Below are 119477 nucleotides of genomic sequence, written 5' to 3' on the forward strand. Positions count from 1 at the left end.
AGTTTCTTTAACACCAGCAGATTTATTATTCAATTCCAACCACAGAACTTCTGACTCAGATGGCTAGTAGAGTGTGGCTTTGTTATGTGTTCAAATTTTTTATTGCTTTTTGTTTTACGCCTTAGTTTATCCTAATTAGAATGTCTCCAAAATAATGTAATTTATGTTGGTGAAGCAGTATTACATTATTTGCGGCAGAAAATGCTTTATTAATTGTACCACATAGGTTTCAGCATACACAAAGTTTTCTTTAAGTTTTGTAGATGTTTGGGTGATGTGATAGCTATTTTATTTTCATTAATGTTTTCATCTCTACTCTGCGCTCAGCTGAAATGGCTGCTTATATTTTTATCCACTTGAATCTTGAAGTTGAGGTAAGCTGAATATATACCATATTTTTTCATATACTTTACTTTGTCCTACCCAAGGAATTTATTTATGGAGGAAGGTGATGAATATTATAAACTAAAATCACATTTTCTTCTTATGTCTGTCTCTGAATCCAAACCTGTGGGGTGCCGGCTATAAAATCAAGTATATTTCGATCTGAGAACCTTCCCTCTCTTATAATTGCTGAGGTATTCATTCAGTCCTCTCACTTGGTATATAATTTCTAGCAAAACACTTCCTAGGGAAGGTACAACAGAGACTGCACGAACAACACTTAAGTTTAAATGTCCATAGATGTTCTGGTTCTGCTGCTCTTTAGCCCACAAGCTAAATCAACTGAAATGTTTAGAAATGCTTATGTTTGGATCTGCATTTGAGATGTGAAACAATGGCATCCTTAAATGTATTATCCCCAGTCCTCAAGGTACTGATGTCTAATTATTTCTAGTTACAGTTTGCTCCAAAACTATTCTAATCGAATTCACTTTGGGATGTAAGTGTTAAAGTACCAGCAAGTAAAAGAATATTTAATGGCAACCATTTGTGTGTTTAGTATGTGTGCTCAGTGTAATGCCCTCTTCAGAAGTCGACTTACTTCACAATTTTTTCATTGCCATTCTTCACAGAAAAGTAAGTAATTTGTTAACAGTTTACAGTATTTGGGTACTATCGAAGAGACAGCAGCACTTGTAAACACTGTAGGTTAAAATGGTTTGGTGATGGTATGAAATTGGGTCAGCACTGCAATGCAATATTGAAAAAATTAGAATGCAATAAAGAAATTTAGATATTACATGGGACTGCTTTGTGCTACCCAGACTCCTCCTTTCTCATTTGGACACAGAGCTACTCTTTTATCTTGCCGAAAGGCGATTGTCACAACGTCAGTGTGATGCTGCCTTGCTCCAGGACAGGAGTTGTAAGGGGCGAGATAATACTGAAATGCAGTATTGCAGGACAGAGGTTAATCCCCACAGTAAACTGTGGATTTGCATGAAACATTGTACTGTCAGTATGCATCTGTTCTTACTAGTCTGGGTTGAAAAAAGAAGTTTTCCAGTTTACTGTAGATCAAACGCCATTTCCTGCAGGCATCACAATTCACCAGCACATGGTTACCCCACTCTGGTACAAAACTGTTGAAAGAAAAGAAAAATTCATTGTTCTGAAAATATGTAAAGCGACACTGATCATACATATTTTTTTTCAAGTGAGGCAATACTACAATAATACGAATTGTTGCGTCTAGGTTTTCTCCAAAAGATCATTTTTGCTGGATTCAGAAGACTCAAAAGTTCCCTAAGCATCTTTGATCATAAATTTTGTCATGCTTCAGCTTATGGCAGTTTTGATATTCATTATTGAATTATTAATATCATTATTTAAATACAAATATTGTCCCCTTCCCATTATGAAAAGCTATTACAAACATATATGGATTTCTATAAAGGTTGATGACTATATGCTTTTTTATATTAGAAAATCATGTGAAAACAAAATTGATGAATGCTGTTAATTATTTTAACTTTTTTATTAGGTATAAAATGTTCATAAAATTATTCTCTCTATAACTTACCAAGATTTATCAGCTTGTGTAATTTTTATAATCAGAGGAGTCTGGTTTTCTAATTAAAGTTTTGTCAAAGAACATGAATTGTGTGACTTTTTCCTTCCTTGGAAGCATATTATTAAAATGACAAAAATACTGTCCAGATTTTCTCTCCTCCTCTACGTGGTATGCAAATGAAACTGTATCCAGCCAACACACCTGGATTTGGGGCTATTTTAATTTCCCATTGCAGAGAAAAATAAACCAAAATACTCTTATGCATATCTGAATACCGTTAGAACAAGCTAAAGCCAGGAAGTCCATGCAATTCATGGAGGACCAATCACACCTACTTAGAAGTCATTCTTTCCATCTACTCCCAGTTTGGGGAGAGGGCTAACACGATATGTAAATACTATCAACCTTCCCTCAAACAAAACAGTCAAGTCTCTTCACCTCGTAGGCCTTAATTGTTCCATTCCAAACCCCAAACGAAAAAATTCACTATTATTGGGATTATAATCCTGAATCTCAAATCCCTGGTAGTCTAGGAAATGAGGACACGAGCAACAGTGAGAAAAGGCAAGCACTAAATCGCACATATTTGCACTCTCATTGCCTATGAAACAGGTAGCTAAAAAGGAAATGTTATCAGATATAGCACTTAATCAAAACTTTTCTTCTCCAAGGAACCCATCCTACCAATTTGCTGGGAGCAGATTGTATGAGATAAATTGTAAGAGTGACAAGCAAGGAAGCCATCTCCAACATCATCAACTTCAGGACCAGGTATCATTGTACTTTCACTCCTTTGATCTAGAAAGCTTACTACTTTTAAGAGTTCCCCATCAAGATGCAAAAGGTGATATTGTAGATCAATAGTGGTAAAGCTCAACAGCTTAGCTATCCATTTATGCATTAACAATTTAGCAGGGGTTAGCAAAAATGAGAGTTCCTTTTTTTTCCTCTGAGGCATGGTGTGTTAATTTTCTAACTGGAAGAAAGGAAAAGCTTAAGGGTGAGTTAAATTTCACCTCCTCCTTAATTTGCTGAAGTCCAGAATGCTTTTTTTTAAAAATTCAATTAAGTGTAAGTATTTTCAGCACAAGCTCACTTGTCTCAAAATAACCAATTCTGCTTGATTAGATGTCACAACAGGCTGCGAGGTAGATATTTTAATATCGAAAAGACTATATAAGCTGTTACCCACCAATAACTAAGAACTGAGCTGTTTGTCTGGGCTTCTCTCCTCAGTTTATAACCTTGGGGTCTGTACATCACCCCTTGTACATTACACCATCCACACGTCACCAACCATGAGTGCTTAGCTATGGTAAACTGGGCCCACTGTATCCTAATTTTCAGGATGAATGGAATTTTTTTCCTTAGAGAGTTGGTAGTAATGAGGAAGAAAATGTGGCCTATTGGAGAAAAAGATCTTGATAATTGCTGTTTGGTAAAGTAGTGATTAAAGTTTGGTGAAATATGAATCTAGTAGTAAAGAGAAAATCAGTAAATAAGCCATCTCAAAAAGAGCTACGAGGACCACGTATTGATAAAAATCATTCAGATCAGGATGGGAGGGAAACTGAATATATAAGCAATGCGTGTATAGAGTCAGACTCTCAGAAAGCATTTGAGATAATATTTCCAAAATCTTACTTGCAAATTGCTTGGGCTTTGCACATTCCCGTGGTTGGAAGGCTGACAGCATCAGTAAATGAATAGAAATGAATCTTGCTGAGGGGAGGTGTCATGCACAGCCCCTAGAGTCAGACATTATTTTACATCTTCATTATTGATTCAGAACAACGGATAAATCAAATCTGCATATGATAATGAAGCAGTCAGTGTTCCCAAACCTCCCAAGGGAAGAAAATCAAGAAATACAGGCATAAAGATGTTAAAGAGACAGCATTAAAAAACCCAAATGAATTTGGCTGAGAAACATACAGGGAAATTTACCAGAACCCTAGGTATGGAGGTGGGGTTAGAAAAAAAACACACACAAAAATAGTTAAACCAACAGAGCTCAACAAAGCTATGAGAAAGCAAGCTGAGAATGCATTTGTAGTATTTATAAGCCATAAACAGCCAGTGTTATTTGGGGTGACATACAGAATTAAATTGAGAGATGAAAAGAGTTTTTATATACTATTGAAATGAGGGGGATGACCATTTTCAATCCCCAAAAATGTTTGGGACAAGTTGGAAGGATCAATAGTGAGAGGAAAGACTGGAAGCAGTTAGATGAATACACTTATAAAAATAAACTGTGGCTCAGGAAAAATAGAGCAGTGGCACACAGTGGCGATGCAAGTCGGAAGGAAAATAATAGATCTGAGCCAATACGCCCAAAATATGTACCATTTATTCACTCTCTGTTGAGTTCTCAAGGTGATTGGTGCTCAACAAAGCAATTAGTGGCATTTCTAGAGGCAGAGAAAAAGTTTTGTTACCCCAGCTATGAGAACTGTAGGAGATAAAAGGAGACACTATTTGGTATAAATCTAGGTTCTGAAATTTTAGTTGTGGAATCCTTTCTTCAAGCAAAGATCAACACAACAACTGCACATGTAGAGCAGACTGAGGCCAGGAGTCTGTCACTCCCACCACCCCACTTCCTACCCCTCAAGCTCCCTGGAAAAATTTGAAAACCGTTGGTAGATGAAAAAACAGAGAATCCCCTTTATCTCTGCCTCTGTATGGCTGAATGACGATGGTTAGCCTTGCCTATAAAGTGAATGAATTACATTAGCGATATCTAAGGCCTCTTCCTGCTTTCTCTGGTCACTATACGTGTGGCCGCTGCAAATCTGGCAAATGAAAACCATCATAGTCTATCTTAACGCTGACTGACTGAACCATGCCAGAAAGGGAGACCTTTCTCTGGGTCAGCTTGCACTCTGCACTACCCACTATTTACAGCCTCACTTCTCACCCAAAGTTGGAATCCTTTCTACAAACATCCAGCTTCTGTTTGCACACCGCTTACAATGGAAGTCTCGCTCCCTTGTGAGGCAACACCTTCAGATAATTGTTAGAAAGCTCATCTTCACATTGATCTGATATTTATGTTCATCCTTTGGCTCAATCGGGATAAATCTAGCTCACCTTTCCCATAACAGATCCTCAGTATTTAAAGAGATCTCCCTTGTTCCCCTTTGGACTCTCACCTTCCCAAAAAAAAAAAAAAAAAAAAATACAATCTCCAGCCGCTTCGACTATTGCTCAGATAACACTATTTGCTGACCCCTCATTATGCTGGTTTCCCTGTTTGAACTTGCCCCTGCTTCTCAGCAACACTCTGGCAGCACCTTGCCCAGAACTGGACACAGCCTGATTGTCACACAGTAAGAGGGAAGATGATTTACCTCCTTGGCAGCCTAAGGTCACATGAGCCATCCAGGCAGCCACATGGCACTGTTAGCACAAGCACAGGACGTTATCAAGTAGAGAGCACCATTACTTCTCAGAAGCTCTTCAGCTATCTTCTTACTGATGAGGCCCTGGGAACCCACTCCAATGCAATTTACTGATAGGAAACAGGACCGGGAAAGCCCTGGGTGCCCATGCTGCAGTTAGCTCCTAATTTCTTCAGAAGCCAGCACCAGCCACAGGAGGGAAGCTATTCCCTGCCAGGTTCCCTGACTCAGACCCTATGTGACATCCTACAAAGGTTGATCTCAGAGCAATCTCAGCACCCATTGCTGTCAGGAGGGAGTCAAGCAGTCCATGTTGATTGGGCATCCCCGCCCACCCTTTCAGATTTGGGGTCTTAATTCCTGATTTGAACAAATACTTCATAACTTCTAAACTATAGAAGAAAATGAGCACTAGAAAAATCCCACCTTCTATGTTTTTAAAATTTTTATTGAAATAGAGTTGATTTACAATGAATATATATATATTCTTAAAACAGAATATATATATATATTCTTATTTTGCAGATTGGTGGCAGATTCCTGAGAAAAATAAATTATTGTTGTTTTAAACCACTAAGTTTTGGGTAGATGTTACAGAACAGCATTACATTATAATATTTAAATCTAAAATGCAGGATAGCAGGATTGGAAAATGTACTCTAGCGGTTATCAAGCTAACCTTTTACGTTTCATGAACGGCATTACTAGGTTCAGAGAAGTTAAGTGACCTGCCTATTATCAAGGTGATAGAACTTACACAATTAAAGCATACACGATTTCCATTTACTTTCCATTATTTAGGATCTTTTAATTGGCTGTCCCCATTGTTTGTGCCTTCTCGTGTTTTCTGGACTAATTTTCACTTATTTAAAATCTTCTCCTTCCCCAAATAATTCAGGATGTATTTTGTATCAAGTTAAGCCTTTTTAAAAGGGATAATGTACTCGGTGTATGTTTTGGGTTTGTTTTTCTTTTTTTAACTTTGGTGACCCATAGTTACAACCTGTTCTGCATCACCTACATCAGAGACAAAACTGGCAGAAGAAAGGGCTTTTTCATAGTTTCAAGTCAATATTTGTCACCGTCAAGGCAAAACCACAAAGTTTAATGTTCCCAAGAAAGAATTATGACAGAGGGGAAATACCCTGCCAGAAAGCGAAAAGCAAGGTAAGCCTGCTCTTTCTAGGCTAACTGGGATGTAGAGGAAGATCATGGGAAACATATGTCCCAACTCCCCTTCTTTGTGCCAAAATCCCAGTCAGGAAAGGCATTTTATAAAGGCTTAGGGAAAACTGAAAGCAAGTGATGCTTCCTTCTGTTCTGCTTTGAACATTCAACATTCCCAAGAGAACCTTGGGAAGAGCTTTCTGGGATGATTGACTCAAAGCCAATATGAAGCACTGCAGCATAAGAGAGTAGCTCAGAGAAATGACTAGAGAAATAAATCTCTTGTTCCTGACAGCCTGCACAGGGCATGTGGAGACAGAGAAGATTCTGGGTGCCTTGAGGATGGAATGAAGAGACGTTGAGGGAACCAGTGTCTGATGAGACCTGGGAATTAGGCCCAAATGACACAGAAAAGTTATTATTGGTAGCAGACAGCCAGGACCACAGCCTTCAGGAATCAGTGTAGAATAAATCCAAACTGACCTCCCCATAGCAAAGACCCAAGAGGAGCCAGAAGGAACTGCATGAATCCACAGTCTTCTCTCCCCATCATGCACTCAGAGGCCATATTGCCAGAAAAGAAAGAAAACAGCTAAGAGTCTGAGCATTTCACCAAAAGAAAGAGAATGATCGCAAAGAGATCATTTAAACCAACACTGATAGGGAGTTACATTTAAATTTACTAAAACAATCAAAAGGGAGTGAATATTGAGTCAATGTATTCTGCTTAACAATGAAGCATGAATTCATATAGAAGATCAGAGGCAATAGAAGAGCACACTTCAGATTAAGCTTGGCATGTTTATCCTACTGGTTTATTAATTATTCCTCATGGAACGAAAAATCAAACAAACAAAACATTTAAGAATAAAGAAGGTATATACGCATAAGGACAAGTAAGACCAGGCAAACAACAGCAGATAGGAGATGTCAACAAAATTTTGGAAGCTTGAAAACAGATGGAAATTTGATAGCTGATCTGGAAGACCAAATGAGGTGGTTAACCAGGACTGTGAGGTGGGCGACTAATAAGAACGCACTCCAGTTTTCACCACAGCGCTCTAAAAAGTTCAAGGATTGGAGGGAAGTGAACGTGCAAGTTGGTGCTGTGAGTGGGTCTAAAAACAAGAGTTGAATTATTCACCCAGACCTGGTCATTCTCCAAGGAATCAGAGCTTTCCTCTCCCAGCATGGGGTCAGCTGGAGCTGAAACAGATGAGTCCTGAGTTTGCAGGATCCCCGACTGGGTTGAGAGGCTTTTTGGCTAGTGGAAAATAAGGCCATGGTGTGTGGGAACAGACAGGAAGTTGGGAGCAGATGGGAAAGGATAAAAAAAAGGACTGTAGGGAAGCCATAAGGACTGGAAAGAACACAGAAAGAGGGAAGAATGGAGGTCCCTGTGGGATACCCTCCAAAGACCTACTTGACAAGGCCCTGTCCTCTTGTATGGAAAAAAAAAAGGAGTAAGTTAGATATACCAGGCACAATCCCTAGGCTCTTGATTATGTAGTGTTTCAAGATATTAAAATAAATTATTAAGCCTCCACAGGGGTCCACTGATAAATTGTCTTGGGTACATGAAAATGGCCCATTAACCCCCAACTCTGTAGCTGTCACACAGACACTGGCCCACCCCACTGCAAATTAGTAGGAAAGAAATAGGATTGAAAAGCAAACAATACCAAGCCAGAGACCTTGAGTCCAATTCTTTTGACTACCACCATCCCCCAAAGTGACTAACAGCTTCCCCTGCAGACCAGAAAGAGAAGCCTCTGATCCAAAATTTGCACTATTAAAGTTATTATAGTTCTGTAGTTAAAAGTAAGCATGGGGGTTGGAATTCCTAAAACTAGTTTTGAGTCCTGTGTGAGAGGAACTTAGAAAGGGCTGGGGCTTAAATAGCACCAGGACATGCGAGGTGTGACTTAGTACTTATGGAAATCTCTCTGGCCTCCGCCGAGATGTTTTTGTTCCTACTGGGTCTTGAGTCTTGAGTTCACGCAAATCACTGTCGTCCTTGGTCTCCAGCTACAAAGCTCTTTCAAGGCCAGATTACCATTAACTAACTTTGTCCCGCTATGAAACATGGGATTATTCCACTGCCCAAAGTGGGGATTTCAGAAGTGTTGATGCCAAGGATTGGGAAATAGGAAGGAGGAAAAGATTATCCAATGTGTAGTATTAAAGAACTGATAGATCAAGGTATGGACTGGTTCATTTAGGTGGATCATACAGTTATCATAAATGATGACAGGACTAGAGGTGGAGAGGGAGATAAGGAGCCAGAGAAGGAGTTTCTTCTCTTCAGGGAAAGAAAGGAGAGAGCGGGAGGCCAGTAGTCAGCAGCAAGGATAAGAATGATGATAGCATAGTTGAACGCACTGAGGTTCCAAGGAGCTGGGTGTTTGTTTCTTTGTTTTCACTTGTTTATTTGTTCTGATGTAGGAAAGAAGAGAAATGGCCTGGAAGCAGCGTTTGAGAGTCAGGGATACACTTAACATCACTTTCTGGGCTTGAGGTTTATGAGATGTGAGAGAGAGAGAGACTGAGTCCTTGTTTGAGAGAGGAGTGAGAGAAACCCTATCCTCACAGAAGAATCAGGTTGAAGGAAGGGCAAGGATGTGGTTCAGAGAACCATTTGAATATAAAGACAACTCGGCACATTGCAGACCAGTGGAGAGAGGAAGCTGGGACTGGGTGAGTTTAGGGGTTGTACAGAGTAGTGGGAGATGAGCTTCCAGTCAATCACAGATGACAGGGAGGCATAGATGTGTGACCTTCCCAGATCACTTAATCCCCTGGAGCCTGAGTGGCTTCTGTGGGGAGTGGGATGAATATATGCACCCCACTCCACACAGAGAGGTGAGAAAGTTAAATGAAAGTGCTGGGAAATATATGCCCAAGCCCATGAGGCATGGCAGAGATCAAATACGGGCACCCCTGCCACCCAAATCAAAACAGCCTGAGACAAGTGTTACTCCAGAATAAAGTGTCGAGTTAAATCTCAAATGTCCAAGGGCTGTGGAACTTCAGGGGGAAGAGCAGGCAGGGAAAGCTTTGGTATCTACTGAGTGAGGGTTTGTGTGTGATGTGGAAACTCACCCGGCACTGGAAAATGGGGTGAAATTAGTACAGAGAGAGAAGAGAACATTCCAGGTACAGTAATCTCAAGTATTTCCCTTCGTTATCACCTCTTATGAATGTTGAACTCTGGGGCCCTCTTACACATGGTTATTTCCTCTGAGTATCTTGCAATAATGCTCTCTTTTATCAATCCCACCTTTTCTCTGGATCTAATATCCAGATCAAATTTGTTCAGAGCTTCAAAGCCGAAAAGGCTCATGCCTGTGCTCTCTTTGACATCCTAACATCTACCAGGAGAGTTCCCTTTCACACATCATTTTTCTCATCCACAGCCCCTCTTTTCATTTATTTCTCTTTAGATACGCATTTTCTTTTTCTAACCATAAAAGAATATATATTTATTGTATATGATTCTATGGAACATAGAGCTAATATTTAAGAGAATGAATTAGATCCAAGTATATTAATCTAGTCCAAGAGGGCTACACTTGGCATGTATATTTTTTTAATTGAAATAAGTTGATTTACAATATGTTTTAGTTTCAGGTATATAGCAAAGTGATTCCATTATATTTTTTCAGATTCTTTTCCCTTATAGCTTATCACAACATATTGAATATAGTTCCCTGTGCTATACAGTAAATCCTTGTTTATCTATTTTATATATAATAGTGTGTATCTGTTAATCCCAAACTCCTAATTTATCTCTCCCCTCCCTTTCCCCTTTGGTAACCATAAGTGTTTTCTATGTCTGTGAGTCTGTTTCTGTTTTGTAAATAAGTTCATTTGTATCATTTTTTTTAGGTTCCACATATAAGTGATATCATATGACAGTTGTCTTTCTCTGTCTGGCTTACTTCACTTAGTATGATAATCTCTACGTCCATCCATGTTGCTGCAAATGGCAACATTTCATTCTTTTTACAGCTGAGCAGTATTCCACTGTATATATGTACCATATCTTCTTTATCCATTCATCTGTCGATGAACAGATTAGGTTTAGATTTCGGTTGCTACCATGTCCTAGCTATTGTAAATAATTCTGCTGTGAACATCGGGGTGCATGTTAGATATACATTTTCTATTAATGCATTAATAGAATTTGATGCTGTATTTATTACAGGATATTTGGTTCCAAATTATAAAACAACCAGGGGCTATAAAGGCAGAAGAAAGTTTTCAAATATTTCTTTCAAAGCATGAGAATCTCTTTTTATTTTTCTCTGTAGTTCATGATTAAATTAAAATTAACCACCTCCCATTTAGAGCTCACTATGTGCCAACCACTGGATGAAACATCTCATCTCATTTAATCTTCACAAACAGGCCATGGAGGTAAATACTACTCTTTTTCCAGTTTTGTTGAGAAATAATTATGTCACTGCATACGTTTAAGGTATACAGCATGTTGGTGTGATTTACATATATTACAAAATAATTACCACAATAGTTTCAGTTAACATCCAGCATCTCATATAGAAACTCTTAGTATCCACTCTCTTAACAACTTTCCTCTATAGCATACAGCCATGGTAACTGTAGTCATCATGGTGTACATTATATCCCTAGTACTTATTTATCTTATAACTCAAAGTTCATACCTTTTGACCACCTTCATCCAATTCTCCCTTCCCCATATACCCTGCCTCTGGTAATCACAAGTCTGATCTCTTTTTCTATGAGTTTGGTGTTTTAGGGCTTTTTGTTGTTGTTGTTTTAGATTCCTCATGTACGTGAGATCATACAGTATTTGTCTTTCTCTGTCTGACTTATTTCACCTAGTATGCCTTCAAGTTTCATCCATATTGTCACAAATGGTAGGATTTCCTTATTTTTATGGCTGAATAATATCTCACTGCGTAAATACTCCTCTTATCTCCATTTTCTTAGTTAAGAAACTGAGATTCAGAGAGGTTAAGTAACTTGCCCAAGACCACACAGCTAGGAAGGGTTGAATCTGGGGCTAGAGTCCAGAGCTGACACCTATCCTCTTAACCATGCTATTCTATTTGAGAGTCAGTACCAGTTGTGAAAATACGAGCCTCAGTTTGACACCTATGACTTAAAGTCAATATATGTACATACTCTTGAATCCACAGGCAACTAAGATCAATTTTCCAGACCTTCAAGGCTTTGAATAACAGATCACAACAGGTGACTAGAATGATTGAAGGGTCAGTTGAGGAAAGTTAATGGAGGAGCCACTTGGGCTTTCAAATATATGCTGCAAGGTGTCCCCTAAACAGTCGCCACCAGGATGAAGTGCATTGGCCTCTTAGTTTTCTAACATGTTCTAAAGCCAGTTGGAAGGTAACACCTAAAATAAAATTACAAACAAAATCCTAGGAAGAACATGTTCTGCATCTGAGATCATACTTTCAAAGGCATTGCTATGCCAGTATCAAGTTCATTCTTATTAGAGGAAAAGAAAGAGCGATCTGATTGTGACGGGCCCTGAAACTTTGGGATCTCCTACCTGGCAGGCAATTTTGCTTTCGTAAGCATTTTGATAAGTTAACTTTGCTCTCCTGCCCAAAGCCTTCTGCTGGGAACACCCAGTTATTACTACAAATCTAAGGAACTATCACCCTGTCCTATTTTCAGTTTAACTTGACCTTGAAGAAATATTAAGTATGACTTGTTTAGAGGGGAGAAGAAGAGAATTACATCATTCTCCTGCCTCTGTCATCTCTTCTTAATGAAAGGAATGTCACACCAAGAGGAACTGGTGACATAATGAATTACTAATGTGTGAAGTCCTCCAGAGGACACGTACTGCTGCTTTGCGGTGATGGGACTGAAAATGTAGTACCGTAAATAGATTTTCATAAGACCTACCCTGTCACTTTGCCTAGTGAGATAAAGAAATTTCCCCATCACTGAATCTTTAGGTGGGTCGTGGGAGGAAAGAGGGAAAATGCTTAGATCTTTTTATAAAGGAAGCTTGCTGTTATATTTCACCTTCAACTTGATCTTCAAATCATATGAAATCCATATGACCTACATTTTATAATTTAAAAAAACCCAAGAAGGTGGCAGTTTTATTGACCACAGATAGTTCTAAATTCAAAACAAAACAAAACAAAAAAACAAACGAGTATTTTCAGTTAGGATTTGTCAAGTCTGTCAAAGTTCCCTGCATGGAGAACTCAGTGTTCCTGATCATCTGAATCCTCCACATTCCACACCAATCAGCCCCACTTCAAACTCACCTATTTAGTTTGTCACCAGAGACAATGTGTGAGAGTCATTGACTCTATTCTCTCCTTTTTCAGCACATCTAGTCAGTCCCCTGGTCCCCTCATATTTTTTTAAATATGTCCCACACCTACCCTTTCACCCCCATCTCCAATACCACCACCCTTCTCCTGGCGCTGCTCTAGGCAATGACCTTTATTTTTTTATTAATTTGTATTGAAGTACAGTTGCTTTACAATGTTGTGTCAGTTTTTGCTATACAGCAAAGTGAATCAGTTATACGTATACATATATCCACTCTTTTTTAGATTTCCTTCCCATTTAAGTCACCACAGAGCACTGAGTAGAGTTTCCTGGGCTATACAGTAGGTTCTCATTAGTTATCTATTTTATATATAGTAGTGTATATATGTCAATCCCAATCTCTCAATTCATCCCACCCCACTTCCCACCTTGGTAACCATCAGTTTGCTTTCTACATCTGTGACTCTATTTCTGCTTTGCAAATAAGTTTATCTGTACCATTTTTCTAGATTCCACATGTAAATGACATTATATGATTTTGTCTTTCTCTTTCTGACTTACTTCACTCTGTGTGACAATCTCTAGGTCCATCCATGTTGCTTCAAATGGCATTATTTCTTTCCTTTTTATGGCTGAGTAATATTCCATTGTGTATATGTACCACATCTTTATCCATTCCTCTTTCGATGGACATTTGGGTTGCTTTCATGTCCTGGCCATTGTAAATAGTGCTGCAGTGAACATCGGGGTGCATGCATCCTTTCAAATTATGGTTTTCTCCGGATATATAGGCAATGACTTTTTTGTGTGTGTGGTATGCGGGCCTCTCACTGTTGTGGCCTCTCCCGTTGCAGAGCACAGGCTCCAGACGCGCAGGCTCAGCAGCCATGGCTCACGGGCCCAGCTGCTCCGCGGCATGCGGGATCTTCCCGGACCGGGGCACGAACCCATGTCCCCTGCATCGGCAGGCGGACTCTCTACCACTGTGCCACCAGGGAAGCCCCGGCAATGACTTTTATGCAAGAGGAATCTTACCCTCAAAGCCCTTAGCGGTTCCCCATTACCATAAGAATAAAGTGCCGATACCTCAAAACAGCCCATGCAAGACTCACTTTCAAAAGAATGAGATTTTGATCCCTAAAATAACCCCTAACTCCCAAACCTGCACCAGCAGGAGGCAGGCTGAGAACCCTCTGCAGCCTTCAGGAAGGGCACACTCTCCAGTGCCCACTTCAGATTGAGTCATGGACAATAAAAGGCAAGGATTCCCTTGGGCAAAGCCAGAGGTCATAGAAGCCAAATGACAAGGGACTCCTTCCAGTGGGGAGAATTAGAAGCTACTAGATGGAGCTAATCAATGAATTTACTCTACTGCCGGGGCAGAGAAGCTTCAAAATGCCTGCCAGGTTGGATTTGATAAATGCTATGGCTCTGTGATGCAGTATTTCCCATCCCACTCTTTTCCAAATGAGAGCTTTTATGGTGGTCATTCAGTTCGTACCCCCACCATAGCCTATTATGTGGGGTTGGGAGTGAGGGATGGTCACTGGACCACAGAAGCCTCACCCAAACCTGACAGATAGAATTTCCATCACCCAGAGCTTCTGGGCTCTTCCAAGGCATTAACCAGGTGGGACTTCAGGGTTTTCTTCCTTGGTGGAGGTGGGGACAGGTGGTGGAGTGTGTTCTGTGAAATGAAGGGTGCAAACTGGTATTTGGGTGGCAAAGAGATGAGCTTTGGCAGAGACTGCTATTTGCCCCCATTCTCTCCTTTTCTCTCACAGTGATTAGACTGCATGTTTTAGCCATGGGGGAATATACCCCCTACCCACCCCCCAACAGAATAAAGGCCACTTTTTTCTTAATCTTTGTTGTAATTAGAGGTTGCCCTATGACTAAGTCCTGGCTAAAGAATTGTGAAAAAAATGATATGTAGGACTTCCAAGTTGTATCCTTAGAGTGGACATGCCCCCTTCTCCTTTCCTGCTTCCTCCTCTCTGGATGTGAAAGCGATGGGAGGATCTGGAACAGCCATGTGGATCGTTGAGATTGGCAGAGCAACAAGGTAGAGGGAGCTTGAGTTCCCGATAAGCACTAATCCCATAACATCACCCAACCACCTTCCAGAGAAATAAACTTCTGACTTGTTTGAACCACTGTTATTTGTAGCTTCTATTTAGATGTTGAGGGAAACATTGTGAAACAAGTGAATGACGTATCTACAGGCCGACATCATGGATAATATTGTTTATCCCCCCGCTATCTCTTACCAAGGACTTCAAAAGACTTGCACTAGTATTCAGGGTTGATGTTTTCACTGGTGCCAACAAATAAAACAAAACGACCAACCCCACTTGTGTCATGTGTTCAACGAAACCATTTCATCTTCCTCTTGGGCACATAGGAAGACTCATTTTCCCACACCTTGTTGCAGGTGGGTTGGACCATATGACTCAGTTCTGACCAATAGAAAGTGAGGGGAAGTGACACATTGCACTTCCTGGCATGATCCATAAAATCTCCCCGCTAGAGTATCCACTCTTATCTCCTCCTTTTGCGGTGACCTTGGAGACCACATGTTGAAGATGGAGATGTAACAGGACAGCTGTGAAGGACACTGACCCTGAAGGACTGCATGGAGAAGAATCCATCTGCCCAGTGGCATTGAATTGCAACAAGAACAGCCAATAAGTTTTTATTGTGTTCAACTACTGAGATTAGGGGGTTTTTGGTTTTTGGTTTGTTTGGGGTTTTGGGTGTGTGTGGTGTGTGTCATTACTACAGAGTAGCATGGCCTTTGTTTTAATAAAACATTATCAGGAACAATATTTTAAAAGGTTTTAAAATGTGGCTATCACTACATGAGAGCTGATTCATGTCTGTCTGTGTTAATCCCTTTAATTTGTGGGACTAACAAACACACATGTGCACACGTACACACACACACACACACTTTCATGCATCTATTAATACTTTTAAAAAATTTTTCTTCAATATTCTCTCCCATGTTTTTGTTTCTTTCTTAAATGGTCATAATACAGGATTGAGACATTTGCTTTGGTATTGGGTTTCTTGGATAGCATGTCTCTACATTTCTGGGGCCCCTGTTGCAATAAGTTATAGTCAGTGGGAAAACCAGCCTTTCTAACTAGACAATGCTGTCTTCTGAGATGAAGGCATAAAGGTCACAATAGAATATTTATTGGTTGTTCCAATTTTTAAAAGGTGACCTTGGGGGACTTACTTTTGTTTAGACAAGGAAATCGGTGATATAACTCCCAGGGATATTTTGAGTTGCTTGGATAACAACCAGTACTATCAAATGTTAAGAAATATTCCTAACCAGTGAGCATTTTAACCTAAACCTTGAAGTTTTAGAAGAGTCCACACAAATCACCATAATGGGCAGATAGAGCTACCAAATTGTACAATTTGGCTGGTCCCTTTAATGTAAGCTTTTCTTAGTTCTGTCAAAGCCTCTCATTTATTACCCACTGTGCCACTGAATCTTTAGATTTAAAATAAACAATGCAAACAAAACCAATATAATTCAGAACATCAGTGCAGCATATTTTCTTTATTGAAAAAACACACTTCAATAACACAGCTGTGGCTTGAAAAGAGAGAGAAATTATTTTAAATGTGAGGATACAGAGAAACTGACAGAGATGAGAAGAACTAATCCATCTTTCCCCAGTGCAGTAGCCAAATGTGCCCTTTAGTTGAACACACAACTGGGAGAGAGCAAACAAATAGGAAACTAAACATTTCTGAATATTCTCATAGAGAGTACTTACAAATGCTTTGTACAAGTGAATTTGGCAAATTATGCTTCTAGAAGTTTCCCAAATAAGAGTCAAAATTCTAACCATCTACAGGAAGCAGCAATTGGTGGTTTCAAAGACATTTTTACAACAATAAATTATCAAGAAGCTCAATTGCTATCACAGTAAGTAAAAAGCTTAAGCTACTCATTGCCTTCCCATTGCTAAGGATGCCCTTTCCATCCTGGGTCACTCTTTTGTTTTTTAATTTTTTTTAAACATCTTTGGGTCACTGTTTTTTAATCATCCATGAAGGTTGCAAAGTGAGTACTTAACAGCATATGTTGCATACTGATGATTAAATTTCAACAAAAACACTTCAGCTGGCCTTGGTCATCTATTTTCTCAAGCTTTAAAAACAAATACACATAACAGACTAAATTTTTTTCAGAATTTCAAAATATGTATTAGAACCTGTCATTTTTTCTCTGAAGCTCTGTGAACAGGTGAAGGGTTTCTTGGCCCCAGAGGATAGCTTCATATTCCTTGTCACAATCCCCATTATTACCGGGACTCATTCTATCCAATTCATGAGTACTAGAACATTTGTACCTGCTCTGTATAGACAATAACATTTTTGAGGGGAAAATCCATTGTTCTTAGCATCTATTCAGCTGCTCTTCAAACCTATTCACAGAAGGCACAACTATATGGACAGTCTACAATCTCTGAGCCATACTCTCTGAGGCCAGACTCTCATTTATCGATTTATTCACACATGTCTCACCAGTGGACACTGGGGTGGAGATGGAGAGTTGTTTGACTTTTTTTATAAAGCATCAACTTTAATGCTTGCCTTTGGTAACTTCAGGTAGATCCTAAAGATGAAAACCCAGTGAGAAAGAGAAAGTTCCAAAGGGTACTGTCCTAGCCCAGTTGAATTTATAACCAGAACAGCCTACTGTATTGTGTCCCACTAAGAAATGTGTAAAATTTCCAAGTTAAATTACTGCTAAGCTTTCTGTAAATGAAACCAATTGCCACAAGAGCAAGAAATATGCAATTTTTTCCATTTCAAAGAATTCCATAAATAATGCAATTATTACTCATCACAATTTTTTACAAATTTTTTGATTGAGAGATTGGCCTATTGTATGCAGGGATACATATGTTTATATAAAGACATATATACATGCATATATATGATCACATAAATAGATGAATGAATGGAAGAAAAGAAAGAAGGAAGGAAGGAAGGAAAGAAGGAAAGAAAGAAAAAGAAAAGGAAGGAAAGAAGGAAGGAAGGAAGAGGAAGGAAGGAAGAAAGGAAGAAAGAGAAAGAAAGAAAGAAAGAAAAAGAAAGAAAGAAAGAAAAAAAGAAAAAGAAAGAAAGAAAAAGAAAGAAAGAAAGAAAGAAAAGGGTTATTTCCTCAGATTCTCCCATGGATGCACAGATACATTGTGTAGCTGTAATGCTCTTTGTCATCTTACAATTTGGATAGCATATACTGCAAGTCAAAAGCCCCAAAGAGATAACCCAGCCAGTGGATTCAGATTAAAGTTTTATCTCTGCATGAGAACACTATTATCTTTCGTTCCAACACTTTCCTGTATCATATTCACTAGGCAGAGGTAGCTGCCTCTGGAATCAAGGCAGCTCTTCCTCTCCAAGCCCATCTTATCCAAATATGTGCCTGCTCCAGATCTTCCTCCCTCACCCTCCCACAAATGTATTAAGTCCTTGATTCATTCTGCTACGTAATTTACTTGTTCATCTGCCTCTAGATCCTTGATTTCTCTTTCTGTGCCCTGAAAGTCTGGGTCATTTCCCTAGCTTGATTTTCTAACCTTTGCACCTTACAGCCATGCCCCCAAAGATGCATATTAAATACACATTGGTGATAACACCTGTTCTAAGGATATGTGATTACCATGTCACCATATACTTCTTTCTGTGACACTTAGTTAAGGAAATGAGGAGTAAGGTTTGAGGGAAGAAGTCTGATTGTCTAGCATCTCAGTTCAGAGATAATTTTTGAGAAATAAATTATTCTGAGTCTGCTTCTCTTGGTTCCCTTTTTTGACCCCTGCCAGACTCTAGCCCCAAAGCCTTCAGTCTAGCTTCTCCTACATTGATTCAACCCAAAGAAGGTAGTTCTGGTTGTCTCTGATGTTGCTGAAAAGTCTCAAGCACTTTGAAATTCTCTGGTTTTATCTAAAAATTTGCCACTTTTAACATGTTTTCTCAGGTGTGTGAGTAGGATACACATCACACTATTTACACGGAGATGACTTCGCAGGGAAGGTGATCGATCATCTTTGCTTTTGTACATCTTTGTGTGATATTGTTCCAATTGTTCCAATGAGATTGTATTACTATTTAAATTTGCAAACATCAAGTAAAAAACTTTTAAAAATTCTTCTTAGTATTATTTTGTAGTCTCTTTAGGATGAACTGAAATCTTTCTATATTTTTTCTCTCATTTGACATTTATAGCATAAGAGACAAACTTAATTACAGAGGAAATCATTTTCCCCCAACAATTCAACCTGCCACTCAAACTATTTGTAATCTACCCAAGGCTTGTCTGAAAAATAACTGGAATTTGTTTCCTTTTTCATTTGGGGAGATTATATAGCCCACCTATTAGGATGTAATTACTGCAGACTTTCTAATTTCTTTTACCAGATTGCCACAGATTCCTCTGAAAGTTACCCCCAGCATATGCCAGACACTTCTACCTACCTTAGCTATGTTTTAAGGTCTCTCTTTTCCTCAATGATATTCTTTTTGCAGAGTAACAGCCATGCTCAGGATACTTTACAAAACACCCATCTAACTTCCAGTAGATAAAGCAGGTGGAAAAGTTCTGATTCATGAAGGCTTTTCTGGCTCTATCACCAGCTTTCTGTGTTTTGTGGGAAGAGCCTTTGGGGCTCTCTGAGTTTTAAAACCTCCAAGAATGAAACATGGATAAGTTGCCTGACTTCCTAGGGCAAGTGAATGCTTTCACTGATTTGAAAGTTTGGTATGAGCAATAGCTCCCTGGGTTCATGGAATAGACATTTTTCATTCTGGACAAACACAACCTAATTAAACCAACCAGAAAAATAAACAAGATTTACACTCTCTTATCACAATAACCATTGACCTACACATACTTAGAAACTTAGAACCAGGAACCAGGAACAAAGTGACCAGGCCAGAAAGAAAAAAACACCTTTCTTTCTTCTTAGCGTCACAGATCCCAAAATCAGTGTGTACTGCATTTCTAAGGTTGATACTTAGTGTGTGATTGGCTCTTCTGGTTTTCTCTGGCTCATTGCTCTTGAGCTAGCTGACCCTCCTCTCATCAGTGAACTTGGAGACAGCCTGATGCACTCCTGTTTCACAGACATAAGTCTCAGGTTTGCACGCCCAGATACACCACGTCGTACAGGGGACCCTGTTGTCGTTTGTTGCTGCCTTTCTAGTCTGGCTTTATCATTCACATTTAAAAATTATTATTAACAAATTTTTAGGACTGTACATACCCATATCATATTATTTGATTCCCCAAATAATTATTATCTTCATTTCCAAATAAGCAAACCAAGGCTCAAAGAAATTAAATGATTTTCTCAAGGCCATGTTGTCAAAAGTATAAGAACTGTTTCCTTAACTCCGATTGTCTAACCCAAGGACCAATGCTCTTCTTGTTATATCATGGTGCCTCCACATTTTTATTAAGTTTTAAATTTACACCTTCCTTAATTATGAGAGGAGAATATAATAATGAGATCATGATGCTTTACTCTCTATCTCTCCTCTTTTAATCTGTCTGGAGACATGTATTTTAATCACCTGCAATGAATGATTGCTTATTAGATACTATTATGGCCTAGCTATATACAGGACTAAAACCTGCTGAATTCCCTTGGTAATTATAGCATGTGGGGAAAAAAAACCTATCACACTTGCTTACTTTGACCTACTTTAATGAAGTGATAATGTTCATTATTAGCAGCATACATCCAAATGTTCCCTATCTCCACGCAAGTCTGTCTCAGCCAAAATAAATGCCCAGTTAATCAGAAGTGTTTTAGTTTGCCTCAGTAAAGCTCTAAAGATGCTGGCGCTTAATTCTGTGTAGATATTATACAACTGTTCTGCTTCCCATGACACATTTGAAAATAATCGCATAATTTTAAAACTGTTCTGCATGATTTTACACTCAGGGGAGAATTTACCAAATGTGTACTCTGGAAGACAATACTCTGACCTTGACAGAGGAAAGTAAGATAGATAACAAAGAGCTGCTCTTCCAACTCTCCCTCAGTGCCTTTCCAGCTATATCATGGACATCTCTGCTAAGGAACCACAAAGTGGTTCCACAGAGCCTCTGCCATCACCAACAAGGCATGGGCCAGAGCTTCCAAAACAGATTGAGGTTGGATGTGGGCAGGTTTCATGATGAGCATTGGTGGAATTTTTCCTGGTCTAAAGGAGCAAAGGGACATGATGGGAGTCATAGGTTGTCCTAAAACAATGAAATCTTTAGATTTATCCTTTCCTACCCTAAAACATGAGAAACATGATCTAGCTGTTAAGGAAAGCACCAGAGCTTGCCTCTAGAATATTTCTGAAAAGAGCATTACCACTTGTGGACTCTCCACTATCAAGTAATTCTGAATTAAGTCAGTCTCCCCACAAACCTCCCTTTTCTTTGCTTCCACAGTTCACATCAACCAGAACAAGCCAGGAGTCAGGGGCAGTCAAAAGAAAATGCAATGGATGTAAATATTGCGGTTCGAATTCCAGGGCTGTAACAAACTTTTGACTTTGGTCAAGACACGTACATTTTCTGTGCCTTATCAGCTGAATAGGAATAACACTCATCCTACCCTTTTCATAAGGCATTGGTAATAATCTAGAAAGTACAAAGCACAATGGCAATAGAAAATAGTATTATTAAACAAAATCCTTAGCCTAGTGACTCTGACCAAGTGTGCTTTGTTGTCCCTTTGTTTCCCTTGTCACTATAAGAAAACAAGAGGATATCAAAGCCACTAGAGGATGCTCATGTCATCAGATATCGCTAACCCCTCCTCTCCAAATGTACAGCATGGTGGATGAGAGCTCAGGTTCCAGGGGGTCACACACCTCTGGAGGTAGATCCTGCCCCTGTGTCTTACCTACTGTGTGACCTTCATCAAGTTATTTCATACTTCTGAGCTTCAATTTCTTCATCTGAAAACAGGGCAATATATTCATCTGGAAATCCCATCTCAAAGTATTATTATAAGGATTAAATAAGGCAATGCATATAAAAATGTTTTATAGAAAACTTGGCAAATACTGAGTGCCTAGTAAATGTAAATATTTTCTCTTAACATTTCTTCCACTTGATATAAATAGGATCTGCTGGAAATAAAGAGTTCTAGACTCAATTAAGTTTGGAAGATATTGGTTTAAATTTCTTACATGCAGATTTCTCAGAACCATTAATATGTTAATGTACAGGGAACCTCTTCAAAAAGGAGAGATGGTGTCTAGCATTTGCCCAGAGTATTTGAAGATTAAAACCCTTTATTTTTGCTGTAGCTTTTCAGGACAGGGTTTTCGTGGATCATAGTTTGGGAAATCTTGTTCTCACAAATCAGATATTCATAAAATTGTGGTGAAATCCCAGGATGTTATTTGCTTCAAAATAATGGGGGAAGAGTGAGAGGGAGGTAGTGGATGAGGGTAAACATGGAATAAGATAAGCTATGTGTTGATCATTGTTGAAACTGGATGATGGCTATGTTGGAATTCATTGTACTATTTCTCCTTTGTATATGTTTGAAATATTCCAAAAAATTTTCTTTTTTCCAAAATTCTTTTTGAAAAGATACTAAGCAAACCAGAAACACACACACACACACACAAATCCAAGAGGAATGGCTAATCTTCTGAGGTTCACAGACCCATTCGTGCAAAGGTAAATTATCTGCTTCTCTCACTAACTTGGAGATGAAACTCTTCACACACCTGAAAGAACCTGAAGAGGTCACCCGTGGAGACAGTAGTCAAGGAGAACCCAATTCGCTTAATTTTTTCGCTCATATGCCTACAAGATACACTATTACAGCCCAAACCAACCAACCCCACTTTAGCAGAAGGAAAAATAGAATCAGCGCTGGATTACAGAGAATTGAATATGCCGAACATTCCATTGACCCGATGCAGTAAGAAATAGGCTGGACTTGAAGGGTCGTGTACATTTTTCATTTTAACTAAAGCTGTCTTCTGGGAATGCCAAGGTTTCCAGCTGCCAGGGAAAGGATGTGCAGTTGACCTAGAACCTATTTCACTTGCTAAAGTGCCCAATTTATTATATGAATAGGATTCTCTCTACTGATAACAATGAAATCACCACACTACTATCACTTGTTGGCTTTTTGGACAAATTCTCCCTAACTGCTCTCTTGCTCTAAATGGCATTATTTTAAACATACCTCATTATTTTTAATTGTGCCCAATTAAAGGTACTTGCATATTTGCATCATGTATTTAATGATTTAAACTCATTTTAGGGCATTAACAAAATTCTATTATTGTTCATTTAATCTTTAGAAAGTTCTCAGCTAACCAACCTGCCACCAAGATTTGTGTTCATGCATTAGTCATTTCCCAACTAGACCACTTCAGTCTCCAAGCAGGGCCTTTTTATTCATCTCTTATGTGTTTATAATCCACTCAAAATTTATAAGATACTTAAGTTTGTTTCCATCTTCTAAATTTCCTATCTCCACTCTCCCTCTGGTCAAGCACTGTGACTTTCTTTTTCAACTAAGAGTTACCTTTGAAATTAAGCTAGACTCTTCTTATTTTGTTCCTATTGTACAGTTCAAATAAAGAAAAAATAAATTAAAAAACAATTCTATTGAGTTATAAGAAGAATGGATCTCTGTTCTCCTCTTTACAAAAAAAAAAATTGATTCAGGTTGCCCTGGTTTGACTTCTTATTTTCTAAAGACGTCTAATAGGGGACGTTCCCAAGATCCTTAAGGTGGAAAAAAAGAAAAGAAACAAAGAGGAGGAAGTCATTCGATTGTGAGAATTGGGCAGTTTCTGCACACATGGGACCCACATCTGGCAACCTGCATCTGCAATGACCTCCACATTAACTGTCATGACGGAACCTCTGAGCACAGGAAGCCCACACTATCCTCATGGAAACTGGACTTGACCTGGAAAAAACCCTAGGGAGGTACTCAGATACTACCATAAAGGCATCAGGACCAAACCTGCCTCCCTAACCTGGCGACCCTTCCCATCAGCAGAAGACCCCTATGCGTTGCTTTGTCAGTTCTAAAATATATTTTCACCAATGCACACTCATGTCTGCCCAGCACCTCTTCTGTAAGAGAACAAGTCAAATTACAGATGGGGGGGGTGAAGCTGACCCAGAAGGAGACACAGACTGACCTCCTTGAATCAGCTCTGGGTCCAGATGAGCTCTCAAAAGCCCAATTCATTAGAACATCAGTCCCTTATTTACTAGATTAAGGTGTGCAGGGGAGGATGTTGAAAGTGTGGGTCTCCAGCATGCTGTAGTTGGTAACTCTGCCATTATCCTAGAATGGGACCATTCAGCTAGTTGACTTCAATGTTCCTAGGGTGCATCATTATTCTGACATTCCTTGTAAATTACTTTTCTCCTAATAGGGCAAATAGGGTGGGGGTGGGAGGTCAGAGAACCAACATTTGTAAGCTAACATCTCTGTATGTGCCAGACACCATGTGAGCAATTTAGATGCACTCTTCAGAGCCAGTAAGTATGTTATTCCCATTGTAGAGAAGGAAAAATTGCATTTCGGGGAGAAGCATACCACCAGGTCAGTGGGAGATTCTAAAACTAAATCCAGACCCTAATCATACCACACATTCACACATACACACACACACACACACACACACACACACACACACACACACACACACACACACCAGAAGGACAGGGGTGGAGATGGACATTGTCATTGAGGACAGCTTCTCCCATGAATTTCTTTTTCCTTTTCCCACATGTAAGTGGTCCTGCAGATTCAAGCTTTCCAGATGCATCTCATCCTGTGCCCTTCCTGAACATTCTAATGGTCACTATTCTAGTTCAGGACTCCCTTCTTCTCTGTTCCACTTGCCTAGCCTCCCAACTCCTGTCCTTGTCTTCTACTCCTGAGATATATTGCCTAGAATGAAATGCAACCTCCTCAGACTAACCTGTAAGACCCTCTAGGATCTGCCCCCTACTCACCTGTACAGCCTAACTTACTCCTACACAGTCTTTGATCCATCCAATGCAAACTGTTTTCTATCCTCTGGTCATGCCCCTCAGGGGCCAGTCCCCCGACCTCCTCCCATACCCAAAAACCTAACCCATACTTTAAGTTTCTTCTCAAACTACTTCCTCCTTAAAGCCAAACCGTCTACCCATCTATCCCTTGACTCTGCCCTTCCTGTTAGAAAACAAGCTCGTTGAGGTTTACATTCATATCTGATTTAACATCACTATCCAGTCATGTGTTGGACCAAGGTCATACAACTAACCGGGGACAGAAACCAGTTCTGACAACTCCCTTAGCAATATTCTTTCCAATCAGATTGTTGCTTGGGGCTTTGCTGGCATCACACAGGGGCTTGTGCTATTCAGAACAGCCAAGGCCAATGGTATCCTTGAAGTGTTTCCTTCAAATATATGGGAGGGACCTCGGATGATGCTTCTGGTTTATCTATGACAGGTTAGCTTGTGGATTTGTGAAGTTTGAGTGTTTCATTTGAGGAATCTGATCAACAGACATGTGGGATGATAGAATTATCAACTAAATAACATTTTCTCCCAGAAATTAAAAAAAACGATAACATTGGTTCATAAACAAGTCTTCATTAGCTCTCTAATGGCCAATCTGCCCACAGAACAGACTCCTTCGTTTAACTAAATTCTTCTTGCCAGGCTCCACATCCCTCACATTTGGCATGACAATTTCAAAAATATACTGTATTATGTATTGGGACCTTCATTTGAATAAATATACATTCCGACCAACCACTCTGAACATCGTTTTGAGTTTCTGGGGAACTAAACTGAGTGTTCATTTTTAGACATTCTGGTTCATTTCCAGAATAAAAAACAAGAAATTAGTGAGCAACTATCTGAATTATCCTGGGGGAGAAGGCAGGAAGAGGTACAGTTTTAGGTGGGAGAAAAATAGTCTCTATCTCATTTCAATAACTTAAGTCAGAGTTTTTTTAATCAGGAAGAGCATTTCCTTTTCCTTTGCTACCCATTACCCACAGCCAATGAATCACCAACTCTTACCAATTTTTATTTCCAAACTACATCTATCATCCATCTCTTCCTCTGAAGCCCCCATACCCCTGTTTAGACCCATATCACCTAGATTAGCATTCCCTCTTATTCCTTCTTAAAACGACCCTTCTCAAACCGAGGAACATATAACAACCACCTGGGATGTTTATTTAAATGCAGATATAAATAAACACCACTAGATTTAAACATCACACAGATTTAAATAGGTACCACTCCACAGAGAGTCTGATGTAGGAGGTGTGGAATGGGGCCTGAGGATTTCCATTTTAAACAAGCACCTCAGGCGACTCTGATAGATGAGCTTCAGTTGCCACATTTGGATGAGAATGAGGACTACTCTGTCCTCAAATATATGATCCCAAAATGGAAATCTGGAAACAATCTGCATATACTGGAAACACTTCCATAGTTCCGCACAGTCGACTGAAAATAAAGGAAGCTGTACTTGTGCTAAATTAAATCAAGACAACCCTAAACCGAACCAAGGCACTACACTGCTGAATACGGAATAAACCGCTCCCTTACTTCCTTCCAGTATCACAGGTATACTTACAATGCCTTTATACATAACCTTCAGAATTATTCAGTTAATCATGACCTGTAAGGGCATGGCATTGGTGCCACCGCCTAGGAAATTTAGGGTGACCAAGGGGTGAGGCAACAGCTAGATATTCTAGTCAGGGTGTTTGTTTTGCTGCTAAATGATGCACACAATGATTTAACGACTTCTGGTATTTTCTCCAGGAGCTAAATATAATAATTTTTAAACGCATTTAAAGGAGTCCTTTTTATATCAACTTTTGCAAGCAAATATTTTTTTGTAGAGTCTGCCTAGAAGAAGTCGTTGCTCTCCTCTGCCACAGAGTCCCCAGTTTATGAGATCCTCCAAGTCTCCGTGTCCAGCCGCAGGGACCGGACGAGCAACAGCTGCATTAACCCCGCACAAGACAGGAAATTCTCTTGTTCATCCACTGTCTCATGCACCTCCACCGCCCTCTCATTTCTGCCTTATCCACTCAACCCATTACAGTCCAGGGGCTCTTGATTCTTACCATGAAGACCCCTGAGCCAGCTGCTTCTCACAGCAGTGCTTGCCTGGTCTCCTGGCTCCAGGTGGACCAGACTGCTGATTTCTGGGACTGTCCTGCTCCCAGCCCACACCCTCCGTTGCAGGCTCCTCCTTGGTGGCTGCCCAGCTACCTCAGCTCTCAATACCAGGAGAAGGCTCAAAAGAGATGGTGTCGTAAACAGCTCTTTGCAGGAAACCGCCCTCAGCAGGAAGCCCCTTCACATGTCGCTTTAGCAAAGCTGCATCGTAACTAACTTTGAAACTAGGCACCCCTATGCTCTACCCATCTCCCGCCCAAGTGCACCTTTCAAACCTTTTAGTCACACAATACCTTGCCTAACTTGTCAGTTCTTTCCGTAGATCAAAGCAGTAGAAATGAAGAATAAGTAATTAACAGATGACCAGATCTCTTCCCTAGCTTCCCCTTCAGTAGTCTCCCGAACAAACTGTGTGACCAACCTGTGTGAACAAGATAACATCCGGAGGCAGATCACGGGGAGTCGAAGAGCCTGTACACAAGCCTGCACACAGTAGGGCACGTCGATGACATGTTTGACCCCCATCTCAATGATTAACCGAGACTACTTCCCTGTTTCCCTTTAAAAGTTTTCACGGACCAACAGAATCTTCAGAGGTAGTCTTAGGGGGACACTGAATCCACCGCCTCCCCAGATTGCCGGAATTCTGATTAAAGGCACCTTTACTTTCTATCAACATTTCTGAGTATTGATTTGGTAAGCAGCAAGCAGTGGGACTTGAGTTGACAACAAAGGGTAGGGTCTTTTCTCATCTTGGGCATCTTCCCTATCTTAGGACTAGTATCATCTTTAAAGAGTTCTTGGTTTCATCCTCACCCTGAGCTAAGGGCTTTGTTTCAAGCTCAACTGCAGAATTAGGTTCTCTTTTGGATGGACGCCCTGCCAATTCCCCAACGGCAGCGAGTTCCTGCAAAACCCGAGCTTGGAGGTATTTGTGCGGTGTTCAGGTCTGGTCCTGTATTTAGAGAAGGGTGCCAGGTTCTCCACTCTCCGGGAGTGTTGAGAGTGACTTGCTACTTTCATGCTATTATTCTTCACTTCCTATGCTTTAAAACTTTTGATCAGTTTGGGCTCATCCATGGCTGTGCTTCCTACATGGATGGAATGTCAAAATGTGTCGCTTCAGATATAATTCTGGGCAGTTTGGATAAATCCCACATGTTGGCTGCTGTCGAATTTGGCTCATTTTTCAAATGGATCAGATGCTTTTCTTTTCCTCTAACAAAATTAGATTTTGTTCACTTGGGTGCGTGTGTAAGTGGATGTAAGTAAGAAAATACTTACAAAAGTGTAAGTCTTGGTATCAAGGGAAATTTCCTTCTCTCTAAATAAGTTAGCTTTGAGTAGTAAATCCCCACTAAAACACCCCTGTAGGCGAGGAATGTGTTGACTCACCCACCAGCCTTATGTTCCCTTCCCCTGGTTTTGTGAGAAGGAGAATCTAGCCAGCTTTGAAAAAATACCCAAGCTCTTGTTCTGAAGTATACACTGTAGGCAGCAAGGATTTAGACCACACGCTACACATCATACATAGACATTAACAGTTTAAAAATCCTAAATAAGCCTTCAAAATGGAATCTTCTCTGCTCTAACTATACTCTCCAGCTAGTAACCTGAGGGCCAGGTAACTATTTGAGAATTTCTATAACTAGTTTGAAACCTCAAAGAGAATTTCTGATTCTGCCTCTATTTCCATAAAGATCCATAGTGGGAAATTATAATGTTCTCACCTCAGTGAAGGGCTGATCATCTTGATCCTTCCGCTCGAACTAAATAGACAAGGCACTCCTGCCCCCTTCTCCTTCCAGAAGGGCTCCCACTGGAATGGAGCAAACCTCTACTCTCTTGGTCTAATGCACTGCCTCCAAATGTGGCTTAAACAGGTAAGCATCTTCCTGAGGTGGCAATTCCTAACACTAGCTGTGTTGATCATAGCAGCTTTCATTTATGGTATAATTTCAGTGGACCAGAACTGTCCTAAGAACCTTACAAACTTAAATCACTCACAACAAATCCTAATGAGGTAAGACTGTCCCTAGTTCACAGCTAGAACAAATCAGGACATTGAGCGACCGAGTCATTTGCCCAGGCCTATGCAGCTGGTAAATGACAGAACCTGAGTTTGAGATCAGCTCTGGGAGAATGAGCAACCGTACTCAGTACTTCTAAACGATGCTGTCTCTCTGATGCTCTAATCTTTGTTTGGGAGAAAATGCATAATTTCCCCAAACTGCCTAGCTGGCCCAATTTTATTGTAACCTGGGGAAAGAAACAGATTTGTGAACTTTGCCTTTGCTCAAACCAAGCGTTCAAATATCCAGAGATTACGGCAGATCGTTGCCCCAGGCAAGGAATGAATTCAGCTCGAAAAGGCTTGTCAGAAAGCCCGTGGTTCTCTCCTCATCTGGGGCACAGAAGCACCTCTGCAAATCTGTTTCCAGGATCTGTCTTGACATTTTGCATTTTCTCACCGTATGCCATCAAAGTAAACCCTACTGGTGTCTGTAGATCCCCATCTAAAAATTTTTACTATTAAAACCATTTATAATGTAGATAGAGGTCAAGACTTTGCCAAAACCCCCAAATTCTTAAAGAACTGAAAGCACATCCTCCCCTTTTTTGCATCTCCCAAAACATTCAGGACAGTGTAGACTACGGGCCCTTTAATAAAAGCTTCCTGAATTCAAAACTGAATGAGAGAATGCAGTATTTGCCTATGTAGATTTGGTCAATGTTAAAACCAAATTAAAACCAAACCAACAATAATGCACATATACAGTTTGAATGGCTTTTGCTCTCAAATATGTTTCATGTAATGTATATAATGTCTGTCTATTCTAGAGCCTGTGATACATGTGAGGGATATATATATATATATATATATATAATTTATTTCATCATCAAATGATAAAACTGGGAAGATCCCTACATACAATCATACACAATGCTACTGCACACTTAATAGACTACAGTAGAGTGTAAACATAACTTTTACGTGCACGGGGAAATTACAAAATTCGTGTGACCTGCTTTATTGCAATATTCCATTGATTTTGGTGGTCTGGAACCGAGCCTGCAATATCTCCAAGGTCTGCTTGTATATCTTCACTCTATAAAATGTCCTCTGACATTTCGGAAGTCTTTAAGACATTTTGTTATGCAGGCATCAGTGACTCCTTCAGTATCCTACTCTCAGTCTCCTCCGCTCTTCCTGTTTCTCCCTCATTTGCACTAACTTAGTGGAGAAGCATTCCCATTGGTGGATTTGGGGTTCATATTTCTAAAGCTCATTAGAGGTGGTATTGAGTTTTTCAAGGGAAAACTAAATGAGAAAAATTTTTTAGTTACCACTTCAGTTCTAAATAAGCATCATGCTTGATTCTTGAGACAACTATATTTCTAAGAGTCAAATAATAGGATTTTACTGCATAATATACTCCTGTTGCCTCACTCTACTTGGAAAAAATCAAAATGTATTTGGAATTTACTATGATTCTTGAAATCCAAACTTTCAAGTTAATAGGGCATTTCTTTTCTTAATTCCCATTTCACAGATTCATTTATTCATTCACTCATTAATGAGACAGGTCATATTTAAATGGAGGTACATAGAAGCAAGTGAATAAGTGAACTTAAGGAATAAATCAGATATCTAGGATGTTACATTCTTGGTTTAATATGCTAGCCCATATTTCCAAATCTTTCCCAAATCTTAACCTGATAGCTACCCTTTTGTTTTGTTTTGTTTTGTTTGCGGTACGCGGGCCTCTCACCGTTGTGGCCTCTCCCGTTGCAGAGCACAGGCTCTGGACGCGCAGGCTCAGCGGCCATGGCTCACGGGCCGGGCCCAGCCGCTCTGCGGCATGTGGGATCCTCCCGGACCGGGGCACGAACCCGTGTCCCCTGCATCGGCAGGCGGACTCTCAACCACTGCGCCACCAGGGAAGCCCTAGCTACCCTTTTGATGACTGATTTCAACCATTCAGTTTCCTAGTGCCCATCCCACATCAGGCACTGGACCAGTCACCAGAACCTAGAGGAGAATAGACATAGTGCCTGCTCATGATTTCGAAGTCTGTCTTACACACAACCACATCAGCAAACAAAAGGAAATGTCTTTCTTTAAGCTAAAGTAAACTTACATTAGTAGAGGTGTCTGGAGACTACACAGGGCTTTTTCAAATCATTGGAAGACGCTGGGGGTGGGGCAATTACCCACCGACAGCCCGGTGTATACAAGCTCACCCTCAAAGAATCATTCTTTTCTTCCTCCATTCTATCCCAAGGACCAGCTCTGTCCTTCCCTATCGATACTGGGAACATTTCTGGAGCCTCCCAGATCCCAGAGTACCACAAAAAAAAAAAAAAAAAAAAAGTAAAACTACAACATGGAGGATCACTTTTTAAATCGTATTTTCAAATTGGAAGCAGAAGAGAATTTTCAGAACTTCCCTCAAGGCTCCTAGAATTAAACGCTTCCTCCCCTCGCCCCACACCCCCACCACTCTACTAATCTTTTCTTGTTCCTGCTTTTCAAAGCTGTGTTAAAGACCACGTTCCAGTTAACCAGTTAGTAAATGACAGGGCATGGTCTACCTTCAGGGACTTCCTATGTCAGTGTTAAATTCTACCTTCTAGACAAACCGACACTCATCTGAATGCTCTTTTCTACTTATTCCCTCCAACGTTTATTTCCATAATCATTCCCTCAAAAACAAAACAAACAATAACTCCTTCACTTCATTTTCTTCAGGTTGAGACCAGCAATTTCCTCCTTAACATGCTTTTCCTACCGGCTAACTCCCAAACTCTATAATCCCCATATCAACCGGTATGAAATGTAGATTATTTTTAACCACTATTTTAAATAGCTTGGCCCGTGTTGTGACACTGTGTTCAACGCATCCCAAATATAGTTCATTATCTGCCCTCCCTCCCACTCCCACATGCATCTTTCCCTTCTGTAGAAACCATCATCCTCCCAGTTTCCTAAAGCAGACGCCTGTGGGTCATCCTGACTCCTCCATTCTCCAGGCAATCAATTGCCAAGATCCCCTACTTCTTAAAAGATTTTAAATTTAAATATTCTCATCTTAATTTCTGTTACCATTCCTTAATCCAGGCCCCCATTAACAGTTGTAATTTCTTTATAAAGCTGCCTAACTTGTCTCCAAATCTCTAATCTTGAACCCCATCCCCACCCAGGACAATCCACCCTCCATATGGCCATCAGGCGGGTCTTTCTAAAAATCATAAGCTTGGACTTCCCTGGTGGCGCAGTGGTTAAGAACCCGCCTGCCAATGCAGGGGACACGGGTTCCAACCCTGGTGCAGGAAGATCCCACATGCTGCGGAGCAACTAAGCCCATGCGCCACATCTCCTGAGCCTGTGCTCTAGAGCCCGTGAGCCACAACTACTGGAGACCTTGCGCCTGGAGCCCGTGCTCCGCAACAAAAGAAGCCACTGCAATGAGAAGCCCACGCACACAACGAAGAGTAGCCCCGGCTCACCGCAACTAGAGAAAGCCCGTGCGCAGCAAGGAAGACCCAACACAGCAAAAAAATAAAAGTAAATAAATAAATTTATATTAAAAAATAAAAATCATAAACTTCATTTCTTCCTTCCCCTGCCTGAATTCCTGCAAGGTCTCTGCATTACCTTGCAGGTAAAATTCACAGAGCAGCATAAACAACAAAGGCCTTGCTGACTACAACTTCCAGGCCCACTTCTGACAACCAGCACCCACCTTAATCATAATTAGAGCAATTGCTAACATGTAAGGGATGCTCCCTCTGTTTCAGGCAGGGTGCTAAGTGAATTATATGGATATTTTCTCTTCTAAGCCTCACAATGACCCTGTGAGCAAACTCCTGTTACTATCCCCATTCTACAGGCTCTCCGAAGGGCCCAGAGCTGGGGTGCAGACACAGACTTTCTCCTCTAAACCTGTGTCGCTCTCCACCTGTGGCAGCACACTTTTTCACACCTCTGTATTTTCTGCCTAAAAGTCCCTGGCCTCTCTATTTTCAGGACAATCCTGCTTCTTTTCTCAAGCGGTCCCAAGCCCCAAGTAGAGTTGTCACTCCTTTTGCTTTCATCATAGCATGTGTTTTATACACACATCTATTTAGTATTTTTCTTAAACCACTGACACACCCCAACCCATTCCTGGTCTCCCACCCCAACTCTGGAGGAAACTGAAAGACCAAGAAACTGCAGGTGTCCTGTACTGAAGGCTGAACCCTGGAGGAGGGTCCATTCTCTATCCATCCTTGAGCGAAAGGAGTGGGGAGGGGTGGAGAGAGTACCAACAGCCCCTCCCTTCCCTTCCTCACTTCTCTCACCAGCCGTTGTCAGAAAAGCAGGATCAGAATCGGTGCATTATGTTCCTAGCAGAAGGGGGAGGTAGATGGGAGCTGGGAGCAGGGGTAACACGTGGTTGGCCTTAAATAGAGAACTGTAGTAGAGATGGCCTTGCATGCTGAATTAGGAGAGAAGATAGACGTTGAGTTGAAGGCCAATTTAGACCTAGTATTTACATGCCTGCTGCCTTTATGAACTCTTAAAGGGCAGGCAACTGCATCTCTTTACCTGCGGACCTCACAAGGTATTTGTTGGAAAAAAAGAAGGAACAAAAGAAAGAACAAAGGTAACAAAGAGTAAAAGAAACAGCACTTATACAGAGCTATGTTCACTAAATTCGCTTCTTAAACAATTATAGCTAGTAATGCCCTGTCACATCCACTATAGTAGTATGTAGAACTTAATGAAAAAATCCGTATGAGTAAAATTATCATCAGTGGGAATCACTTTGGTCCTCAAATTCTGAGATACAAGAGAGTTCTCCATTGAGGGATTTAAGGCAAAATTGATTTCCCTAGAGGACTACTTTGTGGCATCACTACCATTAGGGTGTGACCCTCTGTCCGCATGAGAAGAGAGAGGCTTCAAGAATCAGGAGCATCTCCCGGTCAAAGAGCCTGTGGTCCGACACCCTGCCCCCATGATCACCCACCTAAATGAGCCCCAGAAACGGCCTCCCTGGCCCTACATTAAGAAATAATAATGATGATGTAATGAAATTAAATATGCCCTAATAAATAAAACTTTTAAACATTTTTCTTAATACCTCAGACTTCACACTATGTACCATGACAATAGGTTTTAAAATAGAATTAAAAAGAAAAAAATTCCAGGGAGGCTCATTCTAGTAATATTCCTTGAAGTAGTAACCTATCATCTAGTTTCCATTTGGCCACTGGAATTTCCTAGCAAATCTTGGCCCAAAGAAAAAGAGGGAGAGGGTACAAAATATAAAAATGTAATATCAAGATAAAAGTGTGGTCACAATCAAACGTTTACAGCAGTGAAGAAGCAAATAAGTGAATCATTGTGTCCATGAGTAATGCCGTGTCCAACTTCATACCTCTTGATGGATTTCCAGCACAGCAGAAGACTTCCTGACTGTGGTTACCGTGTGCAGCCTGGATATAGGAGAAGAAAGATGCAATTTAATATATATATAATACACTATATATGTACATACACAGATACATACACAAAGACATATATGTATAGCATGTCAAACTTGAGTACCATGAAGATTATATGCACAAAACTTGAATTAGAAAGAGATGGAAAATAATAATTCAATTTAGAATATTCAAAGTCAAGAAATTCCTTGGGCAGAGCTTTCCAAAAACAAGCCACTGGTTTAGAGCACATTTCCTGTGCCCTAGTGAGTTTCCTGTCCTCTAGGACAAAATTCTCTGCACACCAACCTACCACTCAGTTGGGCCCTGTGACTCACCCAACTAATGTGGTCAGAGGAGGCTTGATTACAAGCAATGCCAGAGTCTGGGGCTTTGTTCTTCTTTGTTCTTTATCTTTACTAAAATACTAGGAATGTGGAATGCCTCAGGCCTTCACTATGCACCACCAGCTCTTTTGAACATTTCTATTCCACCTAAGATTGGCCTTGCATCTGAAGTCTGGGTCACCTGTCACTGGTGATGGGTGGCCTCATTGGTCTCGAGGTAGATGGGGTAAAAGGCCTATGACTCCACGTGCTGCAATGTCAATGTCTTCCTTTCCCAGACTCTGGTTCACTGGCTTTCAACCATGGCTGTGTATGTGAATCATCTGGGAGAGAGAACCAACCAAACAACCGATGCTCAGGTCTAATCCAGACCAATTAAATCCAAATTTCTGCAGATGGGGTCCAGAGAGCGGTATTTTTTCAAATTTCCCTGCGTGTCTCTAATACACAGCCAGGGTGCAGAAACACTGTTTACAAAATATGGGAGGCTACTTCCGGATAATATAGTGTAGTGAATAATAAAACTTCAAAAAGGGCTCTTGGCCACATTTTTTTCCTTCAGTTCATCAGCTTCTACCAAAATCTCAGGGGACTCAATTCAAGGGGGGAAAAATGAGTTAACGTTTAATGAACCGTTCAAGTTACTCAAAATTTATTTCAACAATCTCATATTCAAACACATTAGCTTTTTTATTTGAATTCAAACTATTTCCCAAGAGAGTCTCCCATTATGCGTAGTACGTTTCAGAGCTCAGAAAATGAAAGACCAAGGATAAAATGAATCCAGCTTAATTCAATTGAATTGTTCTGGTAGTACATTACCACTCTGAACTGGCTTCCTATGACTGCACCTCACTCTATGGACCTCCACATTACCTATTTTCTTAGCTTTTTGATAGCAGCAAAGATAAATACGGTTCTTCTTGTTTGTCTGTCTTCTTTGGAAAGCTAAAAAGAAAACTCTGGTGGCCACTGCTCAGCCTTCTGGCTCTCCCCCAAAATAGATCCTTCTAGAATCTGCAACTCATCACACCTTTTCAACATTGCTTCTCTGAAGATGCTTCAACCTCTAGAATCCAAGGCCTCCACCCTGCTTCATCATCACCGCCTGCTTTTTCCACCAAAAGCTGAAGCTCTGGAGTAAGGAAGCAGCCCTTGCTTTGGTTAGGCAAAGCAATTGCTCTGTTTCATATAAATGGCTAATCGGAGCAGGTGAACCGAATTGTCCCTTGCCTGACTGATTTTTCCAAAGCTTTGTGGCCCTAAGTCATTTTCTGCCACATAATTTTTTTTCTCTTTGTATTGTGGAGTGTTGAATATTTACGTGCTACTCACACTTGTGAGCAAATATACAGAACACAGAGTCAGTCTGAAGCCAAATTATGAGGTGAGTGAAATTTGTCTTCAGTCATTCCTGTCAAATTCCCATCTCCTTCAGATGAAGAAGTGCCTCACTATTGTCTCCCTCAGCTGCTCCATTACAAGTGTTCTCCCTACCTGCATTCATAATAGAGTTGTTGTGTTTTTTTGTTTGTTTTTTTTGTGTGTGTGGTACGCGGGCCTCTCACTGTTGTGGCCTCTCCCGTTGCGGACCACAGGCTCCGGACGCGCAGGCTCAGCGGCCGTGGCTCACGGGCCCAGCCGCTCCGCGGCATGTGGGATCTTCCCGGACCGGGGCACGAACCCGTGTCCCCTGCATCGGCAGACGGACTCTCAACCACTGCGCCACCAGGGAAGCCCCATAATAGAGTATTAATAGCTGATAAGGGCAAAGTGTTATTACGTCCAAAATAGATGCACTTTAGCATTTGAATTTAGCTAGTCAATTCAACAGAGATGGTAATAACCACCAACAATGTGGAAAAAAGAACACTAACAGTTGTCACCTAGCCCTTTTCACCTGGGCATTTTGTGTAATTATTACGGCTTGGAAGATGGGCTTTGCCCTCAGCTCATCCCAATCCTAGGCTCTGAGTGGTTCATTTTCCCAAAGATATAGAGCTACTGTAAACAGCAAAATCGACCTTAAACTCTGGTCTCCTACCTCCAAGTTGTGTGTTTCTTCCCCTGGACCACAGCAACAGCGACAGCACTACCTTTCATTTCGTGCCTGTTTTATCTTTTTTTTTGCTGCTGCTGTACCGACATGCTGAGGAAACTCAAGGTCAAAAGATTTGTCACTTGCCCGAGCACGGTGAAAGAACAAGGTCAAAACCCACATCTTCTCTCACTTCGGAGTGGCATGGACATATATACACTACCAAACGTAAAATAGATAGCTAGTGGGAAGCAGCCGCATAGCACAGGGAGATCAGCTCGATGCTTTGTGACCACCTAGAGGGGTGGGATAGGGAGGGTGGGAGGGAGACGCAAGCGGGAAGAGATATGGGAACATATGTATATGTACAACTGATTCACTTTGTTACAAAGCAGAAACTAACACACCATTGTAAAGCAATTATACTCCAATAAAGATGTTTAAAAAAAAAAAACCCACATCTTCTCACAGTTAATTCTACCTTTTCCTCTGTTCCCTACTTACTCAAGGAAAATAGCATTGAAAAATATCTAGACTTCAAGTGAGTAAGAATTAAGGGGCCGTTCAATACCCCTCACCTCAGACCAGGAACTTGGTGCCTGTTCCACATTCTACTAATACTGGCCCTGAGTGGATACAGAACACGACCAATCACCCTCCACTCTTGACTCACCCTGAGCCTTTCGGGTCTTTAGGAAAAATGGCGCTGGATCCCCAAACTCACGTGTTCGTTGTGTAGCAGAAGATGTAAAACAGGACATCAAAATCACAAAATGTGGGGGAAGGAAGTATAAAAATGTAGATCTTTTTATTCTGTTTAATTTTTTATTATCCTATGGCAGGGATCTTTTCAGAAAATGGGATAATTAAAAGCAACACAGTAGTCATAGCACAAAATGGTAATAAGTGCTAACATTAAAACTGTAGATCTTTTAGAATGTGTTTGAACTCGAATGAAGATGAGTTTAAAGCAAGTAGATATAGTTATGGGTCAACATGCTTGAGTTTTGAAACCCAACAGACCTTCACCTTGCTTGAACCTCCATTTCCTCATCTGACAAAGAGAAGAAATAATATGGGTCTTGCTGTGAAAATAAAGAAACTGGCAGAGAGTAAAAACGTCATCTCCCCTTCTCCCCTTCCTTTGCCTGTCCAAATCCTATATCTTAGCTAATGGTAGAAATGTCCCAAACAAGAGAATCTTTTCTGTTGTGAAAACTTAATTTTGGATCAATGCCATGTGGCACAGTAACTCTTGGAGTGAAGTGGATTTGGTTCCACATAAGAGTGATACAGGGTGGATGCTCAAATGGTCATGGCTCCGTATCTTGGCTGCTCTACAATAAAAAGCAGAATCACTTTTCCTGCCCTCTACTCCTGTTGTCCAACTCCTATATATCTGATTACTTGATTTCAGGAATTCTGGTGAACAGAAAGTAAAGTCCTCCTAGCACTAATCCTAAGTGATGAGCTCTAACCCTAAGAAGGCAGCACTCCCAGTGGCTTGAACCCCACGGGATTTTGAAACAAAGAGGGTATCGCTCATTTGCAGCTTCAGAAATTTTACCTGAAGTCTTCCAAAGATTTCTTCTTGGTGGCTTTCAAACCACCAGTTTGGCAACAGGCAAATTTGTAATCGATGACCTGGTAAATGATGGGGTTGTACACTGCTGCTGATTTTGCCAGGAGGGTTGGCACCACGGAGAGTTGTATGGGGATGGAGTCTGGCCTTCCAAAAGCTGACCACACGGAGACCACTGCGTAAGGAATCCAGGCGATCAGGAAGCCAGCACAAATCAACATCGCTACCTGGTAAGGGAAAGCGACAGAGAACAAAATCGAGGTACTTGGTGGAAACGATGGTTGTGGGGGAGAGGATCAGGCAGCCTATTTACACCCAAGAAAGTCTGTCTATCATGTGTTCATTTATCTTGCCAGTAGGAATCATTTCATATGGATCTCTGAGATGTTCAGCCAGAAGAAGTTATGACAATTCTTCTCCCATTCACCACATCTTATCCGTTCTCCACTCCAGAATTTGAATGTACCCAAAGACCCGAAGTTTAACCCTATAAAAGGTGTCAGATTGTGCCTACGTGGAGCAGGAAAATCATGCTAAAAGGACATCTGTGAGCCGGAAATTTCCAGACTTCTCAACCCACATTCATTTAAAAACTAGATGGAGAATATGTACACCTTGATGAAATTTTAAATCGCCCTCATTTGCCTCAGGAAACTTAGAAACTCTGCCTTTGTTTGAAATTCTAATAGGAAGCTTCTTCAGAGATTTCTATGAAATGTAATTTCCTTTGGCTCAAGTTTGAGGCTCAGATGGTGGAAATTCACTAGCTACAAAGCAAAAGAGTCATCGAGCTTGAACCAAAGTGACACAGTTGTATAAAATGAGACTTTTCCAGAAAGTGCTTTTCTCTCTCACCAAATTATATTTACCTTTAGAAGCCTCTTAACTTTCAGACCAAAGAATAGTTAGAGATAGGGTTCGAAGCACCCTGACTAGTTTCTCACCATCTGCCATTCAGTCTCTTTAAGAATGTAGTCTGGGACTTCCCTGGTGGCACAGTGGTTAAGAATCCACCTGCCAAGGCAGGGGACACAGGTTTGAGCCCTGGTCCAGGAAGATCCCACATGCCGCAGAGCAACTAAACCCGTGCACCACAACTACTGAGCCCACGTGCCACAACTACTGAAGCCCGTGTGCCTAGAGCCTGTGCTCCACAAGAGAAGCCACCGCAGTGAGAAGCCCGTGCACCGCAACGAAGAGTAGCCCCCGCTCGCCGCAACTAGAGAGAGCCCGCGTGCAGCAACGAAGACCTAACGCAGCCAAAAATAAATAAATAAATAAATTTATTTTGAAAAAAAGAATGTAGTCTGACCCTATAGATTATCCCACTTGAATTCAACAAATCTTTTTTTAGCAAGTGCTTTGCGTGAGACACTGTGTAAGTGCTCTGGAGACACCCGCACACCTCCGTGCCTGGGTTGTATCCCTCTAGAGCACAAACAACTACGTGGCAAAGCTGGATATGGTTTAAGTGCCAGCTCAGAGGAAGACAAAATTACCTGCTATGGAGCAAAGTAAGAACAGTCTCAGGAGGAATGTGGCGTATAACCTACACACTGGCAAATGGAAATAAAGGGGAGTGAGACCAGCCCAAGCAAAGGTAAAGACAGGTATGTGTGAGGTTTGTATAGGAACTAGTAAGCAATTCACTTTGATGTATGAGAAAGCAACCAAGGGAGACGAGCCTGGAAAGAAAGATAACATCCACGTATTCAGGGTTCTGTATAACATATTACTGAGCTTGCCCTTAATTCCATATGCCTGAAAGCACCAGTAGGTTTTTGAGCAGGAGACATATGAGGGTCACGTTTAGGAAGATTAACCTGTAAAGTAAAATGCAGCTGGGAAAAATCGGAGGCAGAAAAGTCATTGTTTATTCATTCAACCAGCAAGCGTGATTGAGCATCTCCTACGTGTTTGTGTTGAGGATAAAAGAATGAACAAAGCAGACACAATGCCGGCACACCTAGACTTTCCATTCTGAGCAGGTTTGTTTAGGTGACTGTACGAACAAGAAACAAAAGGGGTCTTAATTAAAGTACCGAGATTTGCAAAGGAAGTCCAAGCTTCCAGTTTTCTTTTAAATGCGAGCTATTTTAAGCCCCGGTTGAGAGAGAGTGAACTAACTTCAAAGCATCCTTAATACCATTATCTACTAGATTATTCTTTCAGTAAGATAAATAATGAAACTGTATTCAAATTTGCCCTCTGTGTGATGAAGATCTGGTGTTGTTTGTTTGTATTTATTTTCCTCTTCCCAGTATACCTTTGGCCTTAGCATTGCCAGCAACCCTTCTGCCCTGTATACTCTTTTATGGAGTTGGCATCTCAGGAATCACAAGACCAAGTCTGACCAGAGGACTGCATGCCCCTGGCTACAATCCTAGGAGCAGGGTTGGACACATGACTAGAACAAGCATAGTCCGACCCACCCTGGGATTTTATAAAGGCAGTTTTAGGAAAAGTCAGCCTTCCTTTTGAGTTACCTAAAGGCCTGGGAGGATGAGAGGCTGGAGATATCTGAGGCCAGGAGCCACTTCCTTTCACAGCCCCCATCCCCTAATTTAAGAAGTAAAATGTAAATTAACAGCTCCCAGCATCAAGGTCAGCAACATCAAGCTGGTGTGGAGGATGAGGAATGAGACACCAAATATTTTATTAATAGTAGTTAAAGCAACAATAGTTGCACATACTTGATTGTGTTTGAAATTCAATTGGAAGAGTTCTTCCCATAACAAAGTCGTTTGTGTGCATGTGCATTTCAATATACTTTTGTGGGAGCAGAGCTATTGCATGGAGGAAATGGTCCGGACCCCTCAGTCTACTTGATCTGTGGCACAGCCTGCCAGTAGGGTGTGCTTGTCCTGGGAACCCCATATGTGTGGGCTGTGTCAAGAAGGAAGCATGAGAAATCTACCTGAAAGTCTCAGATTCAAAAGTTCTACCCCAAAAAGTTCAAGGATCATCTTTAAATATTAACTGTAGCAGAGAAAAACCTCAACAGTAACCATTTTGCTCCATTTTGCAAATAGAGAATCTAAATCCCAAAGAGGTGAATCAAATGAGCCCAGATCTCCTGCACGTCCTCAAGTCCCGAGTTAGGGTCCTGAGCTAAACTTCTCACCTGCGCTCAGCAGTTATAGAGGAGGCCTGATGCACACATGCAGCTCTCCTGCCTACTTGCCTTTCCATCTTTCTGCAGAAGCTTACCCAGGAGAAACAGCATTTAGTTTGGTCTGTGTGACTTTTGTTTGTAAATGGAGTGGATGCCTCAAAGCTCACAGCGAGGGTCGTATTTTTTTCTAAATCCTCAAATAAACAATAACGATATAAATAAAGCTTGCTCTAGCCGATGTCTGGGAACTTAACATAGCTCCATCCTTTCTCCTTCGCTGTGAGTCATAAGATGGTTTCACAGTATCTCAAAAGCTGTTTTCTGTGTTGCTGCCAAAGTCATTGACAAAAAATAGATTAGCACTTAGTCCATAATATTTTCTACGTTTTACATATTTTCTCTTTTTATGGGAGTGTATAATGGGGAACACTAAGGACTTAAAACATTTGCATTTTGTTATCCTTTTTAAAAGGACAGAAGAGAATTAAAATATACCAAGGTTTTTAAATACATAGCAAATGAATTTAAGTGGTTTTTCTGGGATTAGAATAAAGCTAAATACTTCAAATTGAATGACTAGAAATCAAGTTTAATGCAGAAAGAGGGATAAAAGCTTAGATCTCAAAGTACTGCATAATGTTACTTATGTTTTTGAAGTGAATACAAAGTTAATATGAGGCACAGTCATTTTCTACAAGCTTCTCATGTTAAAGTCCACAAAATATTAAACTTTGAAATATTAAAGCTATTTTTAAGAGAGACTACAAAACTTTGCAAAACTTTCATGTGACATTCAGTTTTCCCAGAACTTTCTACTCAAGTTGGAGCACGTTTAATCTTCCCATCACTCTGTCCTTCACTTTCCACATTTCTAAGTGTGTCCTCATTTCTATTTTCCAAAATTTCTCTCCCAGACATCCTTAAACCAATTCTAATACAGGCACCTGTACCCATCAATTTCTTCTAAGTTGTTTATTTTTTTAACTGCTTCATTTTTATCACTGCCTTTTGGTTCACTGGAAAAGGAATAAAACTTCAAATTCTTAAACTAGATGGTTTTTGTGGGAGGAAATTCATAGAATACGTGTTTAGCTTCTACAAAAGAATCACACATCTGCAACCCTGCTGATTTTTTAAAATATCTTGCTGCAGAGGACCAAGAAATACTGGTACGTTTCAGCTACACGGTTCAAGCTGGCATCAAGCGTCACGTAAGCAATACTGCCCACAATGGATCAATTCCAGTGAATTAACCAATTAAAGCAAGAATAGAATAGGGATGAAGAAGTTCTATAAGGTGCTGCCTCTGGGCCCCATACATCTGAACCATTACAGCAGAGAAGTTTTCCAAAAAGGGAAGTCCTATCTCGTCTGTGTGCAGAGGCAGCGTGGAATAGTGGGGAAGTCTGACATGGAGATATTCAGGTTTGGATTCCAATCTTGCTTCAGTTCCACTGACCACTGTAAGGGAGACAGAATCTCTCTCTAAGATCTGCCCCTTCAGTTCCTTCCACCAGGCTCCTTTGCCCAGATACAAGTAAGACTTCAGCCAACATTTGAAGCTGCCTGCTACCTTGGATAATGAAATAGATAAGGAGAGGACTGGATGTGGAAGTGAAGGCTTAAAATCAGAGCCAAAGAGATGGAATAAATTCCCCACCAATGATGAGGCTGAATCACACTCCAGAACCAGCTAGACTACTGATAACAAAGATATTTCAGTGGCTGGGATGAGGTAAGGTCACAAGGAGAGAGATCACCACATCTGTGCATTGAGAGACAGGGCAGGAGAGGGTCCCGCCTGCCTACAGAGAGTGTACATTTGGCAGGAACACAGGCAGGATCAGATTTGGTTTTTCTCTCTTGGCTCTAGCCAGCAAGTATACGGATTTGTTCCCAACTAGAGGGGAAAACGGTAATAAAAGTTGGCAATGCAATGATAAATGCCAATTGTAGGACTACGACCCTCCATGCGTGGGCAGCCTGTCATTGAGGGATGCTGCCAGTGACAAGGAGGAAGGTGGGGAGCTGGACAGCTGTGACCTACCTTCCTCGGCCCTCTGTTTCCTCATCTATATAGAAACAGGGGTAGCGATAGTTCGCTTTCACACCACCTTTAAGAAATTAAGTAATGTGACAACTCCAAACACGTCTAGTTTGAGTTTCCTCCTTCCTTCTATTTTACCAGCAGAATGACAACAAAGGCCAACTGTCTCAGACCCACCTTCATACACTGATGAAGAAATTTCTGAGAGCTTTGGTGCCCTGGTTGTGATCCGACTAGGAAATATTAATTTATATATTTTTTAAAAAGGAGTAGGGACCTCCCTGGTGGTGCAGTGGTTAAGAACCTGCCTGCCAATGCAGGGGACACGGGTTTGAGCCCTGGTCAGGGAAGATCCCACATGCCAAGGAGCAGCTAAGCCCGTGTGCCACAACCACTGAGCCTGCACTCTAGAGCCCGCATGCCACAACTACTGAGCCCGAGAGCCACAACTACTGAAGCCCACGTGCCTAGAGCCCGTGCCCCACAACAAGAGAAGCCACCGCAATGAGAAGCCTGCGCACCGCAACGAAGACCCAACACAGCCAAAAAATAAATTTAAAAAAATTTTTTAAAGGAGTGGAAGAAAAAGAAGAATTCTGCACTTCCCAGTTGCAGTTTTCTCAAATCTTAAAATACCACTACTCCATAAACAAGCGAAAGCTGTGATTGGAAGGAGAGGCTGCAAATTAGGTCATGTCTATGCATCTGTGTTTTGAGTTGTAAGCAACAGAAATGGACGTTAGCTGAGTGAGACAGAAAGGGAATGCACTGGTTAGGACAGAGCATCACTGGGAATGCTCAACTGAGAATTGGGGCCAAGCAGACAGAAATGATACCCAAAAACTATGACCTGAGCAGGTTCTGATACACAAACTCCTGCTGCTGTAGCCGTGTCCTTGGGAGCAATCTCCCTGCCCTTCACCAGGTGTCACTAGTTTCTGAGACAGGCTACCATAGCTGGAGCCTAGGGTCATAGCTGCACTCTAGCCACAAGGGAATCTTGGAAAATCAATAACTTGTCTTGGCGTATCTTTTAAGTCAAGAGGCCATCTTTGCACAGAAACATTGTTTCTCCCCTGCTGCTCCCCAGCAAGACATAAAATGTTGACAATTTCTCAACATGGAAATTTCAGACCCGGAAAGGGTTTCAGCCACTGTCAGCCAAAACAAATAACAAATGTCAGCTTTGCGAGATTTCTCAGTGGGGAAGTGGCAAAACTGGCACTGAACTTTGAAATTCTTTCCTTCAAATATATCTGTATATGTTTGAGGCATTGTATTAGGTTCTGGGGACACAAAGTGAACAGAAAGATATGGTTGTTACCGCTGTGGGCCTTATTGACTAGTGGTAAAGACAGACATGGAACAAATAATCACAGAAGTAAGTAGGTAATTGTAAATTAACTAAAAATTGTGACAAGTTCTACAAGGCAAATGTAAAAGCGGCAATGAAACATTTTAATAGGAGGACTTGAATTCAATTTGGAGAACGCTTCTCTGGAAAGTAACACTGAAGCTAAGAACAAGTAAGAAGAACCAGAGGAAAGCAATTAATAAATTGGTTCAAGAATACAGTTCTGCTTTCCCACTAACTGCTCTCAGAGTCCCCATGGGGGTTCTCTGACTCTGAACCCCCAATGATAAATAACATTCAATGAGCAATGCTGGAGGGGAGTCTTTTGAAGGAAGCAGAGGTTTACGTTTATGAGTTTTAAAAAGGCTTCACAGTCAATGTGAAAGAACAAAGCAAAACAAAATGCCTCTGCAGGTATAAAACGGACAGAGGGCCTCAAGCTGGGGGTCAAGGGACCAGTTAACACTGATCAAGGTGATTAGGTTAACATAGTATATTCAATTATGTGTCATCCTAGCAATCCTGATTAAGCATCTAGCAGGTGTCGGGCCCTGGGGAGCCAGAGCAAACAGCACTTGCCCTCATCCAGCTACTATCTTGCAAAAAGAGCCACAAAGATGTGTCATTCAGGAAAGTGGATATGCCAAGTACTCTGGTGGCCCATAGCAGAGGGACTTCAACAAAGCAGGAGGGATTGGGAAGGTTTCCTGGTAGAAATAAGAGAAATAAAGAGCAACCCAGGTGTCCACAGGATCTGGATACTAACTATAGGCCTGGGACATTGTAGGTGAGCTATGTGTGCTGAATGAATAAATATGAAGTACCAAGATGCACAGCATAGTCATATACGGAAAAATTAATTGAAACTTCTGGTATTTCCTTCCTGTTACTCCATCCACATTCCCCCTCATCATAGCAGCGGCAAGAGTGTCCACTGCATTGGTATGAAGGTTTTCACAAGCAGAAATGTCAAAGAAGTAAAACATTCATTTCTCAACTTCTGAGTTTCAAAATAGAAATTCGAAACTTACAAGAGAGGAAATAGTTGAAATAGAGGGTTTCGAGTGTGACAAAAATGATTTTTGAGTATCTGCAGCCAGAGATGTGCAAGACTAGAGGCATTAAGTGTACAGTGTGGACAAGTTAAAGGGATGTAGGTGGATACAAGAGCCCACAGTGCGTCAAGGGCCTACAGCCCAAAGGCAAGGGAGGACATCAGAGGAGCTGGTAACTGACCTTGAGAAGCTGTCCTGAAAATACTCCACTGAACCGAGCACAGGGGGCCAGGGAAGGGGTTGGGGGAACAATAGACTCTCAATGCCTTTGCACAAGCAGACAGCTTGTGCCTCACTTCCCAGGGTGCCAGCCAAGGTCTTGACATCCACCCAACGGGTTGCCAAAGAAGGATGGGGAAGTACCTGGAATTTCCAGTGAGCCTAAAGAGGCCTTACAGCTGAAACAAGAAAGATGCAAAGTGACCCATGACAATGGATGCCTGAGGCCAGAGGAAACCTTAACTATCTCAGCAATACTAGGGTCAATAAATGACAACAACCAAACCAGATGCCCCCACCCACTGGTCCCGGGGAGTTATAAAGACCTCCCTGAACTTACACATGAGCCTAGGAAGAGGAGGAAAACCCAATTCAACTGAATTTACCCTGATTGTGTAATGTTGTTTGTTTTACAAGGTCAAATGCCGGCATAAAAATGAGATTATACTGAGTCATAGGAATACAAAGGGTTTTTTCTTTCCTTTTTCTTTTCTTTTTTTTGGTTTCTGTAGGGTTTTTTTGGTTTTGCACACCTCTGCAATTTCTGTAGTCTGTGAAATTTCAGCCTGCTATAAACGTCTAGCAAAACCATTTTTTAATTAATTAGAAGGAAATTACAATGTGGAAAAAGGTTTATAGCTGGAACATCAATTTTTAAGTTGACGAGGTCAGACTGGCAAAATGCAGGCCCAGATAATAACCTACCTAGAAATAATTAGAGTACACAAAGAAATGAATTATTTTGATCCCATAATCCAGTGAGGTGGCCTTTAATAAGCTTTTAGACCAGGACATTCTGAAGATCAGAAGCATCAGATGAACAAGCAAAGTGCCAATCCTGAGAGGTAGTTGAATGGAGGACAAGGCTTCTAAGACTACGAAAAGGCCCCTGAAGGTTTTTCTACTTATTTTTACTCACTACAAAAAAAATCAAAATTAACTAGTAATTGAAAATAGTTTAAATTTAGAACAGAATGTGCCACAATAGAAAGCTCTATTTTTCAACGTAGGTTGAATTTTGACTTAAATATTTTGCACAAATGTCAATAATCAGAAGCATTGTATGTTTAGGTTATTTTAATATAGGTTTTATATATACAAATGAAGTCAAGATGTAACATATAATATAGATATCATGTATAATATAATGAGAATACATGTTAGAAGACATATATAAAGTAAAATCATACACATATATGCCTACACTTTTCCTTTAACATTGCTTTGGTTAATCTGGTCTGGGTGAGCCTGACTATTTGGTCTACACAGTGCAGGGCAAGGAGAATGATAACACATCAAGTTTGGGATTGACATATACACACCACTATATTTAAAATAGGTAACCAACAAGGACTTACTGTATAGCACAGGGGACTCTGCTCAAAACTCTATAATCTAAATGGGAAAAGAATTTGAAAAAGAATCGATACATTTATATGTATAACTGAATCACTTTGCTCTATACCTGAAACAAACACAACATTGTTAATCAACTATACCCCAATATAAAATAAAATTTTTTAATAAAAACAAACAAAAAAACTACGCATCAAATTAAATGGTATATGCTGAGCTTCCCCGTGTGTGTATAATGAGCTTTAGAAGCTCTGACTAACGAGCTGCCCACCCTCAAGAATACACGAAGAACCAGATGCTAGGGTATTGGTAAAAGCTGGCTGTGAGTGGGCTGAGTTAAGGAGTCCAACTAACAGGAGAGAGGATGATGAATGATTGCCTCAGAGAAACGGGAGAAGGGCCTCATGGGTAGGAGGACCCAGACTCACTGCTTAAGACCAGCCAAGCGTCTCAAGGCCAGCAACCTTGGGGGATGCGAAGAGGAGAGGACATCATATGACATCTCGGCAGCTTCATGGCATGCCACACTACAGGACTGCAACTGAGATCACATACCCATGTGACAGTCATCACGTGGTTCCCTGGGCATACTTCCACGAATTATTGAACACAAACACTTTTAGCTCGGTTGCATTCGCCTAGTTCCTAGAACAGTACTTGGTACCAAATAGGATGTGGATGAAACGGAATCCACATTTAACTTGGATTGATTTATTGGCATTAGTTTGTTTTTTACATCACAGACAGGAGCTAAAGGAAGAGCTAGAAATGAAGAACTTAATTCATGATCCTGAATTTATGGAAATATTTTTCCTACATAACAGCCAATTGTAAGCTAGAAGTTGATCATGAGTCCTGAGGCTGCATGTTTGTCCAGGTAGAACGGCTCCATTTTTAGGTGATCAGTATAGATTTAGAGTGATGAAAACTTCAAACTTTCTTCTACTCAAATGTGGAGTTTAGGGAGTAAAGGAACCAGAACCTCTAGCTCTCACTGTGCAACCAAGAGGTCCTTGCACAACATCTAAAAATCTGAAATTTGGAGAGAAAACTATTACTAGGACAAAAGTCCTGACTTAGTAGGTAGCCACCTGTGTTCTGGAGGGAACTGTGTTACTCCTGGTCCCTAAGGCCAGTGGTCTCCAGGGTAGGCTGTGAGGACACTGGAAGGTGGATATCAGTCAACATGATGGATTGGGACACCAGAAGAATGATTAGAACTTCAATCTACATTTATTTTTATCTTTCAAATATAAGATGGAAACTAGGGGGTGCTAATATTAAAAACTCAGTTTGAGAGTATGTGCTGAAAACTATTTCCTCGATATAAGGGTGAAACGTGATGGAAGTGTAAAGACCACTGCCTTAGCCCTTACCAGAACTCCTAAAAGTTAGAAGAGACATGAGGAATTATGATTTCTTTAACATCATCCACGCAGCCGATGACAGGATAACATGTTTATCTCATTGAATCCCCACCACAACCCAGAGAGATAGATGTTACTATCCCTGTTACACAAGTGAGGAAGTAGAGACTCAAAGAAGTTAAGTATCTATCTCTGGGTCACAAACCTGGCAAGTGTCGGTGATAGAATCCAAACTCTCATCCGTTTTCAAACTGTCTGCTCTTTTCCTTACACCACAATATCTGAAGAGCTGCCAACTCTGAGGCTAGCATTTGCCAAGGGCCTCAAAGCTGCAGAAATTGCTCTTGTGTGAAGATGGGTTTCCCATAGGAAAGCAGACATGGTAAGCTCTTACTCTGTTAATGTCCCTAATCGTGTCCATCAAAGTCCATACAGGACAGTAAATACTGTGAGGCATTCTATGAATCATAAAAGTTATTACTCTTATTAGTGAAATAATTTTAAGAAGCAATGATATCCTATTCAATAGAAAGAAAAAGCCCCCAGTAGATCCATTGTATAAATTCGGTAGCTATTAGACGTGGGTGTGTGTGTGTGTGTGTGTGTGTGTGTGTAAATGAGAGGGAGATAGAGACAGAGGGAAGAGATACTACAAAGGTTTAAATAAATAATAACAAAGTTCATAAGGACATAAACAGTGGACATTCGAAGCTCTCCCAGTCTCCAACATTCTCTGTCCTCTTTGCCCTATGAAGTTTTAACTGATTAGAAAACACGTTTGTAAATTACGACTGCAGTTACCTTGGTCAGTTTCATTTCCAGCACATGGCTACTAGGGATCCGACTGTCAAAATGAGCTACTTCTTTGGAGGAAGACTTAACCTTAGCAATGATCTTCACATAGGAGAACACGATCACAGCCGTTGGGAGCAAGAGGCAGAAGAAGAGGATGTTCAGGATGAAAATCTGGCCCCCTACTGAGGCCTGGGCCAACCACCAGTCCAGGGTGCACGAGGTTCCGAAGGGCTCAGGTGCGTAGTCCCCCAGACCTACCAAGGGCATGGTGGTCCAAAAGGAAGCATAGGCCCAGATGACGGCCAGGCAGATGTAGGCGTGCTTTCTTTTCAGCCAAACCCCTGGAGGTGGAAGAATAGCATTAGCAGGATGTAATCTACCCTCCGCCCAGATACCTCCCTTCCATAGGTCAAATTCCACATCCAAAGAGTTAATCCATTGGATTCTGGGAGAAGTGGTCACAGTAACCAAAGCCGGAGGGAGAGTAGGGTGGAGGGAAGAGAGTTCCAGAGCTTGGGCCCTTTTTCCAAGAGAGTAAAACTGGAAGTGATTTCACAGGGAAGGTTTCCTCTAGGCATCTGGGAGCCTTGGGAGGGGGAAGTGACAAAAGCTGGGGAGAGGTGGCAGTAAAAAAGATGAGAGGGTGCTGAAGACAGTGGAAGAGCTTGGGAAAACATCCGGAATGATCTTTGAGATCCTATCCAGGACAAGAGGCCAACTGGTAGCATATAAAGATGGAGCCCAAAAAAGCATGTGTTAAGGGTTTATCTAAGGTAGAGAGTCCTTTGCGGGAGAAGTGATAAGACACTGCCCGTATCTTTAAAATACGCTTCTTCCTAAAAGCTCGTGTGCCTCTCACCTAAGCACTCGTGGAGTGGGTGTTGGTGCCACGGTCATGACTGTGTGGGGTGACGTTATGGGGTGACCCCACTGGGTGAGAGGAGATTTTGAATCTTCCAATGTTATTAATACGACAGTCACATTCACACAGCCATAGATGGAGAAGTGGGGAATCTAGGTAGATCATATCATGTTCTGCAAAAGAAATTCTGTGAAAATATTTCCAGTAAAACAACAACGAAAAAAAATGAGCCCTGTGTTTCAGCACTAGTTTCCATTCGCCGAAAGAGAATTCCAAGAGGCAGAAACAGTGCAGTCATTTAAGGAAAGCTGTAAAGCGCTAGTGATCATTTGCAAAAGTTCAATACAACCACCTAAGACAGGTCAGCCTGATCTAGGGCTTCAGCCTGCAGGGGAAATTACCTCCATACCGGTTATTGCCTGAAACCCAAAGGGCCAGAGAAGTAACCCCTAACTGCCTTGCTTTTTGGTAGCAGAGAAGAAATATCAAAACATGCTTAATAAAAGCCAAACGATTTCTTCAGCACAGACTCAAGGCCTGCCTCCGTTTAGTGTCATGTGAGGTCTGGGAAATCAGAAGGGCCTAATGCTTCTCATTTCTGGTATTTGACCCTCTTCATGTAACCTTTCCAGACGTCAGTGCTCTTATCAGTAAGATGGGGAGAATAAAGATGTACTGCTTACAGATTCTGGTACGGGTGAAACGAACAATGCCAGGCCTCCTTTGCAAACTATGAAGAACTGCACTAACGCGAGTATTTACTCCTGTGTTTGTCTTATTTGGCGCTAAGAAGAAATATAACAGATTGTTTCCTTTGTCTCTATTTTTTCAAACATACGGTGCCATAAAATGCAAATTTCACGGACCCACCAGATAGGGGTAACAATTACGTAGCCACGATATCTGTCAGCTCTCAGTTATCCATTATAATGGAGAAGACACTGGCACAAATAATTATATATATTTATAGGAATGTGCATAGGCATACGTAGAAGCATTTATGGTTAGGGTTACTTAGTGAGGTGTTTTATACTTACATTCGGTTATGGTGAAAGGCTGTCAAGTACAGGAGGGAGTAGATTAGTAGATTGGTTCTGTGATGCTCCAGCAGTCAGAACTAGGACCAATGGGTGGAGGTTACTGGGAGGCAGTTTTGTCTTAATATAAGGAATAACATTGTAACAATGAGAGCAGACCAATCAGAGAATGGGCTGCCTTGTGCAGTAGTAAGCTCCCCGTCACTGGTCACTGGAATTATTCAAGAAGAGGCCAAGTGGCTGTCTGTCAGGGATGCCTTAAAACAGTTTATCACATTACATGGGAAAAAGGTCTACATGTCCCCAAGCGACCTTCTAATTCCAGCATTCCAAGACACTGTGTGGAGTGTTTAATTGTGCGACAAATCAAATGATGAAACTAGACTATCGAGAATCAACCTTAGAAGAAGCTGGAAAAAACATATAGTTCCCATAGGAATTATGCCCTGCAATGATTCTGGGGATGGGCGGCACCATCTCTTTAACTGACCCAAAGCCTAAAGTCAGGAGAATATTTAAAAAGCAGAGACATCGAGGTTTAGTATTCCTCAAATATTCTCAGGAAATGGAACTTTTGCTTTTTTGTCTGTAAAATCTATATTTAAAATCTATTTTGATATGACCAAAAATAAGTTTATAGAAAAATATTGAATCTGAAATCATCCAGCATAGTTATAATTGTATTTTTTGTATTTTATTGGAATTTTTGATTCAAACTATTTCTGTTGCAAGTTTTAAGCTGTTTAGAAAAAGGTGCAATTTTTTTTTAAAGGTGAGCCTGGATGGTGCAGACATTGGGCCATGACCCTACCCCTGCCCTGACCCCCTGCATGTTTGTTTTTTTCTTTTAAATTTAGGACTGTAAACTTTTAAAATATAAAGAGAAATTCCACCCCATTGAGAGTGTCACATCAACTTGATCCTTCCCATTTCAGGCTCCAGGCCACAGTCTGTCCCCATGGTCACAACAATCAAGCTGATTGAGATTAACAAACAAAGCAGCTGTGGTGGGAACCAATCTTATTCCCTGGTTACACCTGGTTCTCAGTATTAAATTTAAGGGGCCCAAATCCTTCTCTTTTGGGTTCAATAGATTTCCAGAGCCCCAAGAAGCCAAAGTACGAAAAGTTTATTTTTCACATGTAGAATCGTTTTATCGTTAAAGAAAAATCTTTAGCCTCTGAAAATTTGTTTATTGCTGGCTCACCCCTGGCCAGTTCTCTTAGCTACTCATCTTTCTACCTACCAAGACCACAAAAAGAATGTTGGGCGGTATTTCTGTATGTGTGTCCTTTCCTGCAGGCACGGCTCTCTAACCTGGAGGAGAATTCCTCTTCTCTGCAGTCATAGGGATCCTGAGTGCTACAGGAGAACCAGAAACATCTTTCCATATAATTATATTTACTACTTGGGGAACCAGCTAAACATCTTGGACCTAACATCCTTTCAATGTATAAAATGCATTCTTTTGCTTGTATGGCATAACACGGTAAAAGCTTACACACTTTAGACAGAAAAATGATACTTTTAAAAGCATCATAGCCAAACACCAGACATTCCTATAAAAGTAGTATTTAAAGAAACCTACATTGACACAGGTTCAAATCTTTAAACATAGGTTAGAACAAGATAAGCTATAAGTAGAAATACTCCTGGTCTCTGAGGTTATTCATAATCCTTATTACCTCTGGGTAAAACTTGTACCGCTTTGACAATCCACCTAGATTTGACTCTCAGGGGATAGAAACCTTCCTACTTACCATACGATAAATAGCAGATTTTCAAGTACCGGTCCAGGCTGACAGCAGTCATGGTGATAAGACTTCCACAGCCGAAGAAAAATCCAGCCCATCCGTACCAGCGGCAGCCAATCCAGCCAAACACCCAGCGGTGACAGAAGCAAGAGATGATGGTGAACGGTTTGCCTACAACTAGAGTGCCAAGCAACTTGTCAAGGGAAGTTCCCTTCAGTTAAAATTTACCTCGCCTACCTCAACTCGCTGTTGAGTTTTATCCCATGCAGACAACAGAGAGCTCTTTTCGGAAATGTTAGGTCCAGTTTGTTTACAGCCAGACCCAGATTTCTGGCTTCATCAGTTCATTTTGTTTGTTTGTTTTTTTACTTTCTAGGAAGTAATCTTCTACTTTAATTCATGCCCTGCACCCGCCTTATCCAGCTGTGCATTCAATCTTCCCCCTCTGAAGGAAATGGCTGAGGAAGCTTTCCAAAACCTGTATCTGATCCATCTATCAAAAGAGGGTTCCCCAACCTTAATGCATTAGAAGAACCAAGTAACTGACATTGGCAGCCTGCAGGTGCCAGCCTTCCCCACCCCTCCCAGGTGTGCCCCGTGCCTGGTACACTGTTAGTTCAGTCAATTAACACATATTTATCGGGTGCTTTTCTAAGTTAGACATACATCGCCTCTAGTGGTCTACACAGGTGGTCTCATACTCCAGCTGGCTAGACTGGGCACCTCATATCAGAGCTTCCCAGTCCTATTGGGTCTACGCCCCACTGTCAGTGAGGAAACCCAGCGTAAAAGAATTAGTTTTTTGTTTAACAAATGAACTATTTAGTGCCCAGGATGCAACAGGGTGCCAGAGGACAAAGTGGAGATTAAGATTAACAGATTCATTTTTAGTAGATAGAGGGGGCAAAAGAAACAAATAATTTGTAATATAAGATACAATATGATGGACTGATGGGTCATGATGAGTTCCGGAAGAAAAATGAAGCAGAGGAGGGAAATAGACAGAAATGGTTTTTTTATATCAGGAGATCAGGGAAGACCTCTCTGCACATGTGATGTTTAGGTAGATGCTAAATCAGTGGTTGAGGACTCGAGCAAACATCTAGAGGGAAAATATTCTAGGCAGGGGAGACAGCAAACTCAGAGCTTGAATTGAGTGTCTGCTGGGTGGGTGCTAAAGACAGCAAAAAAGACAATTGAACGTGACTCCGATGGAGCAAAATTTGTGTCTGTTGTGCCTGGGATCCATCAGCAAAAGGTATTTTAGGCTTCTTTCTGGAGTGGAGCTTTTGATGAACCTATGGGATGTCATCTAGAACCTTCAGGATGCCAAAGGGTTTTGATGAACCTCTTGGAAAGGTCTCTCCCTCCTCCACTAGGTAGAATGGTTCTAAACCCAGCTGCACATTAAAATCACTGGAGGAGTTTTGTTTTGTTTTGTTTTGCTTTGCTTTGCTTAATTTTAAATATCAGTGTCCAGAGCTCCAACCCCCAGATAATCTGATTTAATTTATCTGGATTTAATTTACCTGACTTCATTTATCTGGCTGGGCCGTCACAATATATTGTTTTTAGCTCCCCAGGTGATTCTAATACATATACATGATTGAGAGCCATTGATGTTTAAACAATAAATATTAGTTGTATAGATGAAATACATCTGGTCTCTAGGATGTGTTTCTTCAAGGTGCTTATAATGGAATCTAGTGAAGCAAGAAAAAAAATTAAAAAGACATAAAAATTTTTAAGGTTTATTGGAAGGAAAAAATGTATTTAAGAGATAGCCAAAGGTTGCAAAAAATGATCTGAGTTGATCAGAGAAAACTAACCCATGGCAGAAAATGCTTTCTGGTGAATTACTCTAAAGATATATACAGAGTAATGAGGTGGTTTATGCAATTCTGCAGCAGACTTGCTTAGTTGAAAGCATTTTCAATGTATCTGACCAATTAAGGACATTTTTATTTAAGCCTAGTCTAATTCAGCCTTAAGCATCAGTCGGCTATAAGCGAAGGACGCGACTGAAATGGCAGGTTTCATTCAAGCATTTTACGTTCAGTACCAGTGAGAGAACCACTAGGGGGCAGCATGTTGAGCTGACCGGAGAGCCATCATTCATGTTGCGACACCGCCATCGCGTGCCCAAAATGAGAATGGCAGTCACTTTGCAGCCTCGCAGATTCTCTGAGGCGTATCGCGACTATTTTCATAGAAAGGGCCAGATATGTCACTTTCCTCTTAATGTGCATGTGTATTTCCCAAAAGAGGTCATGATATTTCAGTCTGTCCATACTGAGTAAAGTCCTCCCAAATAACCAAGATCATCCAAACTCAGTGAGAGGGCAGCACATCCATTGCTGTGTAATAAACAGTGACTCAGTAAGTAGACACATCACCAAGACTTGTTTTCAGAGATTGGCAGTGGCAGAAAAATCCACTTATGAAGAGAGAAACAAATACCGGGAAACGTTTTAGAAGGGATGCTTTGGATGAGACCCTGCTAAAAGATTTCCAGTGGAAAGACGAGTTGATGTGTGCTATTCAAACTCAATTTCCCTAATTCTAGTAACTTAAAACCATAAAGTGGGGATCCAGAGGCATATTTGAGTGTATCTAGGCAACCCTGGAATTTTATAGGTGAATGTAAAGGGAAGTGACTGACCCCAAATTGTTCATATTTGTAAAAATGAATTACAGTTAAAGAGAAATTTTATTCCAATCCCTCCTTGCTGGGTTACCAGAGAGACCAAGGAAGCAAGAAATAAACCAGTGGTTCAAAATTTCGGCTGCACAATAAATTTACCTGGAAATTCTAATTTTAAATAACCTGATGCCCAGGTAACATTCTCAACTAATTAAAAGCAAAATTTCTGGGTATGAAACCCAGCTGTGAGTTGTTTTGGTTTTGGTTTTGGTTTAAGTTCCCCAAGTGACTTTTTTGTGCAGCCAAGGTCAAGAACCACTGAACTAGAAGCTTCCTATACTTGCAGTCAGTCCCTAAGCCACACTTAAATATGTCATTACAAGGGCAACCCTTCCCCCTTCCTTGGCTCACTTTTCTGACCCATCATTTACCCTTAAGACCTTACCCCCTTGATGTTTATTTTAACAGATTTCCCTGAGCGAGTGAGGGATGTAACAGAGCTCAAAACAGTGATCTAAATCCTGTCTGTAAGTTTCTGTTTTCTGAATCATTTAGCCCACCATACTGTGAGGTATCCAAAGTCTCATGTATCATTTCAAATTGTATCCTCAGCATCTAACATGCCCGGCACATGGAATGGACTCCATCTACGTTAAATGGATGATCTCTTTAGCCAAACAACAGTCTGCTGGCTTACCACAAACACTGTAAAGATGATTTGTGAAAGGAGGAGCAAAAGAAGCTGGGGGTAGGGTGATCTGTGAGCCAGTGGGGCATTCAAACCCCCAAAGAAGAAATGGCATGGCTGCGTTACCTGAAATCCCCAGATCACAGATCGCTAAATTGATAGTCATTATTTCCGCAGGTTTCAGCTTCTTTTTTCGTCTAGAAGACATATAAAGGACATATCCATTTCCAAATGTGGACAGAATCCCTACAAGGAAAAATATAAATTTCCATCGTTAAAACTAGGATTTAGAGCTCACTCAGATATGAAACACTTCTCAATTTCAAAAAATGGACACCATAGATTTAGAGGGTAGCGAGAGGATTCTAAATAAAAATCTAAGTTAAGAAGATGAAATAAAAAGCATGAGTTGTGAGTGACAGGCGAGGGATGGTTTACCTCCAAAGGGATAGGAGTCAGGGATTGTCAAACGGCACTTACCCAGAAAAAGAACCACTAATTTCCCAGTGAAGCTCCGTAGGGTGTGGGAATCCCCATGGTCAGTTCTTGGACTAATCCCCAGGATGCAGCATCTCCTCAGCCATTTTTAGAGTATTAGCTTTATAGAACTCCTCCCCTCTGATGAGAAGGGTTAACCCCTTGGCTATCAATAAATTCTGAAGACGAAGTGACCCAAACCAAATGAGGTGCTTTCACTCTTCTTGTGGACTCCTGAGGGGGGACCAGCATTCAGGAGAAGCAGAGGCCAGATTAGGCTGGCATGATCCCCTGCAAGGACAGGGTCATCTCCTGGAGATACATCCAGGACTTTTTTGCATCCTGAGGACATGGACGCTGGATATCTGCCACTGCTACTGGACTCAGTATGAAGGGGAAGTGGGTGACAATTGATAACATGGACTCTCCCACTCCCACCAAAGGGAGAGAAAGTGGCCGTCAACCCACCAACCTACCAACAATGATATAAATGTGTTCCCACTTTTATATATCCTTTTATTAATGACTGGCTTTGACATTACAATGATACTGTTCAAAAGTTCTTACAAACCCAGTTTAAATCCAAAAAGACCCAATCCCTACTGACTTTAGTTAAGAAAAGAATACACCTACTTCCATAGCTTAACATGTAGAGTAGATTTCTTCAGGAATTCTTGCTTCATAGTGTAGCTGTGTATAAATGAGAATCTGGTACAGCTGCCTTTAGTAGTAAGGAATAAGGAGAGTATTAACAGGAGAAACCCAGATTTTTCTATCTTAACTTCTACTTCTCCACCACAATTCATTTGGGGGGGCAAGGGGGAAAAATGTGTGTTTCAGCTGATGGTATGAAACCACCAGGCATTAACTGCATTTGTGGTCTTAGGAAATTCTGAATCCCAGGAGTCAGTGCTGCCTCGTGGTCTATTAAAACCTCTTTCGCTTTCTTAAGACAGAGGAGGAAAAAAATAGAAGAGGTGGTGGAGATTCTAAACCAACTAAAATGAAACCCATGTCGCATTAAAGGAAACCAGCTAACAAGGCACACTGGGAAACTAAAATGTGAAAACATGGCTAGAAAAATTATAAACACATGCCTTCTACTTTGTATCCAAAAAGATTAAAAAAACAGTAACTATGCATATGCATTTGATACACAAAGCTCATTTAAACATCCTTTGTCTTTTTACTTCTCTTTTGAGAATATTGATTTTCTTATTTTTCCGTTCTTAAATTATCTTTACTAATGATTCATAAGGCTTCACCCAGTGCCCAAAGCTTATCAAAAAATAGTCAACTCTGCGAGAGCTGCCTGTTGATTATTCCCACAGGCAATCTCCCGTAGGGGAGTATGAGGAGAATGCAAACTTATTTTTAATGAGAGTTAAAGGAAAAGAAGATTAAGAAGGTAAAAGCTAAAGTGAGGGGGACATTTTTTGATGACCAAAATCCTGACTCTTCTATGAATACAAAAAAGTTAAATCTCGTATATAGACCGTTAATGAACTACGTATTTGTAGTAAAAGAGTAGAGGATGGAAATGGGTCTCTAGTTTATTTCTCCTCTATTCCAAACTCACATTATCTTTTCATCTTCCAGTTTTCCCTAAGACTTCTAGTATTTAACAAAGCTCACCAAGAATGTCATTCCACTCTGGTTCCTTTAAAGGAATCTGGGCACATCCCCAGGAGGGAGGGAACCAGACATAGCACCAAGCCCAAGACTGGGTCGAGGATGAGTCCGGCCCCCACCAGCTGACCCTGGCCTCATCCCGAGTGAACGACTGCTCTGGAACATACATTTGGCCCCACCCCCGACTCCCTGAGTGATCTGAGCTCCCTTTGTTCCGGGACTCTTTTCGGACCCCTTTATCTGGTGCCTCTTCAGCACTCCCATTTGAATATGATTGTAGATTTTCACCCCTTAATCGTCCTCCCTATTTTGTGTCATCTGGAGAAACATGTCAGGTTACAGATGCTACTTTGTAATTCATTCCTTGCAATTGATTGCGACAAATTCAATTTATAAGATGTCTATTTTTCTGTCTTTGCTGATCATTGAAAGTACTTATGTTCAATAAAAATTCAATGTGGATTTTACTACCAGGTAGTTCCTGTGCGGAGAGAGAGTAGTTTGCCCATTTTGTTCACTTCTGTATTCCCAGCAACTTAAACAGTGGCAAAGAATAGGCACTCGATATATATTTGTGTTTGAAAGGACATGGAGGTCCACTGATAAGAAAAAGAATTTAAATCAGTACCATAATAACCAATAACAAAGCCAAGGACCCAGGGAATCCCTTTGCAGTGGAATTTCTGATTCAATTTCATGGATTCCTTTTGCCTCAAGCACTGACCATAGAGGGGTCTCCAGACTTTTCTAATGAGTTTGGCTAATTTCAGGAGGTTAAATGAAAGTCTTAGCCCATAATAAGTAGATGAAAGGAGAGACAGAAGGAGGGGGAGAGAAAGAGAGAAGGAGACAGAGAAAGCTTGACCCAACGACTGAAAAGATTAAAGGCAGACACACCTAAAGACATAACCCACCTGCACACTGGTTACCCAAATTTAAAACAGCGATTTTCAATGTAAGGAAAGTACTGTGGTTGAATCTAATTACCTAGACTAGTGCTGTCCAATAGAAATGTCATGGAAACCAGAAATGTGAGCCACATATGTATTTAAATTTTTTCTGGTCGTCATATTAAGCAAAGTAAAAATATTACTAAATTAATTTTGAGAATATATTTATTTAACCTAATAGGCCCCAAATATTATAGGTTAGACATGTAGTCGATTGTTTAAAATTATTAATGAGCTATTTTACATGATTTTTTCTGGTCCTATGTTTTCAGTATCTGGTGTCTATTTATACTACAGCACATCTCAATTTGGAAAAGTCACAGTTCAAGGACTCAGGAGCCACACGTGGCCACCACATTGGATACCAGAGCCTGGAAGCAGATGTACCATGCTGTGGATCAGGCAGGAAAACTTTTGACCCTGAACTGACTTCCGTTTATTATTCATACATTTTTTTCAACTCTCATCAAAATCACTTAGTGATGCTGTCATGGTGGGACCTGACTTTAGGTGAAGTAAACACAGTGTATCCATCCTGACTACAGCATTGGGACAGAGTTCTCTCCATTGTGAAAAGCAGAGGCTAAACTAGATGAGTTCTAAGGTCCATTCTGAGACTATACTCTTATCCTTATATCAAAGTATTTTTCAAAAAGTAAAAGCATTCTATTTAAATAAGAGCTCATGATCATTAATTTTGTCATTCGGTAGACAAGCCTACTATCAAAGCAACCAAAATGAAATATAGTCTCAAGATAAATTATTTTGCTGTAAAACTTCTTTGGATTATCGAGGGAATATTTATCCCTAATAATAAAGATAATAGAGTCGTTTCTATGAAACATGTATGAACTCTGTGATCCCTCCCCCTCTTCCTGCTTCCTCCCGCTCTCCATCTCAAAGTAGCCACTCAAGTGTTGGAATCTTTGTGCAAAATTAACATGACAGCCCATGAATTTTCTAGATGCAGCCTTTGCACTGAAAAGGCAAGGAAACTTACCAATGATTGTTAAGTAAAAGCCAGCCACTAAATCCGCTTCCCAGGAAAGTTTGGAAGCAAAGGGATCCCCCTCCCGAAGGTAGTACGGCAGGCGCTCATCCAGGGCTGGAGCCGTGTGGTTCAAAGCCATGCCCTCCTCCGGCGCCAGGGTCTGAAAGGCAGATACGTGGAGGTCACCGCAGAACTGAAGAAGCCAGCCCGACCCATCTCATAACCACGCCCCCTGCTTTAAAATGAAAAGCACGTTCCCAGAGTCATGCTTGAGTCTCTAATTAATAACTGGTGAACACTTGAACGTTTTTCTTCCATGATCCAAATATGTCAATATTCAATTCTTCAGTGTGTAGATTAGCCAAGCCTATCCTATGTTATTATTATTTTTTTTTTTTTTTGGACACGTTGGATCTTAGCTCCCCGACCGATCGAACCTGTGCCCCCTGCAGCGGAAGCATCTAGTCTTTTTTTTTTTTTTTTTTTGCGGTACGCGGGCCTCTCACAGCTGTGGCCTCTCCCGTTGCGGAGCACAGGCTCCGGACGCGCAGGCTCAGCGGCCATGGCTCAAAGGCCCAGCCGCTCCGCGGCATGTGGGATCTTCCCGGACCGGGGCACGAACCCGTGTCCCCTGCCTTGGCAGGCGGACTCTCAACCACCACTGCCTTGGATGTGTGTCAGACACAGGTCGGGGACCCAGGTGACACCTTGGGAATTTTCTCTCCCATTCTTGAGTCTCTTCTTGCTCACTGAGTGTTGTGTAAATTCAATAAGCATAAACCGTGCTCTTCATGACGATGTTTTACTGTGTCAGCAGCTGCCGGGGCTTAATGTACATCAAGCAGTAATAATACTCATGCTAATATGTTGTAAAACAGATCTGTATCCTAGTGAAGCAATTTGGATGATTTTGGCATATATAAGGATATAGTATTTTTCTTTTATACATAAAAATGGATAAAAAACTTTGTTTTAACAAAGTGGCAATCAAGAAAAAAAAAATAATTTGGGAGCCCAAATACCTGCAATCCAGGTCTCCAGAGAGGTAACCTTTATCTGTTAGTTAGTGCTAATGAGATCCTTGCCTTCTCTACAGGGGAAATGTTCACAGCCACAAAGAAAACTAGTGCTCAGCTGAGGTTGGCTGTCAAGCAGAAATGCGCATTAACACCCTTCAGGTTTTTCTGCTGTGGTTCAATATGATGCTAGAGAAGAAAATAAAAGTCCTGTTTGTTTGACCCACTTAACAAGACAGGAAACATGGGGAGGAAGAGAGGGCTGGAAGAAAAGAGAGAGGAAGTGAAGGAGGGAAAAAGGAAGGAAAGAATATTTTCGGTTGCAGAACCAAGCCAGCAAGAGAGCAATCAATTCAACTCAGTAGCTTCTAAGCCATGTAAAAAGGGGCTGAACTGTCTGTTGAGAATAATAACCTTCAAGTCAATTTATTCCTAAGCAATTCTGCTTGAAGCAAATTGATAAGTCTAAGGCATTGGGAGGATTGTAAGCAAGAGAGGTCTGCTTTAATATTTTCTTAAATCGTTCGTGATAATTTTTTTAAGTGTCAACTGTCACATAACTCCTATTTCAACCATCTCTCCTTTTCTGAACTTCTGAGTAATGAGTTTCAAATTAATTTATCCCACATTCTCTCCAAACCACTTTTCCTAGGCAAAAAAGATGAGGTACAAATTTCATATAATAATTACTATTTTAATTCCCAGCCCTCAGTACTTTTCACTCCTAGAACAAGGGCCCAAGCACTCATCCCAATTCACCTACCAGACAATCCTGCCCACCTCTGGCATGGGGCACGTTTTCCTCTTTCTCTCCCAGGGGTCTTCCTGTACCATATACCTTAGGATCCTTTCCTAAGGAAGCAATCAAATAGCCCAAACCTCTGCAGATCATCAAGGTAGCTCCTAGCCTAGAGATTGTCTCAAGAACATATGGGAAAATACAAACCCCAGAGATGACGCTGGAACCTCAGGATCCTTACCAGCATCATGACAGAACACCAGACCTGCAGACCCTTCTCAAGTTGGAAATCTTTTTGTCTGCAACCTCACGGTCAACATTTCATTTTCTCCCCCTGCCCTCAAATTCTAGTGTAAAAAGAAACTTGGGCAAAATAAAATAACTTTGAAAAAAGGGTACGAAATCCCCTACTTCCTTCCCCAATTCACTTCCTGCGGGGCCTGAGCTCCTCCATCCCTTCAGATCAGATCGTGTTAGCTGTGATTCCTAGTTATGAAGCTGCCCTCAGTAATAATAATGGCTAACATGAAGCACATGCAGAATCTCCAACAACTGAGTCTATTCATTCCTTTGAGAAGGAATAAACCACAACCACAAGAGGTTTTAAAAATAACTGGGAGGAACAAACCGGCTAGACACACAGTTACTTTGGCAGAAAACTTCAGACAGACCCCAAACTGCAATTTTACAGTCTCTCGTTGTTGTTCTACTGCTGGGTGCCTTCTTGTTTTATTCCTGATCTGAAATTCTGTTTCTGCCGCGCCTTTTAAGCATAAATTGATAAGCGTTAGTTGATAGATTTCACCCTAAACTCAACAGGAGGAAAAACAATCCAAATTGCTTCATCAATTACACAGTGGCATTCGGAATAAAGACTCAGACAGAGTCTTCAGAAAAATTCAGCTCTAACTTGTTCCTAGCTCTTACAATCACACAGAAGAGGGGGAAATCCCCTAAAAGTGAATTAAGAACTGCTGTCTCTGTGCCCCACGAATCATGCCTTGGCAATCGTCCTCATACCCTTTAACTGACCATGCAACTCAAAAGTTCTACTCTCCCAACAATCATCTTAGAATTTGTTTGTTCCTTTGTTATTTTGTCCCCTTATGAAAACTCACCAATTTAAGGACCTGCCAGAAAGAAATGTCTTTCCCTGGGCTTCTCAGGCTGGGTTTGCTCAGATCTTTTGATGCGTTCCTATTGGCTCTTCCAAAAGCAACACTAGTTACTCTGTACTTCAGCTGATTTTAAACAGTACCAAGTGAAAGGTGTTCATTTTCTAGACTTTCCTGCTCTCTCCACCCCTCTGCTGAAAGGACCAATCATATCCCTGGAAAAAATAACCTCATCTTATTGAATTATTGAGAAGAGATGCAATTTTTGGAAGCTTAACTTATTGCTGATTAAAAACCCAGCAGCACCTACTGGGCTCTGATATTGATCAGAAACTAGAATACGGTACTTTAAGATACCATATGCTTGCTTTTTTTTTTTTTCTCCAGATTTTTACGTCTCAGATTACTCTTTATGATCGAGAATTAAATCCTAAAGCTTTTAAGTAATTGTTTATCTTCTTAGGCTTTTAAAAAAAATCAAAACACTCTCTTCAGTTACCTAACATAACTGCCTGAGAAAGAGCACAAAAATAGAAAAAGAGAAGCTCACACGTAATTTTTAAAGCATAAATGTTAACACTTTGTCCTGACCTGGTTTACAGCTCTAAAGATTTATCAGAATTGAAAGTGAGGTTCTTGCTCTTTGGCATTAAGCATCCACAGGATCTAACATCTAGCATTGATCGGATACTCTTCCCATAACTGGCACTATGTTTAACGTTTCACATACGTTGTTCCATTAAAACCCTATGACAATAATGCTACAAAATAGGTTGTTGTTATTATCACCATTTTGTCAATAAGAATACTGAGATTTAGAGAAATTCAGCAGCTCACATGATGTTACACTACTTAGCTCCTAGTAGAATGTCATTAAAAGCTTGCGGACTAAATCAATGAACAAGTCCTTAACCCACACATAACACTATTTCAAGTGTGTTTTCATGGACAAAAGGGGGAAACTGCATTTATTTTAGAGAAGAAAAAAAGGTATGTGTCAATAAACACAGTCATTTCAGACAAGCCTCCTAAAAGATAAGATTATTTCAGATCACCCCCAAAAGAAATATTTCCAGATTTTCCAATATAATCTCAATTTTAAATATTCTATCCTATCAACATTGTAACTGTGCTTTTCCAATCAAATAATACCATTTTGTAAATTTCAGATTTATTGAGGTATAATTGATGTACAAAATTTTAAGATATTTAAAGTGTACATCATGGTTATTTGATAAACATATACATTGTTAAAGGATTCCCCTCCACTGAGTTAATTAACACATTCATCACCTCACATATTTATCTTTTTTTTCTTTTGGTGAGAACATTTAAGTTCTACTCTCTTAGCAAATTTCAATTATACAATACAGTGTTAAGTTTCAATTACAGTCACCATGTTATACATTAGATCCTCAGAGCTTATTCATCTTATAGCTGAAAGTTTGTACCCTTTTACCAACCTCTCCCTATTTCCCCCAACTTCCAGCCCTGGCAAACCCTTTTCTACTCTCTGCTTCTATGAGTTTGACTTCTTTTCTTTAATATTCCACATATAAGTGATACCATGCAGTATTTGTCTTTGTCTGGCCTATTTCACTTAGCAGGATGCCCTCAAGGTCCATCCATGTTGTCACAAAAGGACTTCCTTCTTTCTCATGGCCAAATAACATTCTACTGTACACATATACACATCTTTTTATCCATTCATCTTTTGATGGATACTTAGGTTGTTTCCGTCTCTTGGCTACTGATATGATCTCCTTTTTGAAAATCTTCTCACCATAAAATCATGCCCCAATTCATCTCCCATCACTCACTTACCCTCCCTCTGGAGATCAGATACCTTTTCTTTCAAAGCCTGGATTTGGAGCACAAATTTGTCTTTCCTGGAGGTGTGTGATTTATTTTTTAAAACTTAAAAATCATTATGTCTTTCCAAAGAAAGATGTTGAAATGAGAAAAGTTATGAAAAGATGCTTAAATGGAGGGAGGGGAGAAAGAGTACAAAGAGCATTGACTTTTTAAATTTGCATGTGGATTCTCTACTGATGCCAGACCATGCCTTGTGCACAGATTCATCCTTGCCACAAAATGAAATCTCTGAGTGCAGATTCATAGACCCAAGTTCCAGGTTATGAAAAGATAACTAATGGCCACAGAAATTCAGAGTTAAGTGTCCAAAGAGAGGCTCAAATGCTGGAATTCCAAGAAGGAAGACACCAATGGTTTGGAAGAGGACAACATCATCTATGCAATATAATATTGTCCATAGGACTATATGGGTAATATTATTTATCTCTTAAAATAAAGAATATCAGTTTTTCCACCATGGGCCAGCAAATCTACTGGGTCCTGGGAATAACAGTAAAATGACAAAATGCGTTCCTTCCTTCATAGAGTTTCCATTTTAATGGAGGTGCAAGGTCACGACACAAAATTTATTTAGTTACTATTGAGATAAGTGCTTATCCAATAAGCATGAATAGGAATTACATATGTCTTCAAACTCGTGCAGTGGGAAATCCCTGTTTTAGAGGTGGGCCAAAGGAAGAGAGAGGATGTGCCTGGATAAGGGTACTGAGGTAGGTAAAAGCGTCAAACCCAAGGCAAGCTGTCTTTTATCAGATCCAGGACCTAACCGCTGCTGAGGCCTCTGGTATCCAACCCATGACAAGAACCTGTGAAGTGTACATCATGCACATCTCAGGCTCTCAGCAAAAAGGATCTCAATACCACCACCAGGAAAATAGTAGTTCCCAGAATCTGGTCCACTGAACTGTGTTCCCTGTTACATATTCTCAAATAATCTTGAACTTCTCCTTCATAAAGCTCCTTTTCTAATGTGTGTCTCTTCTGCCTGACAGAAAAATTCATGACAACAGGAACTATGTCTCTTGGTCACCAGCGGTGTCCCCAGGGCCAAGCACAGCATCGGAAGCTCACTCAGTAGGCACTCAGTAAATATTTGTTGAATGAATCAACCAGTGACGAGGGGGGCATTCCGTGTTAGAACTGAAGCCAAGAGGCAAGGAGTTGGGATGACATGGCGGAGGTCCTACACAGCAAGCCTGGATGGTGTTGACTGTTCCCTTGTGAAAAAAAGAAAGAGTAGGAATTCGAGTTGTCTTTTATCCCTTCTTTCTTGCTTCTAAATTCTTCTGATTATTAATCATGGTGCTATTTTTCTGATCCTTCAATACAACTTTTTAGTTAAAAGCTCTTGGGCTCTACATTTTGACAAAGGAAGATTTTCTCATCCGTTTATTTGTCCTTTATCTTCTTTATTTGTCATTTTGACTTAACACCAATAATACTCAAGCAGATGGTTGTAAGTTAATGCTGCTTCCCTGGGATTTAACATATAAACTTGGGCATTAGGAAAGATGCAAGCTTATTCCTCCTTTTATATAAGGGAAGCAATCACTGTAAAAATCCATCTCAGTGAATGTTTTTTCCACACAGGAAGCAAAAAACCTATGCATCAACTTAACTGAAATAATCCAACATGTCAATTGAGCTATAACGAATAATGTATCAAGCAGCCTTTTTTCCAGAGTATTAGCCTCTATCCAGCTCCCTGGGTCCATGCTTTTGAAGAACTGCTTCCATCTTAGCTGAGAACAAACTCTAATTTAAGTCATCTTAAGGCATGTACAATTATTATTTTGAATATCCCTGCCCCATAAAAAATCAACTAGTGCAACATTTAAGCTCTATTACAGTTAACTACTTTTTTTTTTTTTTCCTTATTCCTCCTCGGGGGCCTTCTCCTTTCTCTGGCTAGAAGGTTCATATTATGGGTATCTTCAAGGATTTCCCTCTCGCTTCCTTCATACACTACCCCAATGACATCTTTACAGTGTGTCCTGCCCTGGCCACCCAATATAAAATTGTCCAGCTTTCTGCCTTGAGAGAGCTGTAAGCTGTAACTCAGGGAGGAAGAATCCAGACTCTCTGAGTTAAAGAGATGGAATGGGAAGGAAAAAAATATCATCTCTAATGAAGCGATAAATCAACCAGTCGAAACTGACCCAGACCTGACACAAATGTTAGAATTAACAAACTAGGACATGAAAACAGTTATTATTATAATTGTCTTCTATAGGTATGTTCAAAAGTTAACTAGAGAAATGGAAAATATAAAATCTAAAAATGTTCCTAAAGATGAAAACTACAATGTCTGAGATTAAAAAAAAAATACTCTGGTTGGTAGTATTAGATCAGAAAAGGCTGGTGAATTTGAAGAAAAAGAAATAGAAACTCAAAAATGAAACATACAGAAAAAACAGAATTTTATATATATAAGTTTTTTCTTATTATTTAAATCTTATTATTTAAATGTAGTGTGGGATGTATAGTATATGCAAAAGTAAAGCGAATGAACACATCACAAAGATCAGGAGTGAAGAAGGAAAAGTATAATATTATGTGGTTCTTATGCTATATGCAGCATATCTATCACTTGAAGGTAGATTGTGATCAGTTAAAGATGTGTATAATAATTCCTAAGGCAACCACTAAAATAACAAAACAAAGAGTTGTAGCTAATAAGCCAACAAAGGAAATAAGATGGTATCATAAAAGTAGAATAGGAAGGAGGAGCAAAGATTAGATGGTGTCTTCGTCAGAGTTCTCCAGAGAAACAGAACCAATAGGGTGTGTGTGTGTGTGTGGAGAGAGAGAGAGATTTATTAGGAGAAACTGACTCATATGACTATGGAGGTTAATAAGTCCAGCAATTTCACTTCTGGGTATTTTGCCAAAGAAGACAAAAATACTAATTTGAAAAGATATATGCACCCCTATGCTCATTGCAACATTATTTACAATAGGCAAGATATGGAAGTAGCCTCAGTGTCCAACGATAGATGAATGGATCAAGAAGATGTGATATATATAGATAGATAGATAGATAGATAGAGATATAAAATGTTATTCAGCCATAAAAGTAGAATGAAATCTTGCCACTTGAAACAATGTGGATGAACCTAGAGGATATTATGCTAAGTGAAATAAGTCAGACAGAGAAAGACAAATACTGTATGATTTCATTTATGTGTGGAATCTAAAAATAAAACAAACTAACAAAACGTAAGCAGAGTCACAGATACGGAGGACAAACGGGTAGTTGTCAGAGGGGAGGGAGTGGGAGATGAATGAAACAGATGAAGGAGAATAAGAGGTACAAACTTCCAGTTACAAAATAAATGAGTCATGGGATGAAATGTACAGTGTGGAGAACATAGTCAATAACTATGTAACATCTTAGTATGGTGAGAGATGACAACCAGACTTATGGTGAGAAATATATAGAAATATCAAATCACTATGCTAGAAATATCAATATATAGAAATATCAAATATTAAAATATATAGAAATATCAAATCACTATGTGTGTAACAGGAGTTCACATAGTGTTGTAGGTCAATTACACTTCAAAAACAAGCAAGCAAACAAACTTATAGAAAAAGAGATCAGATTTGAAGTTACCAGAGGCAGGGTGTAGGGGAAGAGGGAATTGGATGAAGGTAGTTAACAGGTACAAACATCCAATTATAAGATAAATAAGAACTAGGGATGCAACGTACAACATGATTAATATAATTAACACTGCTGTGTGTTAAACATGAAAGTTGTTAAGAAAGTAAATCCTAAGAGTTCTCATCACAAAGAAAAATATTTTTTTCCTTTTATTTTGTATCTATATGATGATGGATGTTCACTAAACTTAGTGTGGTCATAATTTCATGATGTATGTAAGTCAAATCATTATGCTGTACACCTTACACTTATACAGTGCTGTATGCCAATTATAACTCAATAAAACTGGAAGAAGAAAAGAAGTTCTAAGATCTGCAGTAGACAAGCTAGAAGCCCAGAGGATTAGTTGGTATAGTTCCAGTGTGAGTCTGAATGCCTAAGAACTGGGAACTCTATTGATGTAAATTCCAGTCCAAGCCCAAAGGCAGGAGAAGGCCAGTCTCAAATCAATGACCTAAGATTCCATCTTAAAAATCAAGAATGAAAAGAGAGCAAATGTAAACAGAAGAAAGGAAATAATAAAGATAAAAATGAGAATCAATGAAATCAAAAACAGAAAAACAATAGAGAATGACTTAATGGAACAATTGATGGCCATTAAAATATTTCCTGAAAGAACGGTCCATGTTTCTGCCTCAGTGAATGATTGAGCAATGGGAGTATATTTATAATTCTGTGGGTTTAGATCAGTGATTTGAAATTTTAACTGGACATTAGAATTACTGATCGAGCTTGTTAAAATGCACGTGTCTGGGTCTCACAGGAGATTCTGGTTCAGGTCTTGTTATGCATATTTAAAACCCCTCTGGTGACTCTGATGGACGTACCTCCACGCTTAAGAGCTCTTGACTTATGACATATGATATGAGACTCTGTTTGTCCTTGATTTATTTTCATATTGATATGAAGAGGTAATGACACAGAGTTCTCCTAAAGTAAAGCATTCCTCAGAAGTGAATGTGTGTGTGCGGTGACGAAACATCAGGAGAATGGGAAATGGGAAAAGCCTTAGATCATTCCCTTCCACATCACAACAGGCCCCCAACCATAGTGCAGGATGCCATCCATGACAGCTCAACATGGCAGCCTGATGTCCTCCAGGTAATTGTTCCAAACAAGAGCGAATATAAAACACAACTAAACACGAATATAAAACACAACTAAACACGAAAACATATACCTGCATTATAAAACATCGGCAAGGGTGTATAGGTTCTAACATAATGAGAAAAGGACAAATTTGTCATCAAGAGAAAGATTATCAAGAGAAGGATTAAACAGTACTCCATGGGGAAATTTATTTCTACCTAAAGGAAATTTTGTTCACCTGATGACTAAGATGATACTTAAAAAATAATGGTGATGACGGTAATAATAATAATTCCTACCATTTATTGAGTGGCTTCTATATGCCAACCTATACTTATTTTTGTGCGTGAGTGAGTGAGTGTGTGTGTGTGTGTGTGTGTGTGTGTAGAAGGAGGGAAAGACTGAATTTGCCTAACAGTGGTGATTACCTTGTAAGTCTGTGTAAGTAAACAGTCCCAAAAGCTAAGTTTACAAGAATTTTTGATCCTAGACAAACAAATCAATCATGCAAATCACAACAGTATTTTAGGTTACTAAAAGTTATTATCCCCTGATTGAACCCCTTAAAATTTTGTGAACTATGCTGGCTTGTGAGTTGAAGACCCAAATGTGGGGAGTGGTGTTTACGTCTTCCGTCCAGCAATCCCAAAGAGGAGCTTCCAAAAGCACTCAAAGAAAGTGAAGTACAAGTTGCTGGCACGTAAATAAGCTGCCGGTCTTCACTCTGCAAATCTTCTTGCCCAAATGAGGCAGTGAGGAAGACAGGGCCAGACCAGCTGACGCTTTCCTGGGCGCACTCCTAAGTGCTAATGCAAGTCCCTGGTAAGCGAGTAAACGCTGAACGTTGTGATTAAATGAAGCATGAAGCATGTTGAAAAGGAGCGGTGTGGGTGTATGTTTGGAAGGGAATTTATAAAAGTTCTCATCAGATTGGCTCTCTGAAGATTTACAGGGAGCAAAGTGGAGAAATACTTTCTTCCCTTCACAGGATTTCAAAGAAGAAAAAAAGTATAAGAGACAGAGGAAATGATCTCTTAAGACATAGTTATTTTATCACCAACTGAAATTTCCATGTAGACATAATTTGAGAACCCCTCAGGTGACACTTTCATGCAATGAAAAAATACTATGATAGAATTTTTAAAATGTATTAACCCTCAAAGTTTATTTTAACAGCAAACAAAATTCTCCCAATCTCTCTCATGTCAATCAGAAGCACAAATAGGACAGCTTGTCAGCTAGTAGCGGTGGGTGTCAAGAACCTCTACATAATGATATCTGAACAATAGATTTCATCTACAAATTTTATATAAACTGTTATTGCTGTTCATTACAAATTTTCAATCCCATGCAGTTTATGCAAACATTTTTTGCTTATTCCTGTTTCCTAGTTATATTCTTTATATTGACTGCAATCATGTAATAATGTATATCATGAATAATAAAAATAGAAAACGGGAATAATCAAGAAAAGTCTCTAAGCACATACATATAGATGTGGGTGTGTGCATCACAGAATTTATTTGATCAGATTCACATATCTATTTACTCTTACTTTAGACACAATTCTAACAAGCCTAGTGACTTGGCTTCCCTGACTACAGGGTGTTGAAAAGAAGAGATTAAAAGTACAGAGGCAGTGGGAGTTCCCTGGCGGTCCAGTGGTTAGGACTTAGCACTTTCACTGCTGTGGCCCAGGTTGGGGAACTAAGATCCCCGCAAGCCACATGGCATGACCAAAAAAAAACCCCCCCAAAAAACCCCAAAACAGATATCAACCACAGCAGGCTTCCTGTGTACATAGTTAAAAAAAAAAAATACAGAGGTAGCGTAATTTCCTCAAAGTTCATACATGTTGTAACATAAGACAGAATTTTCTTCTTTTTTAAGGTTGAATGATATCCCCCTGTATGTATATAGCACGTTCTCTTTATTCATTCATCCACTAATGGGCATTTAGGTTGTTTCCACCTCTTGGTTGTTGTGAATAATGCTGCAATAAACATGGGAGTGCAAATACCTCTTTGAGATCCTACTGTAAATTCTTTTAGATAAATACTAAAAAGTGGGATTGCTGGATAATATAGTTTTAAGAACAAATACTGCGTGATCACTCATATGAGGATCTGAAGTAGTCAAACTCAAAAAAGCAGAACGTACAATGGTGGTTGCCAGGGGCTGGGGGAGGGGAAAGTGAGAAGTTGCTGTTCAATGGATATAGACTGTCAATCATGCGAGATGAAAAGCCCTAGAGATTTTCTGTACAACAATGCACATAGTTAACAATACTGTACTGTACACTTAAAATATTGTTAAGAGGGTAATCTCATGTTATGTGTTTTTTACCACAATAAAAAAAATACGGAGGAAAACTAGAGATGCCAGGGATAAAAGCAAGAAGTGATTGCAAGAGCCACTTGGGAAGACAGCTTGGCGGTTTCTTACAAAACTAAAGATAGTCTTACCATATGATCCAGCATTCACGCTTTCTGGTATTTACCCAAATGAGTTAAAACTTATGTCCACACAAAAGCCTGCACACGGATGTTTATAGCAGCTTTATTCACAAATGCTGAAACTTAGAAGCAGCCAAGATATTCCTCAGTAGGTGAATGGATAAATCCAGATAATGGAATATTACTCAGCGCTAAAAAGAAATGAGCTATCGAGCCATGAAAAGACATGGAGGACATTTAAATGCATATTACAGAGTGAAATAATCCCTTCTTAAAGAAAAATACATACTGAATGATTCCAAATATAGGGCATTCTGGAAAAGGCAAAGCTATGGAGACAGGAGACAGGTGGTCAGGGGAAGGAGGGGTGAGTAGGCAAAGCACAGAGGATTAAAGCTATTCTGTACAATACTAAAATGGTGGATAGGTGTCATTATACATTTGTCAAAACCCATAGAATGTACAACAGCAAGAATGAACCCTGATGTAAACTATGGGCTTTAGCTGATACTGATGTGTTAAGGTAGGTTCATCGATTTTAACAAATGGACCTCTCTGGTGAGGGATGTGAATAGTGCTGGAGGTTGGGCACATGTAGGGACAGAAGGTATATAAGAACTAACTCTGTGATTTCTGCTCAATTTTGCTGTGAACCTAAAACTTCTCTAAAAAATAAAGTTTATGAATTAAAGAAAGAGGTGATTGCAGGCCACCAGCCAGCAAGGGAAAGGGAAAGTCAAATATATATATATATATATATATGTAAATATAAATATATATATAAAAATAAAGAATTCATTAAAAAATTAAAATCTAGAGGGTCAAGATAACCAGCTCTGCATATGGTGACAGCACTGGGGCATCAATGTTTTCTATCACAATGTAATAATGAATAATCAATATTCATATTTATGATCTTAGTCAATACACAAATATTTATTAAGCTTTTTCCAGGTGACAAACATTGAAGGGAGAGGAGACGTGGTTTATGATGATGTTGGTCATAGACGCTTACGTAACTCTGGGCTTTTCTTCTGGTAGGAGTAGAAAAATTAAGATGTGCAGTGCAGTCATGCACAAAAAGGTAGAAAATTCCAGTGCCATAAGTTAGGTGCATATGGAGCTTGGGAGCTCAGCCTGAGACAGAGACAGTCTGTCTCAAGTGTGGGAAGTTGAAGGGTAATTAAGATTGAAATTAAGTGTACTATAGTAATTATGAGCATAGCTTCTGGAGTTCTACTTCCTGGGTTCAAACCCCAGCTCCACTACTTACTAGTTGTACGCCTTTGGGCAAGTTACTAAAGATTAAATGAGTGAAAACAGGCAAAGTGTTGACAACAGTGCAAGAAAGGTTTGCTGTCAGAACTTAGGAGAGGAATGAGGGGTCATGAGTCCAAAAGATGTGCACAAAATGAGCAATGTGACCCACGTGGTCAGGCAATAATAAACAACTGCAGTATATACATGCATCCACCCACCCATGTCAGTAGGCTAAAAATAAGTCTAAGAGTACAGGGGAAAGCTCCCAAACTCAATGGTTAGACACCAAATAGCAGTTGAGAGAATGTTCTTACAGACAGACACGTGGGTTCAAGCACCAGGTGTGGCCAAGCCATCTTAAGCCACTGAAACTCTCTAAATCTCATTTTTCCAGAAGCAAAATGGAGATACAAATATAATGCCTATGTTAAAGAATTGTTGTGAAAAATAAATGAGATACGGCCTGTAACACACACTTCTTGACAAAGTTATTAAGAATTTTCTGGCTAACTAAAGGAAGAAAGCTTCTTTGATTGCAAGCACTTTATTAAAAAGACTTTTGAACTATATTTATCTGCTTTCAAGTCTTCATAGACTTGTAACTGTCATGGCTTGTTGTCGAGCTAGAAGATGACTTTTGTCAAAGAGATGGTTTTTCTCTGCCTCTTCATATGCTGCCCTGCTGTCTGGAACACCTATCCTCTGTCCTCCAAGATCAGCTAAATGTCACCTGTGTGTATCATTCCATTCTCACCATCACACTCCAATACAGAGAACCACTTATTCCTCAGTCACTTCACTTCCCACATTTCCTTATACTGACCACTATTATACTGACTATTATAGCACACATCTCATCGTACCTTAGTTAATCCCCTGTGCCCTTGCCGATCCCCTCTGTGTAATTCTTAAATACAGAGACTGTGTTTTGTTCATCATCCTTGTACACCTCACACCTTCACCTAGCCTGCCTCATTGTAAACATTCCAAAATGTTTATTACGCCCTCAACATGTTGTTTTGGAAGACACTATCCATCTGGAGACGGCATCGGATTGCACAGGTCAAGGATAAGACTGTTTATCCTCCACCCACCGCTTCAAACACCAGCCAGCTACAAGCCCAGGCTGTTATCTGTTTCTGATCAATAAGCTACAAACTGCAGGCTCTGGACCCCCTCCAGTTCAGAATGCCAACTGCAAGCCCAGGTTGTTACCTGTACTTCTGACCAACTGCCTATAAATTGAGGTTCCAATGACCCCCTTTTCAGGTTGGATTAATTTGTTAGAGCAACACTCAGAGCTCAGAGGAACATTTTACTTACTAAACCACGGAAGTGGAAGAGATGCATAGGGCAAGCTTGCCACTCTCCCCAAATCTCCACGTGGTCACCAAACTGAAGCTCTCCAAACCCTGTCCTTTTGGGGGATTTTTATGGAGGCTTCATTACACAAGCATGATTGATTGAATCATTGGCCACTGGCAAGTGATTCAACCTCTAGCCCATCTCCCCTACCCAGAGGTTGGGGAGTGGGACTGAAAGGACCAACCATCTAGTCACAGGTTGGCTCCACTTGCAACCAGTCCCCATCCTTGGGTGTTTTCCCAAAGTCACTCATTAACATAACAAAAGGCACTTTTATTGCTCTTACCACTTGGGAAATTCCAAGGGTTTTAGGAGTACTGTACCAGAAATGGGGAAAAAGACCAAATACATATTTCTTAGTATAAATCACAGTATCACAGGTCACAACTGTCATTTTAATGATAGTCAAGTTAAATTAAGTTCCTGAGCCTTTTTTAATGTCAGCTCTCCTGGCATCTTATTGGCATTTTTTATTCTTTTGAAACTAAAATATAAATTATTAAAAAGACTATAATATATCCTTACTAAATTTTCTTTGTTTCTAGTTGTTATTCTAAACTATAAAGATCTTTTTTAAATCATTGTTTTGCAAGCTCAGTACCCTACCAAAAAAAGGGGTAACATAAATTCAACAGGAGGTGAATTATTTGTTAAACAATGGTACACCAACATCATGGAAATGCAATACTTCTCTTTAGCTTTAGTTGAGTCGCACAGTATAACAGACTCTGCCCAATTAATATTTTGGGTATGTATTGTCTCAAAAGACTTACCAATTACCTAAAAATATTGGATATTCACAGCCTAAAAATTTGAACTGATGGCATAGATATTCTCAAATCTTTTATATCTGTCACAGAAAAATTTCTACCAGATATGAAAAAATTAGTTTTTTTGCCACAGCAGATGGTGCTCTGGTTGATTTAGATCAAAATCCATGTTTATTGGACTTTAAACAAGATACTCATGCTTTCCTCATTACTTCATTCCAGTGTGTGATACATATTGAAAATATTTTTGCTCACCTTTCAGAAAGAGTCTCTGTGAAAAGTGTCATGCATACAGTTATTAAAATTGTTATATGTATAAAATATATATATATGTGCAAATGCTAGAATTCATCACCAATTCATGGACTTCCTGAAAGAAATAATAAACAGTGAGTTTAATTATCTTGTGTTCTTTGCCAATGTTCATTGGCTGAATTGTGGAAGATTCTTACAAGTATTTATTGTATTGTTAACTCCAATTCAAGACTTTCTTGAAACAAAAGAAATGCCTTTCTAATATCCAATAATCAAAGAAAAACCTGAGGAGTTTGATTTATGTTTCCTCACTGGTATCACACTGCATATGAACAAGCTAAATTTTCAAGTTCCAAGGAAAGAAAAAGCTTATTGTAACCTAGCTAGACAGGTAAGATAACATGTTAACATCAAAACTTACAAGTTTTGTAATACTTATTTTTACACATTTTTCTAACATGAATCAACATAAAAAAATTTTAATTGTAATTGACAGTATTATATGAATTGGCTGCAAACACTACAGGAAAATTTGAACAATGCTTTCTTAACATTGATAAATTTAAAATTGCTTTTCAACCTCAACAATATGCCTTTGAAATTGATTGTTAATAGTACTGAGTTGGCACAAAAATTAGTCAATTTATTAAACTTGAAAGACATATTTTTGAAAATTATATGCTTTTGCTTCAAAAGTTAAAGTATTCTAAAACAGATAAAACAATTTTGTCAATGTGAATATAAATATTAAAGGAAAATGATTTTTTGGCGCTTGATCTAAGTATTGAAAACTTTCAAATTTAGTTGGAACAATCTGGATATGTGAGTCTGTGTTTACTTTTTCAGTAGTAAATTTTATGAAATTTAAGTAGGGATCAAATAGAGCACTTGCATTGAGATGTGCTATAAGTATAAAACAGACATCATATGTTAAAGGCTAAATTTTAAAAACTCATTAATAATTGTATGCTAATTACACATTGAAGTAATATATGACTAAAATAAATATCATCTATTCTTTTACTTGGTAATGAGACTGCTAGAAAACTTAAAATGAGAATTACATATGTGGATAGCACTATATTTCTATTGGGCTATGCTGATACTGAAGATAATTTGAACAGCCAGAATGATCAACGTTCTAATTAACATGTATAGAATGCTGCATTTAACAACTGTGGAGCACACATATTTCATGGAATATTTACCAAAATTGATCACATGCTGGGCCCTAAAGATAGTATCAATAATTTTCAAAGAATTTAAATTATCAAAAGAATGTTCTAAAGCTTATGAGTACATTTGCCATACATTTATAATAGTGAAAACAGACAGGAGAAATACAAATATCCAATGTTAATATAATACTCAAAGAAACAAAAATATCCCACATGTACATATTATGCAGTCATTAAGATGGAAAGTATGAAGAACAAAAGCTACATGTGAGAAATAAATGTTGCATAAAAACATAGAACTCAAAACAATATACATACCCACATACATGTAAAAGGTATGTATTTTAACAATAAACATATGCAAAAGGAACTTAGAGGGTATTTTAGACACTATTTTCAGTAAAATTGTTAAATACTATATTTTAACATTTTTTAAATATGCTTTTTATTATCTTGGAAGAGTGAGATCTTACCTAATGGTATTTCTGAAATACAAAAAAAAAAAAAAATGTAAAGAATTGAAAGACCTATACCATGATGAATAGCACTATAATTTGAACTTTACAATTAGATTTTTTTAAGGCTCAACTTAATTGCTAATTTACACAGGTGGGATTTCTGAAATCATCATTCAGTATTTACTCACAAAAAAACAGAATTTTTACCACTGGAATCTAATAATGGGATTTGCTTTATAAGAAATCCATTAATAAAGTAACTCTTATGATTCATAAATTGATAAAATATATTTTCTTTAATTTCTGAGCCAATTGGTGGAGAGTTGAAAGGGATTTTCTTTTTCTTCCTTTTTTATTTCTTTATTTCTTTTTTAGAAAATAAAATAGGAGCTACTTTTAGAAAAATAAAAATGAACCATGCTGGTTCATTTGGGTTCATTACATGCAGAAATAGGATAGGAAACAAGCCATTTTAGAAAGTGACACTTTCCTTTATATTTGCACGTTCAGTACTTGTTTCACAAAGACCAAGAATGTGTGAATATTGTCCACCAGTTGGCTGATTTAGAAGAGCTGCACTCTACAAAGTCCCTAGTAGCCTAGACTTTTAATTGGACGCTAAAAATAATAACCCTTGCAGTAATCAGGAAGTTCAATATTATAAGTTAAAAGGATAATAAGCAAGGAGCCATCAAAAAGCTATATTTATTTAAAGAGCAAAGATTAAATTGGCTTACTACAGAGAGTAAAGTGAATTACAGTAAACTTCCCCAGACCACCCGGCTCCCATTTACGCATTGGAAGAGACTTTGAAGCAACAACCAAAGAACACTTTTCTTCTCTCCCTGTAACTTCAGAGTGATGAAGATCACAGATTGCTCTATTTTCTAAATTCTCCTCTGTCTGGCCTTGTTTTTTTATCAATATTTTACCTAGCCTTATTTTTTAATTTATATTTTTATTTTGTTGTCTTCTTCCTTTAAGCTACCTCAAATTCTTTGTGAAATAGCATGATCATTGGTGAAGAAAAAATTCAAAATAAATAGGTCAAATTATTAAATTTGCCTACGTGATTGTCAAGATCCTGTAACATAACTTATTAATGCTGCTTCTCACTAAACTCTTCATTTTCTCTCTTCTTAACTTGTAATTTACAGTACAAGTTAATGAATATGGTGATCTTCACCATAATGGTTGACGCCTCCTCTTGAATTCATTCATTCATTTTTATTCACAAATGTAAGAGGCTTAGTTGAAAGCCATGAAGAGTACCGTCTTGGCCACTGGCCTCCTGTACTGGGAGGGTACCAGCGCTATGACCTCTGGGCTCTATGCATCCCTTATTCATTCTTCACTGCTCTTGGGGTCTGAGCATTAGGTAAGGAGGGGAGAGTCAGGCTGGAGCTCACTGAATAAGCAGTCATCACATGTAGACTGGTGAGATTGGACACCTTATGTAGCAGAGTTAACAAAAAGTAGAACGAAGGTATGCTTACAGCACGTCACAAGATCAACTGAACCAGATTTCCAGTGAAATAACAGAAAAAAAAAAATCAAAGTGGAGACAAGACTCATTGTTGTTGACTTTGAATCAGAAGATAATGACTGGAAATTAGTATTCTAATAAAGAATAAGGGAATGTCATATGAGTGCCTGAATAATTTTTAGACATCCCTGACTTGCACAACACCATCTAGAAAGTGATAAATAATAATAGTGTTTCTATTTATAAGGTGGCAAGATCAGTGCTGCCTGGCATGATAAAAAGGTCTAAAGGGCAATTCTGAACATCTCTCTGCTAGTGACACGTACACAGTTTCACTAATTACTGTCTATTCTGCAGCCAAGACGTTTGTAGACTCCTCTTCTCGTGATTCCAGGCAGAGTATAGAAGCAAGGACATCTTTTTGCAGTGTGCTGTGTCTTTCTTTATGGCCTCAAAATTGACTAAGATTCAAAAGCCAACTTTTAACCTCTCTTCAAAGGCATTTGTGAGTCTACGGTTAGAACAGTAATCTTGCGTTCCTGAATCAGCAGATACCAGATCCTCTTTATCATAGTGTCAATACTCTCATCCTTGCCTTCTTGGATTTCCATAAAACTTGCTATGAAGGCAAACAAGTCAAAGTGGACTGCTCCCTGAAGAAAGCCAAGCACATAAAAGTATTGATAACAGTGTCAAGTAAATTGACGAGATGCTCCAACATATGCTCATTCATTGAAAGGCAGCAACACTTCTCTTAAATCTTTGGTTATCATCTTCATAGTTAGTAACCTGGCTAAAAACTCTCATACTTGGGAGGAGATCAGAAGTTGCCTTTTGGTGCTCCAGACATATATACTGAACCCTAGCTGGATGTTTTTCTAAAGTGTAATATAAATCCTTACACAAAGTAAAATACCAAAATCAATATAAATAGTATGAATTAATATTAGCAAGAACAGCTTAATACAAAGATGCATAGTTATACCAAATCACAGACCCAGAAGATATAAAACAATAATTTCATCTGGTCCAAAATGCTAAAGATAATTATTCATGTTTTTTTTCTCTGAAACATGCTTACTAAAGTCATGGCCAACTATTAATTTTTGTCTTTAATACTTTGAAGGAAAAAAATATTTTGAAGGAATAGGAGTGAATTGATTGTCCTTATAAGGCCTCTATAAGGTTTTCCAAAGGATGCTCCATGGTTTATGTACTTAGATGGACTTACACCTTCCAAGAAGTAGCTAATGCCATGGAAAGGATTTATAAAACACTCTCTTGTTCCTGACACATGAGGTCCACTAAAATCTGCTTTCCTCTAACTTACACATATTTCTTCTTGAAGTTTAAATGTATAAAAATCCTGAAAGGTATATGATTTCTAAAGATAAATGGGCCAAAATGTATATCAACTCTGGCAGCCACCGATGGTGCCACTGACACCCTTCTACAGAGAAGCAGCATGCCTGGACACCCTCCCACAATTGTTTCTGTACTGTGCCAATATTGCTGACATGAAAATAGGCCACTTTTATAACAGTAATGATATTATAGAATTGGCAACTAACTTTTTAAAGCCAGAAACTTGCTATACATTTTGGTATTGATATTGTTAGGGTTTTTTCACCTTTATTGAGATACAACTATATATAATGTTGTGTAAGTTTAAGATGTACAACATGATGATTTGATACACACATCTTTAGTTTTTTTAACTGAAGATAATATAACCAAAAAGAAATAAACAACCAAAAAAGGTAATGTAGATCTTTCACCTTCTAGCCATTTGACTTTGGAGATGTTTCATGACCTCACTGAATCTCAGTTTCCTCATTAGGGACTTAAATACATTCCTTTATGTTTTATTTCTTCAACCATGCAAAAATCCTGATGAAAAGTTCCCTGAACTATCAGGACACGAAGACCAGTATAGTAATGAGCAGTTCTGCAAACTGCATGTGGGAATAGTAAGTCAAACTTTGTTTTACCTTTTGTGTTAGACTGAATAATGGCTTCTCAAAGATGCCCATGTCCTAATGCCAAGAACCTGTGAATATATTACCTTACATGGCAAAAGACATTTTGCAGGTGTCATTAAGTTAAGGATCTTGAGCTGGAAAGAGGATCCTGGATTATCCAGGAAGAACCAATGTAATCACAAGGCTTCTTATAGAGGGAGGTAGGAGGATCATAGACAGAGAAGATATGCTGATAGAAGCAGAGATCAAAGAGAAGAAAATGTGAAGATTCTTCACTCCTGGCTTTGAAGATGGAGGAAAGGACCACCAGCTAAGGAATGCAGGCAGCCTCTAGATGCTGGAAAACGCAAGGACACAATCCTCCTGTAGAGCATCCAGAAGGAATGCATCCCTGCTAACACCTTGATTTTAGGACTTCTGCCATCCAAACTCTAAGATAATACATTTGTGTTCTTCTAAACCACTAAGTTTGTGGCATTGTTACAGCAGCAATATATCTTTCAACACTAATTCCACTCAAATAATCTCACATTGGGTGATGCAGCATTCTACACAGCTGGTAGTTAAATTCTTTGGAAAGCAATTGGCAATATATGTCAACAGACTGAAAACATTCGCATAATTTGATCCAGTGGTACCTCTTCTAAGACTCTATTCCAAAGAAATAACCACAAATTGAGACAATGTTCATCCTGGTATTATTCATAATTACAAAAACAAAATTTGAAATAGCATAAATGTCCAATGATAAGGGTGTGGTTACATAAATTATGTAGCATGTGAATTATCTATGAAACATTACACAGCAATTTAAAATATATTTGAAGAAATGTTAATGACATAGGAAAATCATTATGGAATAATGAGAAACATAGTAATAATACACAACTTACATGTGCAATACATCCTCACTGCATTGTTTTTAAAATGTCTCTATTGGAGTAAAATGACAATCAATAGAAAATAAAATAAAACTTAGAGAATGATTATTCTCTAGATGAGTAATTTAACTTTTCAAATTCATATCTTTGTATGTTTCCCAGATTTTCCATAATGAGCGTGTATTACCTTTACAATGAGTAAAAAAAAAAAAAAAATTACACTATGTTGTTAACCCACACCACAATTCGATATGGAAACAGATTACTAATGAGAAAGGGACCCTCTAACATATAGGAGGAAACAGTCACTCTAAAAGGAATCAAAGGGGTTCACTGCAACAATAAAACCAGGTTCCCAACATCTCTCTGGAAGGAGAGTACACACGCTTGATACCCCAGCTTCTGCAGCTGCTGCCTGATGGATGGGTCTCGGGACTGCCTGGCCCTGATAGCCAATGGGGCTGGTATTCACAAGTCCCACAGGACTGAAACATAGTAAGCAAACATAGTAAGTAAACATAGAAGCAGTTCTTAATTGGTGCTCCTACAAGCGCTTGCAGAGGCTATGCCCCTGGGGCTCAGCGTAATGGGAACAGGCAAAAACACAGATCTCTCAGTTTTTCCCTGAAAGGGGCTTAATTGCACACTTTACATGCTGCTGACTGAGAGTCCCGACTTTTAATTAGCATACATTGAAGGGCTGGCTGTGATCCTCCCTGGAGCCCAGGGGAGCCATTGGGCACTTCCATCACTCTCCCTCCTGCTTGCTCCAACAATAAACCCAAGTTGCCAGTATCTCCCTAGAAGGAGCTTGTCTACACATCTAGCACCCCAACTTTTATGCTGCTGCCCCAGGACAGATCATCAAATCACCCAGCTCTAACAGCCAATAAGGCTTCCATTCATGAGTCCCACAAGACCATAACAAACAAAGAAGCAGTTTTTAAACAGGAGCAGAAGCACCCCCTGTGGCTATACACCTGGGTCCAGCAAGCAAGCAGCAGGCATAAATGCCCATCTCCCAGTTACTCCCTGAAAGGAACTCCCAGAAGCACAAGGAATACCAAATAAAATTAATATAAAGACCAAGGCACATTATAATTAATTTGTCAAAAGTTAAAGACAAAGAGAGATCTTAAAAGCAGCAAGAGAAAAACAATTTGTTACAAGGGAACCTCTGTAAGACTATCATCAGATTTTTTAGCAGAAATTTTGCAGAACAGAAAGGAGTGGGATGATATACTAAAAGTGCTAAAAAGGAAAAACCTGCCAACCAAGAATAATCTACCTGACCAAAGATGTCCTTCAGAATTGAAGAAGATAAAAAGAATTTTCCAGAAAAACAAAAGCTGAATGAGTTTATTACCATTAGACATGCCATACAAGAAATGTTAAAGGGACTTCTTCAAACTGAAACAAGACGATGCTTATTAATAACATGAAAACCTATGAAAGTATAAAACTCACTAGTAGAGACAAATATATAGTCAAATTTAGAACATCTAATATTGCAGTGGTGGTACATTATACTTATAACTCTAGTATAAAAGTTAAAAGAAATAAGTACTAAAATTAACTATAACTACACTAATTTGTTAATGACAATGCAATATTAAAAGATTTAAATTGTGACATCAAAAACAAAATGTGGGAAGGAGAGTATAAAAGCGTAGAGCATTTGTGTGCATTCAGTGTTAAGTTGTTATCAGCTTAAAATAAACTATTATAATTATAAGGTGTTTTATGTAAGTCTCATGGTGACCACAAAGCAAAACCTGTAGCAAGTACATGAAAGAGAAAGAGAAAGGAATCTAAGCACGTAACTACAGAAAATCATCGAATCACAAAGGAAGAGAGCAACAGAGGAGCAAAGGAACAAAGGAATTATTCAATATAAAACAGCTAGAAAGCAATTGACAAAATGCCAATACTGAATTCATATCTATCAATAATTACTTTAAAGCTAAATGGACAAAATTTCCCAATCAAAAGATAGAATGACTACGAGGATAATATACAAGACCCAATTATATGCTACAAAAGACTTGCTTCAGTTTTAAGGACACATGTAGGCTCAAAGTGAAGGGATGCAAATGGAAACCAAAACAAAGCAGAGGTAGCTATATTTATATCAGACAAAATAGACTTTAAGCCAAAAACTGTAACAGGAGACAAAGGAGGTCATTGTATAATGATAAGCGGTCAATTCATCAACAGGATATAACAATTGTAAAACTTTATGCACCCAACATTGGAGCACCTCAATATATAAAGCAAATATTAACAGATCTGAAGGGAGAAATAGACAGCAATACAATAATAGTAGAGGACGTTAGCACCCACTTTCAACAATGGTTAGACCATCTAGACAGAAAAATTGTTAAAAAAAAATTGGACTTAAACTGTATGTTAGATCAGATTGCTTTCATAGATATACACAGAACATCCCATCAACTGCAGCAGAATATACATTCTTCTCAAGCACATGTGGAGCATTCTCCAGGATAGGTCAAATATTAGTCTACAAAACAAGTATTAGTAAGTTTAAGAAGACTGGAATCATATGAAGCATCTTTTCTGATCACAATGGTAAAAAGATAAAGAAGGCAATCACAAGAAGAAAACTGGAAAATTCCCAAATATGTGGAGATTAAATAACATGCTCCTGAACAACCAATGGGCCAAAGAATAAATCAAAAGAGAAATCAGGGAGCTTCCCTGGTGGCGCAGTGGTTGAGAGTCCGCCTGCCGATGCAGGGGACACGGGTTTGTGCCCCGGTCCGGGAAGACCCCACATGCCGCGGAGCGGCTAGGCCCGTGAGCTATGGCCGCTGAGCCTGCGCGTCCGGAGCCTGTGCTCCGCAATGGGAGAGGCCACAACAGTGAGAGGCCCGCATAACGCAAGAAAAAAAAAAGAGAGAGAAATCAAAAAACATCTTGAGACAAATGAAAATGGAAACAAAACATACCAAAACTTATGCGATACAGCAAAAGTAGTTCTAAGTGAAAAGTTTAAAGTGACAAATGCCTACATTAAGAAAAAAGATCTCAAAAAAAAAAAAGGAAGATCTCAAATAAACAACCTAACTTTACTAATAAGATAAAATGAAATAAAAGGAATCAAGGAATAATCGTCTGCACATTAGGAATTACAACATATTTTCAAAATATAGTGATACCTAATCAATCAGGGGAAATGATATGTTTCACATATGTAATGTTTCTGAGTAATTGAAGCCATTCATTTTATATCCTCGCTATTTCAGAGATCTTCATTTTTTATGGTGGAAATTTGTGGATCATGTATTATATAGTTCTACCCATCATTAGATTAGAAGTCAATATGCATGATTTGTAAGATAATTTGACATTAGGCACATCGCTGGAGCTTTTTGTATTTCTGATCCTTTTACCTGTAAACTGGAAATAAAGATTTATACTCTGGCTGTACACAAGGTATTTGTGAGGGTCAAATGAGATATATAAGTTAAAGCATCTTCAAAACTGGAAAGTACTGTACAAAAATAAGGAATGTTAGCTACTATATTCTAGGTGATTCGGGGCTATTGTCGTAACCATCAATATTTGTTGGATGCTGGAATAAGTGATACCTTGTGAATCGTCTAACTCCTCAGTGCTACATATTCCTCACTTTGTAGGGCAATATGCCATGCTTTTGTGAGTTCTGGAGTCTTCTTTTTAGAGTCTAGGCTGTGATTATTAAATAAATATAAAAGGAGCAAAAGATACACACACACGTAGACATATGTATATATACACACACATACACCCTCTATTTTTGTTTATTATCAATGTTTTAATTATATTAAAAAGGCAGCAATTCTCCTTTTAAAGAATTAGTACTCTATTTTTTGTATAATTAAAACTTTGATCATAAATTGTAAAACTGCCCACCCTGTATCCTCTTGTCAGGGAAAAAATGTAGGTTCCGATTTATTGTCCTGTGAGACTTTTCTTCTTCCCCCGACCACCCAAATTCAATTCTCTAGTACTTGTGTTTCTTCTGTACACATGGACTCAGTTCTGAGAAGAGAAGCTATGAGAGAAATAAAATGAATATTTTATTTGCACTTTCTGAGTCATTTTGATTCATACAGGTAAGAGTCAGGGTTTAAATTAGGCAATTTCTGGCTGGACAAGTTATGCTGTTCCTAAAATGAAACATGGAGAATGGAGGTGAGACAATAGTGTAAAATGACTGATCATCAGCCACAATTAGACTTTCTCAATCGCCTGCCAAGTGCTTGACAGGCCTGGGCACAGGGCTGCACAGCCCCTGATAAAGACTTGCTTGACTTCTGGTAATCTTCCTCCGTTACTGAAAACTATTGATCCTGTTTCCACACATCTCAATGTTAATTGGCTTCTCCTCAAGCATCCCCGTGGACACCACAGACCAACCCGACCTGTTAAATAAGCAGGGTTGATTCCTATTAATATTTTCTCTCATCTAAGTTAAAGAGTCAAGACACCACCGACTGAGGCAACTTTTAATTTGTTCTTAAAATAGGACAAACATTTCCAGATGACCCACTCACATGAGTCCCTATTTTTGAGAGTGATTCAGCAGTATAATTGGAATCCAGAGAGATGGTGGTACAGGGCAAGACCTAGATGAAAAAAGAAAAAAATCACAGAAGAAACCAAATAGGTCATATGGGTTTTGAAATCAATCAATATAAATCCCTAATCTATCACTTTTTAGCTATTTGTGATTATCTATAAAAATGGAAATATAAAATACAGACACTAAATTCTCAATATCTTAATCTTAAGACTGCCGGAAAGAACTTCCATCATTGGCCATTGCATTTCTGACTGCCATGTATATATAATCTGCAAAAAAACAGTAATAATACATTTTAAAATCCAAAATGCCTATAGGAAAACGATACAAGGCAACAGAAATCAATCTCTGTTTTTGGCTTTTGATTTGCTGATACTTTATGAAAGTCAAACTCAAGAAGAATAACAGAAGATAAATTTCAACAATCTCCATCAAAGCCTGTATCCCTCAGGACAGCGCTGGCTTTATGTATAATGATATTTTCCACGGTTTTCTCATTGAGTCAGCTTCAAGGGCAGACTGTGTTTCATTCCTTTGTTGCATGTCCTGTAGCCCCTGAACAGAGCTAGGCCGTAGTAAACACCCAGTATCAACTGAGAAGAAAGAACTCGGGATTCTATTCTCAGTGCCACTGAATGCATCCCTATGACAGTAGTGTAAACTTTAGTACTTTGGCAAATACAATCAGTTAGGTTTGCCCTCTGCATTTTGAACTTCATGCTTTACTGTTGTAGAAACAAGGGGATGTCTTCAGCCCTCATCATTACAGGTGAAGAGAGGTGCAATTGACATCACACCTGCTTCTCCAGAAATCTTCCAGGACATCAGTAAGGGGTCCAGATGGAACCCACACCCTTGGGGTAATGCCTAGCCCCCAGTGGAGTAAGGAAGAACGGACACACTTGGTTTAAGAACATACCTCCCTTAGCCTTCTACCTACCTATTCCCATCTTCGGAGGCAAAGAGAAGAGTGCTTAAGAATATAAATGATTCACTTTGTTATAAAGCAGAAACTAACACACCATTGTAAAGCAATTATACCCCAATAAAGATGTTAAAAAAAAAAGAAAAATAAAAATTAATAAAAAAAGAAAAGGGCTTCCCTGGTGGCGCAGTGGTTGGGAGTCTGCCTGCCGATGCAGGGGACATGGGTTCGTGCCCCAGTCCGGGAGGATCCCACATGCCGCGAAGCGGCTGGGCCCCTGGGCCATGGCCGCTGGGCCTGCGCGTCCGGGGCCTGTGCTCCGCGGCGGGAGAGGCCACAGCAGTGAGAGGCCCACGTACCGCAAAGAAAACAAAAACAAAAACAAAAAAAGAATGCGGGCATCTTGAGGAAGGTAGAAAAGGTAAGGAAATGTATTCTTCCCTAGGCTTCCAAAAAGGGACCCCGTCCCGCTGACATTTGACTTTAGCTCCGTGGCATTCATTTGAGACCTCTGACCTCCAGAAGTACAATATATAAAATTCTGTTGTTTTAAGCCACTAAATTTGTGGCAACTCGTTATAGTAGCCACAGATAACTGACATCCGTGCCTCTCAAGTCCAGCCCATCTTTCATCCCTACCCTGCCCTCCGGCTACCAGTGAGCATATTTCCTACTTTCTGCTTCTTGTGTATATATGTTTTTAACAAATACATATATGTCTAATTTTTCTTTCTTGTTTATGCGATAGATTCCTTACTATACACAAACTCTACCCCTGGCTTTTTTTTTTTTTTTTACTTAACAGCTTACATTCTTGTTCCTTGTTACCCCTGCACAGGACTCCATGGTGAGGATGTTCCATAACTAATTCAACCAGTTCTTAAATAGTCAACATTTGGGTGGATTCCAAACTTTGCTAATAAGAATAGAGCTTCAATGAGTATGAATATGGCGTCTAATATTTAGGGAGGTGCTTTATCACACTAGATTCCTAGAAATATTCCCCTACAGGGAAAATAGTAAAAGCATGTGTCCTTTTGTTAAATAGTGCCAAATCCCCTCCATAGAGATCACACTACTTTTCACTGCAACCAGCAATATACACTAGTGCCTATTTCTTCACAGCCTCTCCAAAATCATGTGTTGTCAAACATTTGTATTTTTGCCAATCTAAGAGTTGGGAAATGGTTTCTTAGTGTGGTTTTTAATTTTCATTTCCCTTATTATGAGTGACAGTAAGCCTATTTTTCATATGTTTAAGGACTGTAAACGTTTTTATCTGTGAGCATTTTTATATCTTTAGCCCATATCTTTATATAGTTTAAAAATTTTTTTCTTAATTTTTAAAAATTCTTTCATGTAAGGGAGCCTTGAACAGAGCTATCTTCTACTGCTTCAGTGAAGTGCCATTTTAAAAGTTAACCACACCTTTTTATCTCCTTCTGACTCTGTTATGCTCACTTGTTTCAGTAGGGACTTTTGTTCAACTGATTCCTCTTTTCCTTTACTTTCAGACCTCCAAGAGACTCTTCTCCCTCTACAGATCTCTCTCTCCTCAGAACCAGGGCTTTCCCAAGACTGTTGCCTCTGCTCCAGCACACCTCATAGGCCCTTCCCTTGACTGATACCCAAAGGACCAGTTCTCTGTTTCACAGGGCTTCAGGCTGATTCCCTTCCTTTTGGGGTTAAGTCCTAGTTGACGTGATCTGTGCCCTTTGGCTACTGGGATCCCACTGCCCTCCTCTGTCTTCTGTGCAAATCCCTCCTCACTGTTGACCCTAAGGCAGGCTCTGGAGGACATTTTGATAGTCTTGAATGAATATTTCCTTCCTGATAGGTAAACTGAGGTTTGCAGTACTGTCTCTAAATATAATTGTTAGCTAGGGGTGATTGCATTTGGTCTCCTTGTTGATCTCTATGATTTGGGAGAGACTGTATGAAGACATTCATATTTATGTCAGCGCTTATAAGATCCTGGTATGTATTAAGCTCTAAGTAAGTGTTAGCAGTTATCGTTAATTTTATTAATTAGAGGGTACATGGACATTGAAGAATAAGTATTGGAAAAATTAGATTGCTATGGGCAAAAACTCATAAAACTGGATGCCTGCCTAATATCACAGTGTCCAAGAATGGGTTATAGATCAGGGTTTCTCAACATTAGTACTCTTGACATTTGGGGCCAGATTATTCTTTGTTCTGGGGGCTGTCCTGTGCCACTCACTAGATGCCAGAAGAAACCCATTCCTGCAAGTCGCGACAATCAAAATGTCTCTAAGCCATTGCAAATGTCCCTCAGAGGCAAAGTTACCAACCAGTTGAGAATCATTTCTACAAACTGAATAAATACCTGAATGTAAGGGAGTATCTTTGTGACCAGGGGTACAAAAGAATTTCTTTACACAAAACTTCAAAAACAAAAACATAAAGCAAAACACTGATGAATTTCATTACCTTACTCAGGTTACTTTGTTGACAATTGGACTGAAATGGGACAAGAACCAAATCAGAAGAACCGATTAGGTAGTTCTTTAACTGAGGTGCCCAAGGTCACACAGCAGGGAACCAGAATTCAGATCTGTGTTGTCTTATTTTATACACATGTTCTTTACCTCTACTTGCTATGTTTCTGGAGAGTTAACGTAAGAAAGGTTGTAGGCTGGTGAAAGGCCTAAGAGAATTAAGTTAGCTCAGGCCCCTGTCAAGTTCCCTTGAGATAGGTAATGAGATTAAGTTGAGCCTCTAGACTCAGAGGTATTTTAAAGTTACAAATAATATGGACGGAAATATGGACGGAAAAATCTGAGCACAATGTGGTCACATTTTTATGCCAAGAGGAATTGACCCGTGGCTGATGAGAGAATTGGACTTCCTCAATGACCAGCAGAAAATCAGGTTAGAGGATGAGAAGGTTGAAGCTGTGCTTTTGTAGTTCAGTCATATAACAACAGCAAGAGGGAGGCAGCTCTTGGGACCATCTGAACAGGGCCCACTATCTGAGATGTGGCCCGTGTTCAAATGCCATAGCACCCAGCCTGCCCCTCCAGTGTCCAGGGACTCCTGTGGAGCCTCAGCCAGAGAACTACATGAACTGTGGGGGGTGGACTTGCCATCCTTTTTTCTATACTGTGCATGCTTCATTACCTTGCCGATTTTTTTTATTGTAGTAAAACCCACATAGCATAAAATGTATCATCTTAACCTTTTTAAGTATACAGTTCAGTAAGGTTAAGCATATTTACATTGTTGTGAAACAACAATGTTTTCATCTTGCAACTGAACCTCTATGCCCATTAAATAACAACTCCTCTTTCCCCTCCCCCAGCCCCTGAGAGCCATCTCTCTACTTTCTATTTCTATGAATTTTACTACTTTAAATACCTCATATAAGTGGAATCATACAGTGTTCGAGTTTTGCAACTGATTTACTTCATTTAGCATAATGTCCTCAAGATTCATCCATGTTTTCACATGTGACAGGATTTCCTTCCATTTCAAGGCTGTATAGTATTCCTTCGTGTGTATCCATCACATTTTGCTTACGCATTTATCCATCAATGGATATCTGGGTTGTTTCCATCTCTTGGCTACTGTGAATACTGCTGTTATAAACATGGGTGTACGAATATCTCTCTGAGATCCTGTTTTCAATTCTTTAGGATATATACCCAGAAGAGGGATTGCTGTTCATATGGAACTTTTATTTTTAATTTTTGATGAACCTCCATACTGTTTTCCATAGCCATTGCACCATTTTACAATTCCAGCAACAGTGCACGGGGTTCCAGCTTCTCCACATGCCCAGCAACATTTGTTACATTCTGTTTTCTTTTGATAGCAGCCATCCTAATGGGTGTGAGGTACCTTGCACTTTTGACTAGATCATGTATGTCCAGACAGTTTCAGATTTTCTCTGTAGAAGAGGTCTAGCAGTGCTATCTGGTTAAAGCAATGCTACTATACTTAATATGAGGCTGGGAAAGGTTACTTGTCCATAGCTAACATCGGGAGAATAGAGGTCCGATAAATTTGACGGGGTAAGGCTTGAATGGAGTGAAGGTTCCCCCAGCCACCTGTTGCACCACCCCTGGCTAATGATTCCTAGGCAGGTCTTACTGGTTACCTGTTTTCTATCATAGGTCCGTGTAATAAAATGCTGTATTCCTGAGTGTTTATTCGTGGAGTGCTTTTTCCACTGTATTATTTGGTAATCCCTATGAACAATTTCAACCTTTGCTTAATCATTTGATCACAATTAGCCTCATGCCATGTTTGGAGGATAGTACTTCTCTTTTGGGGGACTAGCTAGAGGTTTATGTCATTTCAAGTCATTCGCTGTAAGATTTCAGCCACCAGGTGGCACTGAAGTGTTTAATTTATACAAATCAATCATTTTCACTGTCGGTTTGCCAAGTTTTAAACTAATTTGCTTGTGAATTATCTATGATTATGTAGCTACAGCTACTCTATTAGCTTCCTATCAGTGCTGTAACAAATTACCATAAATTCATTGGCTTAAAACAATACAATGTATTATCTTACAGTTCTGCCTGTCAGAGAGGTCCAAAGTGGGTCTCACTACATTCAAATCAGAGCATCAGCAGGGCTACATTCCTCCTGGAAGCTCTAAGGGAGAATTCGTTTCCTTGTCTTTTCCAGCTTTTAGCGCCTGCCTGTATCTTTTTAAATTTATTTATTTATTTTTGGCTACATTGGGTCTTCGTTACTGCGCGTAGGCTTTCTCTAGTTGTGGCGAGCGGGGGCTACTCTTCGTTATGGTGCAGGGGCTTCTCATTGCGGTGGCTTCTCTTGTTGTGGAGCATGGGCTCTAGGCACGCAGCTTCAGTAGTTGTGGCTCACGGGCTTAGTTGCTCCGCGGCACGTGGGATCTTCCCCGGACAAGGGCTCAAACCCGTGTACCCGGCATTGGCAGGTGGATTCTTAACCACTATGCCACCAGGGAAGTCCTGCCTGTATCTTTTGAATAGTAATATCAGTATAGGAATGTCTCTCCCCATAGAACCCTTTGTACAATCTTATTACTTTCAGCATACAGACGGCCCTAACCACTAATCCTCCATGAAGCTTAGGTTGGATCATGGAATTAAGTGAGTAAAGTAGTTCAAGAACAGAATGTATCTTCTCCGTAATTCATTACTGTGAAAATTCTTGTTATCCAGATAGAGTTCTTTGCTCTCTTGCACCAGTTTCCAGATCCAGTTTTAACTTTCATTCCTGAAGCAGATCCCTTGCTCTGAAACCCTGTCCCTTTTCCTATCTTGGGACAAGGCCAAACCCCTAGAAGGACATTGGAAGGCCTCCTCTAACTCTTCCTCTTCAGTCTAGTGAAAGCCCTAGGTCCTTGACTCCACTTTTCCAGTCCACACCACCACCCCGCTTGCTGCAGAGTCAAAAGCCAATGGGTGGCTAAGCCAAGGAGCCACAGAGCAGGTCCTAGGGGGTGAAAGGGGACTGAGTCTTACTCTTGCCAACTTTGACCAAGAAGCCAGGCTTTTGCAGGTCATGAGTAGATCAAAGAGTCCATAGATCTACCTCCTTCAAGCCCAGTCACCAAATGTTCTCTTCAATTTTTTCTCAGCAAACCTTCTCACACTGAGAGTTTAGGTGTCACTCCTGGCAAGAAGAGAAAGTCTTCCATAGAAGCATGACTGTCCCTCCACATTCCAGCCTGCCTTCCAGCCTCCTTCTCCAGGAGCTCAACTCTCCGGCCAGGACACAGGATATTCACGAGGAATGGGGCAGCATAGGCAAAATGGATGAAGCCCTGGTTAACAGTCAGAATAATAGCTGGCATGTACCAATAACTTAATTTGAACCAGGCACCAGTCTATCAGTTTTGAATGTGTTGGCTCATTGAATCCTGAGACCACCCTGGGAGGTATGTACTATTATTAGCCCCATTTTACAGATGAGGAAATGGAGGCACAGAGGCATTGGCAATTTCTTCAAGGTCACACAGCATGAAGGCTATTCCCCCAGCTTAATTTTTCTGTGCACTTTGCCTTCTCCATGCTGCTCCCTCAAGCCTAAACTTGCAATGCCCTCTCTCCCCCTCCTCTAAGCTTGGTCTCTAGAATGACTCAGCGGCTCTGAGTTTGCAGCTTTACTAGGAAAACCGTGTTGCTTCTCTCCGGGTATCTATTCTATCTGTCCCATTTCTCATTGTGGAATGAGGAGTTCTTTTAAGTGAATTTTAGGCATGAACAAATAAGTGGAAGAGATTTCAGAGAAATGGAGAAGCCGTCCTGGTGACCCTGAAATCACACTGGGTAACACAAGCTCTGCTGGGTCATATAAAGGTCTGCCCTTCATATGAACAACAGAGGGCGCTGTGCAGCCGTGGCCTCGTATTAAGAATGCTGTTCCCCTCCCTCCCCTGCTTCCCAGGATGGGAACCCCCAGTTAGGATCTATACATGGAGAAAACTGCCCGGTTTTCACACCTCTGCTGTCCTCCCATGGTTCCGGGACCTCCCTGTACACCTGTCCCGACCTTGTTCCTAAGAATAATCTGACCTGAGGTCACTGGAACATGTGGAGTTTCCAACCACAAGGGCCCCAAATCTGGGCAAGTCCAATTCTGGTCTCCTGCCCCCTTTCTGGCTCTTGGAATTCGGCCTGCCTCCCCAGACCCCGCCAGTCTAAGATTTTGTGTTCTGGTTTAAGGTCTGAAATACTGCCTGTGCTCTGTGGTTGACCCCTAGCCTGGGCCGTGACCCGGCCTTGTACTTCCCAGACACTTGTGTCCTTGAGCTGTAATTCTGCTCTCGACCGTGTGGTTGGAGCCCTGCTTTCTGCTGAAAGACCTTCCCGGTGCTGCGAGCTCTCCATTCTGGACTTGGGAGGATCACTGATCACGAGTTTCCAGTCCTGTCCTCTGAGTTTGTTGCACCCCCAACATGGTGCCAGCTGCTGCTTCTGAGACCTTCTCATTCCTTCTGGGTGCAGATGTAAAAAGCGGAGGACCCCAATTACTGAGAAAATTCAACAGGGCCAGGGCCACCCGTGGAGGATATGCTGAAAGAATGCAATCGTCATCCGTCCCCCACTTCCCAGGTTCAAAAGTAGAAGCTGAAAGTTGAAGAGATAGGCGGTGAGGATTTCTTTGGGGAGAGTTGTAGTGTGTTTCCATTCCTTCCTCCACTTCCTCCTGATACTGGTCAAACTTCGAGCACCCCCCTGATTCTAGTAAGTGGTGTAATGCCTGACCTTGGCTTCTACTGGCTGTCACCAACTTTTCGTACAGCCAACCAGGTATGCCCAGCTAGCTAGAGCGAAGACTTCAGCCACGCCTCTCTTCTCTAGAATGGTTAGGCAGTATCCCCAGGATGCAGGGCCTCCTCCACCTGGCTTAGTCTAATAAGCTTCCCAAAACAGGTCAAATTAGAACCTTAATGGAAAGATCAGCTTTACTAAATCATCTGAACTACCTCTCCTTAGTGACTAATCAAGAAATGCTATAGTGGGCTTCCCTGGTGGCGCAGTGGTTTAGAGTCCGCCTGCCGATGCAGGGGACATGGGTTCGTGTCCCGGTCCGGGAAGATCCCACATGCCGCGGAGCAGCTGGACCCATGAGCCATGGCCGCTGAGCCTGCGCCTCCGGAGCCTGTGCTCCGCAACGGGAGAGGCCACAACAGTGAGAGGCCCGTGTACCGCAAAAAAAAAAAGAATTTATTAAAGATTGTTATTCTATGTGAAAGCTTGTGGTCTGGGGACAGGCTTGCAATATCCACGCCCTTCCTTTATTCTGCCCAGTCTTCAAATGGAAGAAAACTATTCTATAGCCACACACCTTGCATCCTTTCAGTCTTGGGTTTTCCTGCAGGACCTTGGAGTTTATCTCCATCCTGTAAACCATAAATTCCCAGACGTCTTCTTTACTGTGGGCTCTCGTCTCTCGTCTCAACTTAGAGGCTCCATGTGGATATGAAAAGAAAATGTTGAACACTAGGAAGAAGGATGAAGCTGATGTGGCAGGAACTGCTGAAGGACACAGGCATGTGAACACCGACCGAGAACATGCTGTCCCCCGATGAAGGTTAGATACTTGACAGTGCTCACTGAGCTCTGAAGGCCAGTGCATTGGATGCAACTTTTGGAGAGTTGAAGTATCCTTGGAGAACACAGTGATGACAATTACAGCACTAAGCTGTTCTCTGCCTGCATTAACTGAAACTGTGGAATGAAACTAATGTGGTCCACCCGATACCGTGTATCCTCAGAGAGGAAGAAGTGAGCAGGTACTGGGAATGAGTGCTAGGTTGCAATAATAGAATCGGAAACTCTTTGTAGCTGTGAAAGACGGTAAAGATCTAAAAGAAAAAAAAAAAACACTCTTCATGTTATAGGTAAGGAAATTAAGGACTCAGAGAAATGAAGCAACTTGTGCAACTAACAAGCAAAGTTAAGCTTTGAACCTAAATTGCTCAGCTGCCTGTCTACACGCCCCGTGGCTTTTCCTGTAATACTGTTGCACCCCGTCGCAACAATACTGTACTGTCTTTTCTTTATTCCTTTCTTTAGAAATCTGCCATCAGTAAGGGTAAAGTCGTAGTCATCCGAAAATTTCTTTTAAATGACATGTTATTTATCATAACTCTAGTCATCTCAAAGAACTGACTGGTTTCTAATGGGAGCACCTAAGAATGGATCAAACTTACTTTTATGTGGGTCTTGGATCTAGGATGAGAACATTCTGGGGCCAGAAATAACATTAAACAGTAAATCGTGATTGCCTGGGACTTCATTTTCACACACGAGGCTCTTCACCTGCAATATACAACAAAGTTGGATCCAGCTGAAGGTGACGACAGCACATAGCTACTACAATACTTAGCCAACTAAACAACCACTTAGTCCTCAGCAAACGTAAATTTCCTTATGCTCTAATGGAGATGAACTCACTCCGATCCACTTAGGCTCATGGGGCAAACTGTGACCGGGAAGCAGACAAAACTCACTGATCTTGGCTCAAAGCCTTCCTGGTGGGAGTCAAGACTAAGAGGGACTTTCACAGCTCCACTGAGTCTTCTGCTGAGATGACAATCCACGGGCACTTACAGGAAGGCTTCCAAATTATCTTTGAGTTTAAAATTGTCTTTGAGTTCCTAAGTATGGAGGTTCCTTAAAAAATTAAAAATAGAACTACCATATGACCCAGCAATCCCACTACTGGGCATATACCCTGAGAAAACCATAATTCAAAAAGAGTCATGTACCACAATGTTCATTGCAGCTCTATTTACAATAGCCAGGACATGGAAGCAACCTAAGTGTCCATTGAAAGATGAATGGCTAAAGAAGATGTGGCACATATATACAATGGAATATTACTCAGCCATAAAAAGAAACGAAATTGAGTTATTTGTAATGAGGTGGATGGACCTAGAGTCTGTCATACAGAGTGAAGTAAGTCAGAAAGAGAAAAACAAATACCATATGCTAACATATATATATGGAATCTAAAAAAAAAAAGAAAGGTCATGAAAAACCTAGGGGCAAGATGGAAATAAAGATGCAGACCTACTAGAGAATGGACTTGAGGACAAGGGGAGGGGGAAGGGTAAGCTGGGACAAAGTGAGAGAGTGGCATGGACATATATACACTACCAGATGTAAAATAGATAGCTAGTGGGAAGCAGCCACATAGCACAGGGAGATCAGCTCGGTGCTTTGTGATCAGCTAGAAGGGTGGGATAGGGAGGGTGGGAGGGAGGGAGACGCAAGAGGGAAGAGATATGGGGATATATGTATATGTATAACTGATTCACTTTGTTATAAAGCAGAAACTAACACATCATTGTAAAGCAATTATACTCCAATAAAAATGTTAAGAAAATAATAAATTAATAAACAAAGCACCCATGAAGAAAAAGTTAAAAAAAAGTTGTCTTTGAGTTCCTAACCAATGAACAGGAAAGTATTTTGACTTATACCGTCATCTTGTAAACCAAATCTGAGCAGGGGAAAGGGAACATGGCAGAATGACAGGCAAAGTGTGGTAATGGATTTGCATAGGTGTTGAGATATACGTGCGGAATTCACGATCTGACAGCGTGGGTAGAAAGAAGTTCTCACATATGCAGCCACGTGGTGGATGGGCACGCTAGGAAATTTGCAATATTACTATTGTTTAGGATATATATTTTATTTATTTATTTATTTATTTGGCTGCGCCGGGTCTAAGTTGCGGCACGCGGGATCTAGTTTCCTGACCAGGGATCGAACCTGGGCTCCCTGCATTGGGAGCTTGGAGTCTTAACCACTGGACCACCAAGGAAGTTCCCTAGGATATATTTTTAACTGATCCTTATAAAGGGAAATAACAGAAGAACCAGTGTGAGCTGTCTTAAAAGTATCCTTATGTTTCACATATACATGTAGCTTTCAACAATTTTTGACCCTGACACAGTGAGAAACAGATCTTACATTGTGACTCAGAGTGTACAGACAAAAATATGTATGTATATAGTGATCCACATATAAAACTAAAAAAGCACATAATTTTTATATTTGAAAAACTTATATGTTAAAATACTATTCTTCCTACCTGCAAGCAAGACACTCTGATAAATCCATGATATTTATCTTGTATTCCACTTTATTCTATCTGACATTCTCTCAAAAATTGGTTGCCACCCACTAAACTAAATTCACAACCCTCTAATGGATGGTAACCTGCAATTTGGAAAACAGAAATATAGAGTATGATTCATTATCATTGTCAAGTCGAAAATTATTCACTTCTTCTGCTAAATTGGTCATATTGATCCTTTCTCTTTGCTATTCTTCACAATTCTGTTGCAGTCCCCTTCCCCAGATACATGTATCAGGGAGAAAAGATGCCTACATTCAGGATCAAATAATAGGACTGATGGGTAAGTGCAATTCTCCTCCACCTGGAGAACATCACATTTATAAATAATAATGCCTGCTATCTAAGGCTTCAGGAGAAGGGCCGCTCTTATTCTCCATTGTTTTCATTATAGGAGCTTTGCGTGAAGCTAATCTTGCTGGAAGAAAGTCAAGTGTTTGGCATAGTGATGTGATGTGATGTGATGTGATTTATGGAGTCCAAAAATGTTCTGCAACCAATGCTAGGGCCTCTAAGTCCACAGTCCCTAAAAATGTTCAGAGAGTATTTAATCCAATAGCCATGGCATTTTCTGTAGATCATTATGCTCTTTGTGGAACTTTATGAAATAATGATACATTTCATGTATTCATATAAACTAAGAAAAATTTTACTAGCATAAATATATATATATGCAGCATAAGATATATATATATATATCTCATATATATATGAGCATAAGAAACACAAACGTTGAACTAAACACAACTGGCTAGTTTGGGGTTAATTTGCTAGTTGATTATTCACGTTATTATAGTCTGGTGTATGTAACCCACATACCACTTGGCATGATAATTATATGGTAAATTTCCTTCAGTTACTACAAATGCTGGGGAGAGACTATTTAATGATATAACCCAAGAGGAGTCATAGCATTCTTATTTTTGCCCAGTTTGACTGGTGGGGATTAGTCAGATGGATAGATGTTTTCAAGTTAGCCTCAGTTGGGTTGTTTTTCTTCTCACCAGAAAGAGTTGAATGGGATCCCTCCCGTACCAGAGTTCAGATGTTGGCTGAGGCCAAAAGCCAGAGTGCTCTGCAGAGCAGAGAATGAAGAAAGCTTAAGAGCATGGAGAGTGAGGAATTTAAAAAATAAAAAGAAGCATTGCCAGCCTAATCCTTAATCAGAAGTTGATATTATGTAGAACAGCACGGAGGAAGCACGCTTTCTTAGATTAACCATTGATAAAGACAATAATTAGAGTGAACTTTGAGTTTTGCATAATTCCAAACTGAAAAATTTCTGCAAGTACAAATAAAATGCCTCTTCAAGACGTAGCGCAATGTCTACCTACAGTAAGATTCTCCTTGAGTTTTTAATACTCACATCTTATCCTCAACGATTCATCAATTTAGATCCATTGGCTGGGCTTAACGATGCATTCTAAACGGGGAAAAAATAACATTGAAGTCAATGAGGAATGACATCGACCAAAATGCACATAGATTTATATTCATGTCTATGCCTGACTAGAGATAAATGTGTAAAAATGAAAACGTGAAGGAAAGTACCCAAATTGACACCGTTACACAGAATTAAATTACCATATTACACTGAACCCAACATTGTAAGCAACATTATTATTTTTATGTCCACTAAGAAAGAAAAAGAAAAGAACTTGCCAATGAAACCATGACATGCCACTAACTGTACAATACATTCCAATTTCAAAAATGTTCAGAGGTGAATAAAAAATGCCTATCACAGAGCTGATGAACTGTGGCACTAAAAGTCACACTCAGCTGTACTAGCTGACCATAAATCCCGACTCTCCATGTGTCCAGAAAACTTTTTGTTTATTTTAAAAGTAGCTCTTATTGAGAAACTGTTGGTTGAATCAATGACTTCTTTCTAATTAATATAACAATGATGGCAATTTCAGTTGGTGCTTGAAAAGACAGAGAGCTAGGCCAGCATTCATCTTCAAGATCTGTAAATACACAGAGACTCGAATTCAAGGCAGTGTGGTTCACTGAAAACGTCCAAAGCAAGGAGAATGCTAATTCTCATGATTAGTTGGGTGGCTTTGGGCAAATCTCACATGTACTCCGGGTCTCCTTACTTATGAAAATTACTAGGTTGGACTAGAATCTCATTTCTAATGCATGTCTTATTTCCCAGTTCTGGTATTTTATGAATCTATGGTTCTGGGTTCATACTGTTTCATCACAATGGTCCAAATGTCAAGTTGAAATACAACCGATATGGAAAATTCTTTCAAGGGGTATATTTATATAATTTAATGCCTGAAAATATAACAGTCAGCTCTCCTGAGACAGTACAAGCCAGCTCCAAGCACAGCACTGCCTCATGCCTGCCCCAGGGTCTCGCCTTCACCCAGACCCTGCTCTCAGCTTCTCACTGTCTCATCGGCACTGGCATTTAGATGGCAGTACCGACGAAAGAGGAAAAGAAACCTAGGTTTTGAATGAGGAAAAGAGAAGAACAAAGACACAAAATCTAAACATAAACTAAATTGTCTAGAAGAGCATCGGCAACACACAGGCAGTACTAAAAGGAAAAGCTTTCAGATGTGAATGTAACCAAAGCCAGCTCACCTGGACACTCACCTGGACGCGGGGTTTACTAGTTCCTCGCGAAGAGTGGCCAGAGCCCGTGCCAGGTCCTATCCTACATGGAGAATCCAGAGCTACTCTCTGTCCAGGATGCTTAAATTACCTTTATACCATGTACTGACTTCTGGTTCTACAGCGTGTTCAGCTTATCAGTGAAATCGTGTGTCTTTATAAAATCCCTAGTTCTACAAACCCCCTGGAGATGGTGGCAGAAAAATACTTTGTTGGGAAGAACTGTCTCTGGCTATTTAAATCAAGATCCTAATACCCAGCTGGGGGGAAATGAAAAGAGTAAGCAGTAATCCTGACAGAATAACGCTGCAAAAATGCATATTTATCCTGGGATACGCACATTATCCATCACCTGTTTGGCAACAATTTGTCCCAGGCACCAAAAGGTAAAGAAAACAAGGGTAGAAGAAAAACAACACTGAAGACATTTGTATAAATGTTCTATGAATTCAGGAAATCTGCCTGCTTTACTCTTAGCGGGCAAACAATTTGGTGTCTATTGGATTTGGCCAAGGCATCATGTCCTGACGTGGTTTTCTGTGGATCACTGGTCTCATAAAAGACTAAGGGATTCCATGGTCAGATCAGTTTGGGAAACATTGTGTACCAGTACCACCAACCCCCCCCCAGCACCCCCCCCCACACACACATACATTTGCATAGCAAAGTTATGAGAGTTCTTGAAGTGAGAAGACTGTCACACAGGTTTTACCAAATTTACTTGATCATCAAAAGTGCTTTGGGAGAGTTGAAGGCTGCTACCCAAAGACAGTATGCTATTTTGGAACATATCAATCTCTCCAGATTCAAGCTTCACAAGCCTTTGTTGGACCCTACCCCATGCCAGTCCTGTGCTAACACCTTCCTGGGAGCTCCTTTCATTCACTCACATCGTGATCCAAAGTAGCCCAGCAGAGAGCAATAGTCCTGGCCTTAGTGCATCCTGAAAGAAGGCGACAGTGGGCAGGCAATCTTTAATCCATGCAACATGTAAGAATTATCCTGAAACTTGACATGACGCTCAGAGTAAAGCTGGAGGGAAGACAGACACCTATGCGTGGCAGTCAGAAGTATGGGATGATCACAAGGGAGGGCAAGACAGACTCAGAAATGGAGAATAAAAAAGAGGAAAAGAAACAAGATGTAAAAGGACCCTCACCTGAAGCTCTCTATGGTAATTAGGTAAATAAACAGCTATCTGACATTTACAAAGAAACTCCCTCCAACGTGCACACTAGTCATCCAATAAAGGCACGCCGCATCTTATTCCCAAAGTGTCTGAAACAAGACTTATTTAAGAGACAAAAGCAACAAGCAATCTGGAATGGCAGCTTCTCAGGAACTAAAGGAGTGCCAATCACTCCTTCTTATTTCCACAACCCGCCTCTCTTTGTGTATCCTCACAATCGTGTGAATTACCTCCTACCATACACTTCTGTTTTTCATTTAATAATAAGCAGCTATTCTAGGTAGTTGAATGGAAGCCAGTCTCCCTGCTCTAACATGGTGATTATGTCAAAGAGAGAGAGAGAAAATAGTGTCTTCTGGCTTCAGAGGCTTAAAGGAAAATATAACTAACACCCAAAAGTCCCAGAGGGGCTGCATCTCAGGATTTAGCTCTGTGGAGAATTCACAGCAATGAGTACCTCCCATACCACTGCCTGTGCTCTGAGACCTAATGACAAGGGGTCAGCAGAACACTGGGCTTAGTGCTTTTAGTCCCAGAGCCCCAGAGAAAGTAGGCTGTACTTAGTGGAAAAATCAGGTTGTCAGGGCTTCCCTGGTGGCACAGTGGTTGAGAGTCCGCCTGCCGATGCAGGGGACATGGGTTCGTGCCCTGGTCCGGGAAGATCCCACATGCCGCGGAGCAGCTGGGCCCGTGAGCCATGGCCGCTGAGCCTGCACGTCGGAGCCTGTGCTCCGCAACGGGAGAGGCCACAACAGTGAGAGGTCCACGTACCACAAAAAAAAAATATATATATCAGGTTATCATTAACTAGGAGGTGGACACAGAAGGACATTTCTCTGTCCCCAGCATCCAGCAGAGCATAAGATGTATAATAGACACTCAGTAAACATTTGTTGGATAAATGAATAAAGGTGTGAATGATGCCAGCTTCTGAACTTTTTGTTTTAAAATCACAAGGCAACTTTCCTATTTTAGGAGAGCAGATGAGCATATCTGCAATGCTAGATCATTTTGGAACCTGGTAAATTAAGTAGAAATGCACCCAGCCTAATGGACCTCCTCTTTGTTATACTGCATCCTTATGTAAAAAAGGATTGTGAGGTCTCATCTAGATTCAGTAGGAAACAGCATACTGCCAGATTAGTGATGACATGACAGTGCAAGTGTCTTTCCACGCTGTCTCCACAAAGTGGGAAATCACAAAACACTGCTTCCCTGGACAGACCCAGAAGATGCTGGCTGTTCTTAAACACCATCTTCTATTTGTCCCGTCTTTGTACCTGGAGCTGAGTTTCTGAGTTGGAATTCAAAAATACAGTTAGGCTTCCTGGGTCCTGGAACATATTTCTGATACTAGATGCTAGGTGGAGTGGGGGCAGATGACTCAAGCAGACTGAGGCCCTCCCCACCTGTCTGAACACGCTGAGTAAGGGCTCGTAGCAGGACTCTCAAAGAAAATAATAGGAAATACAGCCTGGGAACTGTAACCACAGTCAGGCAGAAAGGAATGCATGGAAAAGTATGACCTCTCAAACCTCTTCATGCAAAACACTCTGAGGTGAGCTGGATGGGAATGCTTGTAAACAAAGTGGATACTTTCCCAAAGTGTTCCGCTCCACTGAACTGCACCCCAAGGTGAGAGAGAGGACCTATTCTCACTCGTTTGCTAATCTTTTAGACAGCACCTCACGGCATACTCCTTGGCCAATCCCACTGATGGGAAGGACCAATTCAGAAAGGTTAACTGGAGGGTGAGGAAGTTAAGAGTTAGGTGATCCACATTTTGGAGGGGTGTGTGTGTGTCTTTTGCTCCCCTCAGCCTAATTTCCTGTCTACCCCACTAGTGTAATTAGGACAGATTATACAGCCAGATGGCCGAACAAGTTGTTTGTGTGTTTCTGGCCTCGTTAATAGAATGTATTCAGTCTCTCTTATGGGTTCTCCCTTGCCATGGATGAGCTGTTTCATGAAGAGCCTTGGGGGAAAAGAAAGATATGAAGGATCTTCTATAATGAGAAACATCTCATCCTCGGTTATTTTAGATGGCATCCAGCCAGTGTCTTTGTAGCTCAATATCTTCTCTGAGAATTGCAGTCTGGATTCAAATTCTGATAAGTTTGAATAATCACATCACCTCAGAGTTGGAGAGCTTCCAGCATGTCACCAGCTATCTTGATACTCATATGATGTTAAAGAAATTGATAGGACGAGCAATTGCCCTGCTCCATGAAGAAAGCTCTCTGGAGGGCCGACACTAAAAAAAATAGCATCTTAAGACGCCCATTTTAGAGCTCCCACAATTGTCCTCAGAGTTTAAGGAACATAGACCATCAAATGGCATAATATTGGCTACTCAAAATGAGAGGAGATAGGTTTCAGCAGTAAGTGGAGGAAATGTTTCCCTTTACGTTGATATAAGGAGAGCTTTGTCAACCCCACTAAAAGAAGAGACTATTAAAGCATGCTTCATAAAAAAAAAAAAAATCTAGCTTTACACTCAGCCTGAAGGAAGGGATTGAAAACTAGTTTGCTCATGCAATTTATCAAGTAAGTGGGACTATTGGAGAACAGAGAATCTAACTGCCTAACAAAGTGCTTTGCATTTTCACCCCTAGAAGTGAGCAATTTAGAGCCTGACAAATGACTTTTTAGAGAAAAACAAATGTAAAAGAGACTGAGGAAATACTCCAAACTTGAGTTAGCCAATCTCTAAATAATGGTAGGGAAGGTTCCTGCAGAAGCAAGCATTCCAGAAAGTAGCATCATAAATCACACATTTTCCCCATTCTGGAATATGTCTGACAACAATCCTGCCTTCAGCAGGAAAAGGCGTTGGCATGGCGTGTGTACTCACAGCATTCAGGAGATCCAGCAGCCCTGCAGGAGGGTCGGCGCTGGGCTCCCCACCACTGTGCCCCACCATCACTGGTGCTGGCTCTGGAACCTCCCAAGGTTCCCGTCAGTGGCTGGGATCTGTCTTGTCCATATTTGAAAGGATGTCCAGGAGGCCCCAGTGTAAACCAGCCGCCGTGGTGAGAAGCCGATGGGAGAACTGTAAACCTGCCCTGAGTTTCAAGGCTTGTGTAAGTCTGTGATTCACTGCACAGTGGGTCCGTCAAACAAGTCTAAGAGAAATTACAGGTTTCTCTCATCTGAAGCAAATTCATTAAAATGAGTCACTTGTTTGTCTTTTCATTCCTCCTCTTTATCTCAGATGACCACGTGAGACTCTGCTGCACCTACTGCACTGGGGTAATTAGAACGCAGGGGGTAAAATGCCAGGCTGTGTCACTTGTTGATATTAAAAGGCGACCGCATTTTTGCCTGTACTGACGTTGAACTTGGAAAACACTGACTAGGATACTTATCAGTACATCGTGATCCAATCCCTACCTTAACACCGAAGGTATTTTTGTTTTATTTTTTAATGACTGGCCCAAGGAGTTCTTACTGAGCCTCTACGTTGGTGCACAGCCGTGGGGAATTCAGATATGGAATTCCACTTGAGGGAAACTTCCCTTGATCTGACTTGGGACAGGGTAGCCAGTTGTATTGTCCTTCTCACCCCCACGTAGTCCCACACATCCCAATTCTAGTGTCTCCCCTTTACTACCTACCTTCCTGGCCCCCCAAATTCCAAGGCAAACCTCCATTTGAATATTACCAGAGATGTTGGCATGAAGGAGAAATAAGTGAAAGGAGTTTTGTTACGTCTTTTGTAGCCATGAGGCTCGAGGAGGCGATGTTGTGGAAATAGGTCATTCCATTTTGGTCACTAGTTAAGTATTGTGTCATTTGGAAATTTAAAAAGCCAGTATCATCAAACCTTTGGTTGTGTCATCAAAGGACTTTATTAAACATATTCTATGTGCAAAGCACCTTGCTCTGCTCTTTGGACATACAAAAGTGAGTGACATAGTGAGTAACAAGAGTCATTCTGTCCCCAAAGGTTTACAGTCTTATCTGGGAAAGAAAATACATGCACACAAAAAAGCTAAAAGTAAGTAAACAATATTACACAGTAAATACTGACTCTACAGTGAATGGCACAGATGATAAATATTGCAGGAAATCAGTGGGGAGAGTCAGCACTTCTGGTTGGACAGGTCAGGGAAGACTTCACAGAGAAGGCAAAAAGTGACGCAGAGCTCGGAGTGCCCTGAATATATGTACACTCTCTGACATACACTGTTTCCAGGGCAGGGAACCATATATCACAACTCTGGAAACACTGAATGAAGAGATCCTTCCACACATTTTGCTGGCTGGTAGCCCTGATGAAAGAGACTGAACCCAACACTTAACACTTTCGTTTAGCTGTCAATGAACAGCTCCATGAGAGTGTCTCATCCAAACTCAGGCCAAAGGTCATGGCTGTGTGTTTGGTTGTGTGTGTGTGTGCGTGTGTGTGTGTTTGTGGGTGTGTGCATGAATTCACAGGTACTCTAATAAAAACAGCTAACATTTTAATGGCCAATTATTATTTGCCAAGTACTAGTCTAAGTATTTTACCTACACTTATTCATTTAATCTTTACAACAACCCTGTGAGGTAAGCTCCATTTTCCTCAGTTTCTGGTTGGGAAAACCGAAGTCGCAGAAATTCAAATAACTCTCCCGAGGATTATCAAGTACTAGGTGCTCTACCCAAGAATCTGCCTTAGACACTGTTACCACCAGTTTCTCCTTGAGCCACCTGACCAAGTCACTTCCTTGGTGAGGTGTGAACGGGACATTGAGTCTGTCTCCACCCTGGGTCTTCCATGGTCAGCCTGATCTGTGCAGTTCCTTGACACCTTTCAGAATGGGGCAGACTGGGCTGTGGGTAGCAGGAGAGAAGGCTCAGCTTCTTCAAGGGATTCCCAGATGATTCCAGAGTTTCTCTGTTAGCATCCATGAGCCTTTCTTAATTAATAATAATCCCAAGATAGAGCGTCTTTCCCGCCATCTTCTCTTAAGGAGTGAGTACGTCTGAGCAGAGTGTGTTTGCATGCTAGATGTGATTGCTCAATGCACAATACAGATGAAAGGCCAACCCCTCTCTCTACCTCTCTCTCTGTCTGTCTGTCTCGTGTTCAGTGTTCCCATCTGTAAAACAAGGCAATTGGGCTCAGTCTTTTCTAAAGTTTTTTCAGAGTTAAAATCCTGTAACCATTTAGCTCCATGGGATTCCATCTTCATTTCAATATGTTGACTCAGGATAAACGACATTTCTTCGTACTGAAATCTCTGCATTGAGAAAACCAGGACTGTGCCCATCCCATTCTCTTCCCTTGAAGAGACCCTATGGAGATACTGGGAAATGTCAAATTAACACTTCTTCCTGACTTCATTTGAAAAGGGTGCAATTGTTGTCCAAAGATGAGGAATCCACTCAAGATGACTCATTCTCCTGGTTTGTATATTTTTCTACCTGCTGATTACTATACTTTTGCTTTCTCAAACTTTCCTACTTAGAGGAAGTTTTTTGTCGTTAAAAAAGTGAGAGAGAGACCCTACTCATTCACAAAATGAGTCTCCCTTTCCCATTTGTAATATTACATCATTAATACTGGGTTCTTGGTAGGATAATTAGGGGCTACCCATTGCCCCTTTTCCTTTACCCACTAATTTTCTTCTGTTACATCTGCCTGTGTGCTGGCTTTATAAAGGAGCTTCTTCTTCTTTTTTTTTTTCTAGAAGGGTTTTTACCTATAATACTGCCTTCCTATCAGGTGGCTCCTGATTTGAATGTTGAATTTGTTCACATACAATGTTAAGGAAATGAGTAGCTCTCTACTGGAAATATAATATTTCTCCTTCCTCATCACAGGTTTCAAAACACCATATTGTTGGTAGGGGTTAATCGTACATAGTCAGCCTTGGTGGCTCCTTGGTCTTGAGGTGAAAGTCCAGGACTGGAAGCCAGCAGACTTGGGTTTCTACCTCTGGCTCAAGTCTTGATTAGCTGTTACCCATTACTCCAGGCTTCAGTCTCCTTAACTTAAAATAAACACATTTCTGGCTCAAAAGCTCTGTGCTTTTTGCTTGATTCGCAGCCAAAGAAGTTGCATCTAAGCCCAAGCCAGGCTGACCATGCAATCAATTTAAATTTGGAAGAGTTTAACATACTGGCTCTTGGATTCCTTTTGCCAGAAGAACCAGCAATGACCTACTTAGAGTCGGCCCAACTGTTGGTGACTATTCATGAGGGCCTTCCCTCAGCAACCCACAGAATCCAGCCAGCTGACATCCCAGGCCACCACTGCCAAGCTGAGCCAGAGCTCGCTTCCTGGGGATACACGTGATTCCAACAGCAATGGAGCTAGAGACCCTGGCAAGACCAAGCTTCTGCTGTCCCCCTGTGGAAACCCAGCATGGCATCTATAGATGTTGACAGTGGGTAGGGGAGAAACCTTAGCAGCACAGAATAGCTTAGACAGGGGGCTTCCATCCTCTCCGCACTTCATGCCCTCCTCCATCAGCACCACTGAGAGGGAAGCTTCCTTCATACTCCCCAGAGACAAGAAGACAGGAATCTGCGCATTTCTCCCGGGGGCCCTGCGCTCCTGAAATGTATGACCTGGTCAAGAACAGACAATCACAGCTTTAATGTACAAGCAGCAAGATCCAAAAACCTCGTGACAACTGCGTCGTGGATTCACTCTTTCTTGAACAATAAGCCCCTTTGGGTAGAACCCCCTTGGCAAATGGTGAGTCCCTTCCCTTTAAGTCACTCTGGAATCCAGGGAACAGCTTTGTTCTCTCATCCGCAAATGCTGAGTTACAAACCTTGTCCCTCTGCAAGCTGGACCGCGTCCTTTCCTCTTGGAAAAAGACCTCTTTTTTGTACAAGGCCCTTTTTTGTACAAGGGTTGCTGCAGAAGGTCTCAGCCACAGAGGCTGCTGGAGCCGGATGTACTGGGGTCGGGGAAGAAGGTTTTCTCTACAGCTCTCTGTCTCTGTCACTCTATGTGTCTCTGTGTGTGTTGCTCTCTCTGTTTCTTTCTGTATTTCTCTGGGTCTCTCTCTGTAACCCTCAGCCCCTCTCTGCATCTCTCTGTCTCACTGTGAAGGTGGAGGTCCCAGCGTGGGTGTCTCCATCTCCCTGTCTGGTCTTCTCTCTCTAGATCTAGAGGGAAATGGAGATAGAGGATTGGAAGACTTGGCTGCGCATGTCTGGGTATCTGGTGGCTCTCTTCCAACTCTGAGTTGCCATGCCATGTCGCTAAGTGCCCCTGTCTGTTTCACCCTGTGGTTCCCTTCCCTCTGTTTCTCTCTGTCTCAGACCCTCCTGCAAATGTAAATTAACTTCTACAGTATCTCCAAGGTCTCACGTGGATAGTGTGTAGCATAATTCCTTGATCTTCTAACACTGGGGAAGAGAGGGGGCAACAGTGGGAAATTTGGGGATGTTGTTGATATCATGGAGGATGTCCTGGGGATGGAGAACTTAAGGGGAGGAAAAGAGGGAGCAGCTGGGTAGCGCTAGCTCATCTGCTCACTCCCCTCTCAAATACACTCAGGCTGATTTACACGCATCCTCGGACAGGCCTGACTGTTTTGCAGGGACAATAAAAATTTCAGAAGTCCAAGAATTAGAAGTGTGAATACATCTCTAACCGGAGCTAGGTGAGAGTAGGTTGCATGAGAAGAATCCTTTCAACCAAGAAAAAATCATTTCTGATTAGAATTAATCAAATTGTGATTTTGTTGAAAGAAATATCACATACAGGCCATGTATATGGGGTCGCCTTTGCTTTGTACTCACCTCCCAAGTTAGGAGTATAGCCTGGTTTGCTAGATTGGCCCTTTGGTGGGGTGACGAGAAAAATCAGAAGAAATGTCCTGTGGAAGACAAAAGGATAACTGGATTTGTCGTTAGTAGTCTGTTTTCGATGATCACAATTAGTCAAAGCACATGGAGAATTATTTCGCTAAGCACAGTATATAGGCTTCGTGAAAAAAGTCAGACAGAGAAAGACAAATGCTGTATGTTATCACTTATATGTGGAATCTAAAAAATAAAAACAAATCAGTGAATATAACAAAAAAGAAACAGACTCACAGATATAGAGAAGAAACTAGTAGTTACCAGTGGGGGGAGGGGCAAGATAGGGGTAGGAGATTAAGAGGTACAAACTACTGGGTATAAAATAAGCTATGAGAATATATTGTACAGCAAGAGGAATATAGCCATTATTTTGTAATAACTTTAAATGGGGGTGTGATCTATAAAAATACTGAATCACTCTGCTATACACCTGAAACATGATATTGTATATCAACTATATCTCAATTTTTTTAAAAAAGCATATGGAGAATTGTGACCTACAGCAGTTTATTTCACGCTTTTACTTCATCCTTCTCCTTTTTTATTTTAGAACCACTGACCCCATGGGAACAGGCTGGTGTGAGAGATCCTCCTCTTCCCTGGCAGAGCCTGGATCCCTCTCCTGAAGGAGTCTCTAGTTTGGGAGGGAGGTGGGGAGAAGGCAGTTGAGTACCATGGAGAGAGAGAGAAACAGGAAAAGGACTCCTAGTCCTTGAAATTCTCGACAGTACCATCATCCCTTTGTGATGCCCCTGGGTCTAAAGTATCCTTGTGTTTCAGGTCTATGCTGTGGATTGGAAATATATTAACTCGCTGAAGGAATTATTACCACGTGAGCATAGATTCATTCGTCACATCGGATAGAAAATGAACGCAGACAAGTACGTTTATTATCCTAGCTTTGGGGAACTGGGAATGACACTTCCCAGGCAGGCACCCCAAGGAGAAAGAGTTAAATCTGGACTGTAGGAGATGGTGACCTAGAAGTCAGAGACCTACAAAGTAGGAGAGGAGAAGAGAGATGATAGCCTGCTTCCTCTGAGTAGGGCTAAAAACACTGACTTGCAATGGCTACAGCTAGTGGACAGAGTGAAGGAAGGATTGCAAGAAGTTAGGACAAATTTGCCTAGAACCCAGACCAGTGGTTCTTTTTTTTTGCGGTACGCGGGCCTCTCAGTGTTGTGGCCTCTCCCGTTGCGGAGCACAGGCTCCGGCCGCGCAGGCTCAGCGGCCATGGCTCGCGAGATTCTCCCGGACCGGGGCACGAACCCGTGTCCCCTGCATCGGTAGGCGGACTCTCAACCACTGCGCCACCAGGGAAGCCCCTAAGCTAGGTCTCTTTCAGTCAATTCATCACTTGCTCCTTCTCTTCTTCCTTCCGCCTCAGGGATGATATCCTGGCATCAGGAGAGAGGCATGCAAGGATGTGACACCAGCCACGCCAGAGATGCACAACCACGTCTTTGGACGTCTGTGCTCAGCCCCGCTTGGCCCACACTGAAACATCTGTGTCCCACTCTCCTCTCCGGTAGCCAGGTCCACAGATATCACACTGACTCTTTTCTCAAGGGCCAAAGACTGTCCCGATCATGCCTCATGCCTGCAACTTCACAGGGGCATGGGAAACTGCCCCTTCTTCTCCGCGTGTTCTTCCTCCTCTCCCTGCTCTGGTTCGTTCAGAAATCACAGAGTCTTCCTCTTCCTTAAAGTCCAGTTCTTGCTCGAGGAAGCCCAGCTCTCTTCTTGGAACCAGCTGGAACATGTCATCATGCAGCTGTTTTGTATCAGCGTCACGCATCCCTGCTTCCCCTCACCAATACCGTCCCCCCCTGCCCCGGAGCACAGACTGCCTAGTCATTGGTGACCCAATGCCCGTAGAGGGGACAGGACCTCCTGTGGGTGGCTCAGGGTGCAAGGAAGGCTGAAATAGGAGGTCCACAGCATGAGGGACCATCACAATAGGTGACCATGCCCGAGCTGGCACAACAGCGATGGTACCACTCTCTTCCAGCTATAAGACAATTTGTGGCTGCGTAAGACTCAGAATTCTTGCCAGATCCTTGGCAAGAAGCAGTCCCTTCAAAGAGAAGACTGAGATAGAATTTCCTACAAGACAACTGTGCGCGGAGGTATGACTCAGAGCCTACTCGCTGATTTAGAGAATTTCTTTATGGAAATGTGAAATTTTAAAGACCGGATGTTTATGATGGTGGAAAATGTATACCCGCTACAACCGGAACATTATGCCTAGACATGACCGTCATGAATGGTATTTATTCCTATACATGATTTAATGCATAGCAACTTGTAAGGGCTACTTCAATACGGACAAAGTTTTGGGTTTTGTTATCAAGTATATTCCATTTGCATTTTGCTATACAACCTTCAAACTAACGAAGAATAAGTCTCCATCATTCCATTCTTTGAAAACAATGACATAATTTGAAAAATAGCTAAAATAGGAAATAATGGCTTTGGCTTATCAACAGTCAGATATTCTCAAATGTAGCGGTTAAGGACTCAATTTGCATTTCTATTGGAGGAACACACTGGACACCTATTACTACTACTACTATTACTATTACTATCATTAATCATTTTGCCTAGCTGACCCCTTACCCTGCCCACGCTTTTCTGGAAACCGCCTACGTCTTCCGGGTTTACCATGCATGCAGCGATGCTGAACGATGGGCCTGTCTGGAGCTGACTGGGTTAGGGGAAGGCAGCTGACCCAAGCTGGGTTGACCAGTCGTCATCCCAGGAATTTTCAGGAAAGAAATGGGACTCACTCTCTTCTAGAGAAGCTGAAAAAGACAGCAGCCCACAGCAGTAATTTCCAACTTTACACATTAGGATTAGCAGAGGAGCTTTTTTTTTTTTTTTTTTTTTAATTACCAAGGTCTGGTTGTCCATGTCCAGAGCCACTGAATCAGAATTTCTGGCAGTAAGGCTCAGACACTAATATTTTCCCCAAACTTTTAATTTTGAATAATTTCATTGCTACTGAAAAGTTGAAAGAATAGTACCGTGAACCCTACATACCCTTCACCTAGATTGCACTATTTGTTAACATTTAGGGATGCGTGGGCTTTTTTTTTTTAACTCTCAAGTGATATTACTATAATGGAATTGAGAACAACCCAACTACAGAAAGAAAAATAGCACCAGATGGAGTAGAAACACCAAGAAAAACAGAGGTTATAAAGAGCATCCTGGTGGTACTCTTTATAATCCTGTATTTACAAGATCCCGTATTTCATGCCCTGGGTTCTATGAGATACCCCAGTGCTATCATCATAAAATCACCTTCAGGGCTTAAAGTAGTGCGACTTAGGAGTTTGTTTACTGCAGTCAAAAGATTCAGGAATAATATGCAGAGGTGATAAAATTCTATAACCTCATCCCTAAATTAAAAACAACACAACAGAGGGTTTATTGACTTGAGAGATCAAGATTACATTAAGAGGAATATATTTTTAAAAAAACAGAAGCCATGCATTCCCAAGAGAGTGGGATTCAAGAAAGTAGACCATATGTTAAACTGTGGCTTTGTGGAAGCGTGTAGCCACTGTGTTCTAACGTAGATTGTTTTGCCGCTGGTGAATTAAGTCAAATCTTGCACAAAGCAGGCGCCTTACCAGGGGATTGGGGTGGGGAGGGATGAGAGTGGTTTGCCGCGGTGGGGAGGAGTATTTTATTACCGATGTGGTTTAGAATCACCAGAACTGGCTCACAATAGAAGTAGACTGACTATAAGTTAGTTCTATTTTTTTAGACATATTTAGAAATATGATTGTCTATAGACACTACTCCCCGTTATTGGTTATTGCCTGGACCCAGGCAAAACACTTCCACTCCCAACCCCTGTGCCTCTGCTCCCATGTCCAATTCTAGAAACACCAGGCAGTCACCAGGCTTAGAGCTGTCCCCTGATCTCATCATATTTGAATAAGAGTCTTGGTTTCTGTTTAAAAATTTCATTTATTGGGTAAAAAGACAATGATGCCATAACTCTTTATCATGTAAATACTTTTGGAAAGGGATTTGGGTCTGTATGATCTTAGGATACAATCCCTAAAGACAGAAAATAGTTTTTGCTGTCTTTTAAGTTTTGCAACTTTTAAGACTAAACATTTGCCCAGAAATGTACCTGAAATCATTTCTGCGAGCTACAAATAAGCTGATTTTTCCAAACTGTAAGAATATGCATGAACTTTGTAGGGAAAATTTAATAAATCCAAATAAGGTGAGGTCCATTCAAGCCTCACTCTTTAATCTGCAAGTTTACTTTAGAGGGGAAAAACTCAAAATTCAAAGGATAAAAGTTTCTAAGCAGAGCTAAACTTTCAAAATTCACACTCAACAAATACTGACAAAGAATCCTTCAGAAAAAAGGAAGGGATAGAGATAAGCATCAATTCCAACAATATTTTAAGGAAGGACATGGAAGGAAATGGACAGGGAGACGTCTATGTGTCCTCCCCCAACCTCCCCGTGCAAAGAACAACGCAAGGCAGACAAGCTTATGAGCCAAGAAAAATCTCTCCAAAGTTTATATTCCTCCTGAGGAAAATAATGTCCAAGATCAGGAATTCTTAATGCCATAGGTTAGTATTGGAAGTGCAGGATTTGTGTGTGTGTGTGTATTTGTGCATGTGAAGGTGTAAAAATATTCATCTGTATTCAAGGAGACTTTAAAGCTGGTGATGACTTGATAATAAGTCAAAATGATAGATAAAACATTACAAAGTGTGATGAGGGAAAATAATGGTTAGAAAAGTGAATTAGCTTCTGTAGTTGTACTTAATCACTTTCAGGTCATGAGAAGAAGAAAATAATTCCTTTAAAGATTCCAGTTTCCTGGACTCTGATATTTGCATGGGATCAGAGAAGCAGAGAGTAATCAGTATAAGCAAAAATGTTTTCATACAGACTAGTGCTCTTATTGAATTATGTCAAGTGCCCCCAGGTTACCAAATTCCTTTTGAATACTTATTCCCTATGTTATTAACGAAAGTCCAAATTACAAAGCCTCGAGAGTGTAGAATCATAATTGGCTGCTCACCTCTGAAATTCTCCCAAGGAAGTCCTTGGAGGGAGAGGAACATGGGACTACTCACTGTGGCTAGCCAACGACAAAGTCACTGGCAAATTCGCCCCACTTCCTGGCAGCTGGAGACGCAGGTGTCAGTGGCTTTCCTTTGCCGTATCTTGCAGCAAATTAGCAGGCTGAACTCCTGTATCTCTGAGCTGTCAATTTAGCCCTGAATGGTGGCTCCCCAGGCTGAGGCATTCAGGCTGGCCTTGCTCTGGCACAGGCAGCCAGCCCCATACGCAGGGGCCCTGCAGCCTGACAGGCAAATTCTGCTTGGGAGTAGCTCCTGAGGTGGGAGGGACAGAGTACCGGAGAATGGATGAATCACACACTGGGTGACACACGCAGACTCTCACAGATAGCCAAGGCTTCCCTTTCTGGCAAGGGATCAAGGACTATAGAGGTGGCACAAGACCTGTGGTACTTGGCCATAGCTACTAACGTCCTCATGCATCTGCCTAAGCCTGAAAATGGGATATAGAAAACTCAAGTGTCTGTGCTTGGAGCTCTGTCTTTGGCTGGCTTTCTGGTAACTAGGATTATGGTAGCATGGTTCTCTAATTGTTTCTGGATGTCCCTAGTTCAGGTACCAGGTGGCATTGCCATTCCTAACCTCCTTGTGGTTGGAGGAGGCAAGTTGCTCTGCCATGGTGACCAGCAATTCAAAATGGTAGCCACTCCATCCTGGGTTCCTGAGGAATAAGCATGGGCCCTGCTGACCTGTGATGGGCATGAGCAAAACGTGACCCTTGATTGTTTCTAGTTGTTGAAATTTGGGGGCTATTTGTTACTTCAGCATAACCTAGCCTCTACTGACAGACACAAGGACCAAGGCTCTTGGAAGACAACATGCAGAGTGATGTGTCTTTCTAACTTTGAAACACTCACAGATCATTTCCAAATTTTTTTTAGCATTCATGGACTTTCTAGCTCACTGAAGGCCATGTTTCAAAAACCACACTCACATTTAACTAAGGCATGGTAATTTTCAAAACCCACATTAAGGAGTTCTTGTAACACAGTGAGAGGTGCTCCTCATTGTCAATTGCTGAGCTCCCTCATCCTCCTTTTGCTTCCTGGATTGCTCTGAATCTTCTAAGGAACAACCGGAGATTTGAGAATCCCCTTTGGGGTTGAAATCCACTCAAGTCCATTCATCAGATGGAAAAATTCAATATTTTCGTTGTGTATATGCCATATACCCAGTGTCCCATATGTTTGAGGATATATTGACTTATGTAAATATCACTCCTGACTTCTCAGAGCTCACAGTCTCGTTGGGAAGAAAAGAAACATAAATGTGGGGAATGTACAAGGCCTCCTCAGCTAAGAGTGGAAGCAATAAGTCCAAAGCAGGGAAGGGTTGATGGAGGCTGGCCCAGGGCCATTTCATGGAGCCTGCAGGGCCAGGTCAGGTCTGGAAGGACAAGTCCAATTTACACTGATGGGCAAAGTTTTGCCAACAGGAAAGACTGAGGCTTGTTCATAGTTCATTTGCTCGGTAAACTTTTCTTGAGCATCTACTAGAGACCCGGAATATAAATGATGGAGGTGTTCTTGGAGATCATCCAAGCCCAACTTCACACAGCACAAAGGAGAAAACCAGCTCATTTATTTTTACCAGGGACTCTCAACTTTTGAAAAGACAAGTACTGGCCCAAATTAAATAAAGCAGAGCTCCCCAGCGTGGCTCCCATCTCATCACCAGTCTCGCTCCCTGACTCACACCTTACACACTGGTAATGCCTTGTTGAAGCTTTTTCATCGTGTTGTTTCAAGTCTCTGAAACTCCAAATCAACTGTCTCTTTCTTGAGGAAGTCTCCTCCACAGCCTGAAGTGAAGCTGAGTATCCTCCTTTGGCATACCGTTACCTTATCCCTACTTCTGTAGTGTTGGGATCAGAATGTTCCCATCTGAAGTCATCTTCACCAGGGCTGCAACCTAACCCGTCTTGTCTCGCTCTCGCTTACAAGTTGGGCCACGTTCCTTCTCCTTTCCATTAGCCCCTCCAGCAGCCTGAAAGGCCTCTGCCCATCTCCACCCAGAGCTTCACCTGGTGACTCATTCTTGTCCTCAGGTGTCTCCTCTGCTGTCGAAACTTCCATGACCAACTAGCCTGGCCCAGGTCCTGCCTCTGCACCACCATGGTACATGGTACACAAGACTGGCACCACCTCATCACTGAGGTTTTGGTTCAAATGTCATCTCCTCAGAGAAGCATCCGCTGATTTGGTAGTCATTATTTACTTACCCAAGGTCATTCTGTCTTCTTTCTTGCCAAAAATCTAGATTTGATAACTCATCATTATTTTGAACCAACTGTGGCAATACAGGTCCTCTTTGCTGGTCACTGTAGGCAGATGACCATTTGTGTTCTATGAGCCTTAGGGGAAGTCTATTGGAAGAAAAGAGAGCTTCTAGGAGAGATTTTTCTTGACAAAATAAGGGAGCTACACTAGGAAAAAAATTAGTTATCTTGCCCCTCTTCACCTACTCCTTTCTCCCTTCTGGCTTTGGAAACTGTAGGAGGATGTAATGTCTGCAGCTATGGCAGCTATCTTGCAACCATGAGGCAACAAGCCTGAGGAAAATGTCAGTATGTTGAGGATGGAGGAATAGAAGGATGGAAAAAGGCTTGGTCCTTAATGACACCACTAAATTACTGAACCCACTCTGGGATCAATAACCTCTGGACTTTTAAAATGAATAATTAATGCTCCTAGGACTGCTGTGACAATTAGGTTTTCTATTACTTATAGCCAAACTGATACTCTGATTGTAGCACCCCAGTCATTCTCTATCATATTCCGATATTTTCTTCATACATATCACTAGTGCAAATGATCACACTTATTGGAATATTTTGGTTAATCGTCTTCCTCCACTAGAAGGTAAAGACCATGGGGCAGGAACCTGGTGAATTTTATCACTGCTGTATTTCCACACCTAGAACTGTGCCTGGTGCTTTGTAGGAGCTCAATAAATACGTGTTACACAAGTGATTGGATGAATGAACACCTCTGGTGACAATTCTTTGTTTGTTAACTGCCTCTTATAGCAGATTATAAACTCCTTTAGATCAGAGACCTAGATTTTTTTTATTTCCTCCCAAAGTAAAAGACTGCTTGGCATACAGTAGGTAATTAATAAATATTGGATGGATGGAGACATGATTTTGGACCCTTTCTTGAATAACCATACCTCCACGTAGGACACAGCTCCTGAGCATCTAATACAGGACACCTTGGTGAAGGGATCTTGAACTGTCATCTCATGGCAGTTAAGCTTACAAGAGAATTTTATGAGTCTTAACCTGGCAAAAGATTTTAGAGATTAGCCTCGTAGACCAAACTTCCGATGAAACACTTCTAGTAATGAGGAGCTGATCTCCTCAGAAGTCAGTGCTTACAATCACATTGCAATTATATTATTCCTCGAGTGGACTCAAATAGGTCTCTTTGTGACTGACAGCTATTGTCTTGTCTTTGAAACCCTGAAAGAAAGGCCTTCTCCACATCTGCACACTAGCAGCTGAACCTGGCAGGAATAAAATTACCGTATTTCACTGCCTCTAAGATGCCATTGATTAAAAGATGCCCATTGCTTTGTGGACCTCTCAGAAACAACAATGCAGGTAATTAAACTCTGAATCAATGCTAGGAAACCATGGAACAATACCAGAGTGTATCTCAATTTCAGAGGTGTGACTTACAATTGATAAAATAGAAAATATATTTATATTTATCACTTAAAATAACGAATGCAGAATTCCACAGCCCCTTCATGGGTTGGTCAGTCTTGCTGTGATTCTCTGGCAGGCTCATTCTGCCATGATCCTGGATGACTGATGAGATACATTCGCTCTCTTCAAACCGCTGATGTAACTTCCCCCCAGTCCTCACACCATCAATCTCATCTCACGCGTTTTACAAAGAAAATAGAAACGAGGTGAGAACTCTATCCACTTCTCACCTCCAAACCCACAAACCCACCTTCACGCAGCCCCACCTTCTCATCCTTCCCTCCTGTCATGTTAGAAGAAGCATCTGTCTTCCTGTCAACACTTGTCTCTTCCCGGGACCTCTGTCCCCATCTCCTCAGATCTCCTCTAGGGTGACATTCCATTAGATTTCCTATTTCCTGCCTCATCAACCTCTCCCTCTACAATGGATCATCCCATTAACCT

At 40.5% G+C, this 119477-nt stretch overlaps 1 protein-coding gene across 1 annotated transcript; it reads right to left on the minus strand.

Moving 5' to 3' along the window:
• Positions 1–14612: 14612 nt before the first annotated feature.
• Positions 14613–96723, minus strand: OPN5 (opsin 5). Its single transcript, XM_089918637.1, has 9 exons — positions 96633–96723; positions 95765–96284; positions 86999–87070; positions 60854–61004; positions 56921–57040; positions 53469–53639; positions 49816–50150; positions 38487–38728; positions 14613–34546 (listed from the first exon to the last, which is right to left on the minus strand). The coding sequence occupies exons 2-9, from the start codon at positions 96053–96055 to the stop codon at positions 34483–34485; spliced, it is 1446 nt and encodes a 481-aa protein (XP_089774763.1). The 5' UTR covers positions 96056–96284; positions 96633–96723; the 3' UTR covers positions 14613–34482.
• Between the last annotated feature and the right edge of the window lie 22754 nt (positions 96724–119477).

This window comes from Delphinapterus leucas, chromosome 10, assembly GCF_059928025.1.
Source record: "Delphinapterus leucas isolate spDelLeu-1000000601 "Yukka" chromosome 10, BTC_Dleu_Yukka2, whole genome shotgun sequence".
NCBI classification, from domain to species: Eukaryota; Metazoa; Chordata; class Mammalia; order Artiodactyla; family Monodontidae; genus Delphinapterus; species Delphinapterus leucas.

Bases quoted from the DNA above. Each gene is read 5' to 3' on its own strand.
- OPN5 (XM_089918637.1), bottom strand. From the start codon at position 96,055: ATGCACTGGCCTTCAGAGCTCAGTGAGCACTGTCAAGTATCTAACCTT. The intron at 61,005-86,998 runs GTGAGTGGGTCA...TCTGCCTTTCAG, and splicing joins TCTCAAAAATAGGGACTCAT to ACCCTGGCGCCGGAGGAGGG. The intron at 57,041-60,853 runs GTAAGTTTCCTT...TTTTCCTTGTAG, and splicing joins CTTTTACTTAACAATCATTG to GGATTCTGTCCACATTTGGA.